Below are 144179 nucleotides of genomic sequence, written 5' to 3' on the forward strand. Positions count from 1 at the left end.
TCCGGTGGCACCTTGGGTAAGTACGATGGTGAAAACTTGGAAAACAGGCGCCACTCATAAAGGCTATGGCTCCATTGTCTTTCAGACATGTTGTGATCACATCTACTTCATACATACATCCATCCATCCATCAACCATGGCTTTTTATTCCTCTGCAATTATGATAGTACTCCATACATCTTGCATCCCACTTTTTCATAGTCATGTCTAAAACTGGGGGCAATGCCTTTAACCTATTGATGGAAGTGGATTCTACATTGTCTTATGATTCATTAAGTTCTTCATTCAAACAATCATCAAAAATCCAAAAACATTCAAAAATGACTCACAAAATCCAAAAAAACATTCAAAACAATTCAAAATCCAAAAACATTGACAAAACATCGAAGATCACACAAAAACATGGCAACACCTTGTACATACCCATCCATGCAGATACCAAAATAAACATTGACAAACTACTCACACAATGACCATTTACCAATCAACCACACAATCAACATCAACAATCCAAAAATGTCTTTAAAACAAGGATGCATCCTTCCTTACCAAAACAAAGACAAAAGTGACGTTTTCTTTGACAAGAAAATTATGTTAAGCTATCAAATGCTTGGTTGATTTGTGAGTACAATCGTTTGTTTATCTGTATCGGGATCTTTCAGCATTGTTTTGTATTGTTTGCGCATTATTTCCGATGAAGTTCTGGGGCATGTACTAATGGTGTCTACGTGGGAAGTTCACTAAGCTATGTGATCATAGGCAAAAATACAGTCATAGATCACTACGGCTTGCTGACTACAGCGTATACCTCGACCATATGAGCATGAACCATTACCAAGGATCCATATTCTTTTATTCTTTATGTATATACTATTTGTTTACAGGTACAATGCTCATTCTTTGGTTCCTCCTCATCCAATTTGGATAAAGGTTTTTATTTCTTAGTACGGTATGCACTTGTCTCAGGATATGATCAGCCTAAGATCAAGGAGGACGATCCAAGTCATGCATGAACGGAGATAATCCTTGTCTGTTCCGCAAGCAATACTTTGGTCGACTTGATCCCTTATATCAAGTTGCTTGTATTAACTTGCTATATCAAATCCATGTAAGAAATACTCTGGTCATCTTGAATCATTATGTCAAGATGCTTGTATTCTCTTCCAACATTTTAAAGCTCAATGATGAAAATAGAGCACTATGGATCGTCATTCCATCTCATCTATATATACTGCATTTCGTTGCATTCCAACCATCCATACATTCATAATAGCTGCATATCATGCATACATAGTCATAATAATGCATACTCTATTTTCCTCTTCTTCCATAGGACTCAGTCCTAGTCCTCCATATCTTCTATCTAACATCAAATCCCCCCTCACCCTTCCTATCTTGATCATCAACATCATCCTAATCCCTTCATCGCTTTCCATCCTCACTCATCCATAAAATTAAGCCAGTTACTCTGTCTACACAGATACATCGACTCCCACACACCTAGACTATCAACAGATACTCTGATCATGTATCTTCGGGTCTCAACAGGTAATCGATCATGGTAATCCTAGACTACATCAGGCATTTATCATAATGACCTAGTCTCAACGGGGCTGCCATGATTCCCCACAACCATCCATCACACGCACATACTATCAATTGATCAACCAATCAAACACAATCCAACGGACAATTACATCAATTGTCTACGTCTCAACGAGTATTTTGCTTCATATACCTTGACTTCATCGGGCAATTACATCAATTGTCTAAGTCACCATCAGGTCACTTTGATTCACTTACTCGGACTTTATCTTGTCCAAGTGACCAACTGACATCAACTGTCACGCTTTGACTTGACCGGGGCAATTAAACAGATTGCACCAGATTGTCCAACCAATTTTGATCAATTGTATAGCATCAATCCAAACCCCACACTACATCTGCTATGTATCTCTTGCATGACCTCAGGGTACTCGTTGGCTTGTTATTTCTTCATATTCACTCCATTTTCTCCCATTCTTTCATCATTAGTTCTAATTTATTCTATTCTACCTCCCCTCCGCTTTTCATTCTTTTTCGAGAGATCGCCCGATTTTTCAAAAAAATTCGGCCCATCCCTCGAGGGGGCATACCACCCATTAAATTTACATTTTATGGGGCATTTCTTCACACCTATTTTTCTTTCTTTGAAACGACGCGATAAACTGCACCGTCTCAAAGAGGGGCAAATGTAGTCACATAAATCTGTCCACTTAATTAAATGAATACTTAGTATTTATTTGATTATTTAACCATCAATTAATAATTAATTAAATTAATATTTAATTAATTCATCTTAACCCTCTTCTCCTATTAATTAAATAAATTATTCAATTTATTTGATTTAATTCACTTAACCAAATTCATACCATTAATTAAATAAATAAATCATATTTGTTTAATTAAATCTTCTCTCACATTTAAATAAATTAATATTTATTTAAATCCCCCAAAATCCCACCTCTCACATTTAAATAAATTAATATTTATTTAAATCCCCCAAAATCCCACCTCTCACATTTAAATAAATAAATCATTTATTTAAATCACCTTTATCCTCCACCCACTTGTATTTTCCTACAAAAGCAAGTTGCACAATTATTTTAAATAAATAATTTATTTAAATCACCTGTATCCTCCACCCACTTGTATTTTCCTACAAAAGCAAGTTGCACAATTATTTTAAATAAATAATTTATTTAAATCACCTTTATCCTCCACCCACTTGTATTTTCCTACAAAAGCAAGTTGCACAACTATTTTAAATAAATTATTTATTTAAAATCCTATTTATCCTCACCCACTTGAAACCTTTAATGGTTTCCCTTAAAGTATTCAAACTTGATGGCTTTAAAGTCTTCAAACTTGATGGCTTTCTTCTATAGTCTTCTTAAGACTTTAATGGTTTTCCTTAAAGTCTTCAAGCCTTTAATGGTTCCCCTCAAAGTCTTCAAGCATTTTAATGCTTTATCTTCCTTTTTCTCATTTAAATAAATTAATATTTATTTGAATATTTATCCAAATACAACTTGCACACATTTATTGAAATAAATAAATTTTTATTTTAATAAAATCCTATTTTCCCTCACCCACCAAATCCACTTGCAAAATCTAATCCCCTTCTAGATTCTTCTAACCCCTTCCTAATTAACTTAATCCATCCCCTAATTATTGTCACATTCCTAAGCAAAATGGAGTCACTTCTCAAAGCCTAAAAGTCTTTGATAACCATTAAAGGCTTTCAACCTTCAACCACTAAATGTCTCAAAGTCTTGGATAACCTTTGAAAGCTTCCAACCTTCAACCACTAAATGGCTCAAAGTCTTTGATAACCATTGAAGGCTTTCAACCTCAACCACTTAATCCCCAAAGTCTCCAATAACCATTAATGGTTACCTCAAACCCTCCCACATGGTTAAAACATTTGTTTTGACTCAACCTCTACCCAACCCAAGGGTCTCATCAAGCCTTTAATGCTTTGACCATGATTATCTCTTAATCATTTGCACAAAGGTTTATCCTTGCATTAACTCCTAATCCAGTGGGTAATCCTAATTTAGACTTGACCCTTACCTTCTAGATAACCATGAGGTCTCCTCAGGCATTTAATGCCTCCAACCTCTTCTCTCAACCCAATCTTATGTTGACACTTGTCACCATTTCATTGGTGCAAATTGTGCACATGGATCCCCAACTTTCAAGCTTGACCCTTGATTAAACCTTTCAGTCCTGGCCATCCATTGCTTCATTTTTCCTATAAATAGAGCCCATTCCTTCATAATCCAGATCCTGAAAACTTGTATGCATTTAGGCTATAGACATTTTTAGAGAGCATTTAGCATAGCATAACTAAAATCTTGTCTTTTTGGTAAAATCAATCATTTTAGCATCAATAGCATAGTATTTAGCTTTTCATTTCATATTTGAAGCTTAATATTAAATCTCAATCCTCCATAAGCATCCATAGTGCAAAAAGCTGCTCAGAGCTACACTCATTTGGGACTTGGAGAGGAGAGGAACAAGGGAGGAGCAACTATGAGCATCTTGATTAGCTATTTCATTCTATGTTTATATGCTTTCTATTTCATGCTTAATATCTCTCTTGATATGCCTGTTTAGGATAATCTTTTGTTGCTAACACTAACGTTTGTTTCTTGTGCTCTTGTGTGTGTTGCCATCAAACAGGTTTTCTAATCCTTTTTGCAGAGCATCAGTATTATTATTATTTATAACACCTATATATGTGTTAGTGAATGGTCAATGTGCACAACTATTTACAGTTATGTCAACTAAGTGTTGCACATCTATGTTCTTCTCTAGGGAGTCATTATATATCAAAGTAAGATTACAAAGAATATAAATATTTTTATTCTCGATGCAATGATATATATCTTAAAAAATATTGAAACATATAACATCAAATCATTCAAAAAATGCCTTAATAGTTGTATATTTATCAATGATTATAAGAGACACTTATGAATCCTAGGAATGTTAAGTTTGTTCTCTTGTATGTGGTAGCACAAAAAAAATGGTGACATATACCTAGTGGTAGATGAAATTCCTGAGTCTCACACCCTGCTTTTGTGCATAATAAAACTCATACTTGTTATGGGTGAAATTAATATTGTGTACTTGTAGGAGTTGGTCGCTTTCTACATAGATTTAGAGTCGATACCAAAGTCCAATAGAGATAGTAGCATAGAGTTTATTTCTTAATCTCCAATCCTTTTCTCCCTAATGGTGTGTTGAGAAAGGCATTGAGAATTATAAGGGTCTTTCCTAAGGTTTTTTTTACATAACAATATGCATTTATGTGCAAGCAAGTTCAATGTTGTGCTAGTGTTGTCAATATCTTGGGTATAGAGGTCAAGGATTGGAAAAGGTAATGAAAAAATGGTGGTAAGTACATCTCTTATCCATAGAGATAATAAATCCTTAATTAATTTAAATAGTCTTATGTTGTTTTCTAGTTAGTCCTTTCTTTGGATCATGAGTTTCTTTTGGGCTGATGGACTTGATGACAACCTTTTAAATTCAAGTTTAGCTTCATATGTTTTTTCTTTCATAGTTAATCATCTAATGCATGTATTTTGTTTTTGTGTTTCATGGACAAGGATCCCAATAAATTCTTCATCCATTCTATATAAAAATTAAAGCATGTGAGATTTTGTAAGCAAATATATTTAGTGAGTGTAGATCCAAACCATGAAAATGTGACGTCCTCCAAAATTAAACATTTACATAATTCACAAAATTACATAAAATAGATATATTAATGACACGTGTTGAAGCCATAGATCAAGACATATTAATTACAATAATGTAGAGAACATTGAGTCATTACAAAGAAATACATAAGGAATTATAATTCTTTACATTCAACCATAAGATTAGTTACATAGAATACATAAGAATAGAGTATGATGAACCTCACTGATAAGAACTCCAAGAACCTGTCACCTACTATAGACGAGAACATTGTCTGGGCATGTTGCCACCCTCCCACAAAGTAATTACACTTCCTTGGAATCTTTCACATGATACAAAGGATTCTTAGCCCAACATGAAGAAGACTAGCCAAGTAATACCAACAAGAGTAGTGTAATTGTGACATTTTGTTGCAACATAATTAATTATCTAGTTGATTCAATTAAACGATTTGAATCCATCTCAATTATAATGACTTATCATGATTTCCAGAACATTCCAAGAAGACTCCAAAGATAAAAGAGTATACAAGAGCATATATATGCAAACATGAATACATAAGAACATAAATGAGTATGTTTGCATTCACTCTCTACATGCATATGAACACCATTATGAAATCTATACATGGTTCTCCTCAATGATAAGATGAGCAATGATAACAAGCATGATGATAAACACTCTTCATTCATGTGACATTTAGTCTAGTGCAAGTTGTAATTCAAGTATAAATATTCATAAATCATCATACATATAAGTGTACAGACTAATAATGAGAATTTCATCAAATTTAAAGAATAAGCAATATCTATGAAAAGAAGGTATAACACATATATGTATAAATAATACATATATGAAAATATATATGTGTATACATCCTAAAGTAAATAATGATAAACGTAATGCAATACTTCAACATCGTGGTAAAAAGCATATATAGAAATAAGATTCTAACTCATTTCAAAGATGCTAAGAAGCTACATAATTAAGATTCTATATTCCAAGTCTTTACTATTCTTTATTTCATAATAAGTTATTTTATACTACATTCTTTATATTCTTCTCTTATTTTATATGTTCTATGCTTATAGCTTAGTTAAACTCATCTATGGAGAAAATGTAGAGATTGATAGCATATTGGGCATTATCATCATATTGATGACTATAAAATAAATTTTTATTTTATGTTGCTAACTGGTGTTAACCGTCTAAGATCACAACTAAGATATGAGCATAGTTCAACATAATTATGTATGTAAATCTAGATCGAAATATACCATAAGAGGTAGAGATTGTTAATTCAAAACTAGCAAAGAAAATAATAATTAAACAACATAAAGTAAATTAGACAAACACAACAAAGACACGAGACATGAGACGTGCAAATTTATAATGGTTCACCATAAAGGCTACATCCACTCTCAATTAGGAAAAACTCTTTTATCAATCGTTACTAATTCCAGGCCACACCGAGGAATCACTTCTAGACCTCCTTCAACTGATCCAGATGCTTGTTGACCAAGACATCTCGATCCACCGCAAGCTCAAAAAATCCCTTCGCCTTGATCCTCGCAACAATCCTATTCTCTCCACACCAAGGAGACATGACATCTTTAGTCGTTTGCCTCTCCCTCTGTTGAATTGTAGATGGCTTCTCAAACTCGTAGGCATAAATGCCCTGCAACAAATTTTCATGCAATCCCATCAAATCAAAAGTGTCATGCACCTCATCATAAGTGGTGAACAAATCTTCACCCTTAGTTTGCAATATCGATTCATCTTGGCATCGTACTGATGACCATCAAATTGGGTTTCTTCAATGGCCATCCTTGCCTTGACATGCTCTCTAAATTTGACCCATGTGACACCTCTTCCATTTTGCGATTCCTCTTCTTGGTAAGGCACCTCTTGAACTTTTGCAACAGGGTCAACCATCATGAAACTTCACAGTCTAGCTTTGTTATCTTTACTTCTTCGAGCATGTGACAACACAAAGCTTCCATTTCATCTTCCAACAAATGTATTCGCTCCGTGAGCCATAGATTCTCCTCCTTTAGCCTCAAAATTGAGTTGCTATGATAATCCTCCCAATTCTCGGTCTCGTCTTCCTCAATTTCATCTTCACTTACCTCAGCTTCTTCAAACTCTTCTACTTCTTCAACAAATTTTGCTTCTGATTGTGAGCCACCAAAATCCGCCTTTACCATAGGGACAACATCCATTTTCCGGTCAAAACTATTGATATATGCCTCAAGAGTTGAGAAGGAAACATACCCAAAATCCTCCTCATCTTCAGCTGAAACTGCCTCTTTTTTCTAGTCATCCCATCAATGCACATGGTGGATTGTTTCAGCTTTCACTTGCATAATATCACTTTTCACCGAATTTAAATTGCCAAGAAATTTTTCAATGATTAATACAACCTCATCATCTTCTTTCATCTTTGCTCAATCACACACCAAGCTCTGATAACAATTGTTAATTCAAAACAACATAAAATAGTAGAAAGTAAATTAGACAAACACAACAAAGACATGAGACACGAATTTATAGCGGTTCACCATAAAGGCTTCATTCACTCTCAAGCAGGGAAAACTCTTTTATTAATCATTATCAATTCCACACCATACATGGACTGCACATAGTCATTTATACAATCACATTCAGTTGTGAAACCAATAATTGGAAGAAGGCAAATGATTATGTGATTGTTGAACTTCACATTTTCAACAAAAATATTTAAAAGAAATGAGATTGGATAGAAAAAAGGTTTAATATAATTCAAGTTTATCTTACTTCCCATCTAAAAATATCAATTCTCTATTTAATTTTACTCTAGGGACTATTTAGATGCAAAATCATAGATGGTAGCGGTACTAGTATACATAACCCAATACACAGATCATGCAAGTGATATAAATTGACTCCCAAAAAATGGCTAAGAACTTCACTCATTGTGAGCAGAATAAGTTGTAGGATAAGTGTGAAATGGATGCCAAGCAAAGTTAATAGAAGGTAAAGAATCTAATACATGATTTTGCCTGCATCCTATCTATCCACACCAAAATAGATTGTGAATTGGATATAGACATGCGATCTGTGTTCTTCCTGAGATTATCTTCACAGAAATAGTAAAAAAATGACTTCACTGATCTTGAAATCTATCATGATAGCATGTCTTTAGAAAGAAAGGGTGATGATAAGCATATGAGTTGTAGTGAAGGCTTGGATTGATATGCATATGCTCTAGAAATTTAGATAGAGTTCGTGGAGGAATAACAGAAGGCTTCAAATTGATAGATTTGTAGATTATAAAGAATAAAAGATTAAAGCATAAAACAGAATTTTATCGCCCTTTCAACTTTATATCTATGCGAAGGATGATGAGCATGGAGGAAGGTTTTTAACAAAGATAAAAAATTATGGTGGCAAAAGGAAACTAATTTACATTATTCTCCTTTATGTTGGATTAACTCGTCGTCAATTTTATAAAAGCGGATGCTTATGTAACTTGCGCGTTGAACCAGAGACTTATTGCACACAGACACTTAAAGAAATCTACTTACCATAATGAGAATCTAAATGAGAATCCCATCAGTCATCTCAATAATGTAACATTGATAAATCATAAGGCCCTCCTACAACTCAAGAAAAATTCTGATCTCACACATAAATTTAATACATCTATGTTTTTATCTAGGGGAGTTATTATATATAAAAGTAAGATTACAAAGAATATAAATATTTTTATTCTCATTGCAATGATATATATCTTGAAAAATATTGAAGCATATAAGATCAAATCATTCAAAAAAATGCCTTAATAGTTGTATATTTATCAATGATTATAAGAGACACGAAATTGAACTTATTTACGAATCCTAGGAATGTTAAGTTTGCTCTCTTGTATGTGGTAGCACAAAAAAAATGGTGACATATACCTAGTCGTAGATAAAATTCTCGGGTCTCACACCCCCATTTTGTGCATAATAAAACTCATACTTGTTATGGATGAAATTAATATTTTGTACTTGTAGGAGTTGGTCACTTCCTACATAGATTTAGACTCGATACCAAAGTCCAATAGAGATAGTAGCATAGAGTTTATTTCTTAATGAGAATGATAAGGGTCTTTTCTAGGGCTTTTTTTACATAACAATATGCATTTATGTGCAAGCAAGTTCAATGTTGTGCTAGTGTTGTCAATATCTTGGATATAGAGGTTAGGGATTGGAAAAGGTAATGAAAAAATGGTGGTAAGTACATCTCTTATTCATAGAGATAATAAATCCTTAATTAATTTAAATAGTCTTATGTTGTTTTCTAGTTAGTCTTTTCTTTGGATCATGAGTTTCTTTTAGGCTGGTGGACTTGATGACAATCTTTTAAATTCAGGTTTAGCTTCATATGTTTTTTCTTTCATAGTTAATCATCTAATGCGTGTATTTTGTTTTTATGTTTCATGGACAAGGATCCCAATAAATTCTTCATCACTTCTATATAAAAATTAAAGTATGTGAGATCTTGTAAGCAAATATATTTAGTGAGTGTAGATCCAAAGCATGAAAATGTTACTTCCTCCAAAATTAAATATTTACATAATTCAAAAAATTACACAAAATAGATATATTAATGACACGTGTTGAAGCCATAGATCAAGACATATTCATTACAATAATTTAGAGAACATTGAGTCATTACAAGAAATACATAAGGAATTATAATTCTTTACATTCAACCATAAGATTAGTTACATAGAATACATAAGAATAGAGTATGATGAATCTCACTAATAAGAACTCCAAGATCCTATCACCTATTGTAGACGAGAACATTGTCTGGGCATGTTACCGTCCTCCCACAAAGTAATTACATTTCCTTGGAATCTTTCATGATACGAAGGATTCTTAGCCCAACATGAAGAAGACTAGCCATGTAATTTACCAACAAGGGTAGTGTAATTGTGACATTTTGTTGCAACATAATTACTTATCTAGTTGATTCAATTTAACGATTTGAATCCATCTCAATTATAATGACTTATCGTGATTTCCAGAATATTCCAAGAAGACTCCAAAGATAAAAGAGTATACAAGAGAATATATATGCACACATGAATACATTAGAACATAAATGAGTATGTTTGCCTTCACTCTCTACATGCATATGAACACCATTATGAAATCTATACATGGTTCTCCTCAATGATAAGATGAGAAATGATAACAAGCATGATGATAAACACTCTTCATTCGTGTGACATTTAGTATAGTGCAAGTTGTAATTCAAGTATAAATATTCATAAATCATCATACATATAAGTGTACAGACTAATAATGAAAATTTCATCAAATTTAAAGAATAAGCAATATTTATGAAAAGAAGGTAAAACCCATATATGTATAAATAATAACATATATGAAAATATATATGTGTATACATTCTAAAGTAAATAATGATAAACATAATGCAATACTTCAACATCGTGGTAAAAGGCATATATAGAAATAAGATTCTAACTCATTTCAAAGATGCTAAGAAGCTCATAATTAAGATTATATTATTCCAAGTCTTTATATTCTTTATTTCATAATGAGTTATTTTATACTACATTCTTTATATTCTTCTCTTATTTTATATGTTCTATGCTTATAGCTTAGTTAAAATCATCTATGGAGAAAATGTACATGGTGGATTGTTTCAGCTTTCACTTGCATAATATCACTTTTCACCGAATTTAAATTGCCAAGAAATTTTTCAATGATCAATCTTCTTTCATCTCTGCTCAATCATGCACCAAGCTCTGATACCAATTGTTAATTCAAAACAACATAAAATAGTAGAAAGTAAATTAGACAAACACAACAAAGACATGAGACACAAGACACGAATTTATAGTGGTTCGCCATAAAGGCTTTGTCCACTCTCAAGCAAGGAAAACTCTTTTATTAATCATTATCAATTCCACACCATACATGGACTGCACATAGTCATTTATACAATCACATTCAGTTGTGAAACCAAGAATTGGAAGAAGGCGAATGATTATGTGATTGTTGAACTTCACATTTTCAACAAAAATATTTAAAAGAAATGAGATTGGATAGAAAAAAGGTTTAATATAGTTCAAGTTTATCTTACTTCCCATCTAAAAATATCAATTCTCTATTTAGTTTTACTCTAGGGACTATTTAGATGCAAAATCATAGATGGTAGCGGTACTAGTATACATAACCCAATACACAGATCATGCAAGTGATATAAATTGACTCCCCAAAAATGGCTAAGAACTTCATTCATTGTGAGCAAAATAAGCTGTAGGATAAGTGTGAAATGGATGCCAAGCAAAGTTAATAGAAGGTAAAGAATCTAATACATGAGTTTGCCTACCTCCTATCTATCCACACCAAAATAGATCGTGAATTGGATATAGACATGCGATCTGTGTTCTTCCTGAGATTATCTTCACAGAAATAGTAAAAAGATGACTTCACTGATCTTGAAATCTATCATGAAAGCATGTCTTTAGAAAGAAAGGGTGATAATAAGCATATGAGTTGTAGTGGAGGCTTGGATTGATATGCATATGCTCTAGAAATTTAGATAGAGCTCGTGGAGGAATAACAGAAGGCTTCAAATTGATAGATTTGCAGATTATAAAGAATAAAAGATTAAGGCATAAAACAGAATTTTATCGCCCTTTCAACTTTATATCTATACGAAGGATGATGAGCATGTAGGAAGGTTTTTAACAAAGATAAAAAATTATGGTGGCAAAAGGAAACTAATTTACATTATTCTCCTTTATGTTGGATTAACTCGTCATCAATTTTATAAAAGCGGATGCTTATGTAACTTGCGCGTTGAACCAGAGACTTATTGCACACAGAAACTTAAAGAAATCTACTTACCATAATGAGAATCCAAATGAGAATCCCATCAGTCATCTCAATAATGTAGCATTGATAAATCATAAGGCCCTCCTACAACTCAAGACAATTTCTGATCTCACACATAAATTTAATACATCACTTCTATTATTGAAAATGGATTAAAAAAAAAGTTTCATTGTGAAGTCCAAAGTTGATAAATTGTTCTTTCTCATTGATCCTCACCCTTGGCCGGTTCATCTTTTGAGATCACACTTGCAAAGTTGCATTTACTTTCAGACCCAAATTTGTGGACAAGATTATATGTGATGTGACTCTCGTAGATTATTGAAGTCTCTTGCTTACAAAACCCTATCAATGTGATAGGAAGGTTCGATATGATTCATTCAATAACATCTACACTAGAAAAAATCAAAACATATTTAATTCATTATATTTCAACAACCAACCTTTTCTTAATAAAATTTGGACAAGTCCCATCTACCACACAACTAACCTATCACCTTTATTATTAACACTAGCACACTTGCATTTGCTTTTGGAACTAAATATAGACAAAGACTATATGTGATATGAATTCAATGGATTATTGAAGTCTTTTGCTTAGAAAATTCTATCAATATGATAGAGTGTAATACAATGCATTTCATAACACCTACATAGTAGGAAAAAAGGTATTTTATTCAACACAATTTAACAACCAACCCTTTTCTAATACAACTTGAAACAAGTGCCCATTTGAAAACATAACTAATATGTCACTTATATTATTAAAAATGGCTTGTAAAAAAGTCACTTGACCATCATCCTCATCCATATTCTCTTGGCTAGGAGGAAAGTGCTTCCTCTTATGAGATCACATTTGCACACTTGGATTTACTTTTGGACCCAATTTTGTGGGCAAGATGACATATAATGTAACTTTGATGGATTATTAAAGTCTCTTTCTTACAAAACCCTATCAATATGATAAGCATGATACAATGCATAATGTATGTTCAACTACACATTAGAAAAGACAAAAGGTATTTAATTCATTCTATTTCAACAATCATTCTTTTTCTAAGTTGTCACCAAACATGTAAAGTAATTAAAAAAACTTTCTAAATTACTTGAACACAACATATTGCTAATCCAACAAATGCTCCTACATTATTCATACATGTTTGATAATATGTTTCAAGTTTCTTCAATAATTTTCAAGGAACCTACAACATTACCACGTAAACAAACAATTAGTAATTCAATTAAGATATTTCATCTAATTCCTTTTCCTAATGTTACTTTTTATTGCCAACCAATGCATATATAGATTATTTTGACAACTTAGTAATCATTGACTTGAATCTTATACTTATATAATCACACAATTGGAAGGTAAATTTTTAACAAGTTTTAAACATTCTTAAGCAAAATCCACTATTCCAACCTCCCTACATATTCCTTTGGATTTTTTATTGTGAATATGCATTGGCTTTGTGATCTTTGATGCTTGGTCAACCTATTAATAGGAGTGCATATAATGAATTTTCTTAGTCTAATATTTTGGCTAGGTATGTTGAAAAGTTTAATGTGAAATTGAATAGGTTTTGGCTTTTTCTTACCAATGAAATAATTTCCTTCTTTGGAAAAAGAGGAATGAGGAATTATTTCAATGCAAAAGAAGACAACATACTAAGTTTAACAATAAATTCACCTTCCTAACTATTATGTTGTAGGTTACTAATACTATGGAGATTTCAAAAGACAAATTTATGACTTTGTTGAAAGATGGAGTCATGATAATATTCAAATCAAACATTGTTGTTGCTCATTGCTTTCCACATGGTAAGAATAGTTTGAACAAAGATGAACATGAGCTACTCAATCAGTACATGGCTGAGAGTAAGATCACAAACTAGATGGAAGATGACAATAGAAGACTAAGATGAAGGATGAGTGTGACATGCAAGTTAATCCTAGGACAAGGGTTCCTCCTAAAAGTATATGTGAAAATTGATAAAGATGAATGTAAAAACAATATCCGACCTTAGAATTATAGTTTATATGTATGTAATATTATCATTTGAATAGAAGAGCATAAGCATGTAGTTGAATAAGTTAGATTAGCTATGTCAGTGACTCCTGTTAAGTGGATCTTGGTGAGCTTTATTGGGGCTTAAATGCTCCTTATAATGTAATGTTGGTTTGATTATCTATATTTAATATTAAAAAAAAAAAAACACTATAAATGTAAGGTGATTAAATATTTGTTTAAAAACAGTGTGGGACTTTAACCCAAAAGTTGCTTGAAAATAAAAGATCCTTGTTTAATATAATGTCATAATATTTAAAAAAATATTTGATCACATCCTCTACTTTGTAAGTTGCCTTATTGGTTTTAAACATACTATACTTGGAACATCAATTGAGCCCATATTGTGCAATTGAGTTATCAAGTCCATTCTCACGTTAGCTCACAACTTTTTCAGAATGCAATGGTTGTAGCAGTCGACTTTGTGGCTGGGTGACTACCATGTCTTGCTACTAAGTGAGGCAAGTCTTGACATAGTCCTAAACATTATCTATCACCCTTGACATGCCAATCATTCATATTGTGGATGTTTTGACACATGTGCTAGAAGGTGCAACTCTTTCAACGTGAGAAAAAATATTTAAACTTTACTCACTTGAAGGGAATATCTATTTCTACTTGCATGCATTGTTAAGTTAGATGCTAAGATTGAATAATGCAAGTACAAAATATAGTTGAATATGTTAACAAAAACACGAATGCTACAATAAATTAAATGCATGACTTGATTGAAAGCAACAAGTTAAATATTCAAACTCGTTTATAATACAATTTTTTTAAATTTGTCAATGTCATTTAACTCTTAATACACACAATGAAACATTTCAATAAACATTTATAAACAAGGCATGCATAATAAATGTTGTTGAGTAAATAACAAAAATATAATAACACTAAATACTTGATGAATAATAACAATTTTAGCAAAATGCATACACGAGACTTTCCATTAATAATGTCTTTTTGTATTTAATTTTTTCAATTACCAATAATAGTTATACCTCCATTATGTGGAGAGTGTTACTCAATGCTATTGTAGTTTTGTTATTTACTCAATGATATTTGTTATACTCATCTTACTTATGCGTGTTTAATGAAATATTTACTTAAATATATCAAAAAATAAATAAACACAACAACTTTGACGAAACTTATAAATTTAATATATTTTTGCAAATAAAAGAAATAAAAAATAAAAGTGAAAACAAGATAGAATTAAATATATTAGTTTTCCACAATCCATGAAGTTGCTTGTGTTTTCCTTGATATGGTTGTGTGTGCTTTTTTGCTATCAACATTTTGGACCTCACTTTCCATGAGAGAATATAAAGTAGAAAATAAATTCAAGTATCAAACACTGATGAAATTATTGTTTATTTTCACACTGGACTAAAAGGTTCTATGATGATCAATTGTTCATTTTCACACCAGACTAGAAGATTCTATTTGATTATATGATCATCTTAGTAGAAGAAATATTGTTATCTCCAAAACCATCTTAAATTTTGATAGACCTCTAGTTGAGTTGATGTGGTTTCTTAAATTTTGATAGCTATGTAGATGAAAGGTGCCCAAAGAACACTGAGAAGAAAGGTTGCATTTTTTTAGTATAAGAGTAGTGGAAAAGGAATGACATTTCATCAAGGAGTACACAACATATGAAGATATTCCTAATCAATTTGATAACGAGTTAAAAAATAAACAGTTTGAATGAGTATTTTTAAGAAAGAAGGAATTATAAAACAACTAGTTTCTTACTGAAGATTCATTAAAATAAATAAATAAATAAATAAATAAATAAAAAATAAAAATAAAAATTGAAACGAATTAATTTTCTTTCTACAAATCGTTCTCTATAAATTCCCCAAACAATCGTTGGACAATTTTGTTCCGTTATGTTTTTATAAAATCCCTAAATTTAGGGCCGCGGGGTGTTTTGCTTTTTCAAGTACCTTATCTCAGATACTGTATTTTTAATGCTACCAACGGCATACAATTCTAGTGCTATGTAAATGCATATCCTCACTGGTTGATCTGCATTGCCTATCACGGTGATAAATAAATTTGCAACTGAACATAGCACAATGATCTTATCCAAATGCAACACAGCACAAACTAGTATGCCTCATAAATTCCAGCCTGCAATGGCTTCACGAAATAATTCATCCTACTCCACATTTTGGCCCTCCAATTTTAGTACAGGTAAGAAAACATCCTTATATTTAAGCTCAAAGCCCACTGTATTTTCTAGTTTTTCGTATTGTAAAATTGTGTGCAAAATCGAAGTAGACACGGAGAAATTAAAGCGGCGCCTTGTGAAGAAGGGTTTCATGCCCACGCCCAAGATTATTCACAAGCTGAGAAAGAAAGAAATTCAGAAAGTGAACAGAAAGGCCAAGAAAAACCCCGAAAAAGAGCCTCCGCCACGGGTTAAGAAGATCATGGAAGAGGAGGCTCTCTTCGAAAAAGCGTGTCGTGAATACGAGATGCTTATGGCGGAATTAGAAGACAAGGCAGAAAATCCTTCTATTGACGATGGAAAATTTAGAGAGAAAGATTCTGTTCAATCTGCAGGAGAAGAGTTTTCTGTCAGCGACGGAGAACTTAGAAAAGAAGAATTTTGTGTCAATGATGGAACGGTCACTGAAATGAAATTTTCTCTCGGTGACGGAAAATTTACAGCAGAAGAATTTTTCGCTGGTGACGGAAAATCTTCGGGAGAAGGGTTCTCTGCTAGTGGGGGGAAATTCACAGGAGAAGAAATTTCTGTTGGTGATAGAAAATTTACAGGAGAAGAGATTTCTGTTCTCGATGAAAAGTTCGCAGTAGAGGAAATTTCTGTTGCCGGTAGAATATCTGGAGGAGATGCATTTTCTTTCAGCGATGGAATATATACAGAAGACGGCAGAAAATTTACAGAGGGAATTTCTGTTAGTAATAGAAACTTTAAGGAAGAAATTTCTATTATTGATGATGATGGCTATGGTAATGGCGTTGATAATCTATTCCGAGAAATGGAAGAAATTTCTGTCTCTGATGACGGTAGCGATGATGATAACTATGATGATAATGGGGTGGGGATGGAAGGGACATTGCGGGGGAGGACAGTAGAAATTGAAGAAAAGGAGGATTTAAATTCTGGTGTAGGCACTGTTTGGTCCGAAAGACATGAGAAAACAAGGTTTAGTCATTGGGCCGATAAGGGTGTGAAAATGGAAGAGAAGTCCTTGGGGAGGGCAATGGGAATCGAAAATAGTGGTTTGGAATATGGCGTGGTCAATTATAGGTCTGAACAACATGAGATAGTGAGGACTACTCGTAGTTATGAGAGAGTGGATCGTTCTGTTTTTTCAGAAGAGCTTCGTGTCATTGATATTGATAATGACTTGGATAACAAGGATGATAGTCAAGGTGTGAAAACGGAAGGCAAGTCCGGGAAGTTCTGGGAGCGAGCAAGGGAAATTGAAAATAATGGTGTGAACAGTTTTAGGTCTGAAAGAGACGGTAGAATGAGGGCTATTCATGCTGACGAGAGAATGAAGGGTTCTGTCAGTCATATAAAATTTACAAAAAGGATTTCTGTCACTGATGGTGATGGCGATGGTGATGCTAAGGGTGTGCAAATGAAAGGGAGGCCCTGGGAAAGGGCAGGGAAAACTGAAAAATCGAAGGGTATAAAATCTGGTTTGAGCAAATGTATGTCTGGAAGAGATGGGAGAATGAGGGCTCATCGTAGTGATATTGATGAGAGAGTGAATCAGGAAGATTTGGAGGATTTTAGAGAAATGCTCGTGAAACGTGGAAATGTGGAGCTCCAGGATCTGCATTGGCTTCTGGATGATGAACTGGGTGATGATAAACTTGGTGCAGGGAATGAAAACTGTAGCAAACAGGAGGTTACAGAAAGGCCAAGAGGTCCAATTGATGAGGAGAAACAGATACAGTGGCTCACAGAAAGGTGATTTATTCTTTATGTACTACAACATTGAAAATTTAATGGTTTAGTTTTGAGTAGAGTGCTTATTATTGCACAAAATATTTAAAATTTAGACTTATGAATAATCTTTTTTTCAAGTATTTTTATAAGATTATGATGTATACAAAGTTTCAAATTATCTAAACACTAAGTCTAAAACCAAATAAATTATATGTGTTTGGTCTAATAATAACCTATAAATTTCATGTTTCTAACCTCGTAGAATGTAATGTCCTCTACTAGGTATAGGCCTTTTAAACAACAATTACCTAATTTCAACACACTTTTGACTTAAATAAATTTGCTTGATCAGGAGACAATTTCCATTCTTAACTTGCTAACAGTATATCTGAAACAAATATTTGTCACAGTACTCAATGTAATTATCCTTGAATCTAATATCCTACTGCAATCAAGAATTCATAAGTTTATAAATCAGAAATAGGGCTTGAGACTTACCTTGAATTAGAGGAGTGGAGACTTATAAAGGTAACCTGTACCCACAAGGGAAGGCAAACACCTACAAGCATATCCATTCTTAATTAGTCATAATCTATTTTAAGGTAACAACAGAAAGAGTGGGTATACGAGACATGAAAGGACTGCATGGGTCCGTTGTCTACCAAGTCTAAGGAATGGTTGCTTCTAACCTCCTTGCTAGACTTGGCGGCCCATATTGCTGTCCCTTACAAGCCCATTATCCATACACACATCATCTTGCGATTCTGGCATAGAGAGTGTAACTGGTTCCTTGACTTCAAGGGTTCTTATGACCACTTATGAGTCGCTCGTCACCACTGGATTACACCTCTATCTTCCCACAAGATGCCACAAGAAGCATACACCTCACATGGACTAATTCTATATAAATGTTGCTACTGTATTTACAAACATATTCAGATATATATTTATTATACTATGCGAAACACTTATAGCCACTATGCATCATTTAATCAGTAGCATTTAGATAAATAGTATGCAATGTGCCATATATAGGGGACACATACCACAGTCCCCAGGCTCCCCACTATTTGTTTGAGTCTACCGTTTACTCCATTTAATTATTAATGTCCAAATCTGATCTTCTTCCCTCTTTTGATCCTTTGATCTGAGTGACTGCTTGATGATATTCTGATTCGATTATCTCTGCTGTGTATGCTTCTTCCTTTCTTTTCCATAATGCCCATGCATACCACCAACAACAAGGATGTTACTGCCTGTAACTTAATAAATAATAACAGTTCTGATCTGATCTGATCAATGGTGCTGTCATTGGAGGCTTTTGATTCCTTTCTTTATATCTCTCAATGTGAGGGAGAGGTTACATGTCTTCATCATATATGCCCTTTGGCAAGAGACATACCCTTTCACCATTAGCACCCTTTGAAAGAGTGCAACTCTTCATTATTTCTGCCCTTTGAAAGGTACACAACCTTTCACAATCAGATCTGCACTTCTCATTCCCAAATTATCCCCCCTCAAATGAGGTTCTCTTCCCCCTTTTACATCTAATGTTTGAGTGAGTCACAACTTTTCACTTTATGTCTTTTGACCATTCATTAACTTAATTATTTATATTATTTTATATTTTTATTCTAATTTTTTTCTATAATAATATTATTATTATTATTTATTATTAAATTCTATTTCAAAGTGGGGACATTACATAGAAAACCATTACACGAGTATTCCAGACAATGTACTAGCAAAAAGCCAGACAATTTTATAAACCAGTTTTTGTCAGAGTTACACGGGGACGCGTCCCCGACCTGAAAACCCCCGTCCTCGTCCCGGGGACGTTTCAGGGACTTGGGGACGGCCAGGGGACATTTCCCCCCGTCCCCAAATTGCCCTGTTTTTTGAGGGGACGTCCCCGAAACGGGGGGACGCCTGCCCTAGCTCTGGGGGACGTCTGTACATCCCAGGGATGGCTGGGGACGGCTGGGACGTCCCCAATCCATCTCGGGGACGGCCAGACGTCCCCCATTCTAAGGCCCTTAAAAAATATTAAAAAAATTTAAAAAGTTGTATTTTTAATTTTTTATTTAAATTTTCTAATAGAGGCCCCTTATTAATTCAAATTGTTATTAAAAATAAAAAAAATTAAAAGATAACATTAATTAAATTTTAAATTTATTAATTTAATTCATTATTTTGACAATGAAACTATATGGCAGCAGTGTAGCCTTTGGGCATTCTGACATAGAGATTAGAAAATCTCCAAACTTGGCGAGTCAATAGAAAAATAACACCCAACGCCTTTATTAAAGAATAAGTTTTTTTGGCCTCCCGGGGCGCTGCCCCTCGACCCCGCCCTGTATCGCAACAAGGAGTGCGCAAGGGGCGATGCCCCCCTTGACCCCACCTTGGGGGCGCTGCCCCCAAACCCCCGTTGAAAATAATGGGGGGAAACTGCGTCGATAGAAGTAGGGAAAATTTAACCTCCGAGTCTATTGATATGCATATTGACAATGTGAATGAATTGAAATTCTGATTTATGAATGCATAATTGCGTATTGTCTATTGAGTATTAACAATGTTGTATGTTCAGAATTTACATTCTAAAATGTTTTCAACTTTTCATAGTATCATACACATGCTATATCCATGTTTTATTGTTTTCATATGAATATAATGTATGTATGCATGCTTTATCCATGTTTTCATATGAACATTTAGAATTTTGAAATTTTCCTATATATTTTAAATTTTTCCTATATTTTATATAGCCGTCCCCTTTGCCGTCCCCTGCTGTCCCCAAATTTGGCAAAACAATTTGCCGTCCCCTGTCGTCCCTGTCCCGGAAACTCGGGGTAACTTTGGTTTTTGTCAATTGGCTAGGTTTTCATTAAGTTTGTAAAAACTAGATTAGCCTGTTAATAAAATTTCCTCCCAAAAAAGCAGGTAAGGCATTGCAGTTTTGTTTAAAAAAGGTTTACATAATGTACTGCAGCCATGTTTACTTCAACGATGTAATATCCTCAAATCCCCAAATGGAGATAAAGGAAAAACAACAATATCTCCAAAAATAAGCAACAGAAATTTCTCAGAAATGTCTTCAAAACCCTAGCTGCTCCTGCCAAAACCCTCAAAACACTAGGTTTCTGATGTTCGTGATCCAGATCCATATTTGGCTTTCTTTAGTGGGTTCTCTGAGCTGTAAATGTGCTTCAGATGGATAATAAATTAGATAAAACTTGTTCTTTTCATTTTGTCGACAAAGAGTAAGCCATTAATCAGCCTGCTAGAATAAGGAATTCTAGTTTGGTGTTTGGTATATTTCTATGTGAAGGATTTCAATATCTTATCAAAATAATTATTATATTCTGTGAGCTTGTTCCAATTCAGATTGTTTTATAGTAGAAGATTCCAGTTTGCAAATCTTTGCATGAGTTTATTGCATTGAACCTGGGGGATCCTCAGCCGTGCCCCCCCCCCCCAAAAAAAATCCTCACATTTTTGGAATGCGGGGATTTCGGGGAAACGTCCCCCCACTGAACTGCCACCTCTGTTGGAATGTCACCGAGACATCGGTGATGGTGGGGCATCCCATGGACTCCTAGCAGTGTCCTAATGAAGGTTTTTGAGGCTTTGGAGGCGTTATTATGTGCTTGCTGGCTAGGGCTCCACCCCTCAACCTTGCTTCGTATCCCTGGACCTTGCGGGGGCCACTGCTCCCTGACCCCAAATCTCCACCCACCATTGTTATTCTTATTGCAATCATTGCCATGCTTTTTATGTTTATTAGTTTAAACTTCACTTAGTATGCCAAAGTTTCATTTGCAATTCTTATATTTGTTCTTGGCTTGCTCCCAAAGTTTCAGGACTCTGCCCACCATTGTCAATGTTCAAATTTCAATGCAATCATTGTCAAGTTTTTAATGTTTATTAGTTTAAACTTTACATAGTATGCCAAAGTTTTATTTGCAATTCTTATACTTATTTCTTTCGCATCTTTTTATAACTATTTTTTCAAATACTATATGTATATGAGCCACCCCCTTGCCACCCCTTGCCATCACCCCCTGCTTGAAATCCGTCACCTTTTCAGGATACTCTGTGAGGAACTATGGTTAATTGTTGATATAATTGGGTACAATAGCTGCTAGGTAGCATATAATAATTTCTATGGTTGACAGGGTGACTGTACCCTAATCTTTAAGTTTTATGTAGTTTTCTAGCCATGCAAATCTGTAAGGTAATTCAACTGCATCTATTCTCCTATCATAGCCCTTAGCGGAGAGTTTAATACATATTAAAATTGTCATACAAAACTTTGTTTCTGGAAGCAGTTTTTGGTACTTATTGTTGGGTCATCTATGATAGCTATTCATAGGATTGGGAAGATTTGATTCATAGGTGATGGAAGTTTGTTAAGTCCACTAGGTCATCATTGCCAAAGGATTGCAATTTTTGAAAGCTTGATATTATCTTGGCTGCTGTACCAAGAACAAGGGCAACACAAGGTTGTGAAGGAGCTCAGTCAACGAAGAAGACTGAAACATATCTGTGGCATCAATATATTCTTTTGTTTGTTACGTTTTGGTTTGGCATACAATATTTGTTGATTATAGATTCCTTTGTAACTTGTTTGATGGGCCATATAAAATTCAAGATGCTGAGTTTTGATTTATTGTCGTACTCTTTAATAAGAAGCCGTATGGTTGTACATGGCCGAGCCATTTTGAGGTTGGTATTGCAGCCTAATCTAATGAATATTTGAGAGTTTTTCTGTTGTTATTTTAGATGGTATGATGTTTGTAGTTGTTGTTAAAGGGTTTGTATATTATAATTTGGAAATTGTGTATTTCCACTTGTATTGTTGCATTGTAAATTTGTGCAGTACTCTACTAGATCTTCATATTGCATATTATTGTAATGGATTTCGAAAGACTTAGCTGCCAAACTCGTCTAATATAAACTTCATTGCATGCATTATAACTGTGTAGCTTGTTGCTAGTAAGTGTGATATATTTGATCATTGCTCGCATTCCTAGGCACTGTATGCCCTCACCTTGCCCCTTTTGGGAACTTAGCGATTAGAGAGGGCTAGGGTTTGTATTTTGCTTTTGAAAATTTGTAAAGTAAGCTAATATTGAAAGATCCCCAATCCAATTCTAACCAAATCTGATCCAAACCAACTATTTGTTTTGCTGATAAAGTTTTTGGCTAGTGTATGTTAAGTGGGAGTTTGACTGATTTCTTTGTTTTGTTTGGGTTTTTGAGAGTTTTTGAACAATGTGTTGAATGCTAAGTGAAAGAAATAGCTGATACCATATAGAATAAAGCATAACACATCTAGAAGGCAATTAAGATAACTTTCTTTCACTAAAAACGACTGATGGGCTTTAATTTAGCATAAAGTCTGATACAAATTTCCAGCAGATAGAATATAAGAAATCAGCTCTAATATTATCTGAAACTCCAAATGCACCCTAGGGTTTGATACCCTTGTTTCCAAAATGGAGCGGCTGGCTGAGAATAAGCTGGAAATGAGTGGTGATGACCTCTATAAGGTCTGCCCTGCAATTAATTGATGGAAACCTGCCCTCAAACTGATAAATCTGCACTAAAATCCCCAATGAAGGCTGTCAAATGCACACTGAAGCTATATACTGACATAACCTGTCACTGGGAGAGATGGGTTTTCGTCCAAATCTCCAAATTCTTCCAGAAGTTTGCATTCCTGGAAGCTCCAAGCTGCTGAAACCCTCAAGCTTGTTGCTGATCTGAAAATTGGAAGCATAAGAACGAAACCAAATGATAAGCAAAATGCCTTTCTATCTATTTTGGGGTTACTATTTGGCCTTAAAATCATAAAATATCCTTGAGGGTCTAATTTCTCATTGTGAACTTGGCCCCCCTTTTAAAAAACAACTTAAATTACTAGGATGGGGTCACTTTTCACTATTCTTCTTATGTTTCTCTATAACTATTCACATAAGGCCAACTTTAATATTTCAATTTTAATCATGGTTTCACCCCAAAACTCCAAACTGAAAGGCTTGTAAAGCTCCTTGCTGAGCTCCACAACCCTCGGTTGGGTCCCCAACCCGCATTGCTGGCCTACGGAACTCTAATAGTAGGCCAACCTCCACTATAGTCTGATATGCCTAAGGAAGGGACATTACAAATATCCTAGCTAGGGACATTACATCTAGAGAGTTGTCCGCTATGATTCAACTAGAGCTCCAGATCAATGGTATTTCTATAGTTTATTTTCATCTTGCATGACCCATTGAACATGATTGATGTATTTGAATTTTGAGCCTCACACCAAGCCTCGAAAATCATCAAGATACTTGCCCACTTGTTTCAAGATAGCCAAATCAATGCAAGATGAGTATACATGATGGTCAAGAGCGAAGTTAAAGCTGCACTCATGGACTAGTGGAAATTTGTATTTCTACTAGTTTGCAAAATTCATTGAACGTGTGGTTTCATTAACCTCATCATCAAGTAGAGCTTTTGAAAATTGAGTCTCTCCTTATGTTTCAAGTAAATCTAGAAGTTCCTATGTTTGAAGGTAAGATTAATGCAATTGTTGTAGATAACTAGTTAGATCCATGTAATAAGCACTCTTTTTTTTCTGAAAATATTTCAGCTGAAATGAGATACAATGTTATGTCCAAGTCACTTTCTGATCACCCAATTATTGTGAACTAGTTTTGATTGACTTAGGAAGAACTCACAACTTCATTAACCAAAAGTTAGCTACTCATCTAAATTGTTTTATATACCTTGCTCCAGAATTCTAGTTCAAAATTGTAGATGGGGGTACTATTAGCTGTTTAGGAAAATGCCATAGAATTAAATTAACCTTGAGGGAGTACTAACTTGATTGCTCGATGTTTGCAATCCCCATGGGTGCAACATATATCGTATTGTGCATACAATAACTTACTATTTTAGGAACAATTGAGATGAACTTTCAAGAGCTATTCATGAAATTTCAGCAAGGAAAGATAGAGGAGCTAAGAGGGTTGCATGTAAAGTCTTGTTGTGACGTTTTCACACATCGCCCCATTGCAAATGGGGACCCTTGCCTTTTTGCTTTTTAGGGTTTGTTTTCTAGGTCTTTTAGGGTTTTGTCGGTTAACCTTTGCATTTTGAGTGTCGCCAAGGGGATCACATGGATAGCAAGTCCGGCTTGAGTGATGCCCTGATCCTGAAATTTTGGCTAAGTTTGAAAGTCCTGATCCTGAAAATTGGCTAAGTCTGGAATGTCCTGATCCTGAAATTTGACTAAGTCTGAAAGTCCTGATCCTAAAAATTGGCTAAGTCTGGAATGTCCTGATCCTGAAATTTGACTAAGTCTAGAAACTGAAAAACCTCAAAAAACTAGATTTTGCAATATAACTCTTGGAGGTCTGAAACCACTCTCAAACATCTTGAAAGTATATATGGAATATAACTTAAAGTATTCACTTATACTTAAATGTTATATTCCATAAAAATTATCCTGATAGAGAGTTCAAAAAGTCAAATTTCGCTCCTGTCCTTCACTGAGGATCCAGAGCGAATTTCGCTCTTGTCCCTCTCCAAGGGTCCAAGGCGAAGCGCTCCTGTCCCTCACCAAGGGTCCAGGGCGAAAAAGCTTATTGGAGTCATTCCTGACCTTGTTTGGTCAAGTTGAGACATCAAAGGCATGGCGGAGGACAAAATGAACGTGATAGAGCATCCGGACTTGATTGAAGACAATGAAATGATGAAGTTTTTGCCTAGGAGGTCAAAAGCGCTCCTGTCCCTCACTGAAGGACCAGAGCGATTTTCTTTATATGCACAATTTTAGACCTTTCTTGGACATTAACTCTTATTCATAGCATCAAGTAAGATGAAATCTTCCCTAGCAAAGGAATTTCGAGGTGAAAGGTGAGGCAATTTGATCATGGGGACAAAAAGCGCTCCTGTCCCTCACTGAAGGACCGGAGCTTGATTTTCAAATTTGCACTGTTCTTGCAGGATCAAGACAATTTTATGATTTGAAGAGACCAAAGAAAACATGATTTATCCATTGAATATAATTTAAGTGGTCCACAAAGGAGGAAATCAACCCAAATGACAAAAAGCGCTCCTGTCCCTCACTGAAGGACCATGGCGTTTTTTTTAAGTTTCTCCTCTTTGTTTGAGATTTTATGGCAAAACTTGACTTGGATGGGAAGGACGAATGATGTTTTATGCCTTAGACGCAATTGAGGGTTTTAAAAGACAAGGAAATATACCATGAAGTAAAAAGGCGCTTCTGTCCCTCTCCAAGGGTCCAGAGCGATTTTCCAAAAAGTGTAAATTTCTTGCAAAGCCAAGGCAAGTTTGTGATCGAAATGAATGGAAGAAGACATGATTAGCCCATTGAAGATAATTTGGAAGGTTAGCAAAGGACAGACAAACTTGAATTTGCAAAAAGTGCTCCTGTCCCTCACCAAGGGTCCAAGGCGAAATTGGTGATATCCTTCATTTTGACATTGTTTGAGCGTTGATATTCTTAAAATTCGCCAAATTTGCTCACTTTGAGGCCTTTGGAGATATTGAATCAAATTCGCATTAAATTCAAGGCATTTTAATTTAATAAATTAATTTTGTACCTTGAAATAATCAAAATAAACATCTTAGAGGTATTAAAATTAATTTAAATAAATTAAAAATTTACAAGTTGAGCGCACAAGGCATTATTTTGTCTTTATTTATCAAGTCAGCTTTCTTCTTAGTGTTTTTTATATTTTATTTTAAGGTTTATTTGCTAGGTCGGCCTCATGGTTGAAGAAGGTGAGTGCTCTATAAGAGAGGAGTGTTGTGGACAAATGTAAATCATTCATTCATTGTTTTAAAATGCGAATTGGAGGAGCAAATTGGGGAGGCGAATTTCTTGCTAGTTTGGAGGATAATTTCCAGATTTTTTTGAAGACATTTGAAGGCGAATTTCCAGATCTTGAGGAAGCTAGTGGAAGATGGAGTTTATTCTTTTCAAAGCCAAAGGAGGCGTACTTCATCCAAGGGATGGCTATAAATCTTGTCCAACAAAAGCCGGTCTTCTTCCTTCATTTTTCAAGGTTTTGTACTTAAATACTCAAGGGAAGGTATGAAGAATTACTTTTTTGAAGATCTCATTCAATACTTATTGTGATCCCATTGCAATTCTGTAAAATCTAAGTCTTGAAGATCCAAATTCCATTCATTGTTAATTTGAAAATGTGTAATTCTTGATTTATCATGACTTTTTTTCAAATTAATATCTTAAGTTTTTACCTTTGAAAGGTCTTAAATTTCATGCTTTGAGGTTTGATGCTCAAAAGACTAACTTTAATATTTTGTGTAGGCATCAAATGGAGATCCCGGAGTTGGAAAATCAAGCTAGATCAAGGACGGTCTCCTCCAAGAAGATCAAGCAAGGACAAGGGCGACCTCCTCCAGTCTAGCATCGACAAGGATGGCTTTCTTCGATCAAACATCAACAAGGGCGACCTCTTCCAATCCAGCATTCCAAGGCGAGGTACATCATCATCCTGCACATCAAAGACACAAGAAGTCAGAGCAAAGGGTTCGTTGAAGAAGCAGATAGTTCCAGATGAATTAATTAAAGCTAGCTTCTCAACAACATCAAGTTGAATATCTACCAAGTTACAAGTGTCAGACGAGGTGGCATCCTAGTCATCACTTCTCCAGTCAGTGTGGTCCACCTCAGCATGTCTAGATTCAATGTACCTAACTCATGGGAGGTGGCACAAATTTCGATGTACCTACCCCAGCTATCCATTGGTGGAATTTTCCAGAGAGGACATGTGTCCAATTAATACAATTATTTCATTGGTCGAGCATTAAATGTTATGTAATGGTTGTAACAAACCCTAATTAGGGTTTTCATTATTGAATCTTGGCCATTGATCTCAGCCATCGAATTGTATTGAGGGCATTATATAAGCCTCGGCTCTTCATTTGTAAAGGATAATAGAAAGCAGTTAGAAGTAGTTAGAAGACAGATAGACAGTAGTTAGAAGGTGATTAGCTAGTTGATAGAATAGCAATTAGAGTAGAGTAGAGAGAGAAGGCAAAGATTGTTGCCAAGATGTTGTAAAACACTTGTAACTTCATTGAAGAAATGGTGAAATTTATGGGTCGATTCGACAATTTGCATGGTCTTTATACTTCTCATATTTGATTTCATGTTATTAGATGAATGGAAGAAATGTGCTTGGTTGATGGTGAAATTCGTATATCCATACTACTAGCAGTTTGTTGATTGCAGACTTGCCTTGCGTAGTCAACTGGAATCGTTCAGCTTAAGCCTAACTTCAATTATCGCTTCTTCATTAATATGCATCAGCCTGATGGTGTCTATGCCTGTAGTGATGATTTGAACATCATAAAGCTTTCCTTCGAAGATCGCACTAGCCTTGTGGAGATGGTCCTGCGATGTCAAAACAAGACTTAGTTAGAATTTCATCAAAGATCATTCATTGCTCCTACATTCTTAGTATTAGGATTAGATCCTTTCCTCGCCCTCATCTTTTTTTTTTCTTTTTTTTCAAATCAAAGCTAGTAGAATCCTGTGTTCCAGCAATATTCAAAGCAAATCAGAAGTTTAGTCATCAAGTGTAAGTCCCCTTGTGATTCCAGCAAATCACATCATACCACAGAGAGCTTATCGACACGTAGAGATCCTACAACGAAGAACCTTGGAGTCATCTTGATTGATCTTTTTCCGCGATATCTTCAGCAATCAGAGGCTTTACTCAAGAGAGGATAAGGTACCCTTGGGTATTTTATTCTGTGTTTGATAGTGTACAAAATACACGTCAACAAGTCCCCACAAATGGTAAGCTCTCATCAAATGCAAAAGTTGCTTAAGAAAGGAGCTAATGGATTCATGGCCCCATTGTTTTTATTAGTGACCTATCAATAAAAGGCTCTTACCCATCCAAATTTACAAGCAATTATAGATCCTCATTCAGTGGTTTTTGGAGATATGTCTAAAATATTGTCTCCTAAAAGGGATCATTATCATGCTATACAACTAGTGCACAAGAGCCAATCACCCAACATTAGGCCTTATAGGTTACCATATATACAAAAAAGTGAGACTAAAAAGATTGTTTAGGAGATGCTAGAGGCTAGTATTAACAGATATTGCCAAAGTGATTACTACTCTCCTATAGTGATGTTGCTCAAGGATGATCAAACTTGGCTCATGTGCCTAAACTATAGAGTGCTCAACATGTACACCATCAAAGATAATTTTCCTATTCCAGTCATTGTTGATTTATTAGATGAATTGAATGGAGCTATTGTTTTTACAAAACTAGATCTTAATTAGGTTATCACTAAATTCAAATAAAAAAAGAGTATATTCAACACAACATTTAAGATTCATGGGGGTCATTATGAGTTTCTCGTGATGCCATTTGGTGTTACAAATGCTCCACATGCATTTCAAAGCTTGATGAATTCCATCTTTAAGAAAATTTTGTGTAAGTTTGTATTAGTGTTCATTCATGAGATATTGACTTATCTCAAGGCATGATAAGAACATGTGGACCATGTAGATCAAGCATTACAAATTCGTAAAGATCACCAGCTCTATGCTAAGCAAAGTTCCTAGACTCGGACTCGGCTCAGACTCGGCTCATGACTCGGCTCAGACTCGGCAATGACTCGGCAACGACTTGGCAAAACAAGAAAACCCTTGAAATTTAGAGATTTTTAACGATTTAAAACTTGTTTCATACACCCATTATTGAATTAAGCTTAAAGACACTATAACATCATCAAATAGAAGCTAATTTGATCACATACATAAACATACATCCATCACATGCGTAGAAATGTAAATTGTAGCTAAAGGAATTAGAAAACATAGATATATAGAGTTATAAATGTTGTCCAATGTATATAAAATCCATGACTTAAAATGTTCTTAAACATATATGTAACTGTAAAGTGTAATAAAAAACAAGTCTATGGCTCAGGGTCTGGCTCAACCTCGTCTATCTGCCTCCTAGAAAGGCGTCTAAGGTAGGTCCTGGATGATTGAGTAGCCATAGTCTCTGCCTGTGATGTGCCAGCTTGAGTAACCATAGGTGTTGTGCTTGATCGTGCTCTATCCTCCTCCTTTGCCATAGCCACATCCTCAGCCTCTCTGTCTGCCTGGTCAACCCACTCAAGGTCCTCATCAGTGAAGACTAGATCGGTGGACTTAGTGAGACAATCGGACTTGGGGTCGACTTCCTCTAGAGTGATCGGAGAGGAGTCAGCGTCCAAAATCTGTCTGCTCTTGAGACGGAGATTGTAATGAACAAAGACTAGTTCATTCAACCTCTCCACAGACAATCTATTTCACCTCTTCGAGTGGATGTGCTCGAACATGCTCCAGTTGCGCTCACATCCAGAAGCGCTGCATGGCTGGCTCAATATGCAGATGGCAATTTTTTGAAGGTTTGGGGTTGAAGGCCCAAACATTTGCCACCATCTATTTGAGATAAGGAAAAGAAAAAAACATTAGTCTCATTTCCAACTTTAAAGGTAGATTATAAAATGAAAAATTAAAATGCATAAGTCATAAACTTTAGAATTTTCTGTCCGGCTGCAATTTTGTCCGACCCTCTTTGCACAATTGGCTGGCAAAGATCGCCCCTACTGCATTATTAAATGCATCCATCTCGAGCAATGTAGCTGCGGTATCAGTGCCCATCCGTTGTACTACTGAATATAGCCCGCTAAGAACCTCCTCATCCGCTTTGAAATCAGCATGGAAACGAAATGATGGATTGAGGTAATAAGCTGCTGCATGGATTGGCCTATGAAGCTAGTTGTGCCATCTTCTATCAATTATGTCCCAAATGGGCCTATACTTATCCTCAACTCCAGCATATATAGATCTAATGGCCTCCTTGGCCCTATCCATGTCCTCATATATGTAGCCCATAGCGGGCTTCTCCCCATTAACAACTCGTAGGAGAACTACTAGGGGCTCAATGACTTGCAAATAATGTTAAACAAAAATAGTTAAGTCACAAAACAAAAATATGCATATAAATTTATAAAATTACCTGCATGATCTCTACTCAAGGGGTCCAAAAACCTGGCTCATCAAAAATGCAATCTGCTACATCCATCCCTACAGTGGTCGTAGCATAGGATGAGGAAGTCCATTCCTCACCAACAAACATGCACCTCAAAGATGGCTTTGATTTTATCAAGGATTTCAATGTGAGGAAATTCGAGGCAAATCTCGTTATACCAAGACGAGCCAACTCCCTTTCCCCCGTGTACTACCTCATAATGCTAAGGACCAATGTATGATTGTAAATAAATTTGCATATATTCTTGGCCCTTTCAACGCATTGTTTCACCCATCCAAGCTTACCTATATCCTCCAGCATGAGGTCAAGGCAATGGGTGGCACATGGAGACCAAAAGATTTTTGGGTGCCTCTCCATCAAAAGTTTTCTTGCAACAATTTTAAATTAGTTAAAGAATTAGATGTGATAAGTATCAAGAAATTTTACCATTAATATTTTAAAGTTAAAAACTTAAAAGTTTAAAAGTTAAAAGTTAAAACTTAAAAGAAAACTTTTAAAGTTTACCTACAGCAACATAACTTGCTGCATTATCCGTCACCACTTGCACCACATTTTCTTCTCCCACCTCATGTATAACTTCCTCAATAGCCTCACATAAGTATGCCGCATTTTTGACATGTGAGGAAGCATCGATGGACTTCAAAAACATGGTGGATCCTGAAAATAAAACAAATTAATTATCAATAAATTAGAATGTAAATGATTCAATTTCAATCACAATGCATTTAGAGAAGTAAAATGATCAATCACCTCCGCTGGAAACAAGAAAATTTAGGAGTGTTCTATTCCTCCTATCAGTCCAACCATCTGTCATGATGGTGCAACCCTTGTGGCTCCAAGATTGGCGGTGCTCCTCTAGGTCAACTTTCATATCTTCCACCATTTCCAACAAGAGAGGGCCACTCAACTCAGTATCACTAGGGGCTTTAAACCCCGCCCCACAAATGGTTATTGCATCAATCATGCCTTGCCAATAAGGAGACCTGTCACAAATTGAAATAGATTAAATAAGCAAAGTTCAATTTCAATTCCAATTTTCAACTTCAAACCATAAAATTTTAAATTTTAATTTAAAACAATCAAATAAAAAAGTACTTGGCTGCAATAAATGGAATGTTGCAGAAGTAACAAAACTTGCAAATTGCTTTTCTTCCTGCATCATGGACCTCCTTGTTCCAAGACATGCTCTCAAGCGAGCGTTGTGCGCTAGGAGTAGTGCGTGGTACAAAAAAATTGTCTATCTTGGATTTTCGCACTCTAGGACCAAAAGTGTGACTAGTAGGAGCAGAAATAGAAGTACTAGCACTAGCAGAAGCATTAGGATGAAAGGGAGGCATAGAAGAACCCTCTCCAACACAACCTATGGATGCAGCTGTGGATGCGGATGTGGATGTGGGTGGAGGGGAACCTCTCTTTGTCTTTTTTTTGTTTGCTTATGTATTTCAAAATTTTCTAATTGGACGTAACAAAAACGGACTACTTCGAGAGGTGCCTCGGTACAAGGCTCAGTATCATGACCACCTATGCCAACAATATGATATTTCAATCTATTTATCTCCCCTTGGTTAATTTTTTTACAAAAAATACACTTGGTTTGATTTCTTTGTCTACCAGGGAATTCTTCAGTGTATTTCCATGCTTCATCTTTTTGACCATGTTTCCTAGGCTTAGGTTGTGGAGGATTAGGATGAGCCATTAGGGAAAAAAATTGTTTTCAAAACGTGAGGGCTACTGCAATAAGACAATTTTACGAATCACCATTTGAGCATTGTGTTTTACAAAGTTTTAAATTTAAACTAATTAAAAAAAATCAGCAAAGACTAATTTGTGCATTGTGTTTTTTCTTGAAATTTTTCAAATTTCAAAGAAAGAAACTAAGAATTGAGAAAAATCAGCAAACCCTAGATTTTTTATTAGAAAAAATTGTAAATACATGTATAAAATTTTTTCAAAAAAAAAATCTAGGGTTTGCTATGCTATTGTTCTATTTATCTCATTGTGATTGAAGTGTGCGATATAGATTTGGAAAGTTGAACTTAAAAAAAAAATAACAACAAAACGAAAAATCCATAAATATAGAAAAAAAAACAACATAATCAATAAAAATTAACACTTATTTCTTTCAAATTTGTTGAGAAGTGTTTGAAATGAGCTTCTATGGACTCCTTGATGCTCTCAATGCAATTGTAGTGCTGCCCCAATGTGATTTGTGCAAGCTTTTCACCTCTTCCTCTTAGCTGGTTGCAAAACTATGGCTTCCTATTTTTCTCTCTTCCTCTCTTTTTTCCCCTCTTCCACTCATAAAAGTGAATGCCAATCCCTTTTAGGATTATAAGAAAGGGAAGTGGCAAAAAAAATCATTAAAAATTGTTATGTTTTTTTGTTTTTTTGACTGCACTTTTTTAAGTGACGCCAGCCGGGTCACGACCCTCGGACTCGGCGAGTCAGGCGAGTCACGCTCCCTGACCCGTCCGAGCCCAGGTCAGGGTCACCGTGACTCGGCAGGGGTCACCCGGCCCGCTGACTCGCGTGACTCGCTGCGAGTCACGAAACTCTGATGCTAAGCCTTCCAAGATTGCTTTTGGTCTTAAAGAGGTAGACTACTTAGGACACATTTTGTTGGATGAAGAGTTAAGGTTGATCCTAACAAAATTAAGGCTATCACAAAATGGTCTATTCCAAAAACCATTAAGAAATTGAGTGGCTCCTAGGACTCCTTGGATATTATAGGAGATTTGTGAAGAACTATGGTCGTATAGCAGCTTCCCTCACAATTCTATTCAAGAAGGAATCTTTTTAATGGAATGAGTTAGCTATACAACATTTGAGAGATTGATTGAGGCTTTGTGTACCACTCTTGTTCTAGCCACTCTAGACTTCATAAATGATTTTGTTGTGGAGTGTGATGCTTTAATGGTATAAGTGTAGATCTCATGTAGTAGAGTAGACCCATTGCTTTTGAGAGTCATCAATTAAAGGTAAGAATCAACTCAAACCCATTTATGAGAAGGAAATGCTAGCTATTCTTTATTTAGTAAAGTAGTGGAGGCCATATCTAATGGTTAGACATTTCAAAGTTCAGCCTAATCATGATAGCCTAAAATATTTTCTAGAACAATGATTATCTTTTGAAGAGCAACAAAAATGGTCACTAAGATATCCATGGCTGGCTAGGAAGCCATGTGATGAACTCCATGGAGACCTTTCCGCATCTTTAATTATTTGACTCTCAAAGGTAATGGGTGTTGAAAATAATAGCTAGCTCGGATACCTGATTATTGAATTTTAATGTTGTCAATGACAATTAAAATTCATATGTATTATCTCTCATGTAAATTGAATGATTGGGCTGGACCCAAACATGTAACGTGGAAGGCAAATAAATGTATTATCAAGCTGGACCCAAACATGTAACATGGAGGCAAGTAAATGTAATTTTGGGCTGGACCCAAATATGTAACGTGAAGGATGTAAAATGACAATGTAATATAAATAAATAAACATGCAAGCCGAGTTGGGGTATTGGCGCCAAAAGGTTGATATAAAACTAACAGCAAATGAAGTCATTCCAACAATCATCTACTACGGATATAATCTGCTCTCCAATATTGGCGAACTCTCCTTCACTTGTGCAAACTTATTTAAGGTTGTTGTTAGGCGAAGTTGTCAAGATCTTCATGCGAACTTGAAGGCTCTCCTTGTGCGATTCTGGTCCAGTCTCCCTTAGACATCTGCTGCTGCTCTCCCTTAGTCATCTGCTACTGATTTCCCTTAGTCATCTGCTGTTGATAAGAGTTGCATCCTTCATTGTTCTACTAACTTGCTGTTTGGACAGCAATCTGAGATAAGTTCGTTGTATTGTAATTGCCTACGTTTGAGATAATACATATTGTATTTTGGTGGTTGGGTTTTTCACCTCCAAGAGGGAGGTTTTCCCAGGGTATTGGTGTGTCTTGTCTTGTGTTTTCTTTGTTGTTACTGTTCATCTACAATCTGTTATAATCTGATTACATAAAATTAACATTTGATTGCTTAAAATTAACATGGTATCAGAGCTTTAGGTTCATTCTAATCAGATTATTAGTTGTCCTGCACTTTCAGTTTGTTGTTTTAGTTTTGCAAGATGGTTACAGGTCTGAAAGTAGAGGACAAACTTGAAGGTGTCCTCAATTTTACATCATGGAAGGTTTGTGTCCTCCTTGCTCTTAAAGAATTAGAGTTGTTACAGTTTGTGGAAGACATGGATCTGACTGAACCTTCGGATCCGGAAGACTAAAGCAATTCAAGAAGAATGCTCTCAAGGCAAAGAAGTTCCTTATTGATTCCGTGAAGGATCATCTTGTTCCAGTTATCTCCAAATTGAAGACAGCCCGAGAAATGTTTAAACATCTAGAAGGGATTATGAGATCAACAACATCAGTCAGACACTTACATTTAGGCAGCAACTTCTTCAAGTCAAAATGAGCAAAGGAGATTTAGTCATGGCCTTCATGAAGATTTCAGAATTGAAGAACCAACTCAGCGCCATTGGAAGCGAGGTTGTGGACAAGGATATTGTCATGATTGCTTTGAATGGTCTTCCTGACTCTTGGGATCCTTTCATTCAAAGCATAAGTGGAAGAGCTGAATTCCCTTCCTTTGATCGCCTCCAATCAGATTGCATTCAAGAGGAGTCACGCCTTGCTGCCAGAGAAATGCATAGAGGAGATCAACATGTGCTTGCATCTCAACATTCTAGAAGAAAGGGAGGCCATTGGAAGAAGAACAACTTCAAAAGAGATAGAGACTTCAGACCTCCTACTTACGATTCAAGGAAGAAGCCAAGGGATCTTTCACGTGTCTATTGCTTTAGATGCGACAAGTTTGGACATTATGCTAAAGAATGTCAAAACCCGCCCATGCAAGGAGAGGCCAACCTGAATGAAGTTGCAAACTTAGAGGATAATGAAGACTACCTCTTCATTTCTGCCTTGTCCAGCAATGTGCCAACCGATAGCAAGACTTGGTTGATAGACAGTGGTGCATCTAGACACATCACGGGATATCGAGAGCATCTCTCGGACTTGATGGAGAAAGAGTCCAACCTTCATGTGGTAATTGGTGATGATGCTTAGTATTCGGTAAGAGGTTTTGGTAGCACTTCTTTAAATTTAGAATCCGGCATGTCCTTGCATCTTAGTGATATTTTATTTGTCCCTGGAATTAACAGGAATTTAATTTCTATTTCTGTCCTAGAAAATAAAGGTTATCAAATAGCATTTTATGAGGGTAAAGTACTTGCATGGCCTAAGAAATCTAGTATTAAATCTCCTCGTGTTATTGGAAATAGATATGATAGTTTGTATAAGCTTTCAACTAACCCCATTCAAGCATTCATTCATGAAGCTCCCAAATCTAGCGAGCTATGGCATAGAAGGCTCGGTCATCTTCACTATCAGGCACTTTCTTCACTTGAAAAGATGGTTAAAGGTATGCCTAAACTTAATCAATTTCATGATGATGCTTGCAAATGTTGTGCATTAGGTAAGAACACTAAAAGTCCATTTCATAAAAGTGAAAGTAGAGCTAAGGAAAAATTAGCACTTGTTCATTCTGATCTATGTGGACCCATGTTTGTTCCTTCACCTAGCGGATTTCTATACTATGTTACATTTATAGATGACTTTTCTAGAAAGACTTGGATTTACTTTCTAAAATCTAAAGAATCTAATGAAGTGTTAAGTAGTTTAAAGAATTTAAAGCTCCAGCTGAAAATATGTCTGGTAAAAGGATTAAAGTGTTAAGATCTGACAATGGAGGTGAATACACCTCAAGTAGCTTCAATGACTTTTGTGTAGAAACAGGAATTAACCCCAGCAAAATGGTAGAGCTGAACGAAAGAATAGAGCCATTGTTGAAGCTGCCAAAGCCATGATTCACAATCAGGACCTGTAGACCTTCTTATGGGTTGAAGCATCCAAGACTGCAGTGTACTTTCAGAATAGATGCCCTCACCGTGTCCTGAAGAACATAACTCCCGAGGAAGCTTTCACTGAAGTCAAACCAGATATCAGCCACCTAAGGATCTTTGGAAGTCCTGTCTATGTTCATGTGCCAAAGGAAAAGAGAACTAAGTTAGAGCCTTCCGGGAAGAAGGGTATCCTTGTTGGATATAGTGAATTTTCCAAGGCATTTCGCATCTACATTCCTGGTCAAAGGTACATTGAGGTAAGTAGGGATGTCACCTTTGAAGAAAATATTGCTTTCAAGAAATCTAAAAGTTCTCTTATTGATTTTGATAAAGAAGTCAATGATAATCAAAATATGGATATTGATACTAACCCTGAGATTCAGAGGGAGTCTATTGAACCTCCCGAACCTATTGAGAATGATGATCCTCTTGAGCCTCTGGTTCCAACTGATGGACTTCGAGACATTCCTGTTAGCAAGAAAAGACCTCTTTGGGTTAGAAGCACAATTTAAGATGCAGAAAAGTTTGCAGCTCCTAGTGGCACTTTCAGAGAAAGTAAGAGACCTCAGAAGCTCTCCAACTATGCTGCAATGACGTGCAACATCATTGAGGCTGAACCATCCAGCATAGAAGAAGCCATGAACCAGCAAGCATGGAAGTTAGCTATGGACGAAGAGTATCAATCCATCATCAAGAATGATGTTTGGGATATTGTGCCTAGACCTAAAGGTAAGTTTGTTGTTTCTTCCAAATGGTTGTTTAAAATTAAACATGCTGCTGATGGTAGTATAGAGAAATATAAAGCTAGATTTGTAGCTCGTGGTTTTTCTCAAAAAGAAGGCATAGATTATGAAGAAACATTTGCTCCTGTTGCTAGATATACTTCCATTAGAACTATTATAGCTATTGTTGTAGCCAAAGGTTGGAAATTACATCAGATGGATGTAAAGATTGTCTTCCTTAATGGTGTTATTGAGGAAGAAGTCTATATTGAACAACCTGAAGGTATGAGATGCATAATAGAGAAACTCATGTGTGCAGATTGAAGAAAGCTCTCTACGGCCTCAAGCAAGCTCCTAGAGCTTAGTATGAAAGAATTGATAAGTACTTAGTCAGTTTAGGATTTTATAAGAATGATGCCGATCCTAACATTTACTTTAAAGTGTTTAATGGTGAAATGCTAATTCTGGTTCTATATGTAGATGATTTATTTCTAACTGGTGAAGATAAATCTCATCATTAGGTGTAAGAAAGAATTAGCTATTGAATTTGAAATGAAGGATCTAGGTCTAATGCATTACTTTGTAGGGTTAGAAGTGTGGCAAAGACCTAATGAAATTATTCTAAGTCAAGGTAAATATACTATTGATATATTGAAAAGATTTGGTATGATGGATTGTAAACCTATGTCTACTCCTATGGAAACTAACTTGAAGAAGTTGAGTATTTCTGTAGCTAACTCTGATTTTGCAGATCCTTCAGAGTATAGGCAGTTGATTGGATCCTTGATGTATCTAGTCAATACTAGACCAGACATTTTCTATGCAGTGAGTGCACTTAGCCAATTTATGAACCAGTCAAAGCATGTTCACTTGGTGGCAGCCAAGCACATCCTGAGATACTTGCGTGGAACAATTGGCTATGGGTTGAAGTATCCAATCAACATAGTAATCAATTTGGAAGGCTACTCTGATTCTGATTGGGGTGGAAGTGTTACTGACAGAAAAAGCACTTCAGGAATCTGTTTCAGCTTGGGTTCCGCTATGATCTCTTGGGCCAGTAGAAAACAGTCCTCAGTTGCATTAAGTACTGCAGAAGCTGAATACATTGCTTCAAGTGTGGCAACTAGAGAAGTAGTTTGGCTTTGCAAGCTTCTTGTTGGGTTGTTTGGACAACCTTGGGAATCCACTGTTATTTATTGTGATAATCAGAGTTGTATTAAAATGTCTAATAATTCCTTGTTTCATGACAGGTCAAAACACGTGGAAACTCATTATCACTATATTCGTGATATGGCACAAAGAGGTGCCATCCAGCTGAAATACATCAGCACTGATGAATAGGCTTCAGATGTTCTCACCATGCCTCTAGCTCGAGTGAAGTTTGAGTACTTCAGAGAGAAGCTTGGAATTGTGGAGAACACAACATTGATTGAGAGGGAGTCTCAATCTTAGTGATGCAATTTAGTTTGCATCCTCCACCCTCTGCGGGCAATGCAAGGTGGAGTCATCCTCTGCAGGCAATGCAAGGTGACATTGTATCCTTCTCTGGGAGAAGGCTGAGGTGTAAGACCTCTTCCACCCTCTACGGGCAATGCAAGTTGGATCCATCCTCTGCGGGCAATGCAAGATGGACATCATGAAATGAGTTCATGATATTTATGTGTTTTATTGCAGGTATACTCTACGGAGCTTATACATTCATCCTTGCGGGCAATGCAAGATGAAGGTCATGAATGGATCATTACAAGTGGTAGCTATCCTCCCTAGCTAAGAGGGAGTGTTGAAAATAATACCTAGCTTGGATACCTGATTATTGAATTTTAATGTTGTCAATGACAATTAAAATTCATATGTATTATCTCTCATGTAAATCGAATTATTGGGCTGGACCCAAACATGTAAAGTGGAAGGCAAATAAATGTATTATTAAGCTGGACCCAAACATTTAACGTGGAGGCAAGTAAATGTAATTTTGGGCTGGACCCAAATATGTAACGTGAAGGATGTAAAATGACAATGTAATATAAATAAATAAACATGCAAGCCAACTTGGGGTATTGGTGCCAAAAGGTTGATATAAAACTAACAACAAATGAAGCCATTCCAACAATCATCTACTACGGATATAATCTGCTCTCCAATATTGGCGAACTCTCTTTCACTTGTGCGAACTTATTTAAGGCTGTTGTTAGGCGAAGTTGTCAAGATCTTCATGCGAACTTGAAGGCTCTCCTTGTGCGATTCTGGTCCAGTCTCCCTTAGACATCTGCTGCTGATCTCCCTTAGTCATCTGCTGTTGATAAGAGCTGCATCCTTCATTGTTCTACTAACTTGCTGTTTGGACAGCAATCTGAGATAAGTTTGTTGTATTGTAATTGCTTACGTTTGAGATAATACATATTGTATTTTGGTGGCTGGGTTTTTCACCTCCAAGAGGGAGGTTTTCCCAAGGTATTGGTGTGTCTTGTCTTGTGTTTTCTTTGCTGTTACTGTTCATCTACAGTCTGATATAATCTGATTACATAAAATTAACATCTGATTGCTTAAAATTAACAATGGGGTGCTTGTTTCACATGAGCATGACTCCAAACCTAGATACATCATATTCCAAAACAAAGGGAAGGGAATAATCAAGGATAACTAACAGGGGAGATGAGCTCATTACCTCCTTTAACTTGTCAAAAGCTTGTTGTGTTGCCTCAGTTTAGGCAAAGACTCCTTTATTTGTTAGAATTGTTAATTCGACAATTAGTTGAGAGAACCCCTTAACAAATCTTTAATGGTAATTGTAAAGGCCAAAGAATCCTTGTATTTGTGTTAGAATCTATCGTGGAGGCCATTGATAAATAGAAGTGCTATTGAGGCCAATTGCCCAAAATGACACTTACTAAAAAAAGCATATGCTGAAAATGGAAATGCTCTTGAAACATGCTGAAATTATAAGCTCGAATTCTCCATAGAACTCTGTAATATCCCCCTTCCAACTTCTATGGCTTGGGAATAATCACTTGCTCTCCTTGGACTTACAATGTCTGATAATAACTTGTGCAATTAGGTTTGTGAACACAATTATACAAGATATGATAATAACCGATGTCACCTGCTATTCCTGAGCTGATATCTCTGATACAGTCACTTAAATCCTACGAAATCTGATTTGTATTATCATCTGAAGTGATATAGCCACTGTGACTGATTTGGATGTATTAACTTGCAACAACGATGCGATATGCTATTTCAGATCTGACAATGTTATCTTGCACTTTGCTGGGGCTGTTTGTGATATATGATTGCTTGGAATATGTACCCGATTATGGGCCTTCAGCCTTGCTTAATTCTCTTCCCAACTGGAAATTAAAAACCATTCGATAAACTTTTCCAAATAGTTTGGATGATTCTCATATACGTTGAGGGGGGAATGGGTGCCCAAACATACACGTCTCTTGTTCCTCTTAATCGTGCCTTTTCATCCAGAAGCAAATCGGTTGTTGATTAATTATCCATACATTTGATTAGCGATAGAGTTAAAGAAATCCTTAGTTGATGCTAACTGTTATTAATCTTAACAACCTTGTTCAGATCGCTATCCCTTCACACGAGCCCGTTATTCATCGATTCTTAATATATTTTTATTATGGACTAATTCTTTGTCTTCCATATTAGTCACTGTTTCTTATTTCTTAATAATCTTGAACATTACCACTGTTCGATGTTCATTATCATTTCTATCTTCCCACAGATGTTTGATGATTATTATTGGTCACATATAGTCATTCTTATTTATCGATTGGAAGCTGTAATCCAAAGTTCTTATTTGGTTGGGGATATCACAAACTCTGAGTCCCCTAACTTTGTGAAAAAATACTACAAGTGCAAACTGAAAGTTGAAAAAAAAAACTGAAAAACATTTCTTCCATTACACTTAAAAAAAAGGGGAAAATAAAGAGGAAAAAACACAAAGGAAAGAAATCACTTTATCTCTACTACTTGTTTTACTATCTCATTGCTCACAACTTAGTAATAGTGCCCTAGTTTTGATCAAAATGATTTTTTCCATCCAACTTATTTGAATTTTTTGTTTGGTGTGTAAAAATGAATTAGAATGCAAGAGGAAGTTTTCTTTTACTCATCTAGGGCTAAGTATGGTGTGAGGATCATAAAAGAAAACATTTGATTTTGGGGTTTTTAAATTAAATCTAGTGTTTTTATGTGGGGAAGCCACCACTCATCTTGGGGATGTATGGCTTCCCTATAAATTCCTTATTTTAAAAAGATGTTCATGCTTCTTTTTGATTGGGATGGTAGGAGGATGTTATTGAAAGCCTTCTCTTGCGCCCCTGGAACATTCCTGGTACTAGTACAAGGCAAAGAATACCTAGGATGCATCCCCGGGGAACATAGATTTGAACTTAATGATAGTAATCTCATCGGTCTCTAGTTTACCAATTTTTTATGAATTTTGCTCGACTTTGAATGGGGAATGACATTAAGCATTCATTTCAAAACTAATACACCCTACCAATTGCAATATAACTATAATATGATAGAACATACCAAATATTTGTTGATGAACATTGATTGCTTTATTCCATATTAGTGGTTGTACAATGAAATTAGATTGCATTCCCTTGCCATGTGAATCTTATTTAAAGTGCTGAATAGGTGTTAGTTAGACCATAATTGTTGGAACCGATATCTCTCCACAACTCCCCAAAGCAGAGAAGTAAATAACAAAATAGTATTTGTAGTTAGTGTACAATGTCTATTGTTATGCTTGATAATATTGGTTATCCGGCAATGTATTAATTGTTTGTATTAAGTTGTTACTCTCGGTTAGTTATAAGTGTCAATTGGCTGATGGTTGTGTTCCTCTTGGCAACCATCAGGTCCTTTAAATATAGTGTATCTTTAAGAAAGGTAGTATGATATGGTTGGATCAATTGTAATGGCCGACCATCTCTGGTCTTCTTCTCTATAATAATTTCATGTGTGAATAAAGATTTATTTTACTCTTATAGCTGGTATGCATTGTCATCTTTATTATGACGTCATGTATTTAATTTATTAGATATAGCAGTAAACAGTATTGTTTTGTGAAGTTTTTTTTTTCTGTATGTGTTGGGTGTGCCGAAGGTAGAAAGTTCAGGCTGAAGACTTGAAGGCTAGGGGTGGCAGAGGTGTTGGGTGTAGCCCCCATGTCATGTCGAAGGCATTTTGGTGTGGTTGTAAGACCGAGTTGAAGAATTTTTTTAGGACTTACTATTTTTGGACTATTTTTGGCCATATAACATGTGTAGACCATGCAATTGATCAAGTTATACTTTCTATTATTGGAAAGTCTTCTTTGAAGAGAATTTGATAGTTTGGATTCCTTATGGGAGTTTGTCATGTTCGTTTTCTGCTACAAATTGCAGATTGTTGTAATAGTGGATTTTTCTTCAGATAAAAAAAATATTGTGAGGCCTTTGCTCGTGGTTTTTTTTTTCTGGTACATAACTAGGTTTTCCACATAAATTTGTATGTTGTTCATGTATTACTTTTCATTGTTTATTTCCTAAGTTACCGGTTCGGGTTCGGGCACCGGTTTGGGTTTATAGAACCCGGTACGGCAAAATTTTGAAAAGGGGTTTGGGTTCATTTGGGTTCGTTAGTACAAAAACATGTATCTTATATATATATATATTTTGATATTTGTGAAGCCTATAAGCATGAATTAAAATTTGCATGTCACATAGCATCATATAAACAACAAAACAAACATAAGCTTTTAATCATAGCATTATGATGATACCATAATAGCATCATATACATCAAGTTTAATATCAAAATGACAAAATATTCAAGTATCATTGTTTCAACTTTCAACAATATAAAGTTTAATCATCAAATGGATCATCTAATTCATCCTCCTCCTCATTGACATTGACATTAGATGAGCCAATGCCACTTGCACTTGCACTATAAGTTGGCTCAATTTTCGAGTCATCAAGTGTCAATGCAAGAAGTTGAGAAGCAGGAGCATCCAAATCAGTATGCTCTGGCTCTATATCCCACATCTTCGTTTCCCCTTGTGTGTAGTCACGTTGTTTGTGTGAAAGAAGACATAGGTTGGAATGCACATATACTAAATTCTCTGTTCTTTTTGATAGTAGCCTATTGCGCTTTACTGAGTGGATGAAAGAGTATGTGCTCCAATTTCTTTCTGAAGCAGATGAACTAGCAACCTATGAAGACAAAGTAAACAATTAAAGTTATACATTAATAAAAATAAAATTACTAGCAACCTATCAAGACAAAGTAAACTATAAATGAACTAAAACTTGTAAATTTAAAATTTTAATTAATTAAACTTACTTGTGATAAAACTTTTATAGCGAGGGGTTGTAGGTGTTGGAAGCATGTGCCATGGAAGTACCACCAACTATGAGCATCCTTCTTGGATCTATGACGAAGTGCATCAACACTTAGACCATTCCCATTTGCAAAATCTATGAACTCATTTGTAACAACATCTTGCAAATCATCATCGGGATATAGTCTAAGAAATGCTGCCTTATACCCATCAGATACTTCTAGATCTCTCCATGGTGGAATCCTTCCTAGTTTATCAAGAAACTGATTGCTATAGTACTTAGGTGTCAAGGCATAGGCAAGAAGATGCAAAGGAGTGGTCATCTTATTCCACCTTTCTACAATAATCACTTCCATTTCTTTGAAGAATTTCTCCTGGGGGTCATTCTCTTTTTCATTTATAGTGACCTTTATTTTTTCAAGCATTGAGTCAATGCCATCATAAATCTCACCTATGCAAGACCTATCCATGTTTGTATAGCAAATCATGCTCATGATGGGCTCAGTGATACTTAGGAGATATGTAACAAGATCCCACCATTTGTCATTCAATATTCTCTCCCTAATTTTTTCTGCCCTCTTAGTGCTACTTTGCTTCCATACAGTCCAATTGGTGCTGATCACCATATTGCATAGTGCCACTCTAACTTTCACAAGTCGTCTTAAGACAATTGTGTTTGATGCAAAACGGGTCTCAGCAACCTATAACACAAATGAATGCCAAATGATTAAAAACTAAAGCCAAACTTTAAAGAAGAATACACAATATAGCTTACACAATGATATTATGAACATTGAAAATTAAACAAAATCAGAAAATGTAAAATTAAATTACTATTACACTTACCTTCAATAGCTCCAAATTTGAATAGGTTCTAAAAATCCCTTGAGACATGTGGTGGTTTGTGATGAACATCTGGATGTCCTCAGCTTCTGCATACACATCTCTGATCCATTTTATTTTTTGCCCAATCCTTTGTAGCATAAGATTGAGTGAATGTACCGCACAAGGTGTCCAAAAGATGTGATCATAGCGTTGCTCAACCAACAAACCAGCAGCTCTACAATTTTTTGCATTGTCCGTTATGACTTGGACAACATTGCGGGGTCCCACAGACTCAATGGCGGAGATGAGAATTTCTGCAATACATTGGCCATCTTTTATTTGGCCCTCACAATCCACAGCTTTCAAAAACATTGCCCCTTTAGGGGACACCGCTATGACATTGATCAAGGGACGGTTTTTAGCATCTTTCCACCCATCTGAAACAATTGTTACACCTGTTTCAACCCATGAATCCCTTATGGGTTTCAATGCATCTTCAACCCTCTTCACCTCTTTCTCCAATAATGTTCCATGTACCTTCTCATAACCGGGGCCCTTATACTCTCTTGGAGCTTCATTAACACTTTTTATCATTTGCTTCCAATATGGGGAGCGAACAACATTGAAAGACAACCCATTTGCATAAATGCACCTTACTATAACTTTGTCAGCATTGTCTCTACTCTCATTTTGGAATGCGGTTTCTAAAGGCCCATTTGTTCTTTTACGTGTCAAGGGTGGTTCACTTTGAGGTTCATTTGTGGCAAAGAAGGGGTGGTCTTCTACTACAATACTGGGATTAGAAGGGCCTTGCATTCCCTTTGTTTTCTTTGATGCGGTTTGGTTCAATCTACGGGCTTCTCTCTCTTCTGCCGCCTCATGCTCCCTAATATATTTCATCACTGTCTCATCTGGTATAGGTTTACCATCTTTTCCAGGGCATTTTTTGATGCCTCTTCCTTTTATTCGGCACAAATGGCCTACCACCCAATAATATGAACTATTACGTTCAATATCACATCCATGGCATCTCCAACGAAATCCCCCACCTCCCGGAAGTTGTTTTATAATGTCAACATATTTCCATAAGGGAGAATTTGGATCATTTCTTTGTTTTGCAATTATTTGTTCATTGCCAGTGGAGGAAGATGTAGATGCCATTCTAGTTCCTCTTGCAGCCAATGGAAGCTTGAAAATGTATGGAAATGATGCTGCAACACTTATTGAAGCTTCAAAAATCAGTCTTCAACTCCTCCTCTTTGATCTTGGAAGCCAAATTTTGTTCACCCTTTCTTCAACCTGCTCTCATAAAACTTCTGTTTGCAACACAAATGAGGTGAAATGAGTGAATATAATGTTTTAGAAGTCACTTTTAGGGTATAAGTTTCACTTTTTTAGAAGGCGGAATTCAAAAACAAATTAAACTTGGCATATTTTTTGCCTTTATGAGCCGCCCGAGTTCGACCAGGGTTCGCCCGGGTTCGACTCGGTTCGACCAGGGACAAACCACCTTTGGGTTTTTCGAACCCAGTTCGAACTGGACCCGAACCATGGACCCGTTCGAACTAGGACCCGTACCAGGGGGGTCCAGGGGCGAACCCGGTAACCTAGTTTATTTCTGTACTGTTCAAATTCTCTACAAATAGTTGGCTACATACATACTAACAAAACACAAGAAGTTCAATTTATGCTGATGATAGACTGTATTCAAAATGGAACCAAGATTCAAAGCATAAAATATAATCTTTCCCTGAATTATATTTTGGTGAAAAGAGAATTTGTACAAATAAGCAAGGCAGAATTGCGAACATGCCAACCTGAGTTCTCAAAACCATCTTAATCTAACTATATTACTAATGATTTTTATCAGTTGAGTTGAACAAAAGAGCTGTAGAAAGGAAACTGCTAACTGCTACAAAATTGATGTTGAGGAAACATAGATAGTGTCATAGTTTGCAAACTTGAACTTGAATCAAATTCATTAGAGCTCAAATTTGAAAACTTGTCAACTTATATAAATACTTAAATTAAAATCTTTGCACAACTTGTGAAAAACTTTGTGTTCATGAAATTCTCCTACAGAATGCCCATGAGTTTGGTGCTGCAACCTGCAAAACTTATCTCTTGCAACTCACGAGTTGAACATACAAAAAATAATACGACAAAAAATGTCGAATATTCTTTGAGTTGCCAGGTACTCAGCGAGTTTTCAATCTGTGCCGAAGACCATTGAAGTGCTCCCATAGTTAATGCAAGCCACGAGAATGGTCTTGTTATTACTACAGGAACCAATGTTGGTGGATCCTCCTGGGTCACATTGGGGTTCTCTTTCTCTATTCCTCAAACGTTTGCTTGCTTTCCATCATATGCATGATTTTTTATTTTAGAACTCTCTTCTTTTCCAAATGCAATTTTCTCATAAATTTTGTCCAAACGAATAATTCTCGACATTTAAGTTCTTTTGGTAGATCTCCTTCCAAATATCCTATAGACATAAGATATTTTAATTCTTTTGTCAATTTTGCATCTGAAAATAAACAATCGTGAATTCTAGTAGGCTGTCTTGGAAATGGTCTTTTGCAAGGAAAATAATTTGTTTTGGTAAATTGGTAATATGGAGGAGGTATGTGGAATGAATCCTCACAACGGATGTCCCACAACATAATTTAGTAACCTGCAATTAATAGTCTTTTAAGGTGGTTGTGGCTTATTCTTCTAGACATCCAGTCTTTCACATCCTTTCATCAAATTTAAGTTTTCTGTTTAACATTTAGCTTGTTCTAGCTTCCAATATTGAAAAGACCATTGAAGAATTGGTTATGTTGAACAGGTTGGATAGTGTAAATGTTAAAATGCCTACATGGCAGCTCTCAAATCTGATGCACAGTGCAAGAATGAAGTTCACTGATGGTCGTTTGGTAAAGATCATCCAAGTTTTAGGTGATCTGGGCAACTGGAGGAAAGCAGTTGAAGTAGTTCACTGGGTCCATAACCGTAAACGTTACCAGTACTGTAAAGGCAGGTAACTAATTTCTTCTTTTTTAGAATTACTTAGTAGAGACACAAAAATGGTGCTTTTGGGGGCAGAACAAAGATGACAGTAATTTTTAGAGGATGTTACCACTTTACATAATAATTAAGAAGCATTCTTCTCTCTAAAAATGTTTTCTGAAAATTGATCTTACTTGTCCCATTGTCAGGGTTAGTATTTAATTGATTATTGTTATGTTATTTTGATACGTTTTCATTTCTGCTTTACATCCCACATTTGTTGTGTTGTCCCCTTAAAAAGAATTATAAAAGGTGAGAATGAAGGCCCACTAGATCTACAAACACTGGCCTCTGGTGTTTTGTGCTGGAATCTCCCCCTCCTCCTTGATGGCTGGAAGATCTTACTAATTTGTATTAACTAACTGTAATCAAGATGTTGAGACTTAATGAATGAGAGTTCTTGTTCTGCATCCCATATTCGATGTGCTGACCCCTTGACAGGAGTTTAGAAAAGTTAGAACGAAGGCCCTTTGCTAATACTGCCATCAGTGTTTTATAATGAAATCTCCTCCTCTTCGTTAATTGGGATAACTTGGCAATTTGGGTTAGCTAACTATAAGCATGATGTTGAGAAATAATAAATGAAAGGCCTGGTCTTCCATCCAGCATTCAGTGTTCTGATACCTTAATAGGTGTTTTGTTGTAGAATCTCATTCTCATCCTCACTGGCTAAAGTATCTTAGTGATTTGCAATAAAAAATTATAATCAGGATGTTGAAACCTGAGAAATGAAAAGTCGTGTCTTTCATCCTACATTTGGTTTGCCAACCCTTTAATAAGAGTTTAAGTAGGCAAGAATGCCCTGTTAAAACTGGGCTCTGGTGTTTTGTAGTCGAATCTTCTGTTCCTCCTTACCAGCTGGAATATCTTTGTAATTTGGGTTAACTAACTAACTAACTATACCATGATTCCCAACAATTTAGCTTACGGAACCAATAGTTGTCATTTCTTAGGATTCAAAGACAGTCTTGTCTCCTAAGACAGATACATAGATTGATGATTCAGGCAAATAATCATCTTGCTGCCCAGGAATACACCATTCAACCAAAAAGGTTTCAAATCCTTAGTGGAAATGTCTCCAACAATAAACAAAATTGTCCATTGGAATGTAGCAGTTGCGTTGTTTAGCCCAGGTGTCATCCTATTGCATGTGTACAATCCTAATTCCAATATAACTCTCAGTTTTCAGTTTTCTTTCTTGTTTTTTCTAATTTGATTGTAACTTAAAAATATATCTAAAATGTAATACAATTCATTAGTGGCCACTTCCTCTAAAATTGTGCCTGCCATTGGTATGTGGAATATATCTTTCTTCTTTAAAGTGTTTCAACTATGAAAGCCAATACAGATTCTTAGGAATATATCTAATTTGATTGTAACTTAAAAATATATCTAAAATGTAATACAATTCATTAGTGGCCACTTCCTCTAAAATTGTGCCTGCCATTGGTATGTGGAATATATCTTTCTTCTTTAAAGTGTTTCAACTATGAAAGCCAATACAGATTCTTAGACTATCCATGTTTTTCTTTAGGGCTATCTCAACCAGTGATACCCAACCATTTGCTTCTATTTAAAAGATCATACCTGCTTCTAACATTCTCTCAGTTTCCTCAAGTACATGGGGGGGCATGTGAGATAGCGTCAAAGAAGCTGATGAATCTTCTCTAAATCGCGGCTTTGATTGCCGTAAGCTCTCTATATACCCTACCCCATGGAGTTTGATGCAAACAAGTATATAATTTTTTTTTGTTTGGTAATGGGCTGAAGCTGAATCGCTTTTGATTGGAGCTATGAACTGTTGGTGTTTGTTTTATCATTCACCAAACACAGAATAAAATGTCCAAAGACACTCTATCCTCTCTTGAAAAATCACCGCTTATGCTAAGATTGCGAGAAGATCATAAGGCGATTCCAAGGTTTCTTTTGTCAGGTCTTGACGTGTGGATAAGCTCAATGGGCGTTGTGATATGCTGCTAATACACAAAGGGACTTATGCCTGGATTGTTCAATTCACAATGAAGGTTTAGACAATGAAGCTCTATTATTTGGGACTTGGATCACGAACTTCAAGAAAACTGAAAAGGAGATAAGGGTTTAGAAGTTCTAATCTATTCCTAGGAATTCAAGAGATGGTATTGACTAGGTGAACTCAATAACCACACTTTGCTTTGCCTCACTTAGGACAACTACACAAAGTGGATGCAATCTTCAAGGGATGTGTTTATGATCAGAAGTTAAGCATACACAAAGGAAAACTCAAACTAACTTTACACAATGAACAAAAATCATCTGTTCATCAAAAATATGAGTGGAGATACACCATAAATCAATACTTATCAAATCTTGCATTCATCTAACATACATGAAATAAAGTCTAAACTATTGTGTTGAAGAAATTGAAAACCTTGCCAATCATTTAGATAATAGAGATTACAAGGCCTAAAAAGCACACAAGCAATATATTATCCAAAATGACCTTCTCGCAACAATGTTTCAAAAACCTCACACTCTCCAAATGAGAGGAGGCAACCTTATATAGGCACACAAAAGTTTTGAACGACCGAGATTGAATAGTGATCAAGGACCCAGATTGAAAGATCAAAACCCTAATTAGGGTTTGTTACAACTAACTACCCCTCGACAAATGAGAAAATTACATTTGGGGACACTTGTCCTTGCTAAATATGAATCAATAATAAAAACAGAAGGTTGGTGCATTGTGAAGTGTGCCTTCTAGAAGCTTTTGTGGATAAGTCAGGGTCATTGAACTTGGACATGTTGATTTGGAACAAATCTAATTGGTTGGAAGATGACAAGGCGCCACCTCAGCATGTTGAATGTCTTCCCTGAATTCTCCAATTTGTGTAAAGAAATCATCTAAGTATGGAAATTTGTTTCTTCTTGTCATCATCTGAATCTGATTGGGAGCTTGTCTTTGACTCTTCAGGAGATGAAATCCTTCAAGAAGTTATCCTGACTGCTTCCATAGGTTTGGGATTGTAGATGAAATCCCTCAAGAAGTCTGAAATTCTTTTTATCAAGTCTAAGGACTTTTCTTTCTCGATGCCTTGCGATTCTTTCAAGTGCTTCGAATTTGGGGAGGAATCCCTTTGTGAAGTATTTCTCATACTTGGACGAACCTTGCTTGTGGACTTGTCTTCAATTCTGAATTTGGCTTGAAACTCCATTTGTGTTTTCTGTGATGATCCTGCCTCAACTGTCATCTATGATCTGCAAAACCAAAAGAAATTAAGTTAGAATCCTCATTTTGAGTGTGAATTTCGAAGGTTTGATGGCAGAGTGTGCTCTAATTTTGGTCCTTTAACTCCAATGCCTCATCACTTTTAGCTTTCAACAGGCTGCAATCACTTAAAACTCTGAGAAACTCAATCAATCTGCCTCGAATACCCCTGTCACCTTTAGAATTTAGATAAGAAATGGATTGAGAGAATGCTGCTTCGTCTGGAAATCTTCACTCTGTCTCAGAAAATTTCGAATCTGCTCTTGAAATGTCTTTGAAAAACCTTGAATTGCTCTCGAAATCTGTACAAAACCTCTTAAAATCTTCTCCTCTCTTGTGTCTTGCTCTTCCAAGTTTGAACTTTCACAATGAATGGAATGGATGAATGATTTGCTATAAGTATAAACTCCAAAGTAATTCGAATTTTGCATTTGAGCAACACAGCTGGTCTTTCCAAATTCAAACTAATCTTGTTTCTAAATTCATTCCACTCATCGAACTCAATGAGAAAGTTGCCATTTTTTATTTCAGTTGAGTTTAATCTTCTTGGGAAAGTCCTGATTTCGAATCAAGTCTGAGTTTAGCTCAATAAGAAAGTTTCTATTTTGAGATTGAGTTCATGAATCGAATTCTATCCTTATTTCTCCTTCCAAATTCGGAACTTTCTTCTTTCCTTTAGTTCGAACTTAGGCCGATTTTCTTGACAGCAAGGCGGATTTTAGGAGATTCTTTCTTCATGGCCAGCGGACTTCATCAAAACATTTCCTCCTTATTTCTGAGCTTGGGCGGACTTCAGCCTTCTCTTTCCTCATTCTTCATGGGGGACTTGGAGAACTTCTTTCCTTCTCCACCCACCAAGCGGACTTCATATGAGTTGTTCACCTTCTTTGCATCTCTTACATGGCAGACTTCATTCATTCTATGACTTAGGGGACTTTACTTGTCTTGTGCACCAAGGTGAGGGCGGACTTGGAAATACTTGATACCCTTAGCACACACCATGAGGGCAGACTTGCTTGTTACCTTGACCATGCTCACACAACTCTAGGCGGACTTTCCTTGAGTGTTACGTCCATAAGTTGTAGGGCAGACTTTACTTGTTCTCTTCCCAAGTAGGAAGGCGGACTTCATGCCTTTCATTCCCCAATGCAAACTAGTCCTAGGCGGACTTTCCTTGCCTTATGCACTTGGTCTTTGTAGGAGGGCGGACTTGGTTAGACTTATGTACCATTTACTTGCTTCTTATCTCACCTTAGGGTGGACTTGCTCAAACCCGTTGACGTGACTAAAATCGTATCGCTACAACTCTCTCTGGCCAATGCAGAATAGAATTTACTCATGGAGTATCCTATCCTCTCTTGTGTAAGGAAGCCCTAATGCTATTTTTAATTGATCAAAGGGGACAACCTCAAGGTTCCAAATGTCAGGTCATGACTGCAGGATAGCTCAGCGGTTGATGTGTTTTGTTGGGAGCACAAGGGGCCTTATGTTTTGCAACAAGCTGGTCTGCATCTAAAATGATGCTGCAGATGAAATAAATGCAAAAGGATAGGGTTAAGAGACCTAAAATTAACAAGATTGGTGTGTGAGTAGATAGATTCAACATAACTAATCCCTGCTTGGCTAGAATAACTCACAACCTCACAAGAACGGTGCAATCTTCAAGGGGACTTAGAATATTTTTAGACTGCAGGTGCATGCCCAAACACCCAATTTTGGCGCGGCTCAAACGGACAACCTGCAATTGAACTAAACACAATTTTAAAGGCTCAGACTAACCATACACAGGGATACACAATCAATATATCCCCAATGGTATGAACCCGAATCCATCAAATACTTGCACACCAAAAGGATCTATCTAAACATGTTGAAGGAAACCATGCAAACAGAGTAAAACCAAGATGATAAACATCAAATTCTAGTTGCTTTTACAACAATTTCTGCAGCATTTCTATGCTACTCCTAATCTGAAATCTGTCTACCTCTAAAAAATCTAACTAGAATCTAACAATCTAACCCCTTACAAAGAGAGGCATCCTGTTTTTTTATAGATTTTACAAATTGGAACTTGAGGCCAAGATTGACTGCATCCAAGGGCCCTGATCTGCCTTCTAGAACCTGGCAGCTTTAACCCATGCCTATTCAATTCTCAGTTATCCCCCCAACCATATTCTCAACTACCTACCACTATTTGGCATTAATTCAGTCAATCAGGTAGTTGGAAATAATTGACCCGTGCCCCTTTGTTTTGAATACATTAGGTAGGGGCCACAGGCAACATTTACATTTAAACAACTCAGTTTTTTAAACTGATTTTCTGGAATTTCTTCTAGCCATGTATCTTTTTGAGAATGCACATTTTGAGTGTTCTTGCGTGTTCTTTGTCTTCGGTCTTGAGGGTGGATTTTGTCTTGTGGTCTTGTGATGGCGCGCTCCCCATGCTTGGTTTTGATCCTCTGCAATGCGCTCTTGCATCTTTGCTGGCCGGCGTTGATCGCAATTGCGTCTCCAATTTGAGCTCTAGGTTGACGCTCTAGCTCTTCCCAATGTTATCCTGCAAACAATGAATTCTACCTTTAATGATCATTTTGAAAAATTAAATAAATTAATTTAACAATCATATTAAATTTTAAGTGATGTCGAGCTTCTTCGTTTTGGTGAAGACGAAAAATGTTTGCATTTAAAGTAATTAAAACCTCCCCTTGTGAAATTAGGGTTTCAAGATTTAAAAAAAAAGCGTCCCCTTGTTTAAATTCGGCCAATTGATTAAAAATGCTAGATTTTGGTTTGTTGGAAAAAAAACGCCTCCCTTGTGGAGAAAATCGACCATTTTGGCTTAGATGTGAGATTTGACTTAAACACAAAATGTCTCCTCTAGACTTTCGGGTCACCTTAGCAAAATGTGAGATGATTTAAAAACACTCCCTTTCATTAACCTCGGTCTATTTGGAAGATTTGCGTGATATCGCTCCAACTGAAAATACTTTCCTTTATGAATTTTAGACTAATCCACCAAAAAGTGCGATTTTCCTTTTGCTTTTTACAAAATGGCCAGAAGGGCTGAATTTCATGTATACACCCCTAAGCGAATTCAGGGTCTTTTATGTATTTGCGCAACCTTACCTTGATTTTTGGCCTAATCGGGTTCAATAGCGCGATTTGGACTTTCTCAAGTTTTTCGGCCAAAATGATGATTTTGCGCGAATTTTAATCCTTCCTTTTATCATTTTCGGCTTATTAGCCGGTTTTGCGAACTTGGTCTCAGGCTCTTTCGGCAAAATGATCCCTAATCGTGCGACTCACACCTTTTGTGATTTTCGGCTTTTGGGTTTCAATAGCGTGATTATGAATCTTTTTCATTTTTGGCCCGATGAGCCCTAATGCATGATTTTTAAGCTCTTGACCTGAGGCTCATTGAGCACGACAGAGTCTTCTATAGTATTTTCGGCCTATGAGCCGATTTGGGCGAATTAGACTCTTCATCATTTTCGGCCTGACTGAAGGTGATCTCGCATGATTTGGTTGCCTTGGTCCATCTTCGGCCTATTAGTCAGCTTTCCCCCTTTTGCGCGAACTGAAACCCCTTTGTAATTTTTGGCTTACAAGCCGATTTTGCAAGTTTAAAGTGTTGTTTTTTCGGCTCAAAAGCTTACCTCTTCGCGATTTTTGTTTGCTTCCTAACTTTGGGCTCTAAGACCAGAATGTACGATCTTTGAGATTTTCGGCCAAATGGGGCTTTGAAAGTTTTTTAAGAATTTCGAGAAAATGAGAGGATTTTGCGAATTTACCCTTCGAAGTTCTAGTTTCGACTTTTGAAGAAAAATTGTGCGATTTTCACCTTCTCTAAGTTTGTCGGCCAAATGAGCCTTTTGTGCGACTTAGATGTTCTTTGTCATTTTCTGCAAGTAAAGTCGGGATCCTCTCTCTCTCACACGGGTAGACAAGACATAAAACGAGGGTCCCCTGTCAACGTCGGGGTGGAGTGTGCAATACACACAACAAAACCTTTGCACTTGTGCATACTTCTTCAAGGTGGGGTTCATTAGCTTCGTTCCCTCTTCATGCCGAGGTAAGTCCCTTCCAAAGTGGACTTCATCACTTCTTTGCACCTTCTATCCCCTCCCTAGGGCGGACTTGATTGGCTTTATTCCTTCCCTTCATGCTTCAAGGCGGATTTAGTGAGTTTGATGCTCTTATCATATGCGCGGACTTCATTAGATCTGTGCACTACTTCATCAGCGGGGTTCATTGCTTCCTTTGTCCAAGTCAAGGCGGACTTGGAGAGCTTCTTCTCCATTTACATACATCATGAGGGCAGACTTGAAGAGACTCTTGACCATGTGAACATCCTTTTTGGGTGGACTTGGAGAGAGTTGATCCCTATGATAACCAGGTTTAAAATCTCCATAACTTATGCATTTCAACTCAGATCTTCTTGAAATTTTGAAATTCATACTCCATTTATCCACCGAATTCCAGTGGATCCCTAAAATCTAGGAATTTAGCTTTTTTAGGACAAAGTTTGTATTTTGAGTGGGATTCTTGATCATTTTCAATGTAACTTAGAGCCAACAGTGCAAACCCTAGATCCCTTTCCAAAAATAGAAAAAGCAAGCATCCTTAAAAAAATAGGAAAAACTTTCTAAAATTAGCCATTTCGAGGATCGTGCTTAAAGTGCCAAAAACGAAACTTCCTAAAAATAGAAAAAAGCAAATAAAGCAAACTTTCTAAAAATAGGAAGTTGTCCAAATTGACCCAAATCAATTGCAATATTCGTTCTTTGGACTTTCTAGGCACATTGACGACGTCTAGACTCTGTTCTGACCTTAGTTCACACAAACTGACTTATGACTTCCAAAACTCAGACCATTCAAAACTGACAAAATTGGTGCCGGGAAGGTTGCAAGACTCTAACAAAACCCTAAAGAGCAAAAGCAAGGAGGTTCCCCATTTGCAATGGGGTGATGTGTGAACAAATTCACAACATGAACTAGTGAGACCACAATTTTGAGGGGCCTCATCCTCATATTTGTTCGGCATTAACACCCTTGTAACTCCTTGTGCCGTCCTATCTTTTGCGCCTAGGCATCACCTTATCTCTCTATTGCTTGTGTGTGGGACACATGGGGCTCGAGTAGATTGAACCCAAGACCTCCCATGTAGGAGGCTTGCAGCTAATCGCTGCGTTGTGGGGTCATCCCCTTGAACAAGTATATAATTAATATTATACACTAATTTTAAAATTGCAACTATTATGCACTATTATTAATGGCACTTTGATGGGGAAGGGGCGAGCCCCTATAGTTTATAATTAATATTATAAAGTAGTTTTAAAATTTAAACTATTATTAATTTAATTTTTAATAAATATATTTAATTTTTGCTCAGACATGCAATTCATTATATGAGTAATATATCCTAGGTGCTCCATGAAATAAATCTGAATGATAACAAACAAGCTAACATACTTGTAATAAAACAGCCTCCAACACATAATCATTAACATTTGTCTCCACCTAAAACAGTAATTGCAAGCTAGGTATTGCCAAAACCGCTGGCTTGCTAATCTTTTACTTCATCTAAAAAAATGCATTTTGTTGAGTTCTACTCCATATAAAGGACTTACCAATTGCCATTAGGGAATATAAAAGCATTGCAATAGTGGAATATGATTTGATAAGCTTTCTCAAATATTGAACTACCCCAACAAAACTCCTTGCCTCAATCACAATGAAAGTCTTGGATCACTTCAAAATGGCTTCCAATTTTACTAAATTCCTAACAGTAGCTGGATTGTTATCTGATAAATTTTGATCTCAGTTACATCATAGACTTAGCTAATATTTGATCTGACTTAGACAACTATTTGGTGTTCATGGTGACTGCCCCCTTAAAAAGTTAGCTGAATATTTCAATTTGCCTATGTAATCAGCAACATGAATATAAACAACAAAAATCTATTTTCTACAATTCATGGGTTAAACTCTATTTTAATTTTCTCTCTATATCTCTATGGTATGGACATGCCCTTAATTTAAATAAAGTAGTTTTTTGTCTATTTTTCTACAATTTTTTACGATTTTTTTAAAATCCAATTTTTTCCTGATTTTTTCAAAAAATCTTATACAAAGATTTGCCAATTTTCCCCCGAAACGTTTTTTGCTGCTATGGTTCATTCTATATAGTATATTTCATACGAATATTAAGTCAATATGATGGACTTAGTTCTTTTGGCACTTATTTTAAATCCTTGTTAAGTCCAAGCTACTTTGTTATGTTCTGTAAATAATTTTAGTGTCACTAATGGAAATTTGGGTTCTGAATCGGCCCCTCTTTTTTATTGTTTTCTTGTTTTCTTTGGTGCCTAGATATTGTATTTTTACTTCCTGTGTGAATTCATATGCAGGCTGCATGGCATCCCCTGTTCGATATTCATTGAATTATGGTGGATAGTCATTCTTATTCATAACTTTTATTGTTATGCACCCTTAACTTTTTCTATTTCTACTTTTATTAAATAAAATGGCTTTCTTTTAGGCTAGTTTATTACATTCCTGTCTGTTTTTTCTGTTTCTACCAGGCACGTTGATTTTAATGTTTTGTACTCACCCATTTGTCGATGTAGCAAGCCTCAATCTATGCATCTACTGCCCTTAAAGCATTCATATGAATTTAGTACACCTTCATCATTGGGTTCAAATTCTCTCCCTGAGTCTCTACTTGAACTTGGGTGCTTTTCACGAACTATTTTTCCTTAATGTGTCTATTACTAATTGAGCTTTTTGAGTTTTGACTTTAATTGTTTTGTCTTTTCATGTATGATTAATCTTCACCTGCACCAGCCACATTTGTTTTATTATAGTATTGTTGTGACGTTTTCACACATCGCCCCATCGCAAATGGGGACCCCCTCTTTTTTGCTTGCCTTTCGCTCGCTTTCGCTTTGCTTTTTCTAGGGTTTTGTTAGTTTGTTAGTTGTCTGGATTTAGGGTCAAGCCTTAGGGTTTTTAATTTTGTCTTTTCAAGCCAAAATCCAGTCGGTTTTGGGAGCTTTTTGAATTTCCTTTTCTAGAATGCAAATTTTGAATGCAATGAATTCGCCAAAATGGTCTAATTTTCAATTGAAATGTCACTTATACTTAAATGTTATATTCCATTAAAATTGTCCTGATCGAGAGTGCGAAAAGTCAAATTTCGCTCGTGTCCTTCTCCAAGGGTCCAGAGCGAAATGCGCTCCTGTCCCTCTCCAAGGGACCAAGGCGAATCGCTCGTGTCCCTCACCAAGGGACCAGAGCGAAAATGCTTAGTTGAGCCATTCCTGACCTTGTTTGGACGAATCGAGACATCATAGGCATGGTGAAGGACGAAATGAGCATGATAGAGCATCCAGACTTGATCAAAAACAATGAAATGATGAAGTTTTTGCCTAGAGGGTCAAATTCGCTCCGGTCCCTCACTGAAGGACCAGAGCGAAATTCTTCATAAGGTACGATCTGGGCAAAGATCAAGCAAATTTTATGTTCGAAGGAATGAAAGGAGGCATTGCGAATCCGTTGAATATAATTTTCGAAGATGACAAAGTGAGATGGAGCCTACAAGAGCAGGATCGCTCCTGTCCCTCAGGAAGGGACCAGAGCGATATTTCCATTAAGGCATCGATTTCAAAAGACAAGCAAGTGTTAAGCTACCAAGAGGATCGAAAGGACGTCATTACACGCATTGAAGATAATTGCAAGTTGATAAAAACAAGAACAAGCTCACAATGTTGAACTTCGCTCCTGTCCCTCAGGAAGGGACCAGAGCGATATTGAGTGTATTGATCAATTCATGCAAAATTACGTTGAGTCAAAGTTTTTTCAAGGTCACACGAGGTTCAAGACATCTTTTTAAAGTGATATTCAAGGGTTTTTAACGTCCAAATGTTATTAATCAAGCTAAGGAGTCTATATCGCTCTTGTCCTTTGGACAAGGACCAAGGCGATTATTGCAAAAACACTCATACTCCTTCAAAGGCAAGTCAAGGCGAGGATGGACGAGGTAAAAAGACATTATTTCGAAGACGATAAACGATGAACCATGGTCAAATGTTACCAACTTGAGCTCAAAACGGAGAAAAGACATGGATTGCTCCTGTCCCTCTCCAAGGGACAAGGGCGATGATCCTTATAACATCCAAACACCTCATGAAAGCAAGTGGGACGTGCGTGGAATGGACAAGCAATGATATTATTCGCCTTACAATGGAAGTTCGAAGGTCAAAGATACAAGATGAACGTGAAGACATGGAGATCGCTCCTGTCCCTCTCCAAGGGACAAGGGCGATGTTGGGCAAAACACATGATATTCTTTGAAAATCACGTTAAGACAAAGACGCACAAGGTTTTAAATGGCATTTGGAAGATGATACAAGGAAAGGATCGTATCAAAATGGAGAATTTCAAGCGAAAACCTTAGGATCGCTCCTGTCCCTCTCCAAGGGACCAGGGCGATAATGGTCATGAGATGCACTTGTTCGCACAAGAAAGAAATTCAAGCTTGAAGGACCCAACAAACATCGCAAAATCAACGTGGAGATGAGGACCTTGGACGTAAAAATTGCAAGAGTCATGACAAAGTTGATGGATCGCTCCTGTCCCTCAGTCAGGGACCAGGGCGATGAGGTACGTATCTTCCCACTTTTTCATTTTTGGGCGCTAAACAAACATTTTTGAATTTATTTAAATGCTAAAATTCGATAAGTTTTGAAAATTCAATTAAATGGCATTTAAATATTGCGCTTGATATTAATTAAATTATTTTGCCTTGTAAAAAATCGAATTTGTTAATTTAAATGACAAAGGCATTTAATTAATTATTTATTAATTAATAGAAAATCAAAAGGAGCGCTTGGTATTTTATTGGTTTATAAAAGTCGGCCTTGTTATTTATTAAAAAATCGTTTAATTTGCTTTATTTTCACAAAGTCGGCCTTAAGGTAAGTATGAGGTGAGCGCTATAAAGGGAGGGTGAGAATCTTCATTTTCACATCACCATTTTATCATTCAAATGCGATCAAAGGGAGAAGTGCGAGTGTGTTTGAAGGAGCGAATTTTATTTCAAAGCAAGGTGGTGCGAACTTGAAGTTTCCATTTGAGCGAAGTTGCCTAGGACGTCAAAGACATATCAAAGATGGCGAAATTGCTAACTTGAAGAGGAGATCACGTCCAAGACTTGAAGGATGGCGAAGTTGATAAGAGGAACGTTCTTTTGAAGATCACATCAAGACCATCTTATTTCAAATTTTGCCTAGGCGATTTTATTCATTTTGCATTTTAGAGTTAAGCTCTCAAGTAAGGTATGGCAAGATCTCTTGTTTTAATTTCGAATTTTGATTGTCATTGCCTTAATTTTGAAATTTTGTTTTTCCTTAGCTCAGTCTTTTTTAGGAAATGATTAATAAAGGACGTATCATTAAGTTTCCTAAAATTTGCTCTCTAATCTATGCTATTTGTTGCAAAATCATGTTACTAATTTTGAAATGTTGTGTAGGCATCAAATGAAGATCTCTTCAAGGAAAATCAAGCCGGATCCAGGACGGTCTTCGCCAGGACGGTCTTCGCCAGGACATGGGCAACCTCTTTCAATCCAGCGTTCCAAGGCGAGGTACATCATCTTCCTGCACATCAAGGACGCAAGGAGTTAGAACAAGGGCTCGTTGAAGAAGCAAAATAGATCCAGAGGAATTAATTAAAGCAAGTTTCTCAACAATATCAAGATGAATATCTACCAAGTTACAAGTGTCAAATGAGGTGGCGTCCTAGTCATCATTTCTCCAATCAGTGAAGTCCATCTCAGCATGTCCAGATTCAATGTACTTAACTCATGGAAGGTGGCACAAACTCCGATGTACCTACCCCGGCTATCCATTGGTCGATTTTTCTAGAGAGGACATGTGTCCAAGCAATACAATTTTGTCATTGGTCAAGCATTAAATGTTATGTAATGGTTGTAACAAACCCTAATTAGGGTTTTCATTGTTGAATCTTGGCCATTGATCTTGAATTGATCTAAGCCATCAGATTGTATTGTGGGCACTATATAAGCCCAAACATTTCATTTGTAAAAGAGAATTAGAATTAGAGAGATTAGAGGATTAGAGAGAGTTGTAAATAGTTGGAAGAGTTAGAATATAGTTGATAGAATAGCAATTAGAGTAGAATAGGAGGACAAGGCAAGAAATTGTTGCCATTGATTGTAAACAAACTCCATTTTCATTGAAGTAATGGTGAAATATGTCGTTTTCTTGCAATTTGCATGGTTTCTTGTTGAGTCTTCAATCTTAGATGGTAGATGATTAGATGAATGGAGGGAATGTGATTGATTGATGGTGGAATTCGTACATCCATACTACTAGCAGTTTGTTGATTGCAAACTTGCCTTGTGTAGTCGACTGGAATCGTTCAGCTTAAGCTCAATTTCAATTTGTCGCCTCTTCATTGATATGCATCAACTTGGATGGTATCTATGCCTGCGGTGATGATTTGAACATCATAAAGCTTCCCTAGAAGATCGCACTAGCCTTGTGTAGATGTTCCATTGATGTCAAAACAAGACCTAGTTAGAGTTTCATCAAAAATCAAGTCATTGCTCCTACATTCTTAGTATTAGGATTAGATCCTCTTTTCGCTCTTATCCTTTTTTCCTTTTTTTTTAATCTAAGTTAGTAAGAGCCTGTGTCCAGCAAAGCAGATCGGAAGTTCAATGTAAGTCCCCTTGTGATTCCAGCAAATCACATCATACCACTGGAGCTTGTCCACACGTGGAGACCCCACTAAAAGAACCTTGGAGTCTACCTAACTGATCCTTTACGCGAATCTTCAGCAGTTAGAGACTATTTTCTCAAGAGAGGATAAGATACCTATTGGTATTTTATTCTGTGTATGATTGTGTATAAAATACACGTCAACAAGTATCAAAGTGCTTAAGAACCAATCTTGTAATAGTAAAAACTGCTTTTTATACTTTTCCAATTATCATTATTGCATGATCAGTTATAATACCCAAACGAGCACTCTGTTCATTATTTTCCAATTTTAATCTAAAATCAGTACTTAGAAATAGTCGCTTATCTACTCTTTTCTGAACTTTGTAAGGTGACATATACATACATGTGACATGATCCTCCATCTATTAATGCATTTCATAGCACACTCTATCTACTGTTACAATTTTTTTTTAAGGAATTCTGTACTTTTTCAATAATTACATGTGTTGTTTTATAGTTTGAGGTGACTGATGTTGGGGCTGTGGTGGTAAGCAATCTATCAGTAGTTTTATTTGTTGTAGCATTACACTTGAAAAACTTGTGATTAATCAAGTAATCATAACCCTTACCATGGCTTTTCTTGAGTTTTCAAGAAGTGGTTTTAAATTTTTTATGTATCTTTTTTTGGCTCAGTTTTACACTTATGGACAGAAAATACCTAGCAAAAGCAGATCGTTTGTTTTTGGTTAAGGTTAGGTTAAGGGTATTTAAATTTTCTTTTACTTTGAGTAGATTTATTTTAGAAGTTAATTTCTAAACGACAATGAGAGTTTTTCTTTTAATTTGTAATTGTACCCCAGTGAAGTTTCAAGTACTTTTGATTGATAGGTTTCTCATAGAAGGTATCTTCTAAACTACAATGAGGGTTTTTCTTTTAATTTATACCCTAATTAGAGTTTAAGTTAAAAACATGTTGCTGCCCCAAGAATTTGGTCATGATTCATGATGAAATGACCTACTATTTCACGGCCTGCCATTTGGTCATGACTCATGATTCATGATGAAATGACCTACTGTTTCACGGCCTGCCATTTGGTTTCAACATAAACCCATCCAGTTGAAATGAAAATAGATTTTATAAAAGTCGTGAGTAATTTTGTAAAATTTGTATGTCTATATTGTCTAATATATATTTTTATTTACAAGCACTATATTTGGCATGAAATATCTCAGGTGAATTCTACTTTGTTTTTACAAATACTAAATTGATTTATAGTTTCCGAGATTTTTTTGTTTTAAATGCAAGTAATTGAATTCAATTATAGGGACTATACGTTTTTTTAAAGACGTAAATGCTTTTGGCCCAAAGCTATAAATCAGTGAGATCACAATAAGGGGATCTCATCCCCATTTAAACATTCAACAATAGCACCCCAGGAGGGTTTGAACCTTGATGGCAAGAACAACACCACAATTTAACCTAAGTTACTGGGTTCGGCACTCAGAGCCCAAATACTGGTCCTGGTTCGAGTTGGGTCCCGGTTCGAGTTCGGTTCGCGTCTGGTTCGGTTCGACAATAGTCAGTAAAGTCAATACACCCCCCGTTGCAGTTGCCGTCAACGAAAACACTTGTTTGCAGGTTGCCGTCGATGAAAACACCCATTTGCAGTTGCCGACAGCAGTTTGCAGTTGATTGTCGATGGAGGGAGAGATAGAGTTGCCATCGATGAAGGGAGGGATTTGACAAAGAAGGGCGGGCTTCGAACAATGAACCCTTCGATAATTAATTGGCTTTTGGTTTATTATTTTACACTTTAAAAGCTTTTCTATAAATGCATAATTCACTGATTTATGATTTTATACACATATTAATAATATATGTTATTATATAATATATTATTATATTATATTATATAATAATATGTATTATATTATATATTATATAATATAATATAATTATATATTATATAATAATATATTATATAATAATATATATTATTATATATTATATTATATTATTATATAACATTATATATATCTATATATATATTTTCTATTGTTTTTGTACTAACGAACCCAAACCCCTTTTCAAAAATTTGCCGTACTGGCGCACCGGTTCTTCGAACCCGAACCGGTGCCCGAACCCGAACCCGGTAACTTAGAATTTAACCATCACACAATGCCAATACTGGCAATTCAATTATACTTATGCAATGCTATGTAAATGGAATTCTACTATGATTTTACTAGTACTGTTACCATAATCCCATGTATGAATGACACTAGCTGTTGTATTCGGGTGTTTTTTTTTCGAATTCTGTTGGTCTTACAAATTAAACTTCTTTCTTTGGTGGTGGTGCAGTTTCATACACGGTGCAGTTTCATACACCCATGGAATGTGGTCTACTTGAGCATTTTTTATCCTTTACTTCCTGAATGTTGTTGTGCGATCCTTGTTTTTGCATCTGTACATCTAGATGTATTTTTTTGGCTTCTCTTGTAATAACTAGTACTCTTTTGTCTAGTAGTTGTTCAATTTCTTGCCAAATTTGGTATTTGTTTTTGCCTTTCATCATTGTCATATCACTTGGGCCGCTTTCTCTACATTTTCTGCATCTGTTTTTTATTATTTAGGCATTTTCAACTAAAACTTTCTCATTTAATACATTTTTAACATTACATTATTGGTATACTACCTTCACCACTACTGTTCTTTGATGTTCTATTGTTCCTATCCCTTCCACTTGATGTTATCTGCTGTACCATCATATATATGTTTTGCATTTTGTTATCTAATAATTTGGAGATTAAATGGACATTTGTCATTGTCATGTGTTTTTACATTGCAGATGCCTTGATACTTTATGAGATATTCCTCATCCTTATGACCTTCAGTTTACCTATCAAACAACAGATTCCCACTTTCCCCAATATTACTCTGCTATAATCTTTCTTATTTAGTAATTTTATGTTATCTTCCAATTTTGATTCATGTACATCTTTATCTCCTATTTGTAAATATATTTTGTTGCTCAACACCCAAAATTATCAATGTATCACATTATTGAACTGAAAGGAAATGCAGTAGGAAGCAAGCCCGCCAATACAACTTATTCAGTTGTGACTAAATACAAAACCTACACTTATTCAGTGGGAAACAAGAGGGCACTTCTCCTTATGTATGGGCAAGCAAGAGGGCACTTCCACTTATTCAGTGGGAAAACTTATTACAAAATAACCACTTGTTCAGTGGGGTAACAAAGGGCAAACTCACTGGTGGTACTACCATCCAGTGTTTACAATATAGAATGCATAGAAATGGTAAATCTTTGGTGGAATAACTGTCCAAAGTATTACATGATTAGATCCAACGCATTATAAACACCATATAAGAGGATTAGTTGTTGATATGAAGTGCTGGTAAATAAAAGATGTTGTAACACCTCCAAATATGAACTGAATAACTTGGATAATCAATGAAACCAAGAATCCAAGAAGAAATATACCTCAAATAGATGATAATGAGGAAAGTTGCAGGTTGCAAGCAAAACACCCCAGAAATCTCACAAACTCTCATCTAACATACCCAACATACACTGAAGTTGAAATATCACTTCAAAACAGCTGCAACTCTCACCAAACCTCACTGGAAGGAAGATATATCAATCTGGAAATTGCTTTCAGACATAAACAGGTATGTCATAACATTGAAATAGCAGGGACAGTAAGCCCAAGAAACTGTACAACCCCCCCTTGAGCATGGTGTCATCAAAAGTGCAACCCCATACATGTGCAAATGTACTCTGTGGGTCTAGGTGCAACCTTTCAAGATGAAAAATGCTTCAAAACTCTGCGCTTTATTTAATGAGTTCAAATGCTTCCTTATAGGCATAAATCAACATGTGGCACAGCTTCATAAATATGAAATCTGCCTTACTTATATTGTATGGCCTACAATGAAGGGATAATAGTGACCAAACAACAAATAAATTATATCAAACACCATTATACATGCATCCCAACTTTGTATGGCTTGGCACGAAGAGTGGTACAGCCAGCCTTGTATAACCCTTCAGATCGCCTCAAGAACTTCATCAATATCATCACAAAAAAAATCAGAATCTGCAACTTCAAAAAACATCAAACATGTCCATCATTAATGCTATGAGATTTTCACAATCCATGCTGTAATTCTCTTAATTATTTTTGGATTTGATTGTTTATGCAATTTTTTATCATCAACATTTCGAATCACACTCCGTGATTCATCATCAGGATGAGAAATAATTCCGAGGAGATACACAATTTTTTATCATCATCGTTTCAAATCACACTTCGTGATTCATCATCAAGATGAGAAAGAACTCCAAGGAGATGAATTTTTTTTCATCTCCTTGGAATTCTTTCTCATCCTGATGATGAATCATGGAGTGTGATTCGAAACGATAATGATAAAAAGTTGCATACACAATCGAATCCAGAAAAAATTAAGAGAATTATGTCCATCAATGCAACCCAAATCTGAAACTTCAATCTGTAGCATAATGGTAATGTATGTATGAAACTATAGCTAGCTAGGGGGCTCTTGTCCTCAAAACCAGCAATTTCAAGAGATTTTTTGTTTTCAAGAAGCTTGGAAAGAACTTAGGTTCTCTGCAATGGCAGAAGCAAATATTATTTTTCAGTCTAACCTCTCAAATGAGCCCACATCCTCTTTTTATAGCTTTTTGGAGGGAAATACTCATAACTTCAAAATAATAATTCCATTATTTTCCAAAATGATCTTTTAGAAAGATAAATAATATTTCAATGAGCAAAAGGGTCCCCTGTGTCCTAGGCATCCTACTTTGAAACCTACTTTATAACCTTTTTAAAGAATATTATTACACTAAGCTGTCAATTTAATATTTTAACATTAGACTACTTAAGTGAACAATTAAATTAATTTTCCCAAGTTGCAGAAAGCACTGAAATGGCATAGAAATCAAATTCTGATCATACAAATATGATGCTGAAGGCTTGCGACGATGATTAGAGGCAACTCGGTGACTTGCTAATAATAGCTGGCTCCTTCCAAGAAATTTGGAGAGTGCAAAAGAGGTCAAATCAATTCTGAAAGTGTCATGATGATCAACACCTCCAATTGAGTTCATTGCCATGAATAACAACCCTACTAAATTAAATTGGTTCTCTCCAAGAACTTTGTATTTCCCCTTTACGTGCCAATCAACCTATGGGAAACTCAGAAAGTAGTCTAATTGTCCATCAACTGAGAATGCTCAAGAAGGGGTACACTACAAAAACCTTGCATATAATCTTCATTTCTGAGCAATCCAAGAGCATTTCTAGGCTCTTTACTTTTGCTAAAACTCATTTTAGTAATATAAGATGCCACAAATATCTATATTGTTCAATGATATTAGTTATGATTCTAGTACACTATCCAGGGAATTTGTTATTCCATTTGTCATTACTAAAACATAATGAACATCACTAGTGGTAGAAGTTATATTAGGTAATTTTTATCTAGTAATACCCACTGTCCATATCTCTTCTGAAAGTATGAATGTCCTTTCAATTCTGTCCAACAAATAATCAATTTTCAGAAGTGGATCATAAAGCGTGTATGGTGATACAACAAATTAATCGCTAGTATGGACAAGGTGTTCTTGGATGGTGGTTTTGACTAAAAGAAAGGCATAACTTTTGTTGGTTTAATGAATATCAAAATCTTTCATATATTTTACCTATTTATGCAATTGTTAGAGCAGTGAGAAACAATTTATTTAATGTTTATCATTATCAGTGCAACATAGGATCTCTCAAACATGCAGTTACTATTAAGTGCAGATGCTATATATCATGAAAATGTGAGTGTGGATGCTATTTATACGATACATATGAGTGGTGTTATTCTTAGCCTCGTATACACATGGATGATTGACTGACTGGTGAGCTAGTTTGGAGACAGAGTCTAGCTGCATGCCTATAAAAAAGTGATTATTAGATCTACCAAAATCCTCAAACACCTTCAACTGGATCTTGATCTATTTCAAATTAAAGAGTTTACACATTCCCTTTTGGCAAATAGATAAAGATCTTTACATCTCTCTACATGAATATCATAGGATGTAAAAAGTTATCTTATAATTTCTTTTCTTTTTACTAAGACAGAAAACATAATGTGAAGGTTCTCTCTACAAAACTAGAATTTGTGGCTTTTGCAGGTATGTGTATACAACCCTGCTTGCTGTGCTTGGGAAGGCAAGGAGGCCAATAGAAGCATTGAATGTCTTTCACGCAATGCGTGTAATATACTTTCCTCATTTACTTATGTGCATACAGGCACTCTTTATATTTTTTTGGGTTATAAGGTTCAAGCTTGCTGTGTGGATGCGTTTTTTTGCAGGAACATATTTCGTCTTACCCTGACATGCCAGCATATCGTTGTATTGCAACTACTCTTGGGCAAGCTGGTTATCTCAAAGAGCTTTTGAATATCATTGATTGTTTACGTACAGGTCCTGCAAATCTGATGAAGAATGTGAAATTTCTACATTGGGATCCTCGCCTGGAACCCGATGTGGTTGTCTATAATGCTGTAAGTAACCCCAATTTTGAACTTGTTTCTTACTCAAAACTATCTGTCTATACACACAACTTGTGCTCTCCCATTCTGTTTTAGTACCGGGAAAAAAATGAAGGATGCCTTGGGTTAATTTCATCTTGTCTAATCCTACCCATATACTGCTGCTCCCCCTTTTCTACTTTGTGTGCTATCTAGACCTTAGCCAATTGGGATTCTTTTGAAACCTTGGGATGCATTTTCTTTAGTTGTAATTATCATATTTCATATGTGTATTGCAAGTTTCATTGCAGACTCTATATTTCATGTTCATTTCATACGTTTCACTTGATGAACAGATTATTTTTCATGTTTGTGCTCTTTTTGGTTAGGATGTATCTCATAATATATCATGCAGCTTTTACTTTTATAGATTGACGACATGTGAGTTGTCATTACATTTGAAATTTGAATTGGTGACACCTATTTCTTTTGTTTAGTATTCAGTGATGTTGGATCAGAGATGTATCAAGTGTGTAATTAGAGTTAGTTTGGATGACATAACTGCAGCTTTAATAAGTAGGAATTATTTGGAGTCCGATTACTGTAATGAAATGTTTCATTTTCCTTCATGTTTGGCTGATTACTAAGTATTGGTCTTGGTCATATACAAGTCATGTGGTGATGTGGACAAGGATTGGGAAGAAAGACTCTCGACTTTACTGTGGGCCTACCATACAACTTATAAAGTGACAACAGGCCATATGCTGTTCTACTTGATGTATGGGGGGCCAGAGGCTGTGGTCCTGTTGATGTGTTTTTTAGGCATCTCGAACACAGAATAAAATACCAAAGTATTTTGGTATTTTACCCTCTCTTGAACAAAATCACCTCAGATGCTAAATATATTATCAACTAAGACGATTCCAAGGTTTGTAATATCAGTTCTTGACTTGTGGGTAACTCAATGGTTTGATGTGAATTGCTGTTTTCACAAAGGGACTTACACAATTGTTCTAAAGATTTCAAACTCATCATGAATGGAGTAGGTTTGCCAATTATTTCAAATGACGTAGGATTTTGCAATATAAGCTCTTGGTCTATTCTAACAAAGATTTTCAAATAAATGCAAAAGAAGAAGGGTTCAGAAATTCTATTCTAGTCCTATCTTAAACCTAAAATGCAAGAGAGCGAGTGACTCAATGAAATTCAACTAGGCTAGGTATTGTCATCAAAGGAACAACTCTACGCAAGCTTAAAGCAATCATCTAAGGTAATTTATAGATGTTCGAATTCATATTAACAACATCAACACCATCAATTGAATGCATATCATTGAGCAAGCACAAATTGAATTTAAGTTCAAATTTTGATTCCAGTTGACCACACAAAGCGAACTTACAATCAGCAAGAAGCTAGTGGTATGGATAAATGAATTTCATGTAAATGCACTAAAGTATTTCTTTCATTCAACTAAAAATACTTGAACAATGAAAACAAATTCTAATCTAAATTTGGAGATATGAGAATCACACAATGCTTCAAAATCTCAATAAAATCACCAAACTTCAATGATTAAATTCAATCTAGCAGCGTATAGGTGACAATTCTCAAAAATCTCCCTCTTACAAATGAGAGGCAAATGGGTTTATATAGAGTCTCCAACTGAAATGAATGGCCAAGATTCATTTAGAATCAAGGGCCAAGATCATGCCAACATTGCCCTAATTAGGGTTTACATAAAAAAGTAGAATAAAAAATGGACTCCAATGGGATGACGCCTAGTCATCAAGTAGGGAATCTTCTAGAAGATTCCAGCTTGCATCCCTCTCTCTAGCTGCATACTTGACGAATCTAGCCAAGACTGAGTTGAGTTCCTCCATAGTAACATTTGGTAGACTTTCCTATTGCAAATCGATCACATGCAAGGCATCCAAGCAAGCATCGAAAATGCTTTCCCAATCCAACATTAGCTTCTGCTAGTTATTGATGTGAATCATGAGAGAAACCAAGTCATCTAGCTGATTATTCCTTATGGTTTCCAACTATTTGAAGTAAATAAATTTCATTTTCTCTTGTGGCTAGGTGGAATAGGGTTGTCACTCTTGCCGTAGCCTTCAAATTACTAATGTGCTTAGTTGGAGCAAGACTAGTTTGGTGGAATGTGAACTTAGGTTGCAAATGTTATTGTTAGGAATACTATGTGAATGGTTTCTATGGATGTGAATCAAGGGATCCTAATGGAAGCTAATTATTGGTGTAATTGCTAGATGATGAAATACCTTTATATCTTCGTTTACTTTAAATCTATGTTTCCTGATCAACCTATGGTTTTGGATGAAATATAAAGCTTCGGTAACCTATGGTTTGAAATGTCTTTACGTCTTTGTTTACTTTAGAAATATGTTTCATCACCAACCTATGGTAACCTTTGGATTACTGATGTACTTAGTTGGAGCAGGACTAGTTTGGTGGATTGTGAATTGAGGTTGCAAAGGTTATTGTTAGGAATACTATATAAATGGTTTCTATGGGTGTGAATCAAGGGATACTTATGGTAGCTGTTTATTGGTGTAACTGCTAGATGTTGAAATGTCTCTACATCTTTGTTTACTTTAAATCTATGTTTCGTCATCTACCTAGGATTTCGGATGAACTGTAAAGCTGGATAAATCTTTTTTATTATTATTTAAGTTGAACACATTTGTCTGATTAGGAATCGATTAATGTAGCTTTTTTCCAAAGGGTGGGATACTGTTGTGTATGGATTTCCATTGTGGTTCTGCAATTTTTGAAACTAATTGCTTGATTTTATAGTCGTTCTTAAGTTAAACCCCATTACCTGAACTTAACTGTGGGTTCTGTTTGAACCCTAGGTCTTATGACCTTTATGTCACTTGCTGCCACCCCTGCGGATAGTTAACCATGCGGTTACCATCACGTACAGAACTCAGACATTCTAGAGAACTGAAAGAAATATACATATGCCATATTAGATGTAGACGATTAGGGCATTTGTAGGAAAAGAATTTGTACCAAAATTTTGGGCATTATGTCTACTAAATTTGTTTATTTATTGCAGGTGTTAAATGCTTGTGTTCCTTGGAAAGAATGGAAAGGAGCTTTTTGGGTGTTGCAACAGATGAGACAAAATGGATTAAGACCTTCGTGTGTGACTTATGGGCTTGCAATTGAGGTATCAAGTGCAAATTAAAATTGTATCAATTTCCTTTTCTTTTTGTTTTATTGAAAAAGCTAAATATTAAATTAAAATTAAAAGTGGAGTTACAAACATCATTTGCCTGATACAACAAAAGTCAGGCAAAGCGGTTAATCAGGAGAGAGTGGCATGATACATCAAAGCTGAGATCTCTGTTAACAAAATCAAATATCAAAGCCACTTGACACTTTTAATCTATGATTTATTATGGCACACTCAGATATTCTACTTGTGCTATATATAACAGTAATATGCATATAGCCTTAACCATTTACAATTTTATTAATGTTCACAGAAGCAATAATTTGATTAATACATCTGATATGACCATAATGAGGCATCTGATGGTCTATTAAATCTTGAAAAAGAAGTCTTAGCAGACATTAAACAGGATTATGAAAAATCACATCCGTGAAGTGAGACTGGGTACTTTCCTCATTTCCATTGCAACTTGTCCAAGGAGAATCACCATCATAGAGCTGTTGGCATAGAGTGAAACCCTCATTTGATAGTCTTTTGAGCCAAGGCCTATGACCACCCTGTTTAAGGATGTCTTCATTAAACTATCTTTTAGTTTCTGTTAGCAGGAAGCAATAAATGGATTCAAAAGTGTGTTAATGACTATGCTCATGTGCTCCATATAGCTATTCAAGGTATCTTTTTGTTCCCGCTGTTTCTGAAAAACATGGAGGGGCCTAGTAATGAAGCATTCAATGAAAGTGGCATGCATACCTTTTTCCTCAATGTTTTGGCTGAGATTCTTCAGAATGCATGCCTTTTCAGATATAGCTCCTAAAAGATTTGGTCACAATTAGAGTTGTTATTTGTTAACAGAGCTATGACTAAAATTCCGATTTCCTGGAGGCTCAACAGGGTAGCTAAGTTTTTCTCTTGTCTAGGATGAACATTCCAAAAGAAAAAGTGAGACCTGAGGAATAACATTACAGAAAGCTCAATTATGGAGGACGATGTTATGCATAATTTGAAATATTAAGTTGACTGATAAGGGGGCCAAAGAAGCTCTAGTCCTGGCATCGGTTTGAATTATTACTTGAAAGAATGAAATTATTTGTTGAGACTTGAGATAAATCAGAGGGAGGTGATCCCATTGCTAGGTTCCATAGCAGATTTGTTTTACTTGACATGAGTTAATTCAACTCTGTGGAAGTATTAAAAATTTAAAACCTATGGGATGAGAAGAATTCTGTTGCTGCTCTTCATTAATCTCAGGTGTTGCTGCTCTCCATTAATCTCAGGTGCAGGCAACATATTCTCCTCTTCAATGTAAATAGTCTTCTCAGTCTTCTCCTCTTTCATGGCTGAAACTTTGATACACTTGAAATTGCTTTGTTTGTGCACATTTTCATGAACTCTGGTATTGTTCTGAATAAGATTCACTGTTTACCCTTTATTCCTATAGCAAGGGCTTTACTTAGAGGCATAGTGGGAATGCAATAGATATTGATTAGAGTGTTGGAGATGGAACTAAACTGTGACGGTGACATTAAATCTTCATATGATTTAGAGATGGTTAGATTGGATTGTTGTGCAGCTGCCAAAATTGATTTTAGCAGGGGCAATCTAGCATGCGATTGAGCTATTGTGGGAGAAGGTTTTATAGAGATTGGTTGGACCTTAAGCATTTTTCTTCTCAAGTTTGCCTTCTTATGCCCACCAGCTGCTATATTAGTGTTTTGAATTGTAGGGGAAGCTCCTTGGGATCTAACCAAATCTACAACAAACAAGATCTACAAGTATGCACATTGTATAATTTTTGAAAAATGGATTTGCATAAATGTAAATATCTAATTTGACTATGTTTTTGACCTGGATGCAAGCAATAGTCGAAATTTGCAGCCAGATTTTCAGATTTAAAGAGCGTAAACTATCAAACACAGGATGGACTCAACTTCCTATTAGTTAAAACAAAAACTAGTATCGTTTGCAACAGAGATATTTGAATGGAAAATAGAGGAATGTAATTGCTAGTTAAATCACAAACCTATAAATTTACATCAATAGGAGATAATTAAACAAGTGAACGCCTTATGATTTCATGGAATCAATAGCTTAAATGCATACAAAGTTGCAATTTAGAAAGATGGGATCTTGTCAATACTAAGCTTGGCTTTTGCAGCATAAGCTTGACTTCTAGTAGCATTCATTAACTTCCATGAAAATGCACTAAGTTCATTGACAATTTCTAGAGCATAGGCTCATCATTGACTATCCTTGAAAATTATGTGCTTAAGGCACTTATTTATAAGCTCAACAGAGGCAGCTTTAAGGGATCATATAAGAATTAAATAATCTCAATAAAGCTTTTCCTTAAAGCAATCTTATCTCTCTTCATTGCAAAGAGGAAATTAATTACTCAAATATCCTCAAATAGGCTCTTCCCACTTAACAGAGGCTGCTGAATGATAAGAAGTGTCTATGATTTGCCAATTTTTTCTTTAAAACGCTTGGCATTGAAAATATTAAGTTGCTGATTTAGAAATCAAGGTAGAGTGTCAAAGCAAAAATCAATGAATCATAGCTATACCTTATCACTAGGTGACCTATTGTGAGAAGAAAGTAGAGATTTAAAGTGGTAAGAGCCTACTTGAGTGATTTATTTTCTATTTGGAATGGATATGGTTGCTTTAAAGTGTGTTTATATTGAAATTATTTTATTATTATTTGATCTGTCAAAGTTGTCTGTAATGAGCTTATAACTTAGTGCTTTAAGCACGCATCCTATAAGAATGGTTGAAACTGAGCCTATGTTGTAGAAATTGTTAGTGAAGTTTTTGTATTTTTGTGGAACTTAATGAATGCTTGTTGAAGTGATTGTGTAACTATGAGTGAATGTCGTAATTTCATGAATTAAATTGATAGAAGATCATATTTGTTCAAGGGTAGTATTGATGAAATCCATCTTTTCAAATTGTAGCTTTGTAAACACTTTAGGTGTTTATTTCATGTAATCATGAGTTGCTTACTTGTTTGATTCTTTATTGGTCTCTGATTGAGCCAAAAATCAACATCTATTTTCCATTCAAATATCTATGTTACAACCTATTCCGGTTTTTACTTTAGCTAATATGAAGTTGAGTTCATCATCCGTGCATTTACCCTCACTAAATTTGAAAATCTCATTGCAAGTCTTGACTATTGACAGTTTGGTGCTTGCATCAAGGGCAAAAACATAGACAAATTAGATATATAAATATATACGAAAACCCTCATTTAATTTTTGTGCAATGTGTATACTTGTAAATTCAACTAGTTCTAGGTTTAGTTAGATCTCAAGGAGTATCCCGTTATTTGGAGAATGATTCTAGTATGTGTGTTTGGCAACAAATAAATTAAAACACAGTTTTTCATGAATTTTTGGGGAATGAGATATGAGCTAAGTTTGCAAGTAGAAAGTACTATCACCTTTGATGGAAGACATTTCATCTTGGCTGATAAGGTATACATCAGATCAGAGAAGAAGGCAAGTATTCTTTATCTTACCTTTCATATGCCCATCCAAACACATTCAAATGAATATTCATCTTCATTGACAATGTAGGAACTCATTAAGTTCTTGGTAGGAAATCTAGATTTTTAAGTATCATTTTAGGCAATTGGTGATAACACCCATGATGATAATCACAATGATCCACCTCCATCTTCTTTGGTGTGGGGAGCTTGTATTGGTCTCTTGGCACTTGGAGTTTGGCATAAGTGTCTGTAAGGTTCAAGAAGAATTTTCTGAAATTCCCTGGTGATGGCACACAACATCCCCAAGAGCATATCTTAGCATTCACCACAATTAGTGACATTTTGAGGGTTTCACATGAAGATGTTGTTGTAAGATTCTTTGTTGAAAGCTTGGTTGGAGCAATAGTAGAATTATTTCATCATCTTGCTGTTAGTTCCATCATTTATAGGAAATCCTTGCACACAAATTGTTGTCAGATTTCAAATTGGTTGAAGATGGTCACTTTAATTTTGTGTAGTTGTCAAATTTGACAATTGGGTAGCATCCTAAGGGCAAAACCTGCAACAAGAGCTCAAAATTGAAGCCAGTCTGACCAAAACCCTAAAAACAACTAAACTGAAAGCGAGAAGGAGGGGGTCCCCATTTGGGATGGGGTGATGTGTGAAAAGGTCACAACAATCAACAACCGAGATTACATGATAAAACCCTAATTAGGGTTAGTTACAACTAACTTTATTCTGGCCAATGATAAAATTACATCTTGATGGACACATGTCCTTCTTTGGATTCTGACAAATGTGAGATGAGGTTAGGTACATGGAACTTTGTGCCACACGTGCAATTGTAGAGAAGTCAAGTACATTGAACTTGGACGAGTTGACTTGGCATCTCCTAGTTGTCTCGAATATGACTAGGTGCCAAGTCATCATGCTCATCTTGTAGATCATGACAAAGAAGTGTTTGATTGAGCAATATCTCTTGATGCTCAACATTATCCAAGGCTGTTGTGATGGTGATGGATCATATTCCCAAATTTCATCATCTTAGTGATTAAGTCTAACTTTCATTAAATCTTCTGAAACTATCCATTCCTTGATCATGTTCGCATTTTCATTTCCATACTTGGGAATCTTCCTTGTGATGCTTTTGGATTTCATCTTCATGTTTATCATGTCATGAAATTATCTTCTTTTGTTCTAGTCCCTGAAATTCTTCTTCTTGGATTTGGATTCCTTGGTGGAGTTCTTAAATGTGGAACATGTTGCAATCGCCCTATGTATGTGCATCTTGACCTTGGGGTCTTGGATTTCTGAAGGAAACTCAAGACAATTGCAATTGGATCCTTCCTTATATAGATCCTCGTGCTTGCTTTGTTGAAATGTTCCTCACTTGGTTTGGTGAAGACCTCCATATTGAATGCAATCCCCTTTTCACATGGTGGAATTCCCTTTTAAAGCTCCATAAGTTCTCTTGAAAGGTGAAACATCTTTGATGTGATTGATTTCCTTTATCTTCTTTATCTTGGATGTAGAACACCTCTTCACTTCGGAATGTAGACCTGGTCTTGGAATTTCCTTGACGAATTGCTGAGTTTCTTGGTATAATTCTTGATTTTATTTTATGAAATCCTTGGTGTTCACTTATCCTTGTCTTTAATTTCCTTGTCCTTATTATGTCCTAAACTTGCTGCTTCTTTTTTTTTTTCACCATCACTGTTCCTTGATGACTCAAACCTTGATCTAACAATCATATTGTCCTCGACCTCATGATTCTTATTCCATGTGGTTGATCCCTATTCTATCAGCTGATTAAAACATGCTTGAACCTTGATTTGTCCTTGTCACCATGCACTTCGCCTCAAACCTTGGACCTGAAAACAAATACATTTATATTAAGACATTAAAGATAAGAACCATAAATTGAATTCCTGATCTAAAATCTGCCTAGGTCTGCTGTTCTGATCCTCTGAATTCACATTGCATTGTGGTCAAAATGAGAAGTTTGATCCCTCATAAATATGCTCCCCTAACATTTAAAATCATCCAACTCTAGCCTGGCCAACTTGCAAAAATAAATCTTTGAATTCGAATTGCTTTCTTATCACATCAGATCAGCAGCCTTAGATTTGATGCATTTTTTTTTTAATTTCAAATTGCTATTAATAAGAAGAGCGCTCAGCATTGCAATTCAAGGGGAAATTCGACTAAGAGGAGGAAAAATGAAGGGAAACCCAAGTTGGACAAGGAATCTCTTGGTGGAAATTCGAGCAGGAGAAGGATTAATGAAAGGTGGAAAATCAACTTAGACAAGGAATTTCCAGCAAGGGGGAAATTCGACTTTGATAAGGACAAATTGAATAATTAAATCCCAAATTTCGGGTTATTCTAAGGATTAAATTTCATTTCTTATAGGAAAATCGATTTGCATTGATTCAAAAATTTCAGATCTTTCCTTAAAAACAAGGACAAGTCAAATGACAATAATCCTTATTTTAGTCCCAAAACAAGGATTAACAAATTAAAGATTCTAATCCCTCATAGGAAATTATATTTTCATAGGGATTTTGATGAGGAAAAAATTCCAATTTTAAGTCCAAAATGAGTATAAATCCAGATTGGAAATCCTTATTCCATGCAGATTTTTAGTGATTTCTCAATTAAGATTTGCTCTTCGAAGGGAAAAATGACCTCCACAAGGATTTTGAGCAGAGTTTTTGATAAAAATACGGACAAAGTTGCAGTTTTTTGATAAGGAATTTGAAAAAATGAGGATTTTCTTGAATGCATTCTCATTTGAAAACAAGGAAAATTGATCCCAATGGAAATTTTATCCTCATGTGGAATCATCAGACAAAATCCAAGAATTTAAGTAATCATTGATCAAAAATACGGATTTTTAAGGACAATTAAGATATGTCATTTATAACTTGTCCAAAAATAAGGATTCCATAAAATTTGAATTCAAGGATTTGGAAATTAAATAAAATATCCAATGTGGATTAGGAAGATTGTTTCAAGTTTAAGAACAAATCAAGAATTATTCAAAGATTTGAAATAAAATCATTTAAAATTGAATCCATGAAATCTCAAAAAACAATCTTCCATCTCACAAAAGCTTTGCATTCTTCATAGTCGAAATCCACAAATCTAATCATAATTCCACCTTCAAATGATAAAAACCCAGATCAACTTCACTCAAGGATTAGAATTCCGTATTTCACATCAGGATTGGGAAAAATCGATATCCATCTGGAATTTGACAAAATTTGCATTATAGAACAAGGACAAATCTGCATTTGATTCTTCAACCTAGGATTGAATTCCAACTTTGAAATTCCTTAAACTTGGACAAGGACTTTCATAAAACTCTTCTTATTTCATAAAGATTGGACTTTTCATAGTTAGAAGACAGAACTTTGTCTCAGAAGATGATGAAGCTTGTTGTATGAAGAGTCTGCAAATGTGTTCAGCTCTGCAGAATGTTTGATCCACATAGAATCACATATTCATGTGTATCATAATATGGAAACACTCTTTCTCAGATCGAACTGATTAATGGATCGGATTATAATGAAGTTGATTTGACTTAAAATGCATAGGTATTATCGGGTTGTTAAGAGATTTGGTTGAATCTGTTTAGGTTCAGTTCCAACTGTTTTCTGCAGTTAGCAACTAACAACTACACTCTTAGTCTCCGATTTAATCAAGGTCGGAAGCTTCTTCAGCAATGAAAGGTTTTTTTATTATTGTTGATATTTATGTGGTTGTAACTGACAACCAATTCCTTTGTAGTTATAACTGAAAACTGTCCGAATAGTTATTAACTGTTTTGGGAACCGTACAACCGATGGAGAAAGAAATCTATTGATTTTGTTGCTGAGGTTCGATAAGGAAAAAAAAAGAGAGCAGAGTGTATGCAGGATACAAAAGTACTTCTGTTATGAAGTAATAAAATAGCAAATGTAAAGAACATAATTGTGTTCTGTCATGAACAGATAACTGAGTTTACTGAGAGTGATTGCGACTGTTCTTGTAAAGTGAATGGATGAGAATTGCTGTTGCAGATCATAAGCCCGCTGAAGGAGAATTGTGCTGGTATGTGATAGAAACATATCTAAAGACAATTGAAAAAGATTGTAAGTTCTATGAAAAAAGTGTGCATAAGGTCTGTGAAGAAGGTGTGTATAAGGACTGATATTGAAAGGTTTGAGAAGTTTCTTAACAGTAATATTTCTTTGAATGGATTAATTACGTTTGTGCAGACATCACAGTAAATAGATGAGAGCAGTATATGTTAGAAAGTTGTTTTAAGAGAGCATTAGTAATATTCATAGAGTGTAATGTTTACTGAAAAGAATTGTAATTTGTTTATTCTTAAAGTTGGTGCTCTTTGAATACTGAGTTGGTGCTTAGATCAGGAAGAGTTGGTGCTCTTAAAATAGGGATTTGGCGACTCCTTAGGGTTGGTGCCTTTAAACATTTATTCAAGTTTCTTTGAGAAGCTGGATTAGGACAGTCAATCCTAGCAGCATTTCTCACCATGGTTTTTCCCATTCTAGGTTTTCCACGTATTTCTTGTGCATTGGTTTCATTGTGTGGTTGCATTCCTTTCAGTTTCATATTTTGCTAAAGTTCATCAAATTTTTAATTTGTTAAGAATCAGATATTTACATCTTCTACTGATTTACCCCGCCTTTTCAGTAGAAGAATTGTGTTCTGCACTCTGTGCAGTTCATTTACGTTTGTGGGGATTCCATTGCTATATATTTTTTCTGTGAAATTTACATTAATATAGTGGTCATATCCTTCATTTAGATCTTACTTCAATGACTTTGGTGGCATTTAATTTGTCCTACAGCTGTTTGTTTACAAGTGTATTCAATATTGTGGTTTTTAATATCTATGGCTTGTATTACTTCTAACAAAAAAAGTTATTTGTAGGTAATGGTTGCTTCTGGCAAGTACGAGCTGGTACACATGCTTGTTGAGAAAATGGAAAAAGCAGGCCTGACACCAAATGCTTTGACTTACAAAGGTACTGAAATGTATAATTTTTGGTTTTATTCTTGTGGCAATACTCTTTGATTTTTCCATTTTGACTTAATATAGTCCTGCTAGACTTAGTATTGTTCTTTGTAGCTATTGTACGTGCTTTTCGGAAAGAAAAAAAGACTGATGAAGCTCTGAGAGCAGTTGAGGAGATGAAGTGTAGAGGAGTGGTTCCAACAGCAAGTGTTTACTATGAACTAGCATCCTGCCTTTGTAGTGCTGGAAGATGGAAAGATGCTTTGTTTCAGGTCATTATGTCATTGCCATACTTGTACTGTAATTTAAAGATTTCAAATTAGTTGATACTAATAAATAAAATTTTACTTCCAAATTGTTGGTTCTAGTTAGGCATGTATGATTTGTATTTTTAATCATCTTTAGACATTTAGTTTTGGTTTATAAATTGATGGTCATGCTATAATATATAATGTTTTCGTAACCCTTTTTGAATTTTCAAATATGAATGATGATGATTATTGAAGACATTTTTTTACTGTAGCTCTAATTATGCATGTTCTTTCTTTAACAAAATTTAGTTCCCAGTATTTATATTTTATTCTTTTGTGGCCGTACTATATTTAACAGGTATAGTGTTTTAAAATCAGAAATATACAAAATACATATCTGTGTAAAGAAAACTATCTAATTCATTTACTATGCACAAGTGCATCCAACCCCATTTTCCATTATAGCATGATTTTCTTTGGTTTCTCATTTATCATAATTAAATTCCACATGCATAAAAAACTTGGAGGAATAGGCCATTTTTCCTTGCACTGCAGCTTGGTGGTCTTGTGGAGTTGTTTGGATAAACAAACATGCTTTAGACTAACAGTAGTCATTCTGTATCAAGCCATAAACAGATCTCCTTATATGGACAAGCTAAGTTTGTTTAACCTTCTTAATAAGCAAATGATTCATTCATTGAGTATCCAATTTTTAACTAGGATTGATGTGTTTCTATATCAGATTATGATTCATTGGTGGAAGCATGAGGTGGGATTCCAATTTACACAACTGAAAATCTTGTCAAAGCCTAGATTCAACAACACCTAATACAAACAACCATTCCTTCAAAGTTTATTACCAAGAACAGCAAGGGAAGAAACCTATGAACACAAAAAAGCTCTCTTTAATGCATGTCATCATCGAACTGTTGGTAAGATCTGCGTGTTGTCTTTGCTATCTAAGTGCTCTCTTTTATAAGGGTCTGTCAGTGATATCATTAGCTCAAATGAAGGATTTAAAAGCTCTCAAGCTACGTTACCAGGATGTTAATGGTTATAGCTGCAGGAGACATCATTTTATTTGCTTGGTTGTATTGCTGTTTTATTATTTGTTCTTTTTGTATTCTGTCGATCCTTTATTTACTTCATTTTGCTGCATACGTATCAGGTTCTATGCCTGCCATCACCGACCTGAGTATTAGCTGGAAATGCGTTTTTTATCTGTCGAGTTTCAGTTTCTTTTTGCCTTGGTGGCTCGGTTCATGTATCTTATTTCTTGTAACTGCCATCTTTAGTGGTATTCGCGTGAAGTGTTGAAGTATTATTTAACCTTCGCGTTATTCATTCTTGTGTTGGCTTTTCATTTTTCGTATGTATTTCAGATTTGATGTAGAGGGTTTGGTGTTGTACACAACTTGATTGGTTTCACCCTTCAAAGGGTCTTCAATAGACACCATCCAATGGTGTATTGTCTTAGTATCCTTCCCAAGGATCACTCACAACAGGACAACTCCAAGTTGACAAGGAGTCTTCTACTCCTATGGTCTCAACCCCTCCAACCAAGAACACCTAACAACCCCAAACCCTTAGCATAGAGGATCTTTTGCTCAAGTGGTGAAGTATTACATTTGTTATGTGAGACATGGCATTTGCATTGACTTGGACCTCTTGAACAAATTCTACAAGATCCCCAATATCGTTTACCCTTAGAGACCTAGTAAGGGCTACAAGCAATTAGGCCTCCTATTTGGGTTTTTGCACAATGACTTCCAACCTTCCTCAACAAGCCCTAGAATAAATCACATATTTGGGTACCCTTAGAAACTTCACACTTTGGCATCTAGGTTTTGAGTTTAAGAGGTTTGTCCATCTTGCTTCATTGAGATATCTTTTTTTATTTTTTTCTGATTTTTTGAATTTTTCACTTTTTTTGCATTTTTTGACATAAAAGAGATCTAACATATCTCTGATTCTGCACTTGAAAGCTCATGCTAGTTCCAGCCAAATTGAATTTCGCAATCAAGCCCCTCCCTCTAGCGCCAATTCTGTTGACGTGTTTTTTATGGCTATGTCGAACACAGAATAAAGTTGCCTAACGGTCACTTCACTCTCTCTTGATCAAAGTGCGATTGCATGCTAAGATTGCAAGAAGTTCAAACAATCGACTCCAAGGTTCCTTCAATGCGTGGATGTGACTCAGTTGGCTGATGTGATTGCTAGTAATCCAAGGGGCCTTACGTTTGCATCATTCTTTCACTTCTTTGTTGTGGCTGGAACTCCATCATCGGATATGACAATTCTGTGATGCTGCTGCTTCGAACGGACTAAAATGAACTGAAAGTAAAAGGGAAAGGGTTTAGAAGGATCTAAATCTACTCCTAAGGGCAGTGATAACAATGAATAGTGCTTTGGTGGACAAATTCCAAATAAACCAAGCTCTGCTTCGTCAAGTTTAATTACAACTCTGCAAGAACCGGTGCAATCTTCTGGGGATGCTAGAGGATTTTCAAATCGAGAAAGTACATTTGAATACCCAAAAAATAGCGCAATCCAAACGACTATCCACAATTGAACTTAGCACAAATTTAGGGGGCTCAAACTAACTTTACACTACAAATTACTATCAGCAAGATGCAAAAAGTTTGAACCATGGAAATTCATCAGACACCATTACATTCTCCATTGAAATCAAAGCGCTTTACTATTTCTAATCTAAGTGAGGAAGGTGAAACCATGCAAGGTTTGAAAAAATAATTTAAGTGGACACCATTAGAGAACAATGTTTCACTGTTATTTTTCTCAAAAACTTATCTCAACAATTTCATGAAAAGCTCCCTCCTTTTTTACAAATGAGGGGGTCACCCCTTTATATAGGCCTTTGGCCATGCAAACCCTAATTAGGGTTCACCCCAGAAGATTCCCACTCAAGGTGCAACAAGGTGGGAATCGGTAATTAATAACCCATCATGCCCATATACAATTAATTACAATCCTGCTAGAAATGATGCCCATAAAGCTGTAATTAACCATTACATTCAAAAAGTGCCCACTATGCAATGAATGTACCCTCATGCAAAAATCGCTCGTGATGCCATAAATGCACCATCATCTTCTGAATGTGACGACTGCATGCAGAAGGAATCTGCCATAATGCCATAAATGTGACGACTGTATGCAAAGAGATGCTTCATTAATTCAGCGTCTGTTGACTCGGCTGCCACTTGGTGGAAAAAACACTGGAGAGAGAACACTTCAAGCTGGAGAATCTCAGACGCTGGAAATATTTTCTTGAAGTTTTTGAACTTGCCTTGCTTTGGAAAAGATTTTCAATGATTTTTCAACATCTCCTATTTTATAGGAATTTTGCACAAATAAAGGTTTCAAGTCCAGGAGGAAGAGAATTCTCCTACAAATCCAAATCTGTAAAACTTTTGAAATTTGGATGTGATTTGATGCCCGCGAATGGATTTTCCAAATTTTTCCCTGGGGGGGAAATTTCTTGTTTAGTTCATCCCTGATTCCATCCTTGCCTTAGAAATTTTATCTTCAATTCATCCTTGGATGTGATTTCTTGTTGTGGAGGAATTCTCCTTTGGAAAGAAATTTGTTCCTTACCTTGAGGAAGGAAATTCTTCATACCTTAGCCAATTTTCATGATTTCCAAGAACTGTCCTAAAGGAAGAAATTTCAAACACTTAGTCAATTTTTCACCTTTCCTGGAATTTCTTCTTCTTGGGTGCAATTCTTCCCTGATGAAGGAATTCATCTCTTTGTGCCATGTCCATGAGAAGATCATTTTAGCGCACTCCTGTGATCCTGGGCGGCATTTTACACTTGGTGGGGAATTCTTTCAATTCCATGGATTCCTTGCATCCCTCTATCTGGCGCTCCTTTTCTCACTAGGGTGCTAAAATGCCTTGGTCAAGGACTCTTGCAATTTGCCTGTTTCTCCATGCACTCTTCATTCTTGCACCCTACACAAGGCTGGGGCGAAAATTCCTCTTGAGGAAGGAACTCATTGTTTTGTGAATTGTCTATGTTTTCTTTTCAACATCCCTATTTTTTAGGGATCCTCCTAAAATTTAGGAGCCAGGTTCATTGGATGGAGAATTCTGCCACGATTCCGAATCTATAACAATTTCCTCATTCTGGCGAGATTCGGTGTCTAAAAATAGCAAATTCAAAAATTTGCCCGAGGGGAATTTTACTTTCTATTCCTCCTTGACCCCTTGGATTCCATGCCTTAGGCAAAATTTCAACCTTTTAGCTTGGGCGTTGAATTCACCGTGCCTTGGAATTTTCACATTTTTCACATCTTCCATGGGTATACTATTTTGGCGCCCAATCACTCCCTTGGGTGGAATTTTCACTATGTGGAGGATTCATGAAATTTTTTCATCTATCCTTGTCTTCCTCAGTTTGGCGCCCAACTGCATACTTGGGCATTGTTTTCACTGTGCCATGGATTCATGGAATTTTCCACTTATCCTTGCCTTTTCCATTTTGGCGCCCAACTGCATCCTTGGGTGGAATTTTCACTCTGTGGAGGATTCATGAAATTTGTCCATCCATCCTTGCCTGACCCATTTTGGTGCCCAACTGCATCCTTGGGCAGAATTCTTCATACATGGAGGATTTTGATGCTTTTCACAAGCTCCAGGCTTTTCGTCAGGATATATATATGAAATATAACACTTATCTTATACTTTAAGTTATATTTCATATATATTGTTAGGATGTTTGAGAGTGGTTTCAGGTCCGTAGGAATCATAATGCAAATTCAGGATTTTGGAAGATCTTTAAAGTTTTCAGACAGTCAAATTTCAGGCCATTTTCGGATCAGGATGACATTGGTGGATTGATGTGAATTTCTGGACTTGGATGATTTTGCATGCTTTCCTCTTCTGGAATAGGAGTTCCAAAATTAACCATTTTTTGATCCAACTTGTCTGCCTTCTGACTCTTCCGGATTTAGAAATGGTCTTCAGGATCGTTCAATCTTCAGCGTCTTCAGAGATATTTAGCTTTCAGTGTTTTCCTGTGAAGATCCTGCCAAAAATAGATTTTCCCAAATAGTAAGTGTTTCAAAATGTCAAGGTTTGGGCAAAATAGGTCAAAAAGAACTTACTAAAAATAGAAACTTACTAAAAATAGTAAGTTTGATTTTTGGCAAAATTAGACCAATCCGGGACTCAGTAAAATCCCTAAAAAATAGGAACTTTCTAAAAATAGAAAGTTGCTCCGTTTTGGCTCAAGTTTTACTGGGAGGTTCCTTGAAGGGTCCTAATTCCAGTCGTATGTTCAGTTTCTTCAAAACCCTAACAGAAACCCCTAAAATCTAGGACAAAAGGCATAAATCCAAAAAAAGACAAAACAGGCCCTAGACTTCACCAAACTCGCTCAAACGAAAAGCATATTTAATCAATATGACCCCCAAACACTTGTAAAGCAGAGAGACTGACAAGACTGCTGCGAAAAGACCCCAAAAACAAAGCCAAAAGACTGGAAAGGCCTAAAAAGAAGGGGGTCTCCATTTGCAATGGGATGATGTGTGAAAACGTCACAACAGGTCCTTCCCATGCCAAGTTCACACACCCTTCAATCCGCTGTCCAAGGGTTTCATCCACTTCTTCTGTTGCACAGGCTTGCCACATAAGAGATGTCAAGCCTAGGGAATCATCTTAAAATTAGCAAATGACACTTCCTGCATCCCAAACCACTTGGAGCATTTAATATACAAGCCAATTCAACATTCCCCAAGGTTTCAGGCCATTCCCAAGATGGAATGTTGAATTGTGACCCTTCTTGCATCAAAACCCTGATTTTAAGGGTTTCTCAAACCAGCAATAAAGAATTTACTCTAACTTTCAAACCAAAGAGTTTCAAGACCTCACTCCAATGTCAAATGAAAGGTGATTCACAGCCTCAACTGGTCATGCTCTCAATTCATGCCTATCTTCCGTACCAATCCGTACAAAGTGCAGAAAACACAAGAAAAGTAGAGAAAATTGCAGTTTCTATTTGATTTTGGAGACAAGAATTTCATCACCAACTTCTTCTAACCTGTTGGCATTGTTCCTCAGGCTTATATCATGCCAAGGAACTCCTCCAACCACCCCCAACGTGTACATTCAACCAACCGTTGGGAAACAAAAATGCAAAAACTTGTCAAAGTTGCTCATGACAGCATTGCAACTTTTGACCATTAGGACAAATTTGCTCTTGCCTTCACACCAAAAGGAAAAGAATGAACACACAACCTATCTAAGACTCCTAAACACCAAAAACACAAATAAAATGCCCATATAAGGCTTTGGACCAAATTGACACATTTTGGAGCCTTATGGCTTATTACATCGTCTTGGGACCACCATGGACATCACCATGGATCAACATGGATTAACACACATCCTACCACAAAACATCACCATAGAACAACACACATCCAAATGATGCAAACATGTGTCCTGTTGTGACGTATTCACACATCGCCTCATTGCAAATGGGGACCCCTGCTTTTTGCTTTCTAGGGTTTGTTTTTTGGGTTTCTAGGGTTTTGTCTGTTAGCCTTTGCATTTGAGTGCTGTTAGGGGGATCGCTGGATAGCAGGCTCTGCTTGAGCTAGGATGAGTCAGTGGATGCTCCGGGTTAGGGTTTCCTTCAAGGTCTTCCTTAGGCTTAGTTTTGCTAGTGGTGTCCCGTTTGAGTTCGAGGAAGTCAGAGAGTGGTTGAGCAAGTTTGGCTAAGATATGGAAGAAATGGATCTAGGATCAAGTCTAAGGCAAAGCCAAGTCCAATTTGAGGTGAATTGAGCCTCGAAGAGAAATAGTGGATTTCGCTCTTGACCCTTCCAAAGGGTCTAGAGTGAATTTTTCCATAAGGCATTCTACCTTGCCCAAAACTATGAACTAATCCTTGTCCTAGGCATTTTTAAAAGCAAAATTCTTGTTTTGATAAGGAAAGGTTGGAGATGAAGTCAAGATTGGAGCCCAAACATGATTTTCGCTCTTGACCCTTCCAAAGGGTCCAGAGCGAAATTCATTTTTCCCCTATATTTCTCCTTAGCTGGACCAAGTTTGTAGACTTTTGAGGCATAATTGAGAAGGTTTGATGCAAATTTGCCCTAGAGAGGGGATTTTAGACCTTGGGATGATGGATTCTAGCCTGGGAGGAGAATTTCGCTCCTGACCCTTCCAAAGGGTCCAGAGCGAAATCCTCCATTTAGCCTTCTTTTGGCCTAAAAAACCTAGTTTGGCTTTGCCTGGGGCCAGTTGAGTGATGGGTTTTCTTGATTGCGATGAAAGGAGGTTGAATTGATCAAGTTTGGGGGAGAATGAGATGCAAGGAAGTGAAAAGCTAGCCAGGAAAAGGAAATTCAAGGGTCCAGAGCGAAAATCCTTATATCTCTTGTTTTCTTCCTTGTTTTGGCTAGGCATTGGCATGATGAAGGAGGAATTGGTATGTTCTTGCCCTGAGAGGGAGTGGGATGCTTTAGAAGATCAAGTTTTTGCCTAGGAGATGAATTTCGCTCCTGACCCTTCCAAAGGGTCCAGAGTGAAATTCCTAAAAACCCTTATTTTCTTAGCAAAATCAAGTCAAACTTGGGTTTCTATAACTTGGATGAGTGAGGAGAAGCGTTTTCTTGCCTTTTTGAGGTGGATTCAAGTTGAAAGGATGGAGGAAGAAGACTAAAAAGTAATTTTCGCTCCTGACCCTTCCAAAGGGTCCAGAGCGAAAATCTCTATAGCTCTTATTTCCTTCCTAGTTTTGGCCAAGTGTTGGTTTCTAAGGCGTGTTGAAACGTAGATTTATGTGTTCTTTCCTTGAGAAATGGTGGAAATCAACTCAGAACATGGATTTTGCTCCTGACCCTTCCAAAGGGTCCAGAGCGAAATCCTCATTTACCCCCCTTTTATTTTGCTTAAGGCATTGAGAGGTGAAGTTTTCAAGCTAATTTGGTGGTGAGTGGGCTTGATTGTGGAGAGGAGAGTTGAGTTAGATCAATTTTGAAGATGGATTGGATGAAGGAGGTGAGAAATCAATCAAGAATATGGATTTCGCTCCTGACCCTTTGAATATGGATTTCGCTCTTGACCATTTGAATATGGATTTCGCTCCTGACCCTTCCAAAGGGTCCAGAGCAAAATTATTGGAAACTCATATTTTCTTCTTGGAGATGGTCAAATTCTTGAGTTTTATGGCATGGTTAGAAGGACTTTGATGTGTTCTTGCCTTTGAATATTGGATCGAGGTAATGGAGTAGCCAAAACAAGCTCAAAATAGGAAATTCGCTCCTAACCCTTCCAAAGGGTCCAGAGCGAAATTCCTAAAAACCCTTATTTTCCTAGCAAAGTCAAGTCAAACTTGGGTTTTTGTAGCTTGGATGAGTGTCAGGATTGGTGTTCTTGCCTTTTTGAGGTTGGTTAAGGTTGAAAGATGGAGGAATAAGCCTAAAACAAGATTTTCGCTCTTGACCCTTCCAAAGGGTCCAGAGTGAAAATCCTAAAATCCACCTATTCCTTTCAAATTTGTGCCAAGCTTTGCCTAGACCAAGGTGAGGGATGCCCTTGAGATTGCCCATGAATAGATTGTTGTCTCCAAAAATGATGATTTTAGGCTAGAGGAAGAAATTCGCTCCTGACCCTTCCAAAGGGTCCAAGGTGAAATTCATTATAGGTCTTGTCCTTGGCCATGATTCCTAGCGAAATTCTCTTTTCTAGTCATTTTGAGGTCAAACAAAATGTTGCAAGCTTGGGAGAGGGATCCAAGGATAAGATACCTCTGGGTATTTTATTCTGTGTTTGGTCGTGTACAAAAGACACATCAACATGTCCCTGCACCATAGTCCTCGGGATGGGAGGAAAACTCAAGTCCCTTGAGTTGCTAACCGGGTGACTGTGGTTCCATGCTTTATGATATCACCTTCAGACATCTATGTAGCTTCAGATTCAGAAGCCCCTTCCATTTGACCAGGTAGTCCTTGTACACTCCTTTTCTGGTTTGTTTGATCACCGTGGAGTCAAGAATGCACTCCAATTCCAATGGCTTGCTTGGTGGAAGATCCTTCACCTAATCTACATCCCCTCCACAAGAGATGAATCGGGTGCTGCATCAGTCAAGGACCCCTTGAAAGCTGTGAGGTTACACACATTGAAGATGGGAGATATTCCCAAGTCTGGTGGAAGTTCAACTTCATAGGCATTGTTGCCAAATTTGTGGACCACCCGGAGAGGACCTATTTTCTTCATGAGTAATTTGGAGGGTTGGCCCTTGGGTAGTCTCTCTTTCCTTAGGTAGGTCATCACCAAATCCCCTACCTTGAACTGAACATCTCTCCTCTTAACATCTGCTCTGAGTTTGTACTTATCAGCACTTTGTTGAAGTGAAATTTTGACTTGATCATGAATCTCCTTCATAGTAATGGCGAAGTCTTCTCCTTGGGCACTCCTTTTGTCCATGCCTCCAAGATCTCTAAGTTCAAGTATCCCTCTAAGATGTAAGCCATACACAACCTCAAAGGGACTCCTCCCTATACTCCTATTGACTGAATCATTGTATGCATATTCAGCTTGTCCAATCACCAAGTCCCAACCTTGTCCATGCTGCTTGGTAAGGCATCTAAGGAGATTGCCAAGAGATCTATTAACCACCTCAGTTTGTCCATCAGTCTGACGGTGGTATGCTGAAGAAAATGACAGATTGGTACCCAATTTCTTCCAGAGAGTCCTCCAAAAATGACCCACAAACTTGGAATCTCTATCAATGACAATATTGAGAGGTAAACCATGTATCTTTACAACCTCCTTGAAAAACAAACCTGCAATATGAGATGCATCATTTGTGCATTTACATGGCACAAAATGAGCAATCTTACTGAACCTATCAACAATTACAAAGACACTATCAAACCCCCTAGGAGTTTTGGGCAAACCAAGTACAAAATCCATACTAAGGCTTTCCCAAGGCCTAGTAGGAATCAGTAAAGGCTGATATAATCCAGCATTAGTTGAAACACCTTTTGCCCTTTTGACAAATAGGACAATGCTCAACAAACCTTCTTACTTCTGCTTGCATCTTAGGCCAAAAGTAAAACCTTGATACCTGCTCCAAGGTTTTATCCAAACCAAAATGACCTCCAAGGCTGCCATGGTGCTTTTCTCTAATGATATTCTCCCTCATAGAGCATTGAGGAATGCATAGTTGACGCCCCTTGAAGAGCAATCCATCTTGCAACATGAAATCAGGAAACTCAACATGAAAAGAGTCAACAAAATTAGTACATACTTCATATGCATCTTTAAAATCTTTATCTTCCTTGTACATGGCTTTAAGAGAATCAACACCAATGCTTTGCATTTGAATTTCTTGGACAGTGAGGGTTCTTCTACTCAAAGCATCTGCGACCTTGTTAGACACACCCTAATAATGTTTGATAGTGAAGGTGTTAGGTTGGAGTTGTTCAACCCACTTGATGTGCCTTTGATTCAACTTCTCCTGTCCATTAAGAAAACTCAATGCATGGTTATTAGTATAAACAATGAACTCCTTTGGAAGAAGGTAATGGCGCCAATTTTTGAGTGCTTGCACCATTGCATAGAGCTCCAAATCATAGGTTGAATACCTTTGCTTAGCCTCATTCAACTTCTCTGAAAAGAATGCCAACGGATGTCCTTCTTGACTAAGGACTGCACCTATTTCCTGCTTGCTTGCATCACATTCAATTGTAAAAAGTTGATCAAAGTTAGGGAGCCTCAAGGTGGGAAGTTCTGCAACCTTCCTCTTCAAAATCTCAAAGCTTTGGGATGCCTTCTCTGTCCATTCAAACCTACATTTGATTCCTCCTTTTATAGTGCCAAGAATAGGAGCACAAACATGACTAAAACCTTTGATTAACTTTCTATAAAAAGAAGCCAATCCATGAAAGCTCCTAACATCACCTACTGTCCTAGGTGCAGGCCAATTGACAATAGCTTCAACCTTTGAAGGATCCATTTTCAAATATCCACTAGAAACCACAAAGTCTAGATACACCAATTCAGTTTTCATGAATTCACACTTCTCTAGATTGATTACCAATTTCTCCTCATGAAGCTTCCTCAAAACCTGATCCAAATGCTTCAAATGTTCCTCCTCGAACCTGCTAAACACCAAGATGTCATCAAGATAAACAATAACAAATTTGCCAATAAATTCAACCAATACCTCATTCATGAGGCGCATAAAGGTGCCCAAATGGCATCACCATCCACTCATATAAACCCTCATTTGTTTTAAAGGTTGTTTTCCACTCATCGCCTGGTCTGATTCTGATCTGATGATTGCTTGATTTCAAACCAATCTTTGAAAAATAGCATGATCCCCCAAGATAGTCCATTAGGTTTTCAATCCTAGGCATAGGAAACCGGTACCTAATTGTGATCTTGTTGATGGCCCTGGAATCGGTGCGCATTCTCCATGTTCCATCTTTTTGGGGTGCCAACACTGTAGGTACAACACATGGGCTCAAACTCTTCCTAATCAACCCCTCATCTAGAAGTTCTTGCACTTGTCTTGCTATCTCTTCATTTTGACTAGGAGTCATCTTGTAGGCAGCTTTGTTAGGTAAGGTTACACCAGGAATTAGATCAATTTGATGGCTGATATCTCTGATTGGAGGTAAGTTATCAGGCATGTCTTTGGCCACAACTCCCTTGTATCTATCCATCATGACTTGTACTTCACTAGGAATCTCCTCCTTTTCTCCATTTCCCGGTGCAAAACTAAAGCAAATCCTTGGGTCCCCTCTTGCTTGAGGATCTCTGAAAACTCCTTACCACTAAGCAACATGACACTTGGACTAACAATCTTCTCTTCCCCTTGGTCAAGTAAAGGATCCATCCTAAATTGTCTATCGTTCTTGGTAATGATGTACACATTCTTCTCTCCATCATGTTGTGCTTTGACATCATATTGCCAAGGGCGACCTAATAATAGGTGACAAGCATCCATAGGTAGGATGTCACACAAGATTCTATCCTTATAATCCCCCATTTCAAAATCAACCCAAGTTTGTTCATCTACTACTACATGTTGCCCCTTGTTAAGCCAAGACACCCTATAAGTACTCACATGTGGTGACCTTTTCAATTTTAATTTCTCTACCATTTCCAAAGCAACAATATTCTCTGTGGATCCAGAATCAACAATTACCTTACAAACCTTATTATGAGACTTACAGGTGGTCTTGAAGAGTGACTTCCTTTGTGGAGGCTCCTTGTGTTGGGGCACCTTCAATAATGTCCTCCTTAGCATGAGACTATCTGCACTCAAGGTAGGACCTGCAATTCCCATTGGAGAATTGACACTTTGACTATCATCCTCTTGCACAAGTTGGTTCCTTTTGTCTGGTCCATGTGAACTAGAAGCTTTCTCAGGGCATCTACTCATGGTATGGCCCACTTGATTGCAATTGTAGCACTTGCCAGTGAAAACACCCGGACCTCTACCTTGACTTCCTTGTCTACCCCTGCCAAAAGGTCTCCTTCCTCCTCTAAAGCCTCCGTTCCTATTATTGGATTCTCCATTGGGCTCTTGTTGACTTGAGTCACCATTTTTATTAGGAGTGTTCCTTCCTCCATGGCCACCTCTACCTTTGAAATTTCTGCCTCCTCTTCCTCTATTGTTTTGCTCTCCTCTCCTCCTTATCTTATCTTCCACTCTCAATGCGAATTGAATACACTTGTGTATAGTGTCTGGAGCCAAGATGCTTATTTCATCTTGAATGTTTTGCCTAAGCCCATTCAAGTATCTAGCCACCTTCTCCGCCTCCTCTTCATGCTTCCTTGATCTAAGACTTAGTTTGTGGAATTCTTCAGTATATGCACTCACATCTAACTCTCTTTGTCTAAGATTTTGCAGCTTCTTGTATAACTGCACCTCATAGTCTATCGGTAGGAATTGGCTCTTGATTTTGTTCCTCATCCTCTCCCAAGAGGATATCTTCTTCTTCCCTTCATTCACCCTTTCTTCTTGTAATACCGTCCACCACAACAAGGCAGACCCCTTGAGTCTAGATTTAGCCAAACTCACTCTCTTCTCCTCAGGAATTTCTTTGTATTCAAAGTGGTTGTTGAGTGCTTCTATCCATTCAAGCACCTCTTCTCCATCCATGCTACCACCATAGGTAGGCAAACTCTCTACATTGTCTCTATTTACCGACTTCAAAGCATCCAAGAACATCTTTTGATGAGGTGCCATCTTCTGAGCCTCTTTAGCAATAGCCTCCTACTCCTCATTCTCTTTCTCTTCCTCTGAGTCATCATCCCATACTTTGTCCTTTCCTTTGGACTGTCTGGTCTCTTTGAGTTTCTCAACAAGCAACTCCTCTACTGTAATGTCCCCACTCTAGCAGATGGACCAAGTATATGTGCATTAGCCTAGCTCTACATGGTCCCGAGGGCTAACGAAGGGTTTAAAGGGACCCTGGAGTGTTTTGGCCTAGTCATTTCCAGTTTGGGCCAAAACGAAGTTGATTTACTTAGTTTCAGGCATACTTACTATTTTTAGTAAGTCAGCAGGACACAACGGGGGCTAGTTTTGGTGATTGGATTTGATACTCCTTGGCGAGAGCTTTCCGACGAGCTATCACTCACGCTATTCGGAGTCCGATTGCTAATATATTTTAATGCCTGAAGTTTTATTAAAGTAACATTTAATTTAATTGTAAAATATTAAAGTGTTACTTTAATATTTATTTTATGGAGATATGTGTAAATCAAAGGGGCAACCAAGGGAGACATAAGTGAATATTTTAATATGTTTTATATTGAACATGTTTTATCCCACATTGCTTGAGTGAGTTGGGTCGCCCCTTGGAGAAAGAATAAAAGGGAGTTTTTGTGGCTTCATTGGGCAGGTGGAATATGAGAAGAATTTGGTGTGTGAGTTGCAGATCCGTTCTTGGCATTAGAGGACGTCTATCCTCTCTTGTGACATTCTAGACGTCATTCCCTTGGGGTTTGGCCTTTGGAATCCTTTGCTATCAGCTTCATTTACAGGCAGATTGGGTGCTTTTCCAGCTACAAGCAGCAGCATTATTTGGTTGCATTTCCAGCTACAGGCCGCGACACTATTCACCCGGGTACTATTCACGTGACACTATTCACGTGGGTACTATTCACGCGGCACTATTCACGTGGGTACTATTCACCTGGCACTATTCACGCGGCACTATTCACCTGGCACTATTCATGCAGCACTATTCATGTTACTGTAGCAGCAGAATTAGAAACTTTGGTTGGAACATTATGTCAAAATGCTGGAGTATTTAGTGAGTTGAAAATAACCTGCTATGTATTTGATTTTTGTTAATTCTGGAAATAATATTATAACATCAGTAGTTCAATTTCCAGCTTGCCTATTATTGTAAATTCTTTTTAATTCATGTTATGTGGTTTCATACCTGTGCAAAGACTTAAAAACAAAAAAAAAACATTGAAACATTAAACGGAGGAATAAGGAGTTGGCTGCAAACTGTTTGACTAAATTCCTATCAGCAGTGGGGTTAGTTTTTGGTCATTTTAGGGTGTCCATTACATCTACCATCTTCTTGATGGCCTCTGGGTTCATTGCCTTAGGAGGCATTGTATTAACCTCTTCTCCAAATTTTGTGTCTGACATACACTACTTCACCCCAAGTATCAACTCTGATACCAATTTGATGCAGAGGGTTTGGTGTTGTACACAACTTGATTGATTTCACCCTTCAAAGGGTCTTCAATAGACACCATCCAATGGTGTATTGTCTTCAGCCTTCCCAAGGCTTAGTATCCTTCCCAATGATCACTCGCAACAGGACAACTCCAAGTTGACAAGGAGTATTCTACTCCTATGGTCTCAACCGCTCCAACCAAGAACACCTAACAACCCCAAACCCTTAGCATATAGGATCTTTTGCCCAAGTGGTGAAGTATTACATTTGTGAATGAAAAACTATGTGAGATATGGCATTTGCATTGACTTGGACCTCTTGAACAGATTCTACAAGATCCCCAATATCGTTTACCCTTAGAGACCCAGTAAGGGCTACAAGCAATTAGGCCTCCTATTTGGGTTTCCGCACAATGACTTCCAACCTTCCTCAACAAGCCCTAGAATAAATCACAGATTTGGGTACCCTTTTGGATGCCCTTAGAAACTTCACACTTTGGCATCTGGGTTTTGAGTTCAAGAGGTATGTCCACATTACCCCTAATTAGGCCTCTGTAGCCGGTATTGGAAGTTTGACACCAGATGTCTTCACCAGTCATATTAGAAGGAAGAATAGGCACTTGTCTAAGGTTTGTACATGTTCAAGGGTCCCTCCCATGCCAAGTTCACACACCCTTCAATCCGCTGTCCAAGGGTTTCATCCACTTCTTTTGCTGCACAGGCTTGCCACATAAGAGATGTCAAGCCTAGGGCATCATCTTAAAATTAGCAAATGACACTTCCTGCCTCCCAAACCACTTGAAACATTTATTATACAAGCCAATTCAACATTCCCCAAGGTTTCAGGCCATTCCCAAGATGGAATGTTGAATTGTGACCCTTCTTGCATCAAAACTCTGATTTTAAGGGTTTTTCAGGCCGGCGATAAAGAATTTGCTCTAACTTTCAAACCAAAGAGTTTCAAGACCTCACTCCAACGTCAAATGAAAGGTGATTCACAACCTCAACTGGTCTTGCTCTCAATTCATGCCTATCGTCCGTACCAATCCGTACAAAGTGCAGAAAACACAAGAAAAGTAGAGAAAATTGCAATTTCTATTTGATTTTGGAGACAAGAATTTCATCACCAACTTCTTCTAACATGTTGGCATCGTTCCTCGGGCTTATATCATGCCAAGGAACTCCTCCAACCACCCCAAACGTGTACATTCAACCAACTAACCGTTGGGAAACAAAAATGCAAAGTTTTGTCAAAGTTGCTCATGACAACTTGCAACTTTTGACCATTAGGACAAATTTTCTCTTGCCTTCACACCAAAAGGACAAGAATGAACACACAACCTATCTAAGACTCTAAACACTAAAAACACAAATAAAATGCCCATATAAGGCTTTGGACCAAATTGACACATTTTGGAGCCTTATGGCTTATTACATTGTCTTGGGATCACCATGGATCAACATGGATCAACAACATCCTACCACAAAACATCACCATAGAACAACACACATCCAAATGATGCAAACATGTCTCCTTGTGCCCCTGCACCAAAATTGTTTGCAGGAGACGGGTGAAGCTCAGAAGAAAGTATATATTTATTCATATACAGGGGTGATTTTCATATACGTGAGAAGATTTATGATTCATATCTTCTTCAGCGATTCTATTTGCTCACATTTGTGTAAAAGCCTTCAGGCTGCTGTAATATTCTCGACTTCTTCTCTTGTTTCTCAAGTGCCATCAATCATGATTAGATGATTGAGTATTAAGCTTGATAGCTCTGTATCTTAAATTTGTGTCTTCAATTAAACTTGATTTTTGGTGTGGCTGGGTTTTTCACCTTGAGGTGGAGGGTTTTCCCAGGATAAATAGTTGTTTATCTTGTTTTGATAAGTTTTCCTAGTTGTAGTTATCTGAATTTTTAGCTTTCTGGTTCTAATTTTAACATGGTATCAGAGTCAGGTTTAAAGAAAAGATCCAAAACTAGATTGTTTAGTTTTGAAATATTCTTTGCTTTATCTTAGCTTGTTTATTTCAAGTTTCAACTATGGCGAATGGACTCAAAGCTGAAGACAGATTGGATGGTGCAGTGAATTATACTTCATGGAAGTTTAGAGTCCTCATTGTGCTTGAAGAGAATAATCTTTTCAACTACGTGAAGTCTGTTGTAGATGAACCTTCTAATGATTTTGATAAAACACAATGGAGAAAGAATAATTTTATGGTAAGAAAAATGCTAATTGATTCTGTTAAGGATCATCTGGTACCTGTTATATCCAAGTTGGATTCAGCCAAAGAGATGTTTGAGTGTCTTCAAAGTTTGTATGAATTCAACAGTACTAGTAGAGTTCTAGCGTTGAGACGTCAACTCCTTCATATCAAAATGGCTAGAGGTGAATCTGTTGTTTCTTTCTTTATGAAGATTACAGAATTGAAGGATTAACTCAATGCTATTGGTGATTCTATTGAGGATAAAGACCTGGTTATGCTGGCCATGAATGGCCTTCCTCACTCTTGGGAATCTTTCATTCAAGGTATTAGTGGAAGAAATGAATTACCCAAGTTTGATCCATTGAGAGCTGATTGCATTCAAGAGGAATGCAGATTGGAGGCAAGAGGAATTGGACGTAAATCTCATCATGAAGAAAATCATGTTCTTGCTGCCCATACGTCTAAAAGAAAAGGAAGGAAAGGAAACTTCAAAAGAAACAGAGATAGGAATTTTGATTCAGCTCCTGAATCTAAGAAAAGAATGGATCTCTCTAGGGTACAATGCTTCAGATGTGACAAATTTGGTCATTTTGCTAGAGAATGTCCTTCGAGACCCAAGCCTCAAGCTGTTGCAACAAATGTTGAAGATGTTTCTCCTCATAAAGAGTCTAGTGAAAATTCAGAGGGGTTCTTATTTATTTCTGCTCTTTCCAGTAATATTCCTACTGACAGTGATACATGGCTTATTGATAGTGGACCCTCCTGCCATATTACAGGTTATCGTGAGCACCTCTCTAATCTGAAAGGAAAAGACTCTCACTTACAAGTTATCATTGGTGATGATGCTTCCTATTCTGTGAAGGGTGCTAGTTACATTTCTTTTCACTTAGATTCAAGTGTTCCTCTTCATTTGAGTGATGTACCGTTTGTTCCCGAAATTAAGAGGAATCTGATTTCCATTTCAACATTGGAAGATAAAGGTTATAATGTTGCCTTTTCTAATGGAAAAGTTCTTGCATGGAAGAAGAACTCAAGCATTAAAACAGCTCGTGAGATTGGTGTTCGCCATGACAGCCTTTATAGACTTTCAGCTCATCCTATTCAAGTTTTTGCACATGATTCAATAAGTTCAAGTGAACCGTGGCACAAAAGATTTGCTCATCTAAATTTCAGAACCTTGTCTCCATAGAGAAGGTGGTAGTTGGTCTTCCAAAGTTGAATCAAGATCATGAGGGCGTATGCAAAGGATGTGCTCTAGGTAAGAACATTAAACATCCATTTCATAGTAGTGAAAGTAGAGCAAAAGATGTCGTAGAGCTGATTCATTCTGATTTGTGTGGTCCTATGTCAGTTGCGTCTTTAAGTGGCTTTTGGTATTATGTTACCTTCATTGATGACTTCTCTCGTAAGTCATGGATTTATTTTCTTAAATCTAAAGAGTCTGATGAAGTACTATCCAAATTTAAAGAATTTAGAGCTCTTGTTGAAAATTTGTCTGATAAGAGGATCAAAGTTTTAAGATCTAACAATGTAGCGGAATATACTTTTGGTTTGTTTCAAAATTTCTGTATTGAAGTTGAGATTAAGAGGGAGTTCTGTGTCCCATATAATCCTCAACAAAATGGAATTGTTGAAAAAAAGAATAGGTCTATTGTTGAGGCACTAAAGGCCATGATCCACGATCAAGGTCTTCAAATATTTCTTTGGGCAGAAGCTTGTAGGACAGTTGTTTATGTTCAGAATCATAGTGCACATCAAATTATAGATGATATGACACCTGAAGAAGCTTTCACAGGTTCTAAATCAGATATTAGTCATCTCAGGATTTTTGGATGTCCAGTGTATATTCATATTCCAAAAGATAAGAGAACTAAGTTAGAACCTTCAAGGAAGAAAGGCATTTTTGTTGGTTATAGTGAATCATCTAGAGCATACAAAATTTACATTCTAGTTCAAAAGCAAATTGAAATCAACAGAGATGTTTCTTTTGAAGAAGATGTAGCTTGCAAAAGGTCTAAAGAATCTAATATGGAAATTGATAGAGAAGATTTTGTGTCTTCTCAAGATTTGAATATGGCTGTCCTGGATTCCCCTTCAGAGATTCAGAGGGAGACTAGAGAGTTAGAAGATTCAGTTGATCCTGTTGATCCTATAGATACTTCTGCTGGTCCAAGTTATGCTTCAGCTGATAAGAAGAGACCTTTGTGAGCCAGACATACTATGCAAGAGGCTGAAAAATATGCAGCCCCACGTGGCACTTTTAGGGAAAGTAAAAGACCTCATAAGTTTGCAAGATATGTTGCTTTGATGAGTCATATTATAGCATCCGAGCCTTCAAGTTTTGAGGAGGCCTCAAAACAGCAAGTATGGAAGGATGCCATTGTGAAGGATTACCAATCCATAATCAAGAATGATGTGTGGGACATAGTTCCTAGGCCCAAAAGTAAATCTGTTGTTTCTTCTAAGTGGCTGTTCAAAATTAAACATGCAGCTGATGGAAGTGTTGAAAAATATAAAGCTAGATTCATAGCTAGAGGTTTTTCTCAAAAGGAAGGTATAGACTATGAGGAGACCTTTGCTCTTGTAGCTCAGTACACTTCTATCAGAACTATTATTGCTATTGCAACTATTAAAGGGTGGAAATTACATCAAATGGATGTAAAGACAACATTCTTGAATGGTGTAATTGAAGAAGTTTTTATTGAGCAGCCAGATGGTTTTGTGATTCATGAGAAAGAATCACATGTATGCAGACTGAAAAAGGCTTTGTAGTTTGTTTGGCCTTAAGCAAGCTCCACGTGCATGGTATGAAAGAATTGATCATTATTTGTTGAGCTTGGATTTTCTCAAAAATGATGCAGATTCTAATATCTACTTAAAGGTAATTGATGATAAAGCCTTAATTCTAGTTCAAGGTAATTTGCTCCAATCTCTCTATTCATGAATTTTGCTCCTAACCATCAACTCATGAAGTTCAAGTTCGCTCCAAGGTGTGAACTCATGAAGTTCGCTCCAAAATGACAACTCATGAAGTTCGCTCCAAAACACAAAGTCATGAAGCTCGCTTCAAAACACAAAGTCATGAAGTTCGTTTGGCATTGCATCTACTCAAGGCGATCATCCTTCATTTCTCATTCAACTTCGCTCATGTAGGATTGCTTGTGCATGCTCATTGATGAAATTCGCTCCAAGAAGTGAAGTCATGAAGTTCGCTCCAAGAAGGCAACTCCTGAAGTAGGAATTTCGCTCCAAAAGCAAAGTCATGAAGTTCGCTCCCAAAGGCAAAGTCATGAAGTTGTGAATTTCGCTCCAAGGAGGCAAGTCATGAAGTTCACTCCTAAAGGCAAAGTCATGAAGTTTTAATTTCACTCCACTCTTGCAACTTATGAAGTTGTGAATTTCGCTCCACTTGCTCAAGTCATGAAGTATGAATTTCGCTCCAAGGAGGCAAGTCATGAAGTAGGAATTTCAATTCAAATGGTGAACTCATGAAACTTGCCCTTGAGTGTTTGATCATGAAGTAGGCAATTTCCCTCATTCTTCCATTTCCAACATGAAGAAGCTCGCTCCAAATCTCCCAAGCATGAAATTCACTCCAAAGTAGCAACTCCTAAAGTTCATTCATGAATAATTGAACATGAAGTAAATGTTTGTAAATTTCTTTCATCTCTTTGTCTTCATCTCGCTCAAGAAGCCTTGAAGGTGAAATTCGCTCCAGTCTCCTCCTTCATGAAGTTCGCTCCAAACCTCTCACACCTGAAGTTCGCTTCAAATCCTTGAAACCTAAAGTTCGCTTCAAACTGTGAAGTCATGAAGTTAAAACCTAACGAGGACTTAGAGATGAGGCAGATTACAAATGAGCTAATTAATTACTTCATTGCTCAAGATTTCAATCCTTAAAATAATTCATTCAATTGCTCAAACTCATACTTACACCAATTCTCAAGCAAAAGACTCAAGGAAAATTCACTCATCTATCACTCAACATGAAGTGGGCAACTTCAATGAACTCCTTAACTAGACCTTTAATCAACTGACATGGTATGCAAACATTATAAATTCACTCATTTCATCCTGAAGAGGAGAGAGAGGTTAGACTAAGCAACTAGAACTCGAAAAAAAGGGGGGTCCCCATTTTGATGGGGCGATGTGTGAAATGGTCACAACAAGGTGCTTGGCCCTTTTTCTTCAAGTTGTCATTTTAAGATTTAGATCTTTAAACAGAATCCTAGAATTGTTTGAAATTGGGATTATTTCATACTTTATTTCCACTATAGGCATTGAAGTTGGTATGCATACATAGATACAATTGATTCACACTAACTTGAGTGCAAATGAATGAGACAGTGTTCCTGTTTGTGTATTGCTACTAAAATATCCCAACATTTCTAGTCTCAGATCTAATGGAGTGAATTCTCTGTCTGCAAGCAAAGTCGTGGAGGAATGTGTGCATTACTTGTTTTTTGTCTACCACCAAGGGGTCATTGGTCATGGATGTTTAAAGGGGTTCTAGAGAGAGTACTCAACCTCCTTTTAGGATTGTCCAAATGCACCCCCTTATCCTTAAAGATTTTCCAGAAGCTCGTTGGTTGTGTACATTATGAGAGATCACCCATGATATACATACTACTACCTTGATCATTCGATTTTGCATCCTCAGCATTGGACGTTCCACTATGAAATTTACCAGATCTTGCTTTAGCCCTTGCACAGTGCTAGATGGTAATGCTGTTGATTCTTCTTGCTGGAAGCTTACTTCAGCCATTGCACAATGGTGGATGATAATACTTTTGATTCTCTAGCTTGAGGCTTTCGTCAACCATGTGACATTATCAGTCTCTTATCATGATTTCTTGCTTTCCTCTTTGTCATCTCCATGTTTCCTTGAGGGATCCTTCCCTTATAATATCTTTCGTACTTGTGCTTGGATCTTATCTTTAGCAATTTACTTTTTTTCACAGTTCTTTCTTTCGTCTTTCTAACTCAGGATTCTTTTATCATAGTGCTTCTTATTTAAACTGCTAAATATTTTTCCAAGTCCTGTTGACCTGGTCTTCTGTGGACATTTTTATGAGTCCTCGTTTTATCATGTGTGGTTTGACATTTAACTTATATGATAAGATGCTGAAATAACATTATATGCTCCTGCTATCTGTTTCTGGAAAGAAGGCTGTAGATCTCAAGTCAGATTAAATGTTAACAAACTCAATTGGGTAAAAGAATTCTCTGGTTGAAAGAAATATGAAATTAAAAATAAAAGCTGTTTTCCAGTTGAAGATTTCCAACAACAGGTTTCTGCAAAACTCTTCTCAATTTTTCAATGTATTCTTAAGTGAGGCTGTATGTCTGTTTTTCTCTATCATATATCCTGAAAATTCAGTTGAATTTGTAAAATACATAAGGAAATTAGAAAGCAGTTCATCTGTGGGGATGCAATAACATATTTTATTGTTCTTTGTTTTTATTTTTTGGGGGCATATTTAGTATAATTTGTCACATTCTTTGCAGGTTGAGAATTTATGTAAGTGTCCTCCTGTTAAACCTTTGGTTGTCACATTCACTGGCCTAATTCAGTGTTCTGCAGAAGCTGGACATATACATGATTGTGTATCTATTTTCAAATATATGCAAAAATTTTGCACACCTAATATAGGAACTGTCAATGTCTTGATAAAAGCATATGGAGAAAATAATATGTTCCAAGAAGCCAAAGCATTGTTTGAGGGGGTTAAGAAAGGGAGGATTGGTCAACAAAATCTTGGAAGTAATGCTTCCAGGCTCAGTCCAGATACTTTTACATACAATGCAATGTTAGAGGCATGCGCTATGGCAGGCGAGTGGGGATACTTGGACAATGTGTACAAGCAGATGATTCTTAATGGTAACTCAGTTGATCAAAATCGACATGCATGGCTGATAGTGGCGGCTTCGAGAGCTGGAAAGGTTTTTCTCTTTCTAAAGAATATTTTACTACTATATATTAAATGTCTGTGAAGGAGAAGTAATCAATAAAATGGCATCCCATTGAAAATATTGATAGAATAAATCTTGAATCAAGACTTGCTTAATAGAGAATAGTTTCTTTGAATCTAGAGACAAAGTTATACCTAGCTCCTATAATATGTCAATGTTCACCTGTTTATTTAGAAAAAAAAAATCCACATCTCGCCAACAAATTAAGAGACTGCATAGAGCCCTTGAAGCTGATGGCTGCTTAATCTTTGACATTTCCAAGTTAACAAGTGCCACTTCTTTTCCTTTATGAAATGCATCTCATGCAATTTTTTGTTGCTTCACTGCCTTTGTTTCTGAGGCAATTTTTCAGTTTCTAATAATCCCTGCTCTTATAATAATTTGCGAGTCATAGATATTTACTATAATGTGAGGATGATAAATTGTCTCTAGAATATTGAATGCTGGTATTTAAATATAATTGTTGTGGGCAGCTGCACTACACAAACTGAATTCAACCCAATATTTGTAACTTATTGTTCAATGGGTATCATTGTCAACCATGAGCTAATAGTTGCCTAGTAATCAAGGTATGGCAGCACGTGCCTTACTTTATGAGTGACCTAAATTTCTCAATCCTTTAACAGAGGAAGAAGTTCCTGTCCTGTGGAACAGTGAAGAAACAAAAGGTATTCTGTTTTTCCTCTCTTTACTTTTGTTAAAGGTAGGTCAGAGATTGTATATATTTACAACAAATGTTGATACACAAAGAATCAAACACATGGCTTGATTATTTCATAGAATAGAGAGAGATTTATACAGACTTTTTATATCCTCTTTTGAAGGATTCAAACCTTTAATCACCACCACTCTCCTCTTAACCTCACATACATCTACATGAAAAACTAACAAACTCCTTAGAATAGACTAACAATCTAGTAACTTATATAATAAGCTAAATAATTTTTATACTTAAACCTATGATGAACTTACCTCCAACAAGGTACTCCCTGAACTTGGCCAGAGCATACATAATTGCAAGCATCTTCTTGCTCTCATAGTCAATTGGGTGCTTGTTTTGAATTAGGACAGCTCCTATACCGTCAGCAGATGTATCACATTCAAGCTGAAATGGCCTGGAGTAATCAGGAATAGATAAAATAGGGCAAATACTCATGATTTGTTTAAAATGACCAAGGTTAGTTTATTGGATTTGGGTTTGAGCACATCTACTTTTTATTTGAGGTTTATTAGAAGATTCCTTCCCCTCATTTTCATCAATTTGACTTTGATTATTTTCATTTTAAATAGAAGATTGATCTTTAGTTTAAGAAGTTTGGGCGGATAATAAAACATTTTTCTCAAAAAAATGAATATTTCTACTTAGTATGACATTTCTTCACCAAGACATGGCTACCAAAACTTTCATCATTAGTGTTGGAATTGTGAGGGTTTTACACCACAACTTACACCAACAATTTTTGTCAGCTCCACTGTTAAAGCATTGTAATTTGCACCTTTCAATGCAACACAAAACTACTCTTTGAATTAGGGAGAAGCTTCCTTTAAATAAGAACTAAACAAATGCCACAATATGTACTTGCCATTTACAATCTATAAGATGTCTTTTGAGGTGTTTCATGCTCATGCTAAATAAAATTGTGTAAAAAGCTAACATGCACTTTAACTCAAGGCAAAAGGTTTTTATGATTTTGAGTAAAAGTAAATCCTACAATTACACATCTATGTTGTTGAATTTAAAGTAGAGACCGAGCAGTGCAGGTACACGTAATGGTTGAGTGGATTCAAGTTCCAACACACAATCATTTTGGTAAATTAAATCAAGGGATCAATACAAAGCCACAATCTCTGACTTTGAGTAGACCCTGTAATACAAGGTTTGCACACTCGGTAAATGTAATTTGACCTACCTCAATGCACATAACAAATAACAGACTGTTGTTTACTCCCTACCATGTGGGTTCTCAGATTACCAGAAGTAAACAGAACGTAACAATTACATGAACAGTAATACATATATCATTCACAGAACAATTATGGCAGAAGGATATAGCTTTTATTTCAACATCTAAACTTCATACAACAACAATGATCATGTTCCCATTACAATATAACATATATATACCATCTGGCGGTTGGTGGAGGTACCAACCGTCGCCAGCTAACAATTAATCCCTACGGGAACATTACATGGCCAATCATTAACTAAACATAACCAAGTATTATTCATATGTCGGCAAATTACTGCCAACATTAACCCCCCCAAAAAAGAAGTTGCCTTCCAGGCCACTAAGACAAAATGGGGCTATCAACCTACGACATTACTAAGAACAGGGAGGGTGAGAAGACGTACCTGGAGTAGTGAGGACGCTGGAAGCTGCTGTTGGAGGTGCTGTAGTTGCTCCGTGCGGACCCCAGGTTATAGACATACATGAAGAAAGATAGACATTACTCAATTGTATTGACTTAATACAATTTTTGAATTAATGATAACATTGAAATAATTAAAGGAACAAATAGGCCTGAGAATTACCATTCACCAACCACGTGCAAAATGACACTTTAATGTTTACAAATAGTTGTTTGTTGAAATTATTACAAACTATTGCTTAAAGCTCATATCTTCCTTATAACAAGATGTCTACAGATAGGAGATCTAAGGATAGCCAGCTCTGGGCCAAAAATAGTGTTATCTCAAAATAGCAAGTGGGCTAGAAATAGAGGTAGCTAAAAATAGCACAAGCTACAATTAGCACTGATTATAAATAACAAAACTTAGAATATGCTCGTCCTTAGAAATGTGATTACTGCGGGCTAAAAATAGACTTGTTGGTAGGTTGTTCTGAATGAAAGCTTCTGTGTTTAATCATGACTGAATTATGAAAACACTCTGAAACCCTGACATTCTCTTGATATTTTGAATTTGAATACCCTATTTCTGCACCAATCCTTGACCAATTTTGAAACCCTAGAGCATTTCAAATACACTTCATGGTGAACTACCTCAAACTGCCCACACTGACTGATTTCTCTTCAAAATTGTTAATTTGTTTGACAGAGAAAGGAATATTTACACTGCTTCTTTGTAATGTTTGATTTTACTTCACCTTAGCAATTTTCTGGTTCCAAACATTATGATTTTTACCTTGAAATGACTGATGAATTGAAGAAGTAATAGTTCCGAAAGTAATGGACTATTGTTCACTGCTAAACTCAAGATTTTCTTTGAAAAATTGGTCCCTTCTGCTGTAAATTGCTGCCAAAACTCTCTAAAATAGACACTTGAGGATTCTGATCTGCTTGTTGGTATTTGTTGTCATAATCTTGGGTTGAATATAGATGCCTCCTCCATATTTATAGAAAGTCATCCACCTTTCACATGCATGTATTACTTACATTGAGGCCACGTTGTTTAGGTGTGCTCCTGTGTATAGGTTTTGAACTTGAAAATCTTCTTTACTGAGGTTTGCATCAACACGCCAGGCTCACACCTTAACATGGAATGTGTTTCTTTCAAGTCCTCTTAGTTAGGCGCACACCTCTGCCTGTCCTATGCACCTATTAATAATGATATTCTATGCACACCTTGAAATGATCTTTACACTTGAAATGGAATTTTGTTTTACTGAAGTTGACCCCTCGGATGCATGCACACAGCTCATAATTGTATTCAAATTTTGACCTTGTACCTTAATAGACGTGCCCTTTTGTTTAGCATGTTTTTGAACATGAATTTCAAACTTTGTTTTAAATTTGAGTATTTCCCTTGGTTAGGTGTGCACTTGCACCCCAGACATGCATCTAACAAAGGATTTTTTATGTTTGCATTTTGAATTCACTCCTTTGTTGAGGTGTACACTTCTTTTCTAGGCACACCGTTGTTAATAACTTAATATAGAACTTGAAGACTTTTGATCTCCATGTTGGGTGCACACCCGATGCTCTCATGCACTCTTGTACACTGATTTTTGTTTCAGTTCTTGCCCTCACAGATTCACACAATTCACGCTTGTATGTGCACTTAACAATGGAAACTAGAATATTGGCTTTTTCAGGTGCACCCTCTTGCATTAGATGTGCACTTAACAATAGAAACTAGAATTTTGGCTTTCAAAAGTGCCAGCCTTTAGTTCACAGGCACACCCATCAATGTAGTTTGTGAATTTGATAATTCCGCTTACAGTGCCCTTTGTTGACTATGCACTTCATGCCTAGGTGCACACCTGTATATATAATTCTCAAAAGGTTTTAGTTTTGAAGTTTGATACAATTAGAAAATTTTATGACACATTACCATTGCCATCTGGTGACCTTTTTTTTGCAAAAACCTCTGGCTTTATTGATGCTGAAGACTTCTGATTATACCTCCACTGAAATCGGACATTCCAGGCATTAATATATGGTACCCAACACTGACCCTTATTTTTCCTAATTTTTCATTAATCATGGAATTTGTAACTACTTTGTGATTATCTCCTGTAATTGCGTTTCTCCCTCCCATGGGGCTATGACCAAGTGCTTTGTAAAAGAATTTGCATTCAAGGATTTCTTCGTTAAACACTGCTGATATTTTAATGTCCTGTGTGTCCATTTTCATGATTTTGTTTGGAATTTTGCTAATTGTTCATATGAAGCATGAAGACAAATTAAGGGAGTTAGAATCAAGCTCCCTTTGGAGCTTGTAAATCAATTGTTTATAAAATGTGTGGTATTGATTGATGTCCATTGTCAACCACCATCGTGTTTATAGTGTGTTCATTTTGTCATGTACGTACTCCTTACAACACATATTTTCTCATTTAATAAAATGTATTAATACCTCATTTATAGCTAGTTAATAATGATTAAAGTTTGTCATTATTTGTACTGACATGAAGAGGTTTTACCTGTTTTGAATTTACCCACCCTAGCTGTTTAAAGAGTCATTTTTGAGCTCTTAGCATGTAGTTTGGAAAAACCAGTTATCCGTGAGGGTCAGATCTCTGTTTGGGCTCCCACATGCTGTTATTATTAGTTGTAGTATAGAATCCACTATGAACTTTGTACATTGTTGGAATTTCTTTAAACTTTTTTAATGATGTTTTTTATGTATAATGTAGCAAACTACTTTAGTCTGTATTTGTATTCATGTCAGCAAAGCTTGATGTTAATCCAAGCCATGCTTATGCTGCATGCACATTTCCAAATTAAGAATTTAAGGTTTCAGTTGAATTATCCGTCAAAGATTACCGACCTTGCAGTGTTACACCTAGCATTTCAATTCTTTATTCAGCTTTTGTGGCACTAGAAGGTCTCAGTAAAATGAAAACAAAATTGATTCTGTTTGTTCGATTGCATCGTTATTAATAATGACATTTGTTTTCGTTGATGCTATTTTTCTCACTAGTTTTTTTTGGCATATGCGTCCAGTCACATTTGTTGGACCATGCATTTGACCAGCTTATTGAGCAGGGTAAGATTCCTCATGTTTCACTCTACAAAGAAAAGATATGTCAAAGCTTACAGTCAGAAGAATATGATAAAGTTATTAACTACATAAACACCATGGCCAAAGGATCAATGGAGATATCTGAAACTGAGTGGACAGAGCTATTCAAGATCACCAATTGTATCACAAAAGACAGATTGAGACACTTATCAGATAAGGTGAACAGTTATGTAGCAGATGATGATTTGAGGAGCTGCATCTTCAGTAATTTGATGAAGTCCTTGCATCTTTTATGTGGACTGAATACGTCATTAGAACCTATAAAACTTATCAACAACCTGCGCATGATGAAATATGATGGGCAAATCCATTCATATGTAAATAGTATGCCCCTTTATTCAATAGGGGAAAATGAAAAAGTGACAATTAACATTCGAAATCGATATATTATGGACAAGATTGGAATGCAGAATTCAAAGCCTTGCATGAAAAATGATATTCTAAACCCTTTTGTAAGTGAGGAAAAGGATTATGATGTGGATAATTTTGGAGATACTAATTTGCCATCGGCAGACAAGATACTGATGGAATGGAGGCAGAATGTCAAAAAAAAGGGTCTTGTACAGTGTTAGTTTTTACAAATTTAACCCGATCCTCTTTCAGGTCTTTTCTGTATTATTAAAAGATATTTTGTATATTCAATGTCTTTATAGTTTTATTGTATCGTCTGGAAAGCCTCTTGGAGTGATCTTTTAAAATTTAAGTGCATTGGTGAACTGAATATAAGTAGCTCAAATATCAGGGCAAAGTATGTCATAATCTTGTTATTTGTGTCCAACCCTGGAGAACTAAAACTCATAGAAGGCTAAATTATTAAATATTCTAAAAGATTATTATTAAGATGAAAACAACGTTTGCAGATATATAATTTCCGTTGTTCTGTAAATTCTGAAAATGGCACAATGAAAACTATGACCAGGATAGACTTTAATAATTAAAAGATGAATTTGAGGAATATTATTGGGAAGATCATAGAACCATAGCCATATGGAGAGGGAGGGAGATTTTCATCTTTACACCAACAGGGCTTGTATTAGACTTAAAATTATTTTCCATCAGTTGCCTGATCATGATATGCTCCAGAAAGCTAACTAATCGGTACAATTTGTTAAATTGTTATTTATATATTGATTTTTTGTGGCTTTGGAAAATGTCTTAAGTTGTGAAGGTTCTTCAAGCTGAATATTTGGCCTTTCAATAGTTTTATAATATTGAAGAAACAAAGCTTACAGACCAGATATATTTCTGTAAGCGGGCATCTAGCAGTCTAACAAAGTTGAACCAAAATCCAACTACTATCTCTCCAAGCACAACTTACTTAAAAAGTTCACTTGCCCATGGTCACATGAACACCTAAAAACATAACAGATTCGAATGAAAAAATATTGAAAAAATATTGCAAATAAGAGGAAATAAGAAAAATCCAATGGAAGATTTGCTAGAAGATTATAAGAGTTCCTAAGAAATTTGGTAATAAGAGAACAAATGTATTCAACAAAAAGAAAAGCATCAAATGGATGCATGCTTGTGTATAATTAAGAACTTTAAACTATTCGAGTATGAATTTATATATAGAGCAGAATCTAATAATGTTTGTCTCAATAATTATAATCATGTTAAATATATAAACTTATAATATTATTTGACTAGTGATGTATTTTGATATTTTCTTTAAACAATGGCTAGATAAGACTTCACTAAGGAAACAACATATTACTTATATCCAAAAAGACCACAAAGTTTTTTTTTAATTATTATTTCATCAAATTATTAAATGCTCATTAATTTGTACACTCAAATACTTTTATCCATGAGATAAACATTAACCAAATTTATTACAAGAATCTAACAATACAAATTAAGCAATAACCAAACAATTATACCTAAAGAATATCATAAAGGTTTTTTTGTGTTTATTATTTCTTATGTCAAAAGTGTTTATTTATTTGTATACTTAGTACTTCTATCCATATAAAATAGGTATTCCCAAGATGAGCAAAATTGAGAAAACTTTAATTATTTTGAAAAATGAAAATACAGTCAACTTGGTTTAAAAAAATTAGAAACAACATTCTATTAAACTGATTATTTTGGAAAGGAACTTATTGTCATCCAAGATAATCTCAATTGTATAGTACAGCTCAGCAAATGTGTCATTTAGAATAATGTTATAGGTATCAAAATCTTTACAAACAATCTAATGGATTTGTTGGAAGTTGTTATTGATAACAAAAACACTTAGATGTTTAGCGGTGAAGCTTAATATTGAATGAGTAGAGAAAAATTAATGCAACAACAATTAAAGGTAGCAAAAAATAAATTAGCAACATCATTTAAGTGAAGGTGCTATACACATGGTCAACCTGTTTTGGAGTTCTAAAAGCAATTAAAATAATTAAAAAATATTTTTTTAGAGATAACCCATGTTCCTTCTTGATGGTCGACTCTAGGAGATTTCAATGTCAAAATAAATAAATGTAATATTGTTTTGGAGCCTCACAAGAAGTGTCGACCTCCTTGACTTGAGTGCCCAAATTAGGCAAGTAAACAAAATAAATAAAATTAATTGTTGTTGTTTGGTGTTGACCTCTCTTAGTTTTTGCACCCATGTTTTGAGTTGAAGTCTAAATAAAATAAAATGTATTAAATATTGTTTGGAGAAATGTGTCTCTTGGGTGAAGAGATGCATTTGTTGGTATAAATAAGATATCAAATCAAGCAATTCATTGAACATTTTTCCTATTCATATCATATCTAGAACAAACATTAAAAGTATATCTAAGGTGAGTGTTAGAGTTGAATTGAAGATGAATTATTGGAGACCTAAAAAAGGAATTGAAGATGAATTATTACAATCCTAAAAGTAGAATTGAAGGTAAATTATTGTAACTACCTAAGAGTAGAATTTAAGGGTGAATTATTGTAGATTTGTGAGCATAAAATATTGAATATTATGAGCAAATTTTTAAGGTGAATTATTGCAAACCTATGAGCAAAAAGTATTGAAGAATACAAACAATTTTCAAGAAGTTTTTTAGCAAATTTGTGTAGGAGGATCATATCTAATTCAAGAAGATCAAGCACTTATTACTTTATTCTTTTGGAGGTCGGTGCGTTGTTTTCAAAGAGATTGATGTCTCTAGTGGGTTGGTGCCTACAAATCATCTAAAAGGATTGGTATCTCTTGTGGGTTGGTGACTCTAAAGATTGTAAGAAGTTTATAATACAAAAGCAATATTTTGTCGTCGTTTTCTCACAAGGGTTCCCATGTAACCATGTGTTATTCTTGTGTTTCTTTTTCTAGATCTTGCATTTGTGGCTGATTAAGTTTTGAAGTATTGCCATTGTGATTAATTATTTTTTAAAGTTAAAAGTTTGTTATTATATTGATTCCCCCCTCCCCCCACTTAGTATAATTTTGTGCTCTTAATGATTTACATAAGAGTTAATTTATTCATATTACCAATGAGAAAGTGCTACTCTTGGGGATAAGAATGGAAAACTAGGTCTCAGTACTAGAACAAGAGCTAGCAAGAAGAAAAAATTTAAAGAGGGAAAAAAAGGAATCGATGAACTTTGACAAACTACATGATAATTTCTTCTAGCAAGAAATAGACATGAGAATTTCAAACCAAATGTAATTAGGATCTTTCTTTGCTTTTCCATTTCTATTTGTGATGGTTTAGGTTGTTTTTGTTGTTGGATGTTTAGTAGGGGTTTGTTGTGTTTTGCATTTACATTTGTTGTATTTTCTATATGTAACGGGTTTTAGGGTTCCTTCAAAACTCATTTTACCTTCTTAATAATAACATAATTTTATTTAATAATATAAAAAATAATGACTAGTTTTTGTTGGGCATTAGTGCCCTTCTGCATATCAAAATCTTAACTAGCCATTTCAAGGTCCTTCAAATGGTTTAGTGGTTTTTCCTAATATTGCAATTTTCATTGTAAGGCTTGGTATTGTTGCCCCTATATGCCTACTCATTCAAAGTTGTTTTCTTTTGAGCATCATGTTCTCAATGTTATTGGCATTCCCTCATCTTCTTTGTTGCAATGCGTTTGTGCTCAAAAAAATTTGCTTCTTATCTCACAAGAATAGTTCACTTGGGACAACAATACAACCTTCTTTGAAGTTAAGTATGGAATTGGTCATGGGGTTAGCTATACAATTTCAATCTTCAAACTTTATGGCTTTAAGGGTTTGTATTTAGTGAAGAAATTTGGGAAGATTTGCCTATATTCTTAATGTAGTAGAAGAAGATAACTATGTTGATATGGGTTTGATTTTTAGGCTTCATAATTTTTGGCCTAGTATGCTTGATTATCATGCTTGTATCTACAAATCTTGAAAGTCTTCTTGGTAAATATTTCAATCTACCCATGTGCATAGAGGTTTTTCATAGTGATTTGAATGAGGATTGGGCATATATGGTTGAGGGACCATGGTTTTGGGGTGATATTGATTTATCTTAGGTTTTTAGTCTTTCTATTACAGTTGTGGTGCTCAGTAGCTTGGAGGCTATTGGTAATGCTATGGGAAATTTTGTTAAAATAGTTTCTAATCTTTCTATTACAATTATTAGAAGACATTGTATATTATTTGCTAAAATAGTTGTTGCAATGAGATTCATTATCATTATAGTACTAGTATCTTATATCAATTAAAATGTAAATATATGCTTTTTCTGATATCTTCTTAATGTTAAACGAGCCTAAGTGATCATGCATTTTTTTTTGTATGACAAGTGCATTCTTTGATATTCAAATGGAGATTGGTCCGAAGTAGTTTTCACATTAATATAATGTGAAAGCCTTGACCACCTCCTCAAAAAATTATTACTTTGAGAATGATGTACTTAGATTTATACCTTACATCACTCATAAAAAGGTAGAAAAGACAATGTTCTACTTTTCAAAGAATCTGAATTATCTAGGGTTGTTTTTTATCTTCCAAAAAGGAGAGAAGATGGCATATTTTTCAATGCCAATGAATTAGGATTTGTTGGAAAGTTCTAAAGTTTTATATGTATATGTAAAAGTCCTTTGTTTTGGACTCATGACTTTCTTAGTGTATAATTAAGAGTTTTATGTAGACAAATTAATTTAATTTGTTTTTATATAGTTAGTTCTTATTTGAGATCACAAAATTTTAATTGTAGTGTGAATTTGATAATTTGATTTTAAGTTCTTATCAATTATTACTTGTCAAGTTATATATATATATATACATATATATACATATATACATAGATACATAGAGTAGCTTGTTATGCTACTCTATGTTAAATGTTTGAAACATAGAGTAGCATTCTAATACGGAACTCTCCCTCTCTCTATGAGTTTGACGTGAATGCATAACAAGTTCCTCCAAAGGTATGACTTTGCTACTCTTTTTCTCTTGTAATCACAAAGTTATTTAGCAAAGGGTATTTCAATTCAAATTCACATAGAGCTCATAAAGTTGCACTGATTGGATAAATACTAATCAAAAGTCATGGAATTGAAATGAGATACAAAGAAACCTAATTAGCTTGAGATCTTAATTAATAATTTAAAATAAAAAATAGAAACTAGAAAATAAAGTTTAAAAATGAGTAAATGAAATTTATGGTGGAGAATAAAAAAGAGATTTTGTAGAATAACGGGTCTTATGAGAAGGAGAAAATGTTGTGCAATAAATTAGAATTTTGTGAAAAAGGAGTTCCTACTTTTTAAATTTTAATTTTAATGGATGTCTTTGGGATGGTGTTTAAAATTTCGCCCACTAATTTTCTAAATCTTTGCTACTAGATGATCATTCATTTCTAATCTTCTTGCTAATATTTTTTTTAGATTTAACTATATAGTTGTAGACAAAAATGTATATTTAGCCTTCTTTGTTGCTAAAACGACATGTGACAATGAGCTTCTTAAAAAAATGAAGATTAAAATTTTCAGCTTGTGCATTATTACAAAATCCATATGATTCCTCTTATGAAAGGTTCTAAAAATTCTTATCAACACCTTCTAAAATACATTATGAAGCCACATACCATGGAATGACTACCTAAACAACATTCACTAATGAAATATACATTAAGTCTAAACATTTACAAACACAAAAAACTTAACTTAGAGTATCTCCTTTCTCCTTGTCTTCCTCACATAATATTATAGATCGTCATCATACAAATGCATACTTCTAATGTTCTCTAAATGATTTACATATCCAACAATGTAAATGTACAATATAAAATTATGCAATATATATATATATATATATACATATATATATATATATATATATACATATATATATATATATATATATATATGTATATATATATATATGTATATGTATATATATGTATATGTATATATATGTATATGTATATATATGTATATGTATATATATGTATATGTATATATATATATATATATGTATATATATATATGTATGTATATATATATATGTATGTATATATATATATGTATGTATATGTATGTATATCTATATGTATATATATATATGTATATATATGTATATATATATATAGATATACATATATCTATATATATATATAGATATACATATATCTATATACATATATATGTATACATATATATGTATACATATATATGTATACATATATATATATATACATATATATATATATACATATATATATATATATATACATACATATATATATATATGTATATATATATATATATATGTATATATATATGTATATGTATATATATATATATACTTAAAATAAAATTATCAAATTCACACTACAATTAAAATTTTGTGATCTCAAATAAGAACTAACTATATAAAAACAAATTAAATTAATTTGTCTACATAAAAATCTTAATTATACACTAAGAAAGTCATGAGTCCAAAACAAAGGACTTTTACATATACATATAAAACTTTAGAACTTTCCAACAAATCCTAATTCATTGGCATTGAAAAATATGCCATCTTCTCTCCTTTTTGGAAGATAAAAAACAACCCTAGATAATTTAGATTCTTTGAAAAGTAGAACATTGTCTTTTCTACCTTTTTATGAGTGATGTAAGGTATAAATCTAAGTACATCATTCTCAAAGTAATAATTTTTTGAGGAGGTGGTCAAGGCTTTCACATTATATTAATGTGAAAACTACTTCGGACCAATCTCCATTTGAATATCAAAGAATGCACTTGTCATTTGAAAAACAAAACAAAATAAATTTGTATCATAATTTATTTTGTTTTGTTTTTCAAATGACAAGTGCATTCTTATTAATATAAAACATGCAAAATTATAAAGTTCATAAAACATGCACTTTATAACTACTTATAAAATTCATAAAACATACACTTTATAACTATGCAAAATTATAACTACTTATTAATATAAAACATGCAAAATTATAAAGTTCATAAAACATGCAAAATTATGAATTTATCAACTTAGGGTAGTGATTGTTAGCTTGTGGCACATTTTCTAAGAACTCGGTGCATGTCTTATGAAGTATAAGTAAATTTTCATGGAATTGGCTTCTCCAACCATTTTTATAACTAAAATGTTACCCCATTTGGTTCTTCCTTTAGTTCCAAGTGCACTTTAGCTCAAATAAAGTATCACCGCCTCTTTTCTAGAATTTAAGAAAAGTCTTTAGACTAGAGCTCATCTCTTTCATAAAAATGAAGAACTATTACATGGATGTTTTGTCTAGTAGTATTAAATTACTTAGGATTTTATTGATAATCCGTTTTAAGTTATTAGGGAGGTTAAAAATTAATTTCATTCAATGTCTAGACTTAGTCAAATTTTTTTAATAGGGTGTAATTAGATTATAGTAGAAAATACAACATGTAAGAACTTATTTTATCATTTGTAAATAAAAGGAAAGTAGTCTTGACATCATCAAAAGAGTACAAGATTGATTTGGAAGGCGAGAAGAATTGACTCTACCCAAAGGAGATCTTGTGGCAATTTTTTATTTAAGTAGTTTATTTTGTTGTTTATTTTAGCTATCTCACTTATTTATTCATGTTTAGAATTATGTTTTTATCTCTATACTTTCTTTATAAATAACTACAAGAATTTTTATTTAATTATTCATAAGAGAGAGAAAAATCCCTTTCTACATTTTCAGACTAGAAAGTGTGATTCTCATTCTAGCATAAATATTTTACTTTTAACAAAGTGTGTTTCATTTTAGTAGAGTGTTTACTTTCAAGCAAGTGTGTTTATTTCTAGCAGTAATAAAATATATTGATTCTAATTTTAGTATCCAGAGGATAGGCTAGAGTTACTTATGAAGAGCTTGCTACTCTCAAGACTTAAAATCATATTATAGATCTCTTCTGGACACTTACTTGGATCAATAAAACTAAATAGTGATTAATTGAAAACACCTAAGATAGAAAAAAAATATGCCTATGATTTGTTTACCTTTTTTGAGGTGTGATTAGCTGGATATGTTCATGATAGGTTGTGGTTGTTATTCCAATTGCAAAGGCAAGTACTTGGTAACTATTTAGCCATATAACTTTCGATTACGAAGGCATTCCTTTCAGGTGTCGTAGATGCTTCAAAACTGGCCATGTGGCTGGGAATTATGGGCTTGAGAAGAAAAAATATGTGGCCTCATGGTGGACGGGGGCCTCACACTAGCATTATATGGTTAGGAAACCGTTGGACTCTTCTAAAGAGTTGTTGGCTAGTGGGCTTTCTACTTTAGCTGGCTCGGATTCTTTAATGATGAAAGATTCTTCAACTGCCACTAAGGATGTTTCTGTTAAAGATGCTATGATACAGGATGATGTTGTCCCCTCTACTGAAAATGGATTGTTGTCTCTTACCCCGTTGGTTGCATCACCATGTGTTGACACAGCCTTTGCCCCATCTATTGGTTGCGATCATGTGTCCAGGATGATTGTTGCTCCATCTTCTGACGCTCTTTCTCCAAATCCAGTAAGATCGGTGTTGGGCCCTTTGGACTAGTCAACTGCGACTTCTAAAGTTGAAGAAGGGTGGATTATTGTTAAGGGGAAGCATTCAAAGACGTCCAAGCCTTCTTTTGATATGACTCTTCATTCCCACAAGGCCAATTGTAAATTTTGAGGGCCCTTGTAGTTGGTTGTTTGGGCTGGATTTCCTGGCCCTATCTTTGGTTGAGTTGCCTGTTGTCTTTAGAGGCAGTCTCTACTTTTTTGGTTGTGGCTCTCTCCTCTTGGTTGAGTGGTCAAGTTCCATCCCTTGGTTGTTTTGTAAAGGGTTTCGGGTCCCTTCAAAACCTGTTTTCACTTAATCAAAAACTGTTTAGCCATATTTATTTTAATGTGCACCTTTAGATTTTGTATTTAGTTTTGGTTTTATAGATGCAAACTGTGTGAAAATATGACCTTACCATCATGGTCGAGTTCATTACTGTTCATGTGGAGTTCGTGTATATTGATGTGCACGTCTAATTTAGTTACTTGGTGAATTCAATGAATGTAGAAAATTTAAGATGATGCAATGTGGCTATGATCATTCTACCCCTAGGGTATTAGTTCATTTTGTTGGAACCGCTTATTCTTTTTCAATTTGAATATCAAATGAGAAAATGTTAGGTTTAGGTGTGTTATTTACATTGCATATCTTAAGGTCTAATTGTTCATAGATATTTAATTATGAATACATTTCTAAACTTTATGGAATAGGAGAAATATGATTCCCATGTGAAGGTGTGGTCATCAGTAATTATTTTATTACAATTTGAGGGCCCAAAGATCATGTTGTAATGAAGCATCCATGAGCAAGTTACACAATGGACTTGTAAGAGTGACTTTCATTATTGGGAGTTTTCTTTGGTAATTATGATGATGGTGGTGAAAGATTTTTTTGTGAGTTACATTCTATATTGAAAACTTTTTTTGTGGTGTGTTGCGAAAATTTTACCATGGTATTTTGGGACCTTGTTTTGGCCCATGATTTAATGTCTTACAATGATTTTTGTTAGGATTAGGTGACATTAACCTTGTAATCCTAAGTCATATTTATATGTCTCCATGTCTCTTGGAAAGGGTTGGATGCCTAGGGGAGATGAGATGCTAAAATATTTAATATTTATTATTTTATGAAAAAATTTGATTGTATTAATAGAGGTGGACACATGTTTGGTGGGGTTTACAAAGTATCCTGGAGGAATTTTTTATTTTGGCATCGACTTTGGAAGTGGGGTACATATTTATTTGCATGTCAATGCATGTTGATTGTTGTCATTTGCATGTCTTTCTAAGTTGGGCACCTAGATGTGCATGTTGTTACATGTCCTATTTCATAGTCATCAAAGCCATCAAAGAGTTATAGAGCATCTAGGTTTGACCAAATATGATTGGCTATGGGTTAGGCACCCATGTTCAAGCCATATGGTCTAATTCGACAAATGTTTACCTTGTTTATTGGTTGTTCATTGTGCTAGGTGTTGGTTATTGCAAGTGATTTCTACCTCTTCTTTTGGGTTACCACAATGGTTTTCCCTCTTATAACTTTTTATAAATGGTTTCTAGGTGCTAACATATTTCTCATAGAATTACAATGACGTGTATTTTTGTACATCTCACTTTGAAGATTAATAATATTCTTGCCCTCTTTCTCATGTGGAGTACTTGCTTGAAAGAGTTTCTCCACATAAATCTAGTCTCATTTTTTGTATTGTGTATTATAAGCTTTTATGTTGAATGTGCAAGCACCTTAATCATTTAAGTGAATACTATTTGATACATAATTTCATAATTTTATCGCATACTTTGCAGATTGTCCATTATGCTAGGTGTGGGCTTTTGCATGTGGTTTCTAACTTTTGTTTTGGGTTACCACAATGGTTTTCCCGCTCACAATTTTTTTTATAAATTGAAGCCTTAGTTAGTAGTTTCATATGTTCAACAATGGGTATCTAGGTGTTATCGGATTGCCCATAGAATTACAACGAAGTGTATTTTTGTACATAGATCAATTTAAAGATTTATAATATACTTTCCCTCTTTCTCATGTAGAATTTTTTTCTCAAAATGGTTTCTCCATGTAAATTTGTTCTCACCTTTGGTATTGTTGATTGTATGCTTTTATGTTGAATGTGCAATCACCTTAATCTTCTAAGTGGATAATCTTTGATACAAAATTTCATATTTGTATTAAGTTATTATTGCAACATTTCTACCTTGATTCTCAACAATTTCTAGGCCTCTTATGATCTAATATAAAGTTCTTGAGATGAAGAGATTATATGTTGTTTTTTGTAAGTACTTTCAATTCCTTAGCAAGATTGAAGAGTGTTGATCTTCGTGGAAGACATGAAGCTCAATATTATATAGTTACATTAATATTACTAGGAATATATAAGCTTCAATGCTTTAGGGGGTTAGCTTTTTTAAGGGATTTCCTAAGGTATATCAATGTCACTCTTATTCTTATGATTGATTCAATATTCTCATTCTAATTTTTTTTCTAAATGTTATTTTACATATAGGAATGCTACTAGAAAAATTTCTTAGATCAATTTTTATAAATATGTCCTTATTGAGTCAATGTGAAAATACCTACATATATAGTAGTTAAGCTTTGTTTTGAGTTTAATTTTTAAGAGATTTGTAGGTATAGTTCCTTACCTTCATCACTCAAGTTATAAGCAAATTTTGCCCCTTCCTTGGTCACGTATTTTTGTGAGAGGTGGATCTTTTGAAGGAGTATTTTATTCCTAAGGAGGTTCTCTAAATTCCATCACTCAACCTACCTTTGTATTATTTCTTTGGCCCTTAGTTTCTATTCTCATTGTTAGGTTAGTCAAGTTTCTTGTATGGGATGGTATGACTCCCATGCTTAGTCATCTAATATTCATTCAATCTATCCAAGTCCCAAAATGATTGCTTCGCTCTTTCAGGTGAGTCTTGCAAGGACAGAGAAAACAATAGTGGAATGTCTTCTTGTTTATATAGTGATTACAATCTTGTATTTGCCAATAAAATATATAAAAAATAAAATTAGTATTAACCTTTCCAATTGAGTTTGTACACAATGAACAATAAAAATAGTTGATACTGAAAGGAAACACTACCTATGTGGTTGACTCCATCGATCTTATGAACTTGCAATAGGTTCTTGTCAACACCCTTGGAGATAGCATTGTAGGATCTAATCCATGGTTTAAATAAAAAACTAATCGTTAACAATAAAAAAAATTGAATTGTTAGGAAAGATTATATACATTAGAAAGAAAATGCATTATCGAATGGTGTGTCATGTAATGGGTGGAAGGACCTTGAAGCAACAATTTTGACACCCATAATTAGAATACCATTCTTTTCAAATTGAACTATTACATCAATATCCTACAAATAATAGAAAACACAAAACATGGTAAGTATTATTCTTTAGTGAAATTTAACTACACAAAATAGAAAGTAAGGTAAGATTTGTTGTAGTAAGATATATCTTGAGAAAAATGTATAAATTTAGTGAAATAACATAAGGAAAAGAAGGATTCATTTTCAATAGTAGGTATAAGATGAGCATGCAATTAACTTAAGTTGTTGTATTTAAAAAAATAATTGAAATTGAAAATAGAATTTTATGAATTGTTTATCAAATTAACAAGTAGGTTGTTTTAAAATAGATTTAATGAAGTACAAAATCTACATCTATGCATAGAATGCATCAAGCTCTTGCATAAATAAAAACATATCATCATGTTTTTACATTCTACATTATTTTTATCTACTAATTGAATAGTATTTGATTATATGTCTTACGACAAAATTGCACTATATCAAATTAATTACCTATATAATATAAAATATTAATTTACTAAAAATAAAAAATATAAATATAAATACATAAAATGTTTTAGTAATCTAAAAGGGAGAGAAGCATCCAGCAAAATAAAAGTTTGAAACATAGAGTAGCATTCTAATACGGAACTCTCCCTCTCTCTATGAGTTTGACGTGAATGCATAACAAGTTCCTTCAAAAGTATGACTTTGCTACTCTTTTGATCTTGTACTCATAAAGTTATTTAGCAAAAGGTATTTCAAGATTGGATAAATAATAATCAAAAGTCATGGAATTGAAATGAGATACAAAGAGCTTGAGATCTTCATTAATAATTTAAAATAAAAAAATAGAAACTAGAAAATAAAGTTTAAAAATAAGTAAATGAAATTTATGGTGGAGAAAATAAAAAAGAGATTTTGTAGAATAATGGGTCTTATGAGAAGGAGAAAATGTTGTGCGATAAATTAGAATTTTGTGAAAAAAAAAAAAAAAGGAATTCCTACTTTTTAAATTTTAATGGATGTCTTTGGGATGGTGTTAAAAATTTCTCCCACTAATTTTCTAAAACTTTGCTACTAGGTTGTCATTCATCTCTAATCTTCTTGCTAATAATTTTTTAGATTTAAATATATAGTTGTAGACAAAAATGTAGATTGGCTTTGTTGCTAAAACGATATGTGACAATGAGCTTTTATTAAAAAAATGGACATTAAAATTTTCAGCTTGTACATTATTACAAAATCCATGAGATTCCTCTTATGAAAGGTTCTAAAAATTCTTATCAACGCCTTCTAAAATACATTAGGAAGCCACATACCATGGAATGACTACCTAAACAACATTCACTAATGAAATATACTTTAAGTCTAAACATTTACAAACACAAAAAACTTAACTTAGAGTATCTCCTTTCTCCTTGTCTTCCTCACATTATCTTATAGATCGTCATCATACAAATGCACACTTTTAATGTTCTCTAAATGATTTGCATATCCAACAATGTGAATGTACAATACAAAATTATACACAATACTCTATATATATATAATAAAATTAGATAACACCATTTCACTTAGTACTTGACAAGTAAGAATCAAATTATCAAATTCACACTACAAGAACTAACTATATAAAAACAAATTAAATTAATTTATCTACATAAAAATCTTAATTATACACTAAGAAATTCATGAATCCAAAACAAAGGACTTTTACATATACATATAAAACTTTAGAACTTTCCAACAAATCCTAATTCATTGGCATTGAAAAATATGCCATCTTCTCTCCTTTTTGGAAAATAAAAAACAAGCCTAGATAATTTAGATTCTTGTAAAAGTAGAACATTGTCTTTTCTACCTTTTTATGAGTGATGTAAGGCATAAATTTAAGTACATCATTCTCAAAGTAATAATATTTTGAGGAGGTGGTCAAGGCTTTCACATTATATTAATGTGAAAACTACTGCGGACCAATCTCCATTTGAATACCAAAGAATGCACTTGTCATTTGTTTTAAATGTTTGCTTACAAAACAAAATAAATTTGTATCATGTGTTGACTTGACATTTTTTTGTTCACATTGAAATACGAATGAATGATGTTTGTCAAATTATAAGATATTTTTTTATTAGGCATTGTTATATTGCAAATCATTCATATTTATTAATTTTTCATATTGATTAATTAGTATAAATATTTTAAATATATTTATTTTTTAATAGAAGTTTGTTCAATAATTCGTTTTTGCTATTCAATACGGGAGTAGGAGAACCTTTTAGGCTAAGAGACAAGGATTGAGGGCTCTCCATTCCACCAAATTCACCTAGGCACAATCCTGGCCTCATCCTTATTGATATCGGAGCCTCACATTCAACAAGACTTTACCCCTTGTGGGGTCATTAAGAACCATTCAAGTTCACCAACAAACCAAAGGCCCATTGAAAATTAGAAGAGATATAATTTAAGAGTCGTTCTATTTTTTGTGTATTAATATATTTTTATTTTTATTTTAGATTTTGTTGAAAATTATTTTATGTAATGATGTGAAGTATTTAAAAGATAAATTTATAAAATAATTTTTAATTCATACAAATAAAATAATTTTAAAGTAATTTTTTTGTATATAAATATAAAAGAATGTTATACAATTATTATCTTATTAAAAGAATACTCATATAAAAAAAATCGTTTTTTATTATACAAATTTTATTTAAAAAAAAAATATATTCATATAGCATTTTTGTTTTTCAAACATAATATGTGAAAATAAAAAACTTCCACAAAATTAAACAAAAATGTCTTTAAATTATTAAAGTTTGATTTATAGTTTTAAATTATATAAAAGAGAAATTATTAAGAAATTTTAATAAAGGTTGGCCTCATAAACATCTAACCATAACTTCAACAACACAAAGATCCATAAACATGAGTTTCAAATACCCAACATAAATCACATTGATAATATTCATGGTTTCTAATCTCACAAATTTGCAAAACACAATTAACCCATGAACATTCATTGTAGCCCTAAAAGCCTTCCAACAACCTTTAAATCCTTCTAATAGATTCTCACAAGCTTGCCAAGCTAAGAAATAAAAAATAGAGGAATAACTAGAATCAATAACCTTTAGCTTTGATACCAAATGTTGGGGAATAAGCAAGTTCATTACCAAAGATTGTGAAGATCAATCTATATCCAATAAATTAATCAAAGAATGAGATACAAGGCTCGGATAACTACAACGTAAAAATCTAAAACTCATATGCAAATTTAAAAATTAAGTTACCTTAATTGTGGAAAACCAAGATTAGATCCTTCTTTATGATGCCAAAGATCAACTTGTAAATCATGCTTAATAAACCTATCTTATGTGAACTTATAACAATAATAAATTTAATGATTAAAAACATCAAAAGGTAGCACAAAATAAGGCATAAATCAGCAACATAAGATCAACACATAACACAAGTTTTACATGGAGAAACCCTTGTAGGAAAATATCCACCAAGAAGAGAGGACAAACTTGCATTATCAACAATATTTGTGCTTACAATACAATCACTTCCATTCTCCACTTTGCCTCTACCATAGAGGCACCTATGCACATGTGAACAACCTCGTTATACCTCCTAGCTACCCTTTGTTCATGCGGAGAAATCTACATTGAATTGTTACACCTAGAATCTATACCCAAAAGGCTGAATTTATAGAATGAAAAAAGCTCCAAAACCACCAATAAAGATGCACAAAGTAGCTTCTTCATTCTACATGACCACAACCCTTGGAATGCCTCCATGGAACTTGAAAAGACATTAGTTTTGGCTCCAATAATTTCCCTCCAACTTAGGTGCCCATTCTTGCAAGATAAACATTACATTAAATGCAATAAATGACGGAATATCAAGAGACATGTGTTGCCTCTACCATGCTCCCACTTGGAGAAACCCAAATGTTACTCTTTTTCTACTTCCTTAAGTCATTAAATATCTTATTCTATACATCCATAAGTGGGAAAAATAATATTAAATAATTGCAATCACAACCCACTTTTACTATCGCTAGTGGAACTCATCACCCCTTATGAATGTATTACAAATAATGGTGAGAATTAAATATTACAGATTATTTTCCCAATTCATCCTAAGTGCTTTGGGACAATTTCCAGGGATGTTGGAGCCATGTCATTGGATTTACAAGGTAGATGACACCTTAATCCTAACATTCTCCCATTTGACGTCATACATTATAAATACACCCATAGGAATCACAAACAAAGGGAAAAAAATCCCTTAGCCATCCATGTACCATTTGAATCTTCACCAAACTCTCATTCTCTAAGAAGACACCTACAAAAGTAACCATGATAACCAAGAAAAAACTCCTCACATCCTACAACATGTCACATATAGAAGAAGAAGAGCATGCCGAGGTGAACCATATTGACTTTAAATGAAGTCTGCACCAATCTCTACATGAGCATAAGTATTAGTTTGAAATGATAACAAAGGCTATGAGTAATTCACTCTCTCATACCACCTATAATAGCAACCATATAAAATTGCAATCCATCCAAGCTAGCCATACCTCAAAGAAAGGTATACCAATATAGATAAAATTTTGTGTCATCAACATATCAACTCTAAAATTGCAATCAAGTATCTGTATATTTAACCCCCTATCTCAAATCAACATACCAGTGCACAAATGACCATAGATAAGGCCAACTAACAAAGTTTGCATCACCACTGAAACAATCTCGTAGATATGAACAATCCACATCCGAGTCATCCCATTGCAATTGAATAGGGGATCAAACCACACAACTATATAACATGTAGATCCAAATCCAATAAAATGAAAACTCATCATCACATCAATAATCAATGAACCAAGATATTATAGAGGATAATCATACATATATCTAGAAGCTCCCACTACATGAGTAATTTCAAATCTAAAAAGGATCAAACCATATCAAGTCTATCTATAGTACTTTGCATAGAAGATATGGCTAACTCCTTTATTACATAATGTCAAGGAAACATGCACTAACATACAAAATCGAAGAAATATGTTGCAATACCTCTCTAACCACCAATCTCCATAGCTCTCTCAATTTCTTCATACTCAACCATCTGAATACAAACATCTAGGAAGAAGAACAAGACCAAAGAGAGAACCTGCAAATCAAACCATATACTTATTCTACACTAACATGTACCAATTTGTGTAATGTAAGATCTCCTTCACCATTTCCAAACTAAAAAGATATCAACATCTATCATTCAAATCAAATGAAACATGGCAACAATAGATGCAAACATGTCATACCGAATTTAGATCAAACAAACCATCCATTCCCACAATAAAGAGAATATGCCCAAAGCCACAAACCATTTCATGTACCTCTCCTTGAATAATTCCTCAAAACTATATATACAGTTCAAGACCAATAACAAGGAGAACAATAAAAATCCATAAAAACAAGCATCTTCTTCTCAACAAGTCCTCAAAACTTTTATATTCAATACAATTTCTCATGAGAAGACAAGATACTAAATAAATAATACATCTAATAACCAAGTGGGCAATACCTAGATTAGATCATTAACCTATTGAGTATACCAAGAGTGGGAAAAAAGATCGTCATGTGCTCAAAACACCAAGAAATAAATCTTACAATAAATAACAATCTTCTCTTTAGGTCCATAATGGATTTAGATACATAACCACTCAGTCTTTCTACTAAAACCCTCATCTAACCATCTCAACACAAAATTCCAAAAAATATGAGATCTTCTAGCCTCATCCAAGTCTCTCTAGACTCCATGAGCATCCACCAATCAATCAATGCTAAAACTAAAGAGAACCAACAAAACCTTGCTAAATACTCAAGATTCCTCTATGGCATCAAGATGTCACCGTTTCCAACCACATGCAGATAACCATCCATCATCAAATGATGAATCCACATTACTGCCAAAGCTCCCACTAAACCATGTAACTAAGCTCTCCAGGCATTGTGATAGCCATCTCCAAATTGAAGATCCTCTATGGCCTTAACATGATGAAAGAACTCAACCAAGAGCTCCCAAAAGGAAGAGTCAACCCACAATATCCAAACCAAGAAGATTCAATTGCACATCTTTTATCAATAAAAATAAATATGTCAAACTCCCACTACAATATGAAGGCAAAATCCAAGAGCTCCACTTGACACCAACACCCATTACAAAATATCATCCATCTTCTAATCAAATATTGTCTATGGCTCACCACACACTGCAACCAGAATAGCTTAGAAACAAAATATTGAAACAAAGAAGATATAACAGATTATGCAATTGCATAAAGCTCCCATTGAAATTGATATCAAGTTATACATGGCATCATGAAAACATCATTACTAAAAGTGAAAAAAGCTTCTTGTGCACCATAATTTTACCATACAAATTCAAATGAACAACTTTATCAGCTACTCCCAAAAAAACATTCTCACTACAATAAAAATACCAATGTACAAGATCAAAATGGCTTACCAAACCTAATCCTCATTAAGTAATTTACAAGATCAACACATATGCAACATCTCAAAAAAGAAATACATAATCAATACTCCAATGTCAAATAATTGAAAGATTCAACTCCACATCAGTTTCATTCATAATAGACATAATCAAGCATAACATGTAGATTTCTAAGACTCAAACACCAAAATCAATGCTATATTTTATTTTCCAAACTAACCCACATAGGATTAACCATAGACAAATAAGAACCTTCCAAATCAACCATGAAAGCCTATAAGTGTCTCCATTAAGAACACCCTAAATTCAATCTTACCATACATCTACATACCATATATTTTAGTTAACATGTAAAACCTACAAAATAATCTTTGTAAATTTAAAATCATTTTAAACATCCAAACATTCACATTATACATATCATTTGAACAATGGAAATACAACTCATCTAGAAAATCCAATGACTAAAAACAAAATATCATTGCAACTCAACGGGTTAGGCAAGTTGCATAGGAGCTTAAACCATATGAAACATATAATCTCCACAACTCACAAAGAGGTTAGTGGATTATCTTCTAACGCTTTAATGTAACCATGGGATAAAACATGAACCCAAAATAAGCAATCCATTTCATAGTCCAAACAACGAGTGTATCTCCATGTGACCAAGATGTTAATACCCATCCAACATGAAAACCTTCTCATAGCACATGACAACAAGGTAAATGAATTAAAACAATAAACAATATGATACACACATTTTTATCAAATAAGAGCTCCATGTTAGCAAACCATAACCAACTCCACAAAGATCTGTAACATGAGCTTCAAATACCTAGCATAGATCACATTGATAATATCCATGGTTTCCGATCTCACAAATTTGCAAAACAAGGTTAACTCATTGAACATTCATTGTAGCCCCAAAAACCTTCCAACAACCTATAAATCCTTTTAATAGTTTCCCACAAGCTTCCCAAGCTTAGAAATAAAAAATAGAATATTAATCAAAACCAATAACCCTTAGCTTTGATACCAATTGTTGGGAAATAAACAAGTTCATTACCAATATTGTGAAGATCAATATATATCCAATAAAATAATCAAAATATGAGATACAAGGATTGGATAGCTACAAGATGAAAATATGAAACTCATATACAAATATGAAAATTAATTTTCCTTAATTGTGGAAAACCAAGATTAGATCCTTCTTCTTTATGATGTCAAAGATCAACCTATAAATCACACTTAATAAGCCTATCTTATGTGAACTTATAACATAAATAAATAATCATTATCATCAGCATAAGATAGTGGAAATAAGGCATAAATTAATAACATAAGGTCAACACATAACATAGGATTTATGTGGGAAAAAACCCCACCAAGAAGAGAGGACAAGCTTGTATTGTCAATAATATTTGTGCTTACAATGTATTCACTTTCATTCTCATCTTTTCCTCCATCATAGAATCACCTATGAACATGTGAACAACCTTGTTATGCCTCCCACTTCTCCTTTGTTCTTGCAAAGAAATCTATATTCAATTGTTACACCTAAAATCTACACGCAAAAGGTTGAATTATAGAATGGAAAAAGCTCCAAACCACTGGTAAAGATGCAACAAAGAATATCAAACCTAGGAATTCCTACACATAACTTGAAAAGGCATTGGTTCTAGCTCCAATACATTCCCTTCAACTTAGGTGCCCAATCTTGCAAGATAAACATTACATTAAATGCAATAAATGATAGAAAAACAAAAGACACATGTTGCCTCTTCCATGCCCCACTTGGAGAATCCCAAAATTAAATATTTTTCCACTTCCTTAAGTCATTAAATATCTTACTCTAGACATCGATAAGTGGGAAAATCAATATTAAATAATTGTGTTCACAACCCACTTTTACTGCTGCTAGTGCAACCCATCACCCCTTATAGACGTATTACAAACAATGGTGATAGTAAGATATTATAAATTGTTTTCCCAATACATCATAAGTGCCTTAGGACACTTTCTAAGGATGTTGGAACCATGTCATAGGATTTACGAGGTAGATGACACCTTAATCCTAATACTTGTATAATGCTTAAACAAGAAAATTTACCTTGTGATAGTACTAGGTGACAAACTCTAGATACTAGATATTGAAGTAATAATAGCTATACCTATCCACCAATAGGAATAATTTGGTATTGTAACTATATAAATTTTGTCTACGTATAAAATTCAAATTTTAAATATAATTTAATGAGAAAAATATTCTTGGTTGGGTGGCATAGTTTTTAAGTAGTGATCTATGTAGCCATCTAGAACCAAGTGATACTTTCTATAGTTTATTTATAGATCCTAACATGTCATTAGATTCTCAAAAGTAGTTATGCACAACTAAGCTATAGAGCCTAATGTGTTAGTTAATTATTACCTCTTTTATGCTATAAAAGGGGGCCTCTATGTATGATTCTAAAAATCACACATATTACAATATAATGATTAATAAGGAGTCGGTGTTATCTAATTTGAATTTCATATTATATTTGTCCATTGTTATGTGTTATTTTTATATCATTTTCATTAATTATTACATAGTGAGTTAATAAGCATTGCTCTAATATTGAAGGCAATGTATATCCAGTGAGAGCCTATTATTTTTCATAATATATATCCCTTTTCGCCCCAACATTGCAATAGATTTAGGGTTATAATTAGGATAAATAGGAAGACAAACCTTCAATCCTAGATATAGCTATGTTAGATGTATCTTTTGTAGCATGTCACTAGTATCATCTCAATAATGTTTTAGTTATCGACAGAGATTCATAAGTGTTTGTAGAATATTTATAAGGTCTATTGCTCAAAGATTAGGTGTGCACCTAGTTGCACTATCATAGTATTTGATTGCACATCTTAATATATATCAAATTCTAGATTTTTAGAGGTTAAGATTCAACATAAAAACAAGTTAGAAGTGACAGAGTGTTTATTATGTTGGTTGGCTGACTGTTTTGATGTTCCCAATAAATGCGTCAGAGTATGGTAATGTGTGCTAGTTGGATGAAGCATGTGGATTGTTATTGGTGCAAATAGAGTGTGTGTTGGGAAATTATAACATATGCCCACTCTTGGAGTAATGTGTGGGCTTTAGGACCTAGTTGACTATGTGTTTGATTAAGGAACTTGTTTGTGGTTAACTTGCAAAAATTATTAAATATGATCTATACCGACATAAGGTGGTAACTATTATTGGAATGTATATAAAAATTTATTATTATATATTTTATTATCATATTCATTCAAATCTAGAGAAATGTGTGAGTAGAATTGATAACCATGGGAAAAATTGTGTAAACTATCTACTCAATTTAGGTTAGGTTTGCAAAATTATTTAAAGAGCTCATGCACACTATGAGACTGTTTTAAAGATAAAAAGATAAGGAGATGATGAGGGTTCAAAATTGAAGGTCCATATAACATATCTTGATGTATTTGAGATTGGTGTCTCTTATAGGTTGGAGCCTACAAATGTATTTGGGGATTGATGTCTCATGTAGGTTGGTGCCTAAAAATGTATTTGTGGATTGGTGCCTCATATAGGTTAGTGCCTATTGAATATTTTAAGTTCTTTAATATCTTTTGTGAGGCTGAATTTGGGCAATATATCTAAGCAGTTATTCTCATTATGGTTTTTCCCTTCCAACTTTCTACATAGATATGGTGCTCTTTGTGTTGATGTGTACTTGTATCTTTCTTAGTGATTTTTGTGGTGTTTGGAGAAGTTATTAATGATAATTAATTTTAAATTAATTTGCAATTGTCATATATTTATTTACTCACCCTCTTAGTATATATGTATGATTAACAATTATGTTCATCAGTGCACCCCGTTAGTGGGGCGTTGTGTTGCATAATGCCCCTTGAGGCATGGTTATAAACCTATCTCTAACAACTTTTCTATTACCTTTGTTTTGAACATTCAATATAACATAGATTAATAGCTTGATCCCTAGAGCATTGATGATATAAGGATCACACGACATAAGACAACTTATCATCCTATGGCATCCATATGACTCATCCTAATAATCTAGCATAACAAAACTTGCTAGATTGATCCTTTGTTTAACATGTTTATGCTCCCTGAGGTATTGATCATCTAACATAACACAACTTATTAGTATGATAATTTTTGTAGATTAAGATGATGAGGTGTTGATCATCTAGTATAACAAGGCTTGCTAGATTGATCATTGTTGTTGTTGAGGTGTTGATTACCTAGTATAGTGAGGCATGCTAGTGTAATCATTTTGTTGCAATACATGGATGACACAACATAACACAACTTTTTCGCTAGTAGAATTTTTACCTTCTATGGATCACACAACATAACATAACCTATTTTCTATTAGAATCCATATTGTATACATGAATCACCCAACATAAAATAACTTGTTGGATAGTAGAATTCATGGCTTTTCTATGGACTCCTAGCATAACACAACTTGCTAGTTTTTGGATCATGAAACCTTTTGTCATCTCAAATTGGTGCATACTCTTGTCTCTTTCTATAATTCCACTTGTATTTTTAATTCTAAGGATGATAATTTATAGTTGAGATAATTTTGACATAAATTTCTCTTCAACTAGTTAAGTTGGAGCCTTTTTTTTGGGTACTAACAATTTTGGTGTCCTTTTCTTTTCTTTTGTTTTTGTTTCAATTTTTTTTAGAGTCTTTGTATCATAGTTTGGGTGTAATTGAGTGATTTGATATGATCTTGATCTTGGGGGCTTTCTTCTCTCAACTTAGTGTCATCTTATCATGTATATGTCTTGCTCTCGACAACTTTTTCTACTTTATTGTGATTACAAGTGTAAGTTCATACTTTTGCTAAAGTGGAGGATAAATTTGGTGTTTTAAATTGTATCCCTTTACAATTTCACACTCTATTTGGGATCATACTTTAGTGTGCTTTCTCATAGATCATTTTAAGCCCATTTGTTCCTTGTTCTACCTTGTAATTTAATTGCTAAACCTGCAACTTAATTGTTGTCAGATGTTAATTTCGAGACTAGGTCCTATGTTCTACATCCCAATATATTTCCACTCTTTTTGTTGGTTCGTTTTTAAGTGCAATAAGGAACCCAATGCCCTGTACCCTCTAAAAGGGACCCAAATTCAAATGTGTATGAGTGTTAGCCTCCATCATTTGTAAACTAATCTCAATATTTTCACTTGATTGTTAGTTGTTGCCCTTCTTTTCAAAATACCTTGTGATCCCTATATAGTGAACACCTTCTATCATTTCAAAGGTCTAATTCATTCTAATAAATCATATGAGCAATCAAATGATCAAGCGATTACTTCAAATCTAAGTATTCAACATATTGAATAAGTGGCTAGAACGTTTAGCATTCAAGTATGAATTCATGATTGTGATTTATATTTATCATGTTATTGCATATACATTTATAGGTATTATCTAAGAGAATTGCATCACTACCTTTAAGTGAAATCTATGAGAGGGTTCCATACCTAAGGTATAATCATCTCATTTTAGCATTTTCATTATTGTTTAGCTTTTGTCCTCCATAGGATAAGCTCTATTCTACGTCAATCATAGTTGTTGTGGAGGTGGGAAAACCAACACAGGGTTTGACTTGGGCAAGCCCCTATATAGCACAACCCTTCTTTCTTTTTTTTATATGTGCAAGTTTAGATTTGACAGTACAAAGTGTTATAGGTGCATAGAGTAGACAATGACAAACATTCCCAAATTTTGAATAAGCAAAAATGCCTAGAATAGTGTGCCCAACACACTATCCAACTATTATTTGCTAAATTTTGGAGAGATAGACTTACAAAACCACCTGATGGCAAATCTGCTCCTTTTTGTTTACACCAACACGCCCTCAGAATGGGGCATTCAATACACTGATCTAATACTTTTCGACTTAATTTGTTGTCCTAGGTTCCCTTCTATGTTCCCTTTCTAGATTTGAATTACAATTTTGGTTTTTTGTTTAGTAATTTATTATTATTGCTGAAAGTAATCATTTAACCTAGATCTTAAAGATACATTTTGTAATCTTAATTCATTTCAACAAAAAGGAACATTAATTCAAAGCATTTAGATCTCTTACTAGGACTATAGTTGAACCTTTTTTATTATTCGTAATGACATGCTATGGATATTTGAGATCTTATTTTGTATCCATATGCTAAGATCTCATTTACATACTAATCAATATGATAATTTAGTTTAACTCCCTATAAAAATGTTGACCTTTCTAGTTAGTCTTGTAGTTCTTCACAATTTGTCAACTCATCCTGGAAGACTTGTATCTTTCACCTACTTTCAATCATTTCATCAATAAGCTCTTTCGTGATAGGTTGATGTAAATAATTCAAGAACTCTTTGATTATCTTGGATGAAGATTTGATTAATGAGGACGTTTCCCAAAATGTGCAAAAAAATCTTCAATGAATTTCTCAATTTTAGTCAATGCTTGGTCAAGTAAGCTTCTATTCTTCCTTAACTTGTACTTGTACTTCTTTAATTTTTTTACTCTAATCTAAGTAGCTCATAGCCACTTTTTTGGCTTATCTAGGCATTCCATCTTGAACACTACTTCTTTGAACAACTCTTTAGAATTAGTTGACTTCGTTTTCTATAAAAATTGGATGTACTCCTCTCACATCATTAAGTCCTCATCAAATTTGGACTCCATTTTTTGAAATAATCTTTCTTTATCACTAATAGAGTAATAAGATTTCATTGCTTTTCTTTCTACAATGCTTCCTATACCTTATAGACTCTCCCTCTATTCCTTTGTTGTTGAAATGAGGCCTTCTGAGTCAGGATTATGGTCATCCTTATTTAATGCTACTTGTGAAATTGAAGGATCAATAGAATCAATAGGTTCAACCAAATAGTTGACATATGCCATGAGCTATGCCACTTGTTCTTTTAGATCTCCAGTATTTTAGTCCTCACCGTTCTATATTCTATTCAAAATTGTCGTAATAGCTTGTTGCATGGACTATTTCTCCTCATCTCAATTTTTGAATCCCAAATCCACTTCCTAGATTTGGTAATCCCCATGCATCATTTCATTCTCCAGTTTGTCAACTATAGTGATTGCAACTTGTACAATTGTATGTCCTTTTTTTATTGATACAATTGAGATCCTTCTTAGTTTTTTCTCCTACTATGGGAGTCTTGAAATCCTTTATCAAAATTGTGAAGTACTCTTGCTTTGTCTGGATGTAAATCTACTTCCTTTTCTATAGAGTATGGTTGAGCCATACTAGGAGGCTAGAGATGTCACTTGTTAATGCTTTTTAAGGGAAAAAAGAAGAAGTTATAATTTATACGTAATGAACCTCATGTTCTTGTTGTTGTAGAGGAGAATAGTGTGGGGAAGGTATCTTCTCTATTACTATGGTGACTTGAGAACCCTCGAGATGTACATCGTATTGTTGCTACAATACTTCACCATCCTCTGCCTTTTTCCTCTCCTTACTTTATATGTTTACCTTAAAAGGGGCTTCTTCATCATCAATAACTTCTTCCTACTCTTGATAGGGAGGACAAGGGACATTGGAAATCTCTTGGTGGAGTAAAAAAAATGTGGTGAAGGTGGAGGAGTTGGAACATGAGGTGGAGGCATTGAAGTAGGAGGTAGAGTATAAGGAGAACATGAACTAGGAACATGAAGTGGAGGAGGAGGAAAATGTCTTTATGGAGGTGGTGATGGAAATGGAAGAGGAGATTCATGAGGAGGAGAAGGTGATGGAGAGTTGTGATGAGAAGGTGGGTGAGGTGAAGAAACTTGAGAGTAAGTTATTTTCTTCCTTTGGAGATGAACTTCTTCTTCTTCTCTTCTTTGGAGGTCTCTATGATTATGTTCACTCTTTCTCCTTTTGAGGCCCCAATTTTCTTAGACACTATCTTCCCTTTAGCCTTGGTAGTAGTTACACCTGAAGACTCTCTTTCTTTTTTCTTAGGTGGCTCTTGAGCTTTAGGATTTGCCAAGTATAGCATCTTAAAAGGGGATGACAACCAGTTGATGGATCCCATCACCACTTGAGTCACTCTTTCATCCATGGTTAGATCTTTAGAGATTGAGCAATCAACATTATAAATAATAACATTAAATATTTTCTGAGAGTTGTACGTTGAATGCAACCTTCTCCTATCATCTTTCAACTCTCTAGGTACTTTTCTAATATTGTAGGCTCTCATGAGGTCCTTTGTTAATCTATAATCATCCAAGGGCTTGACCTTGTTGGCATTTGCATGAAGATTGAATTGATGAACTATTATGTTATCATTGATGTCAATTATAACCGGTAATGATGTTGTTATTATGTTGTTTTGCAACTGGTAGGTATATAAGTAAAGGAAACCGATATTACTTTAGATGTAGTGAGATCAACTGGTAACCCTACCTGCTGATGTGCCAAACCCTAACCGATGGAGCTTGGTGAATCAATTGTATTGGTTTATGATCAAATGATAAATGGTAATGATTATGCCACATATGCATGTTGTATGTGATGAGTTTCAAGTGGTTTTTAGCATGTAGAGATAACGGTTTTATCTTGGGAATGAGCGAGTACATTGTATGAAGAAAGCCACGTGATGAGTTACAAGAATGGATGAAGTTGTGATCAAGGAGCGGTCGAGGTTGTCTTGAACAATGTGCAATGATTGCTATGTAATCCAATGGTCATACTTGAACCAATTTGTTTGTAATCTCTATGAGATCTTAGGTTTGTGATGTGTTACCGACCTATTCTTTTGCTTATAAGGTCGATGAGTTGTTTTGTTGTAGTGTTGGAAATTTTGGTTAAGTGTCAGTGTGATTGGTTGTCAAACCAGAAGGAGTATATGCAGTATGTATGAAGGCAGATAGGAGCATGAAAAGGATCTGACCAAGCAGAGTAGTGCTATTTACCAGATCAGTAAACCCCTATTGTTCTCTAACAATTACAATAGTTAAATCCCTTAACCGGGTAAGATTTAGCAAGCTTAGTGCTTTCTAAATCCTCTAACCAGGTGATCCATTAGCTTGGATTTCAAATCCTCTATCGAGGTTACTCCTAATAGGGTATTGCTTCCAACAGGGCATTATAGTCAATCCCTTAATCGGGTGGTCCCTAACAGGATTTTGTAAATCTTTAACAGGCTTGGCTCCTAACATGGTGAACTTTAGAAGAGTTCAGAATAGTTGTGGGTATTCATCCCCAAAGTGGTTTTTCCCATTTGGGTTTCCACGTCAAAAATCATTGTGTCAAGTGGTGAATGGTTTTTGTGGTTGTGTTTGATATGGTTAATTTGCTTAACTCTTAAATCCACTTAGATATGATAAGATGACCGGCTGTAATTTGAAATATGCTTTTACTATTGTCAGTAAAGTATTTTGATGTTTTTGTTATATGGTTTGAAATTTTCAGGTCTATTGTACTGTTATTTTGATATGTCATTCAAACCGGTAAACTGTCAGTGCTATTGTAGTTTGTAGTTCAGTGTTTGAACCAGTTTGTTCAGAGAGTGAATTGAGAGATTGTTTTTGAGTTTGATGAAAGTTTAGTCAGTTTTCTATCTACTGATTCACCCCCCCTCTCAGTAGTTGTCTAGATCCTTATTGATTCACCATATCATCAATTGGTATCAGATTATTTCAGGTCCTCTAGTGTCTAATCCTAATAGCTTGAGGTAAATATCTAGAAGAACATGATGAAGAAAGAAGGTCTAAAGTTTAATAGGGAAAACTACAAAATATGGAGTGATAGGATGAAAATCTATATCAAGAGTCTAGGAAATCAATACTGGGAACATATTGTTACACAATATATTGCACCTAGTGGGACTATGTCTGATGACCAAAAGAAAGAGCAACAAGAAAATAATCAAGCATTGGAGGCCATTATCATTTCTTTGTCTGATTCAAAGTATGTTGATGTCCATGGTCTGGAGACTGCTTATGATGTGTGGAAGAAACTTGAGGAAATATATAGCGGCGATGAGCATGCAAATATTGCCAAAGAAGAGAGTCTGAGAGGTAAATTTAATGACATGCGGATGTCTGAAGGTGAGAATATTCAACAATATGGTCAAAGAATCAAGGAGATAGTTGGTGAGATAAAGAGTGTTGGTGGTAAAGTGGAGGATGCCATAGTGGTTAGTAAGGTGTTGAGAACTCTTCTACCGGTCTACGCTATCCGAGTTGCAACCATTCAAGAGATAAAGTCTATTGATAAAACAAAGGTAACTCTTGACTCCATCAATGGTAAACTTACTGCATTTGAATTAAATGGTTATGATGGTAGTGCTCAGAAATCTAAATCTGCATTTAGAGCTTTAGTTTCTAATCCACCTGTGAGGAAAAGCAGAGATGTTAGTCATAGTTATGAATCTAGATCCAGTAGAGAAGTTTATGATGAAGAAAGTCTGATCAAGCTTGAAGCATTGTTGGCCAAGCGGTTACCCAGAGGTACTGGTAAGTACAAAGGTAAACTACCTTTGAAGTTTTTTGCATGTAATAAGATTGGACACATTACAGCTAACTATCCTAATGGTGACAATGAGCATAAACATGAGAAGTACAAGAAGTACATAGGAAAAGGCAAATGTGATTGCCTCATTGTAGTTGATGGTGGAGTCACTAATGAGGAATTTGAGGAAGATGCTAATGAAGATATTGTCTTTGTTGCCATTAACGACGAGACATATGATCAGAAGGCATTAGTTTCTCGCATGGATAGTTCTAATGATTGGATCATAGATAGTGATTGTTCACACCACATGACTGGTGACCGGAGTAAATTTAATACTTTGAAGGAATTTGATGGAGTTGTGAGATTTGGAAATGACTCACCTTGCATGGTAAAAGGAAAGGGAACCATTTCTCTTAATGGAAAGAGTAGTGCAGATGATGTATATTGGGTTGAAGGACTAAAGCACAATCTGTTGAGTGTAGCTCAACTAAATGACAAAGGTTATCTATTGGAATTTAAGAATGGAATGTGCAAAGTCTATGGGAGAAAAGGTGAACTGATTGCAACCAGCAAGAAAACAAAAGGTAACTTGTTTCACCTGAATCCTAAAGTCAACAACTATTTAATTGCTAAAGTAGATGATAGTTGGCTTTAGCATCGGAGATTTTGTCATATAAAATTTGATAACACTGTCAAAGTTAGTAAGTCCAAGTGATTAAGAGGTTTTCCTCAGTTGGACAAACCGGTGAATGCTTTGTGTAAGGAATGTCAGTTAGGGAAGATGACATCCTTAACTTTTAAGAGAAAACATTTCTCAACAAAACATTTGTTAGATTTGATTCATAAAGATCTCTATGGACCAATAAGGACTAAAAGTATTCAAGGTGGTAGATATTTTATGATCTTCACTGATGATTGCTCAAGAATGATGTGGGTCACATTCTTGAAGGACAAAATAGAAGCCTTTAGTAAGTTCAAGGCTTTCAGGGCCTTAGCTGAAAAGGAAAGTGGTAAGAAGATAAAGTGTCTGAGGATCGATCAAGGGGGTGAATTTACTTCAAAGGAATTCACTAAATATTGTGAAGACAACGGAATTAAGAGGCAACTTTCTACACCTAGGACACCACATCATAATGGTATTGCAAAGAGGAACATCTGGTCAATTGTTGAAGCTTCTAGAACGATGCTAATACGAGGAGTAGCAAAAAAATTCTGGAGAGAAGCTGTCAGCACAATTGTCTACACTATGAACCAGATATTGGTAAAGAGAGGTAAGGATAAAACTCCTTATGAATACTAGTATGGTAGATCACCTAATGTCAGTTATTTTAAAATTTTTGGCAGTAAATGTTTTAACAAGAGAGGTGACTATGTTGGTAAGTTTGACGCTAAGAGTGATGAAGGCATATTTCTTGGTTACTCCACCAAGAGTAAAGCCTACAAATGTTACAACAACTAGACAAAGAGAATCATTGAAAGTGTTGATGTCTGAGTGGATGAGTGTCCTGAAGTTTCAGGAGAAACCAGTGAGGAGAAGAAGCAAGATGAACCTTACATTTTGATTTTGGAACTAGAATCGATGAAGCCAAAAGTTGGTGAAGTGAATGTTGTAGTACCAGTTCAACTGAAACAAGTAGATTCTGAAGATGATGAAAGTGAGGAAGAAGATCTTGAAGATAATGATCATGTCATTCCAAGGTATGTGAGACTCAATCATAATCTTGACTAGATTATTGGAGATAAATATGCTGAAGTATTAACCAGAAGAAGAATTAGATATAATTCTTGCATGATCTCCACTATTTGAGCCTAGAACTGCTAAGGAAGCCTTTAGAGATGATCACTGGATCAAAGCTATGGAAGAGGAGCTTGACCAGATTGAGAAGAACAATACATGGACCCTAGTACCCAGACCGGTGAATAAAAATGTGATAGGCACTAAATGGGTATTCAGGAATAAACTGAATGAAGATGGAGTAGTAGTCAGAAACAAAGCTAGATTGGTATGCAAAGGTTATGCACAGGAAGAAGGAGAAGACTATGGCGAGACATTTGCACCAATTGCTAGATTGGAAGGTGTTATGACTCTACTTGCATTTGCAGCATATAGGATATTCAAAGTATATCAGATGGATGTGAAGTCAACATTTCTAAATGGAATACTAGAAGAGGAAGTATGCATTGAGCAGCTAGACGGTTATTCTTTGACTGATGCAAAGGATATGGTGTGTAAACTACACAAGGCATTATATGGTTTGAAGCAAGCATCAAGAGCATGGTATGAAAGATTACATTCACACCTGATGAAGATAGATTTCCAGAGAACCAGTGAAGACAACAACATATATCTCAAGACTGAAGGAGATAAGATATTGGTTAGTGAAGTGTTTGTAGATGATATTATATTTGGAGGCAATGATGACATGAGTGATGAGTTTGCAAATGAGATGAAAATTGAATTTGAAATGTCTCTGGTAGGAGAGATAAAATTCTTCATAGGTTTTCAACTTCAGTAGATGAAGAGTGGTATCTTTATCACACAATCCAAATATGTGAAAGAGGTATTGAACACATTTGGAATGAGTGAATGTAAACTAGTTGGGACACCAATGCTTACATGTTGTAAATTGTCTGAGGATGATGTCACATCTATTGATGAAAAGGAGTACAAGTCAATGATAGGGAAACTACATTATGTTGTTCACAGTAGACTGGATATTGTTCATGCAATTGGTTTAGTTTCCAGATTTCAGAAGAACCCAAAGGAGACACACATGATTGCAACTAAAAGGATATTCAAATATTTGAAAGGTATTATTGATTATGGATTATGGTATCCATATGCAGGTAACTTTTATTTAAAGGTTTATACAGATGCAGACTAGGCAAGAAATGTCGATGACGGGAAGAGCACAACCGATGGTGCATTATTTCTTGGAGGAAGACTTGTATCTTGGAGCAGAAAGAAGAAGAGTTGTATATCACAGTCCACTGCTGAAGCTGAATATGTTGCAGCGTATATGAATTGTACCCAGGCAATCTGGATGAAACACATTCTGGAAGGATTCAAGTTGAAGATCACTAAACCAGTAAAGATTTTATATGATAACACTAGTGCAATAAATATCTCAAAAAACCCGGTGTTGCATGCGAGAACCAAGCATACTGAGCTAAAATATAATTTCTTGGGGGAAAAAGTGCAGAGTAAAGATGTATTACTGGAGCATGTATCTACTAAGGAGCAGCTAGTAGATATCTTTACTAAACCTCTGCCTAAGACTACTTTTGAGTATCTTAGAGGTCGGCTAGGGGTTGTGCCCCTACATGAGGTCAATTGAGCAAGATGCGGAATACATCAGTCCTGGAGTTAATTGAAGAATCTTGAAGCAGGATTAGTGAAGAATGGAGCTATTACACAGGGGGTGCATCAGGTTGCAGATCATTGATGTTGAACAGTGAAGTATGACACTGCATGTTTTACTTTCAATTTGGCATTGTTATCAAAGGGGGAGAAGAACTATTTGATTGATAGAGAGAAAAACTATAGCCAGTTACCAGCTGAAGACATGGAGACTTAGTTGAAGGAGAGTACATGGTATAATGTAAACTAGGATTCCTATACCTATGTATGTGTGTTACTCTCAATCATCACAATCAAGGGTATTGATATTTGTATTGCCATCAATGCCAAAGGCGGAGATTGTTGGCATTTGCATAAAGATTGCATTGATGAACTATTGTGTTGTCATTGATGTCAATTGTAACTGGTAATGATGTTGTTATGATGTCATTTTGCAACCGGTAGGTGTGCAAGTAAAGGAAATCGGTATTACTTTAGAAGCAGTGAGATCAACCGGTAACCCTACCTGTTGATGTGCCAAACCCTAACTGATGGAGCTTGGTGAATCGGTTGTATTGGTTTATGATCAAATGATGAACGGTAATAATTATGTCACGTATGCATGTTGTATGCAATGAGTTTCAAGTGGTTTTTGGTGCATAGAGATAACAATTTTATGTTGGGAATTGATGAAGCGGTGATCAAGGAGCAATCAAGGTTGTCTTGAACAATGTGCAATGATTGCTATGTAATCCAACGGTCATACTTGAACTGTTTTGTTTGTAATCTCTATGAGATCTTATGTTTGTGATGTGTTACCCACCTATTGTTTTGCTTATAAGGTCGATGAGTTGTTTTGTTGTAGTGTTAGCAATTTTGGTTAAGTGTCAGTGTGATTGGTTGTCGAACTAGAAGGAGTATCTACAGTATGTGTGAAGGCAGATAGGGGCATGAAAAGGATCTGATCAAATAGAGTAGTTTTATTTACTAGATCAGCAAACCCATGTTGTTCTCTAACAATTACAACAATTAAATCCCTTAACCGGGTAAGCTTTAATAGGCTTAGTGCTTTCTAAATCCTCTAACCAAGTGATCCATTAGCTTGGATTTCAAATACTCTATCGAGGTTACTACTAATAGGGTATTGCTTCTAACAGGGCATTATAGTCAATCCCTTAACCGGATGGTCCCTAACAGGATCTGTTCTTAACATGACCTTTTGTAAATCTTTAACAGGCTTGGCTCCTAACAGGACGAACTTCATAAGAGTTCAAAATACTTGTGGTTATTCATCCCCACCGTGGTTTTTCCCATTTGGGTTTCCACGTCAAAAATCATTGTGTCAAGTGGTGAATGGTTTTTGTGGTTATGTTTGATATGGTTAATTTGCTTAACTATTAAATCCACTTATATATGATAAGATGACCAGTTGTAATCTGAAATATGCTTTTACTATATTGTTAGTGAAGTATTTCGATGTTTTGGTTATAAGGTTTGAGATTTTCAGATCTATTGTATTGTTATTTTGATATGCCAGTCAAATCTGGTAAATTGTCAGTGCTATTGGAGTTTGTAGTTCAGTGTTTGAACCAGTTTGTTTAGAGAGTGACTTGAGAGATTGTTTTTTAGTTTGGTGAAAGTTTAGTCAGTTTTCTATCTACTGATTCACCCCCCCCCTCTTAGTAGTTGTTTGGATCCTTATTGATTCATTATATCATCAGACCTCATATTCATCAATTCAATTGGCGCATTGGTTTCCCAAGGTTGGATCACGTTTGCAGTTAGCCCCTATTATTGGGTTGATTTTTCCAATTGGGTGAAATTTGTTTCAGTTATCCCAATATACGTCCATTGATAGGGGTACCATCTCTATATCTATTGGTTTTATATTTTGCATATTTGCATAGGAGTAGACACCAAACTTCATGGGAAATGGGAAGCTTTATTTGTTCTTTCCCACTACCATCTTATGCACTTTAGCTACTTGTCTGCACAATTTCAATGAGAACAACATTTCATCAAGGCACTTGGGCAACTTGTAGGGTGCCTTGTGGCATCCTACCACTTTGACAAATGAAAAGGTTTTAAATTACATATACAAATTCCCCTATTTTATAAACTCTATAGTGGCCTCCATGGATAACCTCTTTGCCTTGTCATTCTCTATCTACCTAATTATTACATAAGCAAAATCAACTATTCACTAGACATTTTGACATTTATAGACTATTGTAGTGTCCCTCCTTGATTCATCTATCCTTTTTGTATATCAAAGGATTATATTGATATAGCTTAGACTATTTTGTGATGTTCTAATTTGATGCTTATGGATTCACTTATGATTTGTATGCTTATTATGGATGATAGGCATATCATTTTTGCACTTGACACATGATCTCATGATGATATTTTTGGATTATTATGATGATGGATTACTATTGATGATCTCTATGCAC

The 144179-nt window shown here is 35.3% G+C and overlaps 1 protein-coding gene across 5 annotated transcripts; it reads left to right on the top strand.

Annotated features, from left to right (window-relative positions):
• Nucleotides 1–16120: 16120 nt before the first annotated feature.
• On the top strand, nucleotides 16121–109714 carry LOC131076631 (pentatricopeptide repeat-containing protein At5g67570, chloroplastic). Of its 5 annotated transcripts, none has more exons than XR_009113467.2 (9): nucleotides 16121–18175; nucleotides 47946–48137; nucleotides 68386–68467; nucleotides 68568–68759; nucleotides 71806–71919; nucleotides 80356–80449; nucleotides 80554–80711; nucleotides 81433–81622; nucleotides 103099–103229. XR_009113467.2 is itself a non-coding variant. In XM_058013928.2 (9 exons), exons 1-9 carry the CDS (start codon nucleotides 16302–16304, stop codon nucleotides 109621–109623), a joined length of 3792 nt encoding a protein of 1263 aa, XP_057869911.2. In that variant the 5' UTR covers nucleotides 16121–16301; the 3' UTR covers nucleotides 109624–109714. The 5 variants fall into 5 exon arrangements, 4 of the variants coding, with proteins under 4 accessions (XP_057869911.2, XP_057869914.2, XP_057869912.2 ...); XM_058013928.2 differs by lacking the exon at nucleotides 81433–81622 and adding an exon at nucleotides 108973–109714 and having other exon boundaries at nucleotides 103099–103533; XM_058013931.2 differs by lacking the exons at nucleotides 81433–81622; nucleotides 103099–103229 and adding an exon at nucleotides 108973–109714.
• Nucleotides 109715–144179: the final 34465 nt, after the last annotated feature.

This window comes from Cryptomeria japonica, chromosome 5 (assembly GCF_030272615.1).
Source record: "Cryptomeria japonica chromosome 5, Sugi_1.0, whole genome shotgun sequence".
NCBI classification, from domain to species: domain Eukaryota; kingdom Viridiplantae; phylum Streptophyta; class Pinopsida; order Cupressales; family Cupressaceae; genus Cryptomeria; species Cryptomeria japonica.

Bases quoted from the DNA above. Each gene is read 5' to 3' on its own strand.
- LOC131076631 (XM_058013928.2), top strand. From the start codon at position 16,302: ATGATCTTATCCAAATGCAACACAGCACAAACTAGTATGCCTCATAAA. The intron at 18,176-47,945 runs GTGATTTATTCT...TATGTTGAACAG, and splicing joins ATACAGTGGCTCACAGAAAG to GTTGGATAGTGTAAATGTTA. The intron at 68,468-68,567 runs GTAATATACTTT...GTTTTTTTGCAG, and splicing joins ATGTCTTTCACGCAATGCGT to GAACATATTTCGTCTTACCC.